Source organism: Mus caroli, unplaced genomic scaffold (genome assembly GCF_978045245.1).
Source record: "Mus caroli unplaced genomic scaffold, Mus_caroli_1 scaffold_8, whole genome shotgun sequence".
In the NCBI taxonomy this organism is placed as follows: Eukaryota; Metazoa; Chordata; class Mammalia; order Rodentia; family Muridae; genus Mus; species Mus caroli.
In genome coordinates this window covers 53,841,390-53,985,568 of record NW_028227263.1, presented here as the reverse complement: position 1 = coordinate 53,985,568, position 144,179 = coordinate 53,841,390, and the positions used below count along the sequence as shown (strand labels likewise).

Below are 144,179 nucleotides of genomic sequence, written 5' to 3'. Positions count from 1 at the left end.
GTTTCTTGTGGTGCTCTTGACCCCTATGGCTCCTACAGTTCTCCCCCTGCTGTTTCTGCAGGATTACATCTAATTTTTGGCTGTGGATCTCTGCATCTGTTTCCATCAATTGCTGGATGAATTATAATTGAACTAGATACCAATCTATGAGTAGACAATATCATTAGGGATCATTTTATTTACTTTTTTTTTTTTTTTGACAGTCATGTTGGTTCTATCTGAGGTCTCTGGGCTATCCAACATCTGGGTCCTGGCCCTCCAGGCAGTGACAGGAGTGAGTCATTGTGGCAGGATTTTCCCTGTCCAATTACATTAAAATATTAGTGCAGCAGGAGGCCTGTGATTGGACAGAGAAATGAGAGGTGGAGCAAAGAGTTGCAGGGACAAAGAGTGACTCAGAGGAGGGAGGAGGAGAAGCCAAGATGGAGGAGGATGGACAGGAAGAAGATCCTGATCCTGTGTGGTTTTAAATAGCCACAGGTAGTTATGACTATCATATAGGGATAGAATAATTGGGATAATTTGTCTGATCTAGGTGGGTACCTTTTATCATTATTTGAAATTATTGTATTGGTATCTTGTGAATTGAGAATTTATTGATATATAAATCTGACTAGTGGAGAGAAACCAGGAAATGGGATAACATTTGAAATGTAAATAAATAAAATAACCAATTGTCTTAGTAAGGTTTCTATTCCTGCACAAACATCATGACCAAGAAGCACTTGGGGAGGAAAGGGTTTATTCAGCTTACTCTTCCCATTGCTGTTCATCACCAAAGGAAGTCAGGACTGGAACTCAAGCAGGTCAGGAAGCAGGAGCTGATGCAGAGGCCATGGAGGGATGTTCTTTACTGGCTTGCTTCCCCTTGCTTGCTCAGCCTGCTCTCTTATAGAACCCAAGACTACCAGCCCAGAGATGGTCCCACCCACAAGGGGCCTTTCCCCCTTGATCACTAATTGAGAAAATGCCTTACAGCTGGATCTTGTGGAGGTATCTCCCCAACAGAAGCTCCTTTCTCTGTGATAGCTCCAGCCTGTGTCTCATTGACACCAAAAACCAGCCAGTACACCAATAAAAAGAGAAAGAAAAAGAAAAGGAGGGAGTGAACAGAACTCGAGAGCTCCAGCCCTGCCAGAGAGTTGGTGGGCAGAGAGTAGCTGGATGGAGCACTGGAACTTGGCAGTTCTTTCCTAATATTTCCCTCAACAGGCCCCCTTCATGGCATGGATCTCAAGCTGAAACAGTTATTGGTTGGCCACTCCCACAATTTCAGTGCCACCTTTAGCCCAGCACATCATATAAGCCGGGCAAATCGTAGGCTGGAGGGCTTGTGGCTGAGTTGGTGTCCCACTATGACCTTATTCTTAAGATTCAGAATTAGTAGGAGGAAAAAAAAAACTTTGCTTCAACATAGGTCTCTCTGACTCTAGAGCCTGGAACACAGTGGTATGAGCAAATGAGACAAAGAAACTTTAATGAAAAGAGATACTATTCTAAATTCATTTAGCAGATACAGACACATGTACATAGTCTCATGAGTAAATGAAAGTAGACTTTGCATCATCAAATATAAGTACAGACTGGAAAAATGCCAGCCTCTACTTAACAACTACAAAAGATTTGAAAAACTTTGAAAATATACTTTAACTCATATTTATTGAATGCCTACAGCATCTATGATTTTATGTATCTTAGGGATACATCAAAGAACAAAACAGGAAAAAAATTAAAATCTTGCTCTCCAAAAGTTCATGTTCTGAAGAGAGAGATGGAGAAAGCAAAGAAACAAATGTGTAAGTTGCTGAGTAAGGCACGCTATGGATCTATAGAGGAGTTGCACTAGGGATTCCCTAGTTTCACTTAGTATTAATATCATACACAATTAAAGCACCAAGAAGTGTCACCTCTGCATTGTTCTTTTGGGGGGTTAAGGCAGGGTTCCACTGTATAACAGAGCCCTGGCTGTCCTGCAACTCACTCTATGGATCAGGCTTGCCTTGACCTCACAGAGATCTGTTTACCTCTGCCTCCTGAGTGATGGGATTAAAGGCATGGGCCACCATGCTTGACTCTGTGGTATTCTTATTAATGAATGATCACAATATAAGCATTAGAAAACATCATAAAATTCCAAATTGGAGGATGTACTGTTAGAGTCCAAGAACTGTTGAAGGAAGATCCCAGACTCAAATAGTATGCAAAGGCAAAGAGCATTTGTCTATTCTGCAGAAATTACCAGCATACAGGGGTCACCCATTCATCAAATGGTGACCCGGGGGTGAGCTCCACAGGCTCAACTTAAAGTCCATTAGGGGAATTTCAGGGAGGGATAGGTAGGTTACCTTTATTCTGGTTGGTTGGCTCTATCTCTAAGGATATGGGAGGCTCTGGGATTGGTCTGGGCTCTAGGGGCTTTCCAAAACTGTTGCTGTGGTCCTCTGGACTTTCCAGAACCATGGCTGACTAATTATTCTTGGCTCAAACCAGATGGTGGGTCAGCTCCTGATTGGCTGCTCCACAGCTGTGGATTTTTCTGGAACTGGTTTGTTCAGTTCTGGGAAAACAAAAAATCTTGGGCCTAGTTTCCTGAACAGCATCATGCAGCCTGTCATGGAGTCAGCCTGGCTTGATCCTTTCAGTTCTACAAGATAAATGATCAGTTCTCTAAAGCCTCTTTTTGTTGATCATGTTGGTAGGTGCATCTTCCCAGTGTCATTACTGATGAGGTTATACTTGATATGACTAAGGTAGTATCTGCTATTTTGCTACACTGTAAAGTTACATAAGGAACTAGGAAATGATTCTAAGAAAAATAAATAAAGAATTCTTTCCTTTTCTGAACCGTCCCCATATTCATCACTAATAACACCTTATTACAGAGAAAACTTGTATGAACATTAGAAACTGCTTCTATAGTCTCATTCTGCTCTATGATCCTATAAGGAGTCTCCTCAGTACCTCTCTCAGTGACCCCGTGCTGTTTGTCTCTTCTCCCCCCATGAGATGAACTAATTTTTGCCACTTCTCCTTCATCTGATTTTATCTGTCTTCTCATCTTGTCCCTGATTCAACTTGACTATAAAGTTCAACTTCAACTCATCTCTGAGCTGAAGTGTTTACCATTCAAAGCATTTGCATAACTTTCTCTTCTGATGTTTGAGAGAGGAAGATCTTAAATGATTCGAACCATCACCCTTTGGATGTGTTCACTTTTAGATTGTTACTATAGATTTTAGCTAATGGTTACATTTATTGTTTGTGTGATTTGCAGTGTCTTTAAAAAAAAAAAGCATGATTTTTCTCTTCCAAGGGAGGGAAGGAACTAATACTTCTATCAGGCTGTGACGCCTATTAACCACAACAATGACCAGCAAGATACCCGAAATGGTACAATAATGTGCTCTTAATCTTGGTAGAAACCAACAGCAGCAACTTACTTAAGGCCTGCTCCAAAGCAGGGAAATCGTACCTGGTACTGGAAGGCTAGCCAACTACAGGGAGCTGCTGTGATCATGGATCTGAGAAGAACCTCCTGCCACCACTTTACTAAGTCAGCATAATTGCTAACTGCATTCTAAATACTTATCCTTCTATCCAAGAGAAGTGTAGGTCTCACCTTTCATCAAAGAAGCACCTCTTTCCAATAGACAGAGACCACTGCAGAAAACTCAACTGGTCCAAATGCAGAGAACAAGGGCTAATGAGGTACTGAGGCCCAGCTTTTGCACCTGAGATTCAGGTAACATTGTGAAAGAAGGCCTGAAAGAAGGAAAGAGCCAGAGGATGAGGAAATCCATTGTAATATCCTATCACCTAGAAATGACAGGGAATATTCATGCATGGCACCTCAACAATATTGGTCATTATTTTCTATAATGGTCTCAGTTGGCTTCAAAGAGAAGTTTCTTTGATGAGGAGTAAGATCTCTACTCATCTGTAGGTATAAGAAGAACACTTAGAATGCAGTTAGGTAATGCTGGTTTAGTAAAGCAGGGGTTGCTAGTTCTTGAGATCTTGGAGATCCATGACTTTGTAAGCTCTGAGTAGATGTAAATTGAACTTGGGAGTTGCCTCTAATGTACAGCCTATGGCAGGAGTGATGGATTTAGATTTCAGAGTTCAGGCTTTATTTGCGGACTTAGCTTCCTTCTTGTTTGTGCTCTCTTGTTCTCTGTCTCTCGCTCTACCTCATGCTGTTTCTCCCATCATTTCTCTTGCTCTCTCTTATGAAGTCAATTATCTGATTTCCTTCTGGAGTAGCCTCTATGGTAAAAAAAATTAACTAATTAATTAATTAATTAAAGGAGTAGCCTGCAGTTACTGGCCAGCAAGATAAGTTCTTGCTCCAGATAACTAAATACTGACAGCAACCACATGAATGAGTTTCCAGGGAATCCTCCCATAAGCCAGTCTTGAGATGACTAAGGATGGAACCAAAACCTTGAACAGGGGCTTGAAAGCATATAGTCACATCAGACTCACAGATTGTGAAGTAATAAACACACACAACACACACACACACACAATCAGAAGGGCATGTAGCTTCTGTTTGATTCCAGGCTTAAGAAAAGTCAATGAAATAAAATATAAAATATTGAAAGCAATATAGCAAAGAAAGAGTAAGAATATCAGAGTTCACAAAAGAGACCACAGGAGAGCTGGAAAGCCTGGAGAAGCAGGTTTTCTTTTCTTTAAATGTTTTCTTTAAATTGTTACTGGCATTAGAGGAAAAAGGGGAAGAAAATGCAAAGTAGCGCTGTCATATGAGGAAACCTAGAGAAAGACCTATTTAGTGTATGGACATTTGTTATCTCTATGAACAAGTCTTCAAAATTATTGTAACATTTTATAATTCCATCAATATATGAGTATCTGTTTTTACCAATCCTCTTCAATCACTAGATGTCATACAAATTTAAAATGTTTTTCCTGGTTTTTTTGCTTTTTTTGGAGGGGTTTTTGTTTTTGTTTTTGTTTTTAACAAAATCTCAATCGTTTGATTTTACCAATGAAGATTCGGGAGCCAGATGCTGGGGTGAACGCCTGCTAGCTCAGAGAGGCAGAGAAAGCATCCAGATGACCTTCCTCCTCGTCCAATGTCCCAGCAGCAATGTCCCTCCCTCATGTCATTTCAAAAAACATCCTTCAAACCAAATGCCCCTCCCCTCTGCTTCCTGTGCACCTACTGATTCCCTCTTATTCTCTGTGGTTTATTCTTAATACTCCTATGTCTGCTTCCTGTCAACAGGTTGCAAACTCTGCCTCTTGATCTATACTTGCCTTTATTTAATCCTGTTTACAATATTTAACCAGAAAGCTCCTGGATTAAAGGTGTAGGCTAAGGCTGAGCCATACTCCAAAACATGTATTTGCAATAAGTAACACTATCTTGGGGTTCACAGTGGGATCAATTTCCCACAACGTTTCCCATCTCAAAATTGAAATACCTTGAAGACTCTTTCTAAAAATGATTTCATAAGCCTTGCCTTGGTTGGATTTTCATCAAATAATCTGGAGCCCAAAGCCATAGCTTAGTTCCATGAGCTCCTATTCATTATTAAGTGCAGTGCCCCTCCACCCCCTTGAGAACTTTTATTTAAGTCAATGCACATCAATACATTTTTCTTTTAGATTTTTCTGGTGGTCTGTATCCTATTAATTTTCATCTCTGAGTCAACAAATGATCCCTCATACAGAGATATATCTTTCATGAAAATGTAAGGAGAGCACTGTGACAACTTGGACTGTAGATAAATTACTTATGAGTGGATTTATGGGGTCTCAAACATTCACTTGTCACTGAGTAATGCTCCCTACAGTGAGACTCAAAGTCAGAAAAATACATTTCCCTCAGAAACAGTCAGGAGCCACAGGGTGACCACACGGTTGGATGTTATATAATAAAGCAAAGGCTCTGATCTTGGAGTCATGTTCTTTAAAGATTTTGTCAGTTTAAAAATATTTCAAAGGCAAATGTGTTTTTCTTCATCTATTCCTTATCTTTCTTTAATGACCTTGATCCGAATAAAAGCATTTCTTAGGTTTACTTACCTCAAAATCTCCCTCATTTCTTAAACCTATAATATAGTAAAACTTTAAGAGATATAAAGTTAAACAAAATTGGAAGAAATTCAAAGCTAAACAAAAAAGGAAAAGGAAAGAAAAGTAAAATGTATATGGAAGTCAACTTATATAAGTCATTTCTTTCCTTACAACATGAGGAATCTGGACGTCAAAATGATATTATCAGAGTTAACAGTAAGCATCGGTACCAGCCTCCACCAAGCAATCCTTCCAAACCATATTATCTCTTTTTAAAGATTAATATAATAAATTTGAAATTTGTTTTTATTTTTATTTGATACTTTAAATATTACATTTTCATATTCACTATTACAGTATGTTTCCTATAACTTATCTGTTACAAGCTTTTAATCTCTAAAAGCCAGTTACCATAATAAAATATTCTGTGTTCTTAATATTATCTCTTCAACTTTCATAGCATCCTGAAATAAACTTTACTGTCATCACTAGGACAAGGTGTCAAAGATCAAGTGGCTTACTCTAAAGAAATTCATTGTCCCTCTGTCCTAGAGACTAGAAGCCCAAGGTCAAGGTATCAGCAGACTTTATTTCCTTCTCTTCATCTTCTCCCTGTGCCCTTACAGACTTCCAGGCTTTAACCAGATTTCCTCTTATAAAGGTATCAGTCACATGTGAGGTGCTAGAGACTGACACTGCAGCTATGTACTGGAGACTGGCTGGGAATCTGACACAAAGGGTTCACAGTATCTCCTCTTTTGTTGATGAGAAAGTAAGGGCTCAGAGGCATTAAATCACACCTCAAACATTGCTCAGCTAATGATAATCAGAGCTCAGACAACTGGAGATAACCCACTACCCTTCCATAAAATTAAGCTTTCCTACTGCCACAGAGCATAAAATGAATCCAGAATATGGAGTCTAAAATCAGTTACTAGAAAGCCAAATGATCCAAAAAACAAACAAACAAACAAAAAAACCACCATCAATTTCATAACTGTATTTGTCCAAATAGTTTGCTAGAAAACAATCCAAGTGAATAAACAGAAGACTAAAATTTTTAGTAGAAGAACACAGGCTGGCTCCACAGCCTGATGGGAAGATTAAGCAATAAGGATCACAGAGCAGAATCAAGGAAAGCCACGCATTCTGAATATCATCATAGGTGTGTCCCGTCAGATTATTGCCACGACACTTACAACAACCCCACACTTCTCTGCCTCAGATGATCTGTCTCTACCTCTCCACCTCCAGATCCAGAACCCCTCTTCTTTCTTCCATTGCTGAAGATTCACAGTCTCGGGATGAAGCCCAGGTTTAGTCCAGCTTGGGCTACATGGATGTTCTGGCCACCAGGAAGCTGGGAAGAGGAAGGGGCCACTGAAGTGGCATCTAGGCTACAAATTAAAGCTATGGGTGCTAGGATTTGAGACATCAAAATGGCACTTGACCTCAACAATTTTAGCAATGGTTGAAATGGACCACAAGCTATGTGTTTTCTACAGAACTTCCACAAAGGAGGAAGAGTAACAGTTTTGAACTTCATAAAGAACATCAATTATATTGCCAAAATCAGCATAGATATAAGGGATCTGACCCTGAAAGAATATGATATGGAAGCTTGAGTCTATATTTTTAGAATGTACAGTTTACAGTCTGAATTCATATCTCTGAGTCTTTTGCCTATCCGATAGTCCAGAAATGTGTGTCTTTATGAGTCATGTATAACACCATTAAAACGTAATCCCTCTTGAGCAATTCTTTCGTTGATATGCATGTGCCAGGTGCTAAAAACGAAACAGCGTGAGACAAGCATTCCCTGAGGAGAGGTTACAATCTCCTCCTCGAACTTGCGAGTTGTCTCTAATCTATAGCCTATGGCAGGGGTTATGGATTTCGATTTCAGAGTTCAGGCTTTACTGGGGGCTTAGCTTCCTGAGATGAGGACCATGACTAGGAAGTAAGGCACAGAGTTCAAGTGCTACAGACGAGATTCGGACAAAAGGCTTAGGAAGGGCCACTGGGGACCTGGGATGGATGGCAGGAACTATAGCGGTGTGAATCAAGGAGGCTGCCTTTGAATTTGAACTTTTTCTTTCCACAACCTTGAAGGCTATGGGGATAAGTTAAGGCTGGCTTCTGAAATAAAATGAACTACTACATCTCTCTCTCAGTGTACACTGTACACTGAAACCTGACCCATCACAGGACAGTGTTTGAAGGTGAGGCCTTCAGGAAGTGATACACTTAGACAGATCCCTCAATGAGACTGGTGTCACTATAAGAGGAGCCCACTGTGCTCCCTCCGCCCCTTCTCCTGTCATGTGTGTCACAGTACAGAAGATAGCCATCTATGATCCAGGGAGCCAGCCCTGATCAGAGTCTAACTGTACAAGCACCTTAATCTTGGACCTCATTGTATGAACAATTTGTGTTATTTATAATCCACCCAGGTTATGGCACCTTATTAATTTGAGACAGGCTCTCATCTTGTGACTCTGGCTGGCCCAAAACTCACTGTGTTAAGCAAGCTGGCTTCAAATTCACAGAAACCTGCCTGCTTCTGCTCCCTAGCTATGATAACTTTTATCCCAAATCAGGCATGGTGGCATATACCTTTAATCTCAGCACTCAGGAGGCAGAGGCAGAAGCAGGCAGGTCTCTATGAGTTGGAGGCCAGCCTGATCTACATAGTAAACTCTAGGTGAGTAGTTTTCAAACTTTCCTGGTGCTCTGACCCTTTAATTCAGTTCTGCATGTTGTAGTGACCCCAAACCACAAAATTATTTTCATTGCTATCTCAATTTTGCTACTGTTACAAATCCTAGTGTAAATAGATTTGGAGATAGATGTTTGCCAAAGGTGCCACAACCCAAAGGTTGAGAACCACTGCTCTGAGCCATCCAGGGTTGTATAAAGAGATGCTATCTAAAAGAAACAAACACAGCAAAAAATGTTCGGGATATTTTACCTAACGAGACTACCTTTTAGGTAACATTTTTTTTTAAACAAATGTATACACGGGCAAGTTAATGTTCTTCCCAGCTTTGGAGCTCAAGTTTCTTCACCATAACATAAATATATAGACTTAAAGCTCTGATCTCTGAGATCCCTTGCTGGTGATGACATTTTCCAAGTCTGCCTCTCAAATCGGTTTTTTTTTTTTTTTTTTTTTTAGATATTCAAATTCTCACTTGAATTCAAGCCATTCACATTTTTGCAAATTAGGTTATTATCAGTGTAAGGACTCCAGCTGTTGAGATTTTGGTAGATGGCTGATTTCCTGCTGTCTCAAGTGGCTGAGACCATGTCTATGAAATATCAAAACAGCCATTGAGCTCTGGCAAACAGCTCATCAGGCTGATTGAAGGGAGGGCAGTCAACTCCCCAGTCTGCAGGGGAACAGTCATTCCTGTTAAAAATGCATAGTCTACCATCTCAGAGTTGATACACATTTCACTGACTGTGGCTTCACAGTCTGAAAGCCAGTCTCAACTTCCTCTCTATTCACATCAAAAGCAAACCGGGTAAATGCATGTATCTTGTAAAGGAGTTTGCAGGCTTAATACGCTATCAGGATGCTATCGTTTATATTGTTGATAATAGTAGTGGTTCTATAAGCAAGTGACCTGAGAGAGTGTACCATAATTTATAGGACAGAATTCAAAGGCATGTCATTTGTACAATGCTTGCATGAACTTGTATTATTTGCATGCCTGAGAACTAAATAAAAGAAAATGATCAAGCATGCAAGCCCCCTTTTGAGTGTCATAATGTTGTAATAAATTTTAACATTTCCTTGCTGGGAAAGGAGCTAAATGAAGTCTTGTGCTAGCATCTACTAAATGGGTGATGATAACCCAGTCATCTAGCATGTTGATTTTATTCACTAATGTGTAATACAGGGATGAAGCTGTCTACTGTGAAGAGTCAATGAGAGAGACTATGAGCAGATCAGAAAACACAATAGCCTAAAGAGTATATATTATCATATTAGCGGCTGCCTCAGTAATCATGGCACTTTGGACCAGACTTTTGCTTTCCCAAATTATGAATGACATAACAAAGTCCTAGACAAGTTAAATAAATGGTTTCAGACACTATAAGTAGCCCATGAATGTATTTCCTACTTCTATATTGTATGGTTCTGTTTTATACATACATTTCTTTGCGAGGAGTGTAAGTGTCCTTTGCATTTCATTTTGTTGTATAGTCAACAAACACAAGTGCAAAAGAAGAAAATTCTGGCTAAAAAAATCTTTCTTCAGCAAAATGGTTGGTACCTCCTTGGGCAGCAGTAAAGAAAGAGTCATAATAAGGCTGGAGAAATGGCTCAACAGTTAAGAGCTCTGCCTACTCTTCCAGAGGAACCATGTTCAATTCCCAGCATCACACAGCAGCCTTCAACCATCTATAAGCTCTGCTGACAGGGGATCGAATGGCTTCCTTGAGCCCAGGCACACACATGGTGCACAGATGTACATTCTGGCAAGACACTAATACCCATAAAAGTAAAATTTAAGTAAGATCGGAAAAGCTGTAAATCCAATTCCCAGTTTCAGATTTTCAAATGTAATTTCCCTGTTTTATTTACCCCTATAAATCTGTTAAATGGGAGAGAGAAAGGATGGAGAAAAAGACTCACTTCAAATTTCACAAGCTATATTCTTTATGCTCTCCTTTTCCTCCCTCTGCACCCCACTTCAGCTGTGGCCTCCTGAAATGCCTGTGAATTCTTAACATATGGAACTTTTGTCTCATTTTTCACAGTTCTTGAAATGACAGTGCACGGGTTGTCACTGTGAATACCAGATGCAAAGACCAGGACTTCAGCCATTTCCACCATTTAGATGGCAATCATTGAGTTGAGTAGGATTTTGGCTGTTTGTTTTTTGGGGGTTTTGTTATTGTTTTGTTATTGTATTGTTTTGTTTTGTTTTGTTTTACCATTCCAGGCTGACTTGTTAGCTATTATTCATCCCATAGTATTGAACAATTTAAATTAGATGAAACACAAGATTGAGTCAAATACTTAAATATCAATATTGGCTCTAGCTGCATATGTATCAGAAGATGGCCGACTAGTCGGCCATCATTGGGAAGAGAGGCCCCTTGGTCTTGCAAACTTTATATGCCTCAGTACAGGGGAACACCAGGGCCAAGAAGTGGGAGTGGGTGGGTAGGGGAGTGGGGGTAGGGTATGGGGGACTTTTGGGATAGCATTTGAAATGTAAATGAAGAAAATAAATAAATACATACATACATACATACATACATACATACATACATACATACATAAAAATTGGCACATGGTAGATTCTAAGAAATCACTTGCTTTCTGTGGAAATCATTGTGGTATAAAAGTGAGGTGCCTGGACTCTGAACTGATAACCTGGATAAGTCCTGACCCTGCTATTTACTAGTGGACACACACCCAAGTCCACTATCCTTCCTGCTGAGCTTCAACGAAGTATGGATAACGGTTATGTCCAATCATAATGATTATAACATACATAGAATGGGACCTGAGATCATGTAAGCAATGAGTAAGAGTCTGTAAAATATATTGTAAAGAACTCTTCCAATATCTAAACCAGAAAAAGGAAGTAAAGATGCAGAGGGAACCATGTCAGCCAAGGTTGATCATGGTACTGCCATTTTCCTCATGACTCAATACCAACTTGAGGAGGAAAGAGTTTATTTGGCTTGTAGGTTACAGTCCATAACCCAGGGAAGCCAAGGCAGGAGCTTGAAGTGCAAACCATCACCACAGAGGAAACTGCTCACAGGATTACTTCTGGTGGCTGGCTCAGCTACCTTTCTTATATACCCCATTGTTCACAGTGGGCTGGGCGCTCCCATGTCAATCATTAATCAAGAAAATACCCTGCAAAGCTGGAGTCATAGCTCAATGGTTAAGAACATCTGGTACTTCTGCAGCACCCACATGATGGTTCACATCTAGAACTCCAGTTCTGACACCCAGTTCTGATCTCTTTGGGCACCAGGCATACATGTGGTACACATGCATACAGACTTTTGTATACACATATAATAAATGGAAGGAAGGAAGGAAGGAAGGAAGGAAGGAAGGAAGGAAGGAAGAAAAGAAGGAAGGAAGGAAGGAAGGAAGGAAGGAAAGAAGGAAGGAAGGAAGGAAGAAAAGAAGGAAGGAAGGAAGGAAGGAAGGAAGGAAGGAAGGAAGGAAGGAAGGAAGGAAGGAAGGAAGGAAGGAAGAAAAGAAGGAAGGAAGGAAGGAAGGAAGGAAGGAAGGAAGGAAGGAAGGAAGGAAGGAAGAGAAAGAAAGATAGAAAGAAAGACCTACAAACACGCCCCATAGGCCAATTTGATGGAGCCAATTACTCAGTTGAAATTCTTTCTTCTCTGAACAACCTGAAGCCAACTATGGCAACCATACACTACAGAAGAAAAGGTCTGTCACTGTTGTCCCATCTATCTGAGTCAGCTATTGGGTGGATCCTCTCAGAGGACAGCCATGCTAAGCTCCTGTCTGCAAGTATAACAGAGTATCATTAATAGTGTCAAGGATTGGTGCTTGCCCATGGGATGGGTCTCAATTTGGGTTGGTTATTGATTCACCATTCGTAGGGATTCATTTAATAGTAAAAATCAAGTCCTAGAATGTGAATATTATGTTGTGAACAAAATCTAGTGTTAGTCTTACTTATTTAATTATAAATAATGTAAGTGACATTACATATTAATGTAATTGCCCAAGCCACAATAAAGAATTTTTATACTTAAAAAAAAAAAAAGAATGAGTACAAGTTCATTGATGCCTCAGTGTAGTGTCACATTCTTAGGAACCAGTACATACACAGATGCTTGTTAATCATATAAATGAATGAGTGAATGGATGATGAATGAATAAATGAATGAATGAATGAATGAAAGCTATGCAATTTATAGAACACCTTGTAGTAAAAAAAAATGTTATTTGTCCTTCTCCTGACCTTTGTAAATTAGCAAGAGCACTAGTTACCCAACTATATAGATGAGAAGGTAATTACAGAAAGGCCAAAGTAAGTGCTAGAATCAATGAAAGTGTTTTCACTCAAACCCAAACTCTCTTCCCAGGAAGATATACAATGAACAGGCGTCCCTTATAGATGTGCAAGAGAGGGTCAGCCACCTAGAGCCTCCCTGGCTCCGTGGAGAAGAATATCATCCTGTAGAGCTAGTTAGGGGCAGAACCAGGCCTTAGCCCAGGCTCCCCACAGTCCAGCTCACTGTACTGCTTAGCACACACAGCCTCTTATACCTACCTGGGTATTAATCCAGTTGCCTGGATACAAATACTGAGTCAGACACATCTGGTTCCAATCATGTATTTGGCAGACATGTAAAGCCAATTCATTTAATAAACTGGGTACCTATCTACTGGGGAAAGTGTGAGCAATGGGCCCTTATACCTAACCAAAGTGGAGGAGGAGGAGGAGGAGGAGGAAGAGATAATGTATCTAAAAATCTTTTTATTTTATTTATGTTTAACTTATTCACTTTATATCCCACTAACTGCCCCACTTTCAGTCACGCCCTCCCACAATTCTTCCCCCTTCCCCATCCCTTTCTTCTCTGAGAAGGTGGAAGACCCCCTTGGGTATCCTTACATTCTGGAACATCGAGTCTCTGTGAAGCTAGGCTCATACTTTCTCACTGAGGCCAGACAAGGCAGCCTAGCTAGAAGAACATATTCCATGGACAGGCAACAGCTTTTGGGATAGCCACCCCGCGCCCCGACTGCAGTTGTTTGGGACCCACATGAAGACCAAGACGCACATCTGCTACATATGTGTGGGGAGGCCTAGATCCAGTCTATTGGTTGGTGGTTCGGTCTCTGAGATCACCAAGAGTCCAGATTAGTTGACTCTAATGGTCTTTATTTTTTTCATTTTAGTTTTGTATCGAAAATTCTCAATAGTTCTGATTATCTGTCCAATGGCCACTTGATCCAAGATAAGTGCGAACCATTAAGATTCTTAAAACTTCCTTACTCCAGTTTCACAAAGCTAACCCCGGCCAGGAATGAAGATGATTTCCCAAGGTTACAGAGTGCACCTTTATTCTGAGCTGATTATTGACTATAATCTTTATTCTGAGCTGGCCATTGGTATCATCTTTATGCTGAGCTTGGAGGGTTTCAGCATACCCATGGACCAGCTCTCTCACCTACAATGCACACAGTGCCATGTTCCAGCTGCCAACCCCAAGGATGCCTTCAAGATCGAATCCAGGTCATCAGGCTTTGCAGGGAGTTCCTTTACCCCCTGAGCCACCTCACCAGAGAGTTAGTCCATAACTTCCTCCTACTTTTTATTTTGCTTTTTACTGAGTGAGAGGACTGGGTCATACATTCAAGTTTCTCTAAAAATAGTGAGCGCTTGGATTCTGTAGAGTTCCTTGTGTTTCCTTAGGAGCGTGCCGATTGCATTTACCCAAGCCATGCACTCCTGTCCCAGTTGAGCAACACGTACTCTGAAAAGCTTCCGCGGTGGGAAAGCACAGATGGGGAAGTGGGTAAAGAGGAGCTCTCTAGGAAAAGTAAGCTTAAATGCCAACCACTGAAATCCCTTCTGTGCAAATCCCAGCACAGAAGCCTAGCACTGGGAAAGGCTGAGATCAAGCCAGGTAGGAACTAATCTCAATCGCTGCACGGACATCTTTTAACAGATGTTACTTGTGGCGTCAGAAGCAATGAGGGGCATCGGAAGTGGCTTCTCCTGAAGTGCTGGAACGAAGCCTAATGGGTATTTTAGGCAACACTGTAATTATAATGATGGTTGCTATCATATGCAGGTGTTCCACATTCTTTATTTCTAAGTCCCACAGCGACCATGTAATAAAGGTACTGTGATTATTCCACATGTAATATATGTGAAAACCAAGTCTTGGAGAAATTAAAAGTATTTAAAATTATGTTGCCTGAGGATCAACAGCTGGAAATTGCTATGTGCCAGACTGCAAACTCAAAACTCTGAGGACTGTGGGCTCTTTCTGCTGACCTCATGACAACTCTTTACTGTTGTTGGTGGTGGTGGTGGTGGTGGTGGTGTTGTTAATTTTATTCACTTTACATCCTGACCACAGCCCCCCTCTCAGCCCCACCCTCACAAACACCCCTCCTCTCCATTGCCTCAGAGAAGGAGAAGCCCCGCCATGTGTTCCACCCTGCCATGGCACATCAAATCACTGCAGGACTGGGCACATCCTCTCCCACTGAGGCCAGAAAAGGCAGTAGAATTAGGGAATGATGATCCAATGGCAGGTAACAGAGTCAAGAGACAGCCCTCACTACAATTGTTAGGGGACTCACATGAAGACCAAGCTGCACACCTGCTATAAATGTGTAGGGGGACTAGGTTCAGGCCATGCACAATCTTTGTTTGGTGGTTCAGTTTCTGTGAGACTTCATGGGCCCAGGTTCGTTTACTCTGTAGGGCTTCTTGTAATGTCCTTGACCCCTCTGGCTTCCTCTTTCCTTCCCCTCACTCTTCCACAAGACTTACTTATTTCAAGGTCTTCGCATGAAAGCTTGTGTTAGAACCGTTGCTTGCCCGAATTAAAACTTTTTCTACTGACACTCTTCCAATAGCTCATGCTTCTCTTTTTCCTCCAGGCTTGTCCCTTTTAGTTTTGAAATTCTATCAACACATTCTCTTAAATATTCCAAATATGAGAGACACTTTTTTCTCCAGTCCAAAGATTTCCCAAAGATGTACAACAGCTTGGTAGAGATCTCCAACACAACACACCTTACTCCTTGGATAGAAGGAACCTTATAGGCAAAGCCAGAAAAGCATATATAAGGGCTGATCACTCAGTGTCTTAAGTCTGATCACATTCCCATAAATGTGTGGGATAAACCTGAAACACAGTGGAAGGAACTCACTTTGGGATGACTCAAGGGAGATGCTCCGATAAGCACCACAGACATCATTTTTAATATATCCTATGATCTTTTATTTCTCAGAACACTGTACATCCTGTCAAAGAAGCATAAATTGACTCTAGAGAATTTGGAAACACTAGACCTGCTAGTCACTTGCATTTTCTTTTTGGTTTTTTTTTTCAATTAATTAATTTGTATATTTACTTTACATCCCAATTGCAGCTTCCCCTCCCTCAAAATATAAATCCCTCCAGCTAGCATAGAAGATTGAAAATTTAAGGAAAAAAAAAATAGAAGGGCACCACTAACATAGGAAACAGGAATTTAAGAAAAGTGGAAGTGGGCAGAGGAAAAAAAACACAATCTGGAACTTAGATTGATTGATTGATTGATTGATTGATTGATTGATTGATTGATTTTAGTTTTATTTCATAATCACAATGATTCTACTCAAAGTGCTTGGAAGAATCTTTCAATGCTCCCAAAGTGTTTTTGTTTAGGTTTGTGCATGCCATATATAAACTGGAACTACTAGGCTACAGAATAAAAAAATGGGCAGCTTACATAAACTGGAATTTAAAAGCATATAAGGGAGAAAATAAAATTGCTAAATTATAAAATTTAATAAGAGAGTTTTAAAAAACATAAGACTTTTTTTTAATAAAAGAAGTTAAAAATAGAAAAAAGGCTGGCAAGATAAGTCAGGGAATAAAGACACGTGCCTTCAGGCCTGATAACTGTTCTATCCCCAAGACCCACAAAGTAGAAGAGGACAGACCTTGCAAATTGTTCTCTGACCCCTGCATGCACATACTGTCACATGCCTACAAACACATGACAGAGAACAACTTGAAGCACTTGGCTCCACCATCTATAAACTTTTCCCACAACTTCTCCCTCTAATTTTTGAAAAGAATTATTTATTTACTATTATATATGCATGTGTGTGCTTGCATGAGTTTATATGCATATTTATCTACTGTAGAGTATTTCATTGTCTAGCCACAGCATATTTTCCTTCTTTTAGCCAATTTTATGTTGATAAATCCTTAAATTTTTCTAAGTCTCCTGCTTTTGTAATTATTCGAAAAGGAACTTATGCAAATTAAAACAGAATAGTGTGTCAGTTCTGTTTGTGAATATTTTAAACTAAATTTTCATTATAATATTCATTTCTAATTTAATTACACTGAAATTAAAATAGGGGGTTAGGGCATCCACAGGCCACTGACTATTCCCAAATTCAATCAGGTTTGTTATTTTCATTTAATCAGTAGGTTTTTATTCATTTTTAAAGACATATTTATTTGTATTTAATGTGCATGGACATTTGCCTAGACGCATGTCTTTTCACGACATCCGCACATCAGCTGCAGAGGCCAAAAGAGGATCCTGGGAAACTGGAGTCACAGACAGTTCTTAGCTGCCCATGTGCATTCCAGGAACTGACTCTGGATCCACTACTATAACAAGTACAGCAAATGCTTTTAACCACTGAGCCATCTCATAAGCCTCATGATTAATTTGGAAGTAATCCTCAGGTATTTTAATTAAATACGCCTTTTGTGTTTTATTATTTCTTATTTATTATTTTGTAATATTATATATTATTTCATATTATTGTGTATTATATATTATCTCTCTTAACCAATTAGAATTTCAGGAAGACAGAAAATTGCAGGCTTTGGGCCACCAAGGTGGCTCAGAGGGAAAAGGTCCTTGCTGCCTTCCTGGTGGTCTAACTTTGATCCCTGTAGTCCACATGATGGAAAGAGGGAACTAAGCCAGGCAAGGTGTCCTCTGATGCCCACATGTGTGTGTGCACCAAGCATAAGTGCATGTGCCTTAGGGATCAAACCTGTCTCACTTCCTGTTTTTACAGTTTCATTTTGACACAATCCTCTTCATTCAGTAATCTTACTTTTCATCATTAAAAAAATGATCATCCTTTTATGATTATAGTTCAAATTTTTCATCCTTTCCTAACTTTATATGTATTTAGTCCATGTTCCTAATGGTGATATGAAAATAAAACTCTAATTGTACTATAATTGTCAATCTACCTCTTACTTCTGCCCAATTTTGGTTCATGTTTTTGGCTATCAATGTCCAGGACCTACTGACATCCAGCCCCCACTTGCATTTGAGACTTCTTTTTTTTTTTAAAGATTTATTTATTTATTATATGTAAGTAAACTGTAGCTGTCCTCAGATACTGCAGAAGAGGGCATCAGATTTCATTACATATGGTTGTGAACCACCATGTGGTTGCTGGGATTTGAACTCGGGACCTTCGGAAGAGCAGTCGGTGCTCTTAACCACTGAGCCATCTCGCCAGCCCGAAACTTCTTTAGACATAAGCATCATTCTTGCAGACCCAAGTTTCCAGGAGACAAATTTCAACTATTTAGATGGCCTTTTGACATGAAGAACAAGTCATGACAGCTATCAGGGAAAGACAAATTGCCACACTGTGGAGACAAGCTGTCCCTTCCACTCTGCAAGTCCAACTTCTCTCTGGCCCCAGTAAAATTCTCCTGACTCTCCTCAAAAAAAGAGAAAAAAAACAGAGGGAAGAAGAAGAAGGAGGAGGAAGAGGAGGAGGAGGAGGAGGAGAGAGAGAGAGAGAGAGAGAGAGAGAGAGAGAGAGAGAAGCACTGCTAGTTGGAAGCATGGATGAGGTTATAGGGAAAGAACTAAAGCCAATATATGTCAGGATGTCAGGATGTTCCATGCAGCAAAGCAAGCATATTTGGATAGTAATCAGCAGGGTGACTTATTGGACACGAATTTGCCAGTTAGAGAGACTGACCACGGTCTGCATACCACTGAACTTTCTGAGGTGCAAGAGCCAAGCAGGCATTAGAAAGCATGGCCCGACCCTTCACAGATGTTGCTAACTGATGACATCAGTGATGACCCATATGAGATTGTGGGCATGACAGATACCCTAACTAGCACTACTACCCAAGCAGGAAGGCAATGCAGAGTTGAGCCCAACACAAACAGACTCAAATAGAAGCATTATTACAGAGTTCATCTAGCATAGGTCTTGCCGAAGTTCCCATTCCCAGTGAATAAACAGCAGCCAGCTAGCTGGCAACTGAGTTCTATGAGGATGTCCAGACTGTCAACTGGTCCTCCTCTGTATCTTTTTGTTTTTTAAATGGGTTTTGGTGTATGTTGTTTATTTTATTCACAAAGTTTTTTGGGTTTTGTTTGGTTTTTGGGTTTGGGTTCTCTTTTATTTTTTTTAAAGACTTATTTATTTTGTGTATATATGAGTGCACTGTAGCTGTCTGTACAGATGGTCGTGAGAGGTAAAAGAGAAAGGGAAGATAGAAGCATGTGGAATGAGTATGTGTGATGTACGATATATACTTGTATGAAATGTCCTTATTCAGCACAGTACCAGGTACAATAAACATATACAATGAAAATTAAAAAAAGAAACTCCCAAAATGAACATGCTTAATACTGCTGGTTGGGATATAAAATGGTACAGTCACATCAGAAAACAGTGTAGCTGTTTCTCAGAAAGTCAAGCATGGACTTACCATGTGACCTAGAAATTCTGTTCTCAGGTGTACATTCAAGAGAAAGGAAATCTCATATGCACACAATATTTTACATATGAAGGCATGTGTGATGGTGCTTGCCTAGAATGCCAGTATTCCAGGAGATAAGGCAAAGGGTTAAGGATCTGCAGCAAATCTGGAATACATAGTAAATTCAAGGCTGGCCTGAGCAACATATCAAGATCCCATTTCAAAAACTCTAAGCAGGACTGACAAGACCCTTCAGCAAGCAGGAGTGCCAAAATTAAGTTCTTAGATACCGCAAGGTAACAGAAGAGAATGACTTCCACACATGCACCAAGGCATCCATATGCCTGTTCAAACTCAACATGTATACTCACACACACATACACACAAAACACACACACACATTTACTTATTTATTTAAAACTTAACAGCATCCTTTATAATAGCAAAGGCAGAAAGAAGCAGCCCACATGGCAATCAACTGATGAATCGATAAGTCAAATGCAGAATGTCTACCCATTTGAATATTAATAATCCATAAAGTAATGATGTCTGTGGTCATACTCTACTTTCCAATTAATTTTGCTGTAAACTAAAGACTGATCTAAAAAATAAAGTTGATTACAGAGTGAGTTCCAAGACAGCCAGGGCTATAGAGAGCAACCCTGTCTCAAAAGCAAACAAACAAATAAGGTCAAGGTATTTTGGCATAGTCTGGGGAGTGCAGCAGTCTTCTCTCATTGGAGAAGCTGCTTCTTACAACAGATGGAGACTATGACCGAAATCTGTAACTAGTTAAAAGGCACAGACTAACTGTTAATGTGGTAGCTCCCAATCCCAATTGATACATCTGCAAAAGAACCACTACACCTAAGGTGCAAGGAATACCAAGGAAGAAGGAAGATGATAAGCCAGAGGACCAGAATGCCTGTTGCTAGATATTGACCCCTAGTCATGAGAAGGAAAAGACAACCACGAACTCTCAACAATTGTATGACAATACCATTTACCATACCAGTATGGACGAGGGAAATTCCTCAAGGTTCTACCCCTCGATAGAGAATCACAAGTTGTCAGTGGCTACTGAGACAGAATAAGAACCAGTTTCCTCAAGGACAAATTTGACATGGCATAGTTTGTTCACTCCCAAATAGTCAGCCCTGGGCATATGTACATACAGGCCAAGCTCAATGGATTCAGTAGGTTGGTATAGATGTATGTATACATACATATTTATGTACATAGGGAACAGCAATAATTAAAGAAGGGGTCATGAATTTGGGAGGGGGCCTATGGAAGAAACAGGAGTGGGAGTGGGGTGTGGCAGTAATGTAGCTTCTGTACGCATGTATGAGATTCTGAAAAATTAAAAATAATTTTAAAAATAAAATAGAAGTGTTTGTTATAATTGAGAGATGAGGAATGGCAGGTAGAAAGAGAAGAATAAAATGTTAACACTTCATTAGTCATTGTTCTAGTCAATACAGGCTACAATACCCAAAATACTATAGACTGGGTGGCTTAAGCAACAGAGATTATTTCCCTTTTTGAGGAGAAGTAGGAGATTAAGGATCCAACTGATGTGGCTCCTGGATAGCAGATGCCTCCCCTTCTCATTATATCTTCACTTAGTAAAGAGGTGAAGCTTAAGGCTGGAAAGATGGCTCAGTGGTTAAGAGCTCTGGCTACTCTTCCAGAAGACCTGGGTTCAATTCTCAGCACCCACGTGGCAGCTCAAAACCACAGAGAACTCCAACTCCAAGGAATCCAACACTCTTTTCTAGACTCCTTGAGTATCAGCCATGCACATGGTACACAAGCATATGCAGGCAAACACACATACACACACACAAAATGAAATAATTATTTTTTAAAGGAGGTGAGCCCTAGTGCCTGATTCTCTTATAAGGTCCCTAATTCTATAGTGGGATGTCTACTATCATAACCTCATCAATACATATTTTTCCTCATGAAGGTCCCAGTCCCTAACACAATCACATCGAGAAGTTGGGCTTCAACACTGGAGATTGTGAAGACAGGGGCAGTGGGATAGATTTATCTATAAATTACTACTGTCCCAATTGAAATACAATCGATTTTTTTATATTTTTATTAGGTATTTTCCTCATTTACATTTCCAATGCTATCCCAAAAGTCCCCCATACCCTCCCCCCATCCCCCTACCCACCCACTCCCACTTTTTGGCCCTGGCATTCCCCTGTACTGGGGCATATAAAGTTTGCATGTCCAATGGGCCTCTCTTTCCAGTGATGGCCAACTAGGCCATCTTTTGATACATATGCAGCTAGAGTCAAGAGCTCCGGGGTACTGGTTAGTTCATAATGTTGTTCCACCTATAGGGTTGCAGATCCCTTTAGCTCCTTGGGTACTTTCTCTAGCTCCTCCATTGGGGACCCTATGATCCATCCAATAGCTGACTGTGAGCATCCACTTCTGTGTTTGCAGGCCCCAGCATAGTCTCACAAGAGACAGCTATATCTGGGTCCTTTCAGCAAAATCTTGCTAGTATATGCAATGGTGTCAGCGTTTGGAAGCTGATTATGGGATGGATCCCTGGCTATGGCAGGGATCCATCCCTTAATCAGCTTCCAAACAATCGATTTTTTTAACAAAAACTTTTTTTTTTTTTTTGGCTAAACAGGTGGTTCAGTGGTTAAGAACATTGGCTGCTCTTACAGAAGACCAGGTTCAGTTTTCAGTACCCACATGACAGTTCACAATTGTCTGTAACGCTAATTCCAGGGTGTCCGACACTCTCACATAGAGATGCATGCAGGCAAAGAACCATTTATTGCTTATTTTAAAAGTTACTTGTTGAAAGTGTTTTTTCATTCCTTATATAATGGGGTGGGGCACACATGCCATACTGCATGTGCAGAGGTCAGAGGACAACTTTGTGGAGTTGATTCTCTCCTTCCACCTTACTTGGGTTCCAGGAGTGGGACTAAGGTTAGTCAGACCTGTGAAACCAATACCTTTACCCTAGTCTAGGCCAACTCACTGGCTGAAAAATTGTCCTCTTAACAATTTCAAAGCTCATAATATGGTAACATATAACACATTCCCAATATAATACGTATACACAATAGTAATAAATAAATAAAATCTTTTAAAAATTAGTTATCTTTCAGGTTAAAAAAATAAAACAATGTCTATGGCTTTTTACCACAATAAAATACCATAATTCTTAATTTTTTGTTAAAGGTGCTACTCTGAAAATGTGCCCAAGAAGGTGGATTTTAATTGCAAATTTAAGAGAATAAGGGGAAAGGAGAAACTGATAAGGCAGTTGATAAACTCTGACTCATTCATATCTTGGAATATTAAGCAATGAGTATTCACTGCAGCTTTATTCACAATAGCCTAATCAAGGCAATCAACTTACTGTAAAAAACAATATGGTGTATCTAAATACTGCCCCCGCTTACCCCCTGCCATGCCAATCCTCATTGTATCTCCACCCATGGGGAAGTTCTTTGAGGGACCTATGACAATAGATATGATGATCCTCATGCATGCCTAAGCTCCTTTATTTTCTCCTTCATGAAAAAAGCTATCTCTCAGCCTTGCTTCAACCCTGGAGGAGCACACAGTGACTGCTCTGTACTCCAGAGAACAGGCCCAAGAGCAGGCCCATGCAGGAGTGGGACCATTGGAGCACAGGTTTATGGAGTCCTGGGTTTCCAAGGGTCTAGAGGGTTATTTACCTGCGTGGAGGTCATTGACAGAGAAAAACTACAATGAGACTCTCAAAACTGTGGAACACAGCAGACCCAGGGAGCTCAAAGCTATAGGTGGTGCCAGATTTAATTAGCCATAGCCCATTACTTACAGGATCTTGCAATCTCAGCAGTATGACTTGGAGTCTCAGCATTTTGTCCCTGTGCAGACCAGTGAACTTAGTGTGGTCTCTCTGAGTGGCTGATTTTATAGGCTGGCTTAGGAGGCAGAACAGCAGAGATGGGCATTAACGGCTGCTTGATAACACTTCCAGTTGTGCTCCATTAAAGACCCCTGAGGAGGATTCTGAAAGCCAGACTCCTTGTGACTGTTGGTGGTTTCAGCAGTTTTATTTCTGGAAGAGGCTGTGTCATTTCTGCTGCTACTCACTCCCTCCCTGGTTAAGGTAGCCGAGGCTGACTTTCTATGGGAGACTGTTCCTCTTGGCTCCTTGCTTTCTGTAAGCTCTCATCTTATTCATGGAATGTCTTTGAATATGAAGCTTTCCTGTGCATTGAAAGTAGCTGTCGTCGGCTAATTTCTCCATCAATGCACTGCTCATCCCAAGTCCTGAACAATGTGGGCAAAGCTCACCACAGATCCCTCCCTCAGACATTTGCAAAGTCAATGATCAAAAAGCAGAGTGGTGTCGTTATGTGATAATAAAGATCATGATACATTATTGTGTCTCCCCAAATTTTCTTTACATCCCAAACTTACATGGATAGAACATCACTTCTTTGACATTATGTATTTTTGGTACCAATATCTACAGCAATCCTTCCTTCATTCGTTATACTACATTTTATAAAGCAATTTCATTTCATCTCTTCTTTTGTGCCTTTTCTGGTTCTAAAATCAGACATTAATGTATTAAGAGGTCTCCTTCTGTAGTAGTTACTTTTCTGTCACTGTGAAAAAACATCGTGACCTAGGCAACTTAGAGAAGAGAGAGTTTATTTCAGCTTACGGTTCCAGAGGGTGAATGTCCCTAATAGCAGCATAACAGCAAGCATCAGGCTTGGCCCCAGAAGCAGAAAGCTGAAAGTTCCCAAGCACAAAGCAGAGAGAGAGAGAGAGAGAGAGAGAGAGAGAGAGAGAGAGAGAGAGAGAGAGAGAGAGAGAACTGAACTTAAAACTCATAAAACACTCCCCTAGTGGCATACTTCTTCCAAGCCACCCCCTAAATCTGCCCAAACAGCACCACCAAGGGGGACATTTCTCACTCAAACCGCCATATCTACATGATAAAATGTAATGTTATAGAATCAAACAATGGGATTACATGCCTGCATGCTATCCCAGCAATCACAAAGCTAAGACAAGTGGATCATGAGTTCAGTATAACCTAGGATATATAACAAATGCTGTGCCAGGCCAGGCTACATAGACAGATTTTGTCAAAAGACAAAAAGGCAAATGAATGAATGAATGAATATGTAAATAAATAAATAAATTTTAATGCTATAAATTTCATGTTAATTTATTTTAAAAACAAAATATAATTTTGTAATCTTCTGTTTCTTGTACCCCACTCATTTTCTAAGTTCAATTTAAGCACCTACTTTTGGAGGTCTTTTACATGGAGATCTATGGGTGTTAAATTTTCTCAATCTTTGAGTATTTTCTCTCCATCTCCAATGGAAATTTGACTATAAGCATAATTCTTTGAGCCCTTAACAATATTTATCCCCATCTCCTGGTCTTCATTGTTTTACCATTAGAAATCTATGGAAAACTTGTTTTTCTTCTAGTTGTACCTTACTTTAAACCTAGATTTTCTTTCTTTCACGAGTTCTCTGTCCTCCTTTAAGCTCTTCTGTAGTCCAAGCAAGCTTCAGATTTGCTGTGTTGCCACAAATGACCTTGAAGTCTTGATCCTCTTGCCTCTATCTCCCAACTACTTAAATTATAGGCCTATGTCACCATGCCAGACCCTTGGGCCTAGTTGTAGGAAGCAGATGACTGTAAACATGCCTTTGAAGGCCCCTTTCTGGCCCCTTTCTCCCATGTTCTTTCTGCTTCCTGAGCCCTGTGATATGAGACTTCTTCTCCACAAAACGACCCTTATCATAATATTCTGTCTCACTGTGACCCAGGAACACTGGGACCAAATGAATGACCAGACTGAAGCCTCCAAGACAGCGAGCTAAAACAAAGTCTTCTTCCTTTAATTTGATCCTTCATTAAACTATGACAATTAGAATTGTCAGCACAAAGACAGTAAAGGAGTCATTGAGACTGAATCACTTCCCAAAATTCACAGCTGTACAATTTAAAGGTTCAGTATTTCAAATGCCCAACCATCTCGGCACACAGACACTGCAATGATTTCCTTAGGTGTTTCACAGGTAACAGTGCGTGTCTATACAGTAGGTGACCACATGATATACAGAATCATGTAGATCAAAACTTGCTATTGTTGACTTTATTCCTAGTTACATAAAGAAGTTCCGTCTTAAATGACCTTGTATAGATAAATGGATTAAGAAAGAGGGTTTACTTTAGCCATGAACATCAACTTTTGTTCCCCTGAGACTCAGTTTAGAGCACAGGAACATTACGACATCCAGACAGTCTATGACCCAAGAGCAGTGTATCAATAGCATCATTTTACTTTTCCTTGTCATGAGAATTACTTGGCGCCAGTGATGAGAGAAGCCCCGGGGGAAAGCACATTGCAAATGTCCTCCCTAATTACTGACAGTGAATTTTATTAGCACTTTTCTAATGATAATGCAGAGTCTTAAGCATTTTAATGAAAAGTCATTTTGAGTTCTTTGTGCCAGCTGTTTCTGGTACATTTCATTCCTGGGCCTTTGTGTCAAAAGGTTGGAGCTTTGCTGCAAAGTGTTATCATGAGAATGGAAGTCAAGAGTGAGAACTGAATACAGACACAGGTGAACTGGAAATGAAAAAGGGAACAGGAAACCTCTAATTAGATTTCTGAACTCAACATAGATGTCCTCTAAATAGCATATTAACATAGAACTTCACTGTATTGATTCAGCTGCTCTGATTCTAAGGATGAGTTGCTGAGTGTGTCCCTGGAGGCTCAGTTGTGCAGACTTTCTTACAGCAATGTTGTATTGAAATGTAACAATAGTCTATGTTCCATTTTTCCTGTTTATAGAAGTTGAAAGCTGGTCCTTCTAAATTACCATTTTAAACTTTATCTATACCTTGGGACTGTGTCAAAAATAACTAGGACTTATCTGGAGTTCAGACAAGCAAATCTGTATTAATTAAATACAACTCCTTGCATTAGTATGGCAACTCATTAATTAAGAGGCCCCAGCATCCAACAGTCCTCAGTGAGCTTGCAGTTGCCCAGCATTAACAACAGGCCACTGGAGGCAGTTTTGAAAATTGTGCGTTTCAGGAGAGCTGTGACAGTTATCAGTAGAGGAGTCAGGAAGGATCAGAGGACCCCATGAGGGCTGGTATTATGGAAGAGAGAAGAAAGTTATGAAAAGCAAGTCTCTGAGAGCTCCCAGGGGTCCAGGTTTAGTTGACTATGTTGGTTTTCCTGTGGGGTTCGCTTCTCCTTCGGGGCCTTCAATCCTTCCCCCAACTCTTCCATAATTGTCCCTGTCCTTGGTCCATGTTTGGCTGTGGGTATCTGCATCCGTTTCAGTCCACTGCTGGGTAGAGCCTCCTGTCATGCCTGTCATTTGTAGTCTAGGTTACCTCACTCAGAATATTTTCTAGTTCCATCCATTTGACTTCAAAATTCATGTTGTCCTTGTTTTAAATAGCTGAATAGTATTCCATTGTGTAGATGTACCACATTTTCTGTATCCATTCTTCTGTTGAGGGACATCTGTGTTGTTTCTCCTTTCATATTTGTGGTAAAATCCTTGTTGAAAAAATATGTGAGAAAGAAACAGAATCAACCACAGTTATTTTTAGGAATATTATGTTGTAGACATAAAGTGTTAAGTACCTAAGGAGTTGTGCTAACTGCTTAATATGGTGTTAGAGGAGCTCAGAAGAGTCAAAGGGACAACCTGGACCCCGTTGGTAATAATGTAAATTAGTCCATGCACTATGGAACTAAGTATGGAAGGTCTTCAAAATATTAAAACTAGAACCACCAAACAGTTCTGCAACACTACTCCTGGGAATATCCACCCAAGGAATGGAAGTTAGCATACAATAGAGAGACACCTGCTTGTTCACATTGTTGACAGAAGCATTTATAACAGTTAAGCTGTAGAATCAATGTAGATGTCCACCACCAGATGAATGAAGAGTGTAAATGTGGCCTGTACACACGATGGGATATAATTCCATTATAGAGGAATGAAAATGCGACCTTTGCAAGGCAATGGATGGAACTAGAAAATCTCCATGTCATACAAGATAAGCCAGCTGCAGGAAGACAAATACTACATGTTTTCTTGTATGCAAATCTAAAAAAAAATTTTTTAAAGCATGAAAGAAAAGAAACTATTTGGGAAGAAGAAAAGTACCAGTATAGAAGAGGATGAACAATAGAGGGTGATAGGGAAGTGAATGATCAAAGTACTATATATAATATATATATATATACATATATATATATACACACACATATATGTCGATATTTTTTTTAAATCAGTATGTGCTAATAAAACATATTAAAAATTCAAATAAATGTGACAGGAAAGAGACATAGTTTTAAAATCTTATTTCAGGGAGGTGACATGGAGTCTAGGGATTCAAGACTGGTTTCGCAAGTTACTCAGCTTAGTCAGGCTTATAGAGATGTGTCTAGAGTTGACAGGCAAGCATTGCTACAGGCCATAGAACAAAACTCTGTGAAACAGACCTCAGGGAGAAAAAGACACTTTATGTGGGAGAGATATTGGGCACCTGAGTGGAGATTACAATGCTCAAAGGGAGGCCAGCTAACACAAACACTCCTTCAGCCTCACACCGTGCTGTCAGACAGCCTCAGGATGGATGGGACTCTCAACACGTGCTCATTCCCTGCTTAGTACCTACACTTTGAAACCTCATGCAAACCTAGGTGTCCTTGAAATGATAGCACTCTAAACTTCTCTTAACCTAATTACAGTTAGTGCAGTGCAATTAGGCTAAGAGTATCGTCTTCCTATTGTAATCAGTCTCTAGCCTAGAGGTGTAGATGTTTTTTATTCACCCGTTCTTTGCTTCTCGGTATCTATTTTTAGCCTATGTCTCTGAAACTTCTTTCAGAAAATGGAGCAGAGCTCTCAAATGACTCCCGTATTTTAATGCTTACTTGTTCTCTTCCTTTAAAAAAAAAAAAAAAAAAAAAAGTCATTTTCATTATGCTATCAGAGTAAACCCTCCTGTGCACATACCAATGGATTTAAGACAATGAGCCAAGTGTACTAACTGGCAGCGCTTTTTAACAAATATTCAGAATGAGACAGTACCCTGGGGAGCTTCACAAAGCCAGCTCTTCTATGCCTTGGTGTTTCTGTATAGGGCGCCCTCTGCAGGAACTCCCTCTCGTTTGCACTCCCTCTCAGGTTAGTTTCGTCTGGCTTTGGAGCAAAGGCCACTTAACATTTGCCTCTTTCTTGTTGTTTGTTTGTTTGGTTGGTTGGTTGGTTGGTTGGTTGGCTGGGTTTTGTTAGTTTTGGTCATTTGTCTTGTTTCGTTTTGCACTGGGCTCTAAAGCAAAAATGAACCACTTTCCAGCTTGGGTCCCTGAAAGATTCAGCCTGCCTACAGGAATATACTCTTGGGTTTTGTTTGTTTGTTTGTTTGTTTCGTTTTGTTTTGTTTTTTTAACTTATGAGCGTTTTTCTCATTTGTTATGCCTTAGTTTTTTTTTAACTACTACTACCTGCACAGAGGATTCCCAAAGTACAACAAATAGAATGTTTTCCATACCGTAGAATCTTTTAAAAAAATTTTTTTTATTAGATATTTTCTTCATTTACATTTCAAATGCTATCCCAAAAGTTCCCTATACCCTCCCCCCGCCTTGCTCCCCAACCCACCCACTCCTGCTTTCTAGCCCTGGCATTCCCCTGTACTGGGGCATATAATCTTTGCAAGACCAAGGGTCTCTCCTCCCAATGATGGCCAACTAGGCCATTTTCTGCTACATATGCAGCTAGAGACACAAACTCTGGGGGGTTCTGGTTATTTCATATTGTTGTTCTTCCTGTAGGCTTACAGACCCCTTCGGCTCCTTGGGTACTTTCTCCAGCTCCTCCATTGGGGGCCCTGTGTTCCATTCAATAGATGACTGTGAGCATCCACTTCTGTATTTGCCAGGCACTGGCATAGCCTCACAAGAGACAGCTATATCAGGGTCATGTCAGCAAAATCTTGCTGGCATATGCAATAGTGTCTGCATTTGGTGGCTGATTATGGTATGGATCCCTGGGTGGGGCAGTCTCTGGCTGATCCTTCCTTCTGTCTCAGCTCCAAACTTTGTCTCTGTAACTCCTTCCATGGGTATTTTGCTCCCCATTAAAAGAAGGAGTGAAATATCCACACTTTGGTCTTCCTTCTTCTTGAGTTTCATGTTTTGCAAATTTTATCACACTGTAGAATCTTTACACGTGTTTCCTATCTCAGGACCTTAGATGTCATCCTCCTAGAAAACATACCCAAGCCGGGTGTGGTGGCACACGCCTTTAATCCCAGCACTCGGGAGGCAGAGGCAGGCGGATTTCTGAGTTCGAGGCCAGCCTGGTCTACAAAGTGAGTTCCAGGACAGCCAGGGCTATACAGAGAAACCCTGTCTCGAAAAACCAAAAAAAAAAAAAAAAAGAAAAGAAAAGAAAACATACCCAAAAAATTTCTATAAGTATCTCCAGATGATAAATCCTTCCTTCCTTGGTGCAACTCTGGAAATCAGAAGACAATTTATAAGACTGTCCCCAGTATGTGGGTCTCAGGAATCCAACTCAGGTCATCAGGATTGGCCCCAAGCACCTTTCCTCTCTGAGCCATCTTATCAGCCCCTAAGTACACTTTACAGTCAGTAGCCCCTCCTTACCCACAGGTCTGCAGTTTCAGTTGATCAAGTTCAACCACAACCTGAAAACACAAAATGGAAAACTTCAGGAAAAAAAAGTCAATTCACTAGTTTTAAACTGTGTACTCTTGTAAATAGTGTGACACCTCCCACTGCAGCATTTTGTCACACTCAGAAGTGAATCATCACTTTATCCAGCACATCCACACTGTATTTACTATTCAGCCTTTCATTACTTAGTAGCTATCTCCGTCACAATATGGCCTATCAGGGTAGCACAGTGCTTATGTTCAGATCTTACTCAGCCCCCAGTGCAAGAGTGACAATGACCTGAGTTCAGTTCTGCTGATCTGATCTCATAGCATTTACTATGAGTGAAAAGGTGAAAGTCTAGTAAAGTATTTTGAAAAGCAGAAGAATTCATATAATTTTTATTACAGTCTATTATCATTATTTTATTTTTGTTGCTCTTTATCTGTTACTATGCCTAACTGACATATTAAACATTATACAGATATGCACAATTCTCTATCTCATCCAGTTTCTGGTATCACTTTACTCTTAGAACATATCCCCTGTGGGGAAGGAAGGTGGATGCAAGATTGCCACTGAGGGCAGTTTCCCCATTGGAATCTAACGTTTGCATGTGGGCTCTGAGGGCACTGAGGGACTGAGAATGAGGCTTCCACAGAAATGAAACCATTAAAAGAAAGAAATGGCCCTCAACATATGATGGGTTGTATCCCAACTAATCAGTTACAAATTGAAAATACTTCCTCCCAAATATCATAACTTATCAATGTAGTTCACTGGACAATGTACTCAATACAGTGTACCAGTTGTTTTCCCCATATGATTGTATAAGTAACTGGCAGCCACACATACTTGGATAACAGTGAGAATATTGTGGTATATATCAGTAGCCTGGGGAAAAAGCAAAGTTCAATCCAGTTGTATTGAATATGTATCACTTTCAGATCATAGCTGAGAAATTGTAAATCAAGCTGTCATGTCAGATATACATGTGTCTGCTCATTCATTTGAGGCAACTGGTTCACACAACTGTGAAGGTTAGTGAATCCAAAACTCAAGGAAGTCCTGCAGGAAAGCACTGAAGTTCAACCCTAAGGCTATCTGCTGGTAGAGTTCCTTCCTGCCCACAGGAAGTCAGCCTTTACTCTCTTCAGGTCTTCAACTTGTACATGAGATCCACTCACAGGATAGAAGAGAACCCATTTTACTCTAGTTCACTTATTTAAGGATAAATTATGTGGAGAAACACTCTCAGAAAAACATCCAAAAGAGTGTTTAACCAAATACTTGGGCACTGTGGCCCACCCCACCTAAAATTGACACAAGATTATCTATAATTTGGGTTTTGTCTCTTTGCTTTTAATAACCTCAGCACCCAGCAGACTTAATTAAAATAGACGGAGTTGCTGAATGAATGAAGTCCAATATATACAGAAGCATCCCTGGAGGAGTTGAAGCATCTAGTTCAGTATAGTCTAAGCATTTTCTTTCTTGATTTGTCAGTATATTGTGAAGGCTGCTAAAAAAGCAGCAGTGTTCTAGGTAGAGTGTAATGAATAACCAATGTACAGGGGAAATGTTAAGGAAAAAAAAATCCCATGAAAAGAAAAACAAAGAACTGGGAGATGTAAATGCTTGCCACACATCTGATACCCTAAGTTTCATCTCTGGAAGCTAAGTAAAAATCCAGATGTGGTAGCACACATCTGTAATCCCAAAATTCATATGACAATTTTAGATAACAGATGCACACAATCAGCCAGAAGCTCACCTACACAGTACAATGGCAAAGCAAGAGTCAGCCTCAACACAGAGTAGGAGAAAAGAGACCCTACAAAAGTTATCTCCTGATAGCCACATGCTCAGATAGGAACTTTCAATAGAGAAGGGACCAAAACTCTAGGCTGCCCTGTAAAAACTACACAAGAGCTATGATGAGAGAGGGTGCTGTTGCTAAGCTCCCCTCCCCAGAAGTGCGAGGGCTCACTGATTCATCTCTAAATTTGCAATCTTGACTTTATGAGGCTATCAAACAATTTTCAGAAATGCTAATGAGGCAGCAAAGCAACTGGATATTCAGAACAATTCTCCTCATTAAAAGGTTCTCCCAGTTTCTACTCACTAGGCTCTATTTTATCTATTTCACACACCAAGTCGGCCTTGTTGGTTATGACTGTAATGAACACAGCCTGAAGATGGAGCTGCAGAATTCTGAGACATATTATGTTCTACACTTAGATGGTAATGACATCTTCAGTATTTAGGAGAGATATAGATAGTAAAAATAATACTTAATCCTATAATTCTGATTGTACTCACTACATATTTTATTTATCCATCCATCTACTCACTCTTTCCTTTGAAAATGTTAAACACTGTGGTAGGCACTGGAGAGAAAAGACACTATTTATAAAGTACCTTGTTCAGGATGGTAATGGAAACCTTATTTATGATATGTTAGATGTATTTGTTCTCTCCCACATTTCCAGTCTGTAGACTCCCCAGGATGGATGCTATGTGTGCTTCCTGACAGTTCCCTTCATTCTTAAAAAATTAGATATTAAGCAAACTCCATTTTAACTAGGCAATATTTTTATAAGTTTCAATAAATGGGACACCTGCACTCTATTCATCCTGGGAAACAGACTGGAAATGTGGGAGAGAATAAATGCATCTAATGCATCATCAATAATGTCTTAGTGAATCCTTGGAAAAACCTCTCTGATATTTCTATGTGCAAGAGAAACACATAGTCATAAAGTCTGCCCAAAGTGACAAAGACAGTAGTAGGTGGAAGACCTGTATGTCTGATCTGAAAGCTTTGCCTTGAGGAAATGAAACCAAGAGACGGTGAAACTTTGAGAAACCGTGCTAAGCTCTCTACTCTCTCTTCCATTGCTTCCCATGTGCTTCTGAAAGGACTCACTCCACTCCGAGAAGAAATGAAATCATAGTCAAGATTATGAGGCACTTACACACACACACACACACACACACACACACACACACACACTGTATAATCTCCAAATAAACCACTATGCAAGAACTTGAATGTTAATAAAATAATTAGCAGTGATATCATGTGATGAATTTTATTACTGGTAAGAATTACACAAGTATATCCCACTTTAATCTACAGTGCAAGCCTAGAAGGGACATAGTTCAACAATTCAAAGCATGAATAAACAACCTTGTTACTGAACCACAATAACTCCTGGCATAAAAAAACTAAAAGAAACTCAAAAAGCAACAAAACAAAAACAACCCTGGGGGCTGGGGATATGGCTCAGCAGTCAAAGGCTCCTTAATGAGTCTAGAGGACTCATGTCCAATTCCCAGCACCCACAAAACATCTTACAACTGTCTGTAACTCCAGTTCCAAAAGAACTGGCACCCTTCAGATGTACATGCAGGCAAGATTGTCAATGCACATAAAAAAATAATAATAATAAAAACTGAGCTATTGCTTCAGCCAAAAAGAACTCTAAAGTGCAAGCTTGGACAAGAAGACATCCTCCCAACTGAATATACATAAAGAAAGAGAGATTCCTTTTAAAGGATTTATGCATGCAATTATGAAGGATAGCACGTCTGAAGTCCATAGTGCAAGCCAGCAGTCTGGACACCAGGATAGAACCAATGTCACAGAGTGGAGTGTGAATGTAGCTGGCAAGCAGATTTTCTCCTTGTGGTGGGGAGGCTAACACTTCCCTCCGGGCTTCCAACTGAATAGATAAAGCAATAGAAAAAGCAACATGTACGCAAAGTCCATTAACTTAAATGTTACTCAGATCAAAAGGATATCTCCACATGGAGGGGCTCACAAAATCTCACTCTTCCCTAAGGGTCTATAAGGGTCTAAGGGTCTTAATGGTTGAATCATTTTTCCCCATGGTGTAGCCACTAATAAGTTGCCCATAGTCCTGTAACAAACCCTCATTTACTCCTATAAGCAACCCTAATGAAACCCATTGGGTCCAAAGCCAAAAAACAAGGACCACCTGAAAATAGAAGAGAGATTAGTTTGTAAGATAAAATGAGTTAGTGGGGAGAAAGGGACCTTGTGAATGGCTTCCTGAGAAGTTGTGGTGGCTTCCTGAGACATGTAAGTTATTTGCTTCTTGAGCCTTAACAAGCCTCCCTCTAACGGAACATTTTAACTTAGTACTTCCTGAGCCTTACTAAGATGGGGTGTTTCAACATGGTGAGAATTGCTAACCTACAGATACCTGCCATATGAATATCTGTCACATAAATTAGCATCTTAGCCATTAAACTTGATCATCACAACTCTAAACATCCTCTCCATTTTCTTGTATTATAGGTCCCCACCTAGGCAGATAGACTCTCCTTGGCACAATCTACTTTTTAATATTCTTTTTCCTCTGCAGTCCCCCCTATCCTAATGCTTCTGTTGTGTGTTTCATCAGAAGCATAGACAAACACGCTTGTGTCTTGCTAGTATGTCAGAATCTATGGAGTCACAATAAACCCAGTAGTTCATAACATATGACAAATTCCATAACATGTGACAGTTTCAATATCAGCAATTTGCCAGATAGTCTCACTTTCCTTGAGAATCTGGCCCAAGACAAACAGGTTCTTTTATTCCAATCTTAATTACTAATACTAACTCTGAGATTATACATGATATGTCACATAGTAAATGCATTTATAAGAGTGTGTCTTTGTGTATGTGTGAGAGAGCATGTGTGTGTGTGTGTGTGTGTGTGTGTGTGTGTGTGTAAGAGAGAGAGAGAGAGAGAGAGAGAGAGAGAGAGAGAGAGAGAGAGAGAGAATGTGTGTCTATGCACATGTGTGTTGCAGAATGGCTATAAGAGGTTAAGAGGCTATCACAGAATCCACAAGGTTTTAGAAGTCCTGAGTATCAGGGAAGATGATAGAAATACAAAGACAGTCTATATTGATAAGATTGGAAACTGGGGGTGTTGCTGAAGAAGCTGCCACAGTCTTGCTGTAAATGGAGGATGCAGGGTAAAGTAAAGAAGACAACTAGGTGTGGATGAACTAATTGGAAGGCCAACAAATAGCGGCTCCAAGACTGGCAAACAGGAAGACTGGCAGATACTAATTCAAATAGACAGTGACCACACCCAGGTGAAGTCCCTGGAACAGTCAGAGTTCTCTGCTTTAGATCCTTTGCTGCCTCCACCAGGTGACCAGACGACAGGTTGGTAGTGACCATCACTATATCAAAGCTAGGTGACCACTGTTGCATTTATTATTGTTGTTACTCAAATTGCCCTACCGGTGGCTGCATTTCGAGTTGCTCACCACCTACCAAAATGGTCTGGACTCTCAAATGAAGAACACACAGACATACACACACACACAAAACATGCAATATGCAGCCTTCTATTTTAATATGCCTTAAACAGCTCAATGGCTAGGCCACTCTCAAACTTTCATGTTGCTAACACTCCTCCTCCAATACTCCTAAATTATTACTCACTAAAATCTAAATTCCATCTGTGTTACCCTAGACCCAAACAGGACCCCCTCCGGGCGGCTCCTCCCCAGCTCTTGCTTCTCCAGCCCTCAAGCCTGTTCTTTCTCTTTCCCCAGCATTGTGGTCTCTTCTCTCTCCTTGTTCCTTGGCCAGGAACCTCAAGTCCTGTCTCTGTCTCCCTGCCCAGCCATTGGCTGCCTGCAAATTTACCAATTATGCTGCTCATCTTGGGTCAGATAGACAATCCCTCACTTATCTTCAACCATCTTTATCTTGTAAGAAGCCCAGCTCTGGTGGGACCTGGTTTGGTGACCATGCTCACAGACACAACCCAGATAAGACTGTACCTTAGCACAGAATCTGCTGTGAGACTTCCTGGGTTGTTTGGGAACCCAATTAACATAATATAAACAATAAACCAGATCCACAACAGACCACCTCTTTATAGGGTCTGTATAAGGGAACTATAGCCTTTTCTTGGTCTGGTGCATCTGATAAGTTCTTGTGCCTGATTTCCCTGGTACTGTTTTTACATGATGATATGCCCCTACAGTTGCAGTTTTCCCTAATGCATGTATAGGGTGACATACTTTCTACTCCAAGAAATAAGTCAGTTGTTGGTCAAAGTTATATGTGTGGTACCAGTGAGGTGGTGCCAATTATGTGTCCACCAGGTGCAGAGCCATCCCCTATCCTCAAAATACATTAACGCTGCTTACAAAGCCTAGATGGTGTTTCACTCTGAAACACCACCTTCTAGCACAATAGGACTCTGCCTGATCTCAACACGGTGCCAGGTACATGTTAGGGATGGGATTGTGCTCGTTCAGTAGATAAGAACTAGGTTCTATTACTTGTGAGGTTTTAAAAATCTGAAAAAGCTTTTACATGTCCAGACTTATTCCTAGCCCTCATGTAGTGAACTGTGAAAAATCATGCTGAGGGAATCTAGGTCGACTCTGCCCAGGAGAGTCCGAGTGCATGTCTCTTGTGATTAACCTGCACACATCTCAGGCAGGCACACATCTGTACTCTCCAGGGAGATTATACTTCAGCCTGATGATCAGATGATGGATGAGCACAGAAGGCTTAGATGGACCAAAGCAAATGCTAAAGTAGAAAGTTCATGATGTCCCATGAGACCAAAGTGAGCTCACGGGGATGATTTAAGTCAAGAGAAGCTGGGTTTCATCTACAACCCAGAAGCAACAGTCCACATTGACCTAAAAAGTCACTGGTACCGGTTAAATAACAAGTACCTTTACATCAAGAATCTTTGGATGGAGTCTGGGCTCCATTCACAGTTAAAGCCCTAAGTTCCCACAACTTGTTTTCACCTTGTGACTATATCTTACCTCTAAATCCAAGATTAACTGTCTAGGACTGGAGAATAAATATGATTCCCAATGTGACCTTCAGATTCTCTCAGGAATGGTTTTCCGGGACAAGTAGTGCAGCAAAATGCAAGAGCACAGGCTTTGGCATTCATTGTCAGGCCAGGACTTGAATCCCACTCACAAGCTAAGTTATCCTGGACAGGCAGCTCCAATTGCCAAGCCTCTGTTTCTTAATGGGTTTAGTATCTAACCCAAAGGGGTAGTTTGGTTTATTTGGTGAGATTTTTTTTAAGAAGAAGTAATATCAGTATCATTCATCCTCTTTCTGCATCTGTCCCAACTGGCTTCAGTACCAGAAAATCAACCATACCCTCCAAAGCATCATCACTTAGGCAGGAAATTTCTCTTTGGGTTCTTATTGACTCACAAAGTACACCACAGTGTTACTCACAAGAGAGTTTTCGAAGCCTGAGCACTCTATTCCTCGCTGAACACTCTATTTCACCTTAGGGCTCTTGGCTGCAAGATGAGATTTCCTACCTTGGTATGATAGGTGAGAAGGAACTTTCCCCTCACAGACAGAGCTGAATATCCAGGATTGATAGATATCTAGTGGCCATTCTCATGCTGCTCTTTAAATGGCAGCCTGGAGAATCTAATAGTTCTCAAGGTTTCCAATGATAAATTACAATCTTTTAAAGGATCAATATGCAGGGAAGGAGTCGTGACATTAACCACGACTTTTCTCAAAGAGAAAATAGTTCCTCTACTAGTCCAGGTCAATGGGTTCTTCTAGAAATGATCTAAGATCGATTCTTTGTCACAATCTTCTTGTGTCATGGAAACAGCAGTTCAGTCTGCATCCTGACATTTCTTTCATAATTTACTGTGGTATTCAAAGACTTTAAACATCATGTAATTTAACCCAAATCTCAGAGAGAAACTGAGATTCAGAGAGCACCAAAAGGTAAGAAGACATAGGGGTAGTGCTGTCAGAGTCAAATGCTTATACCACCAGACAAATGGCAAACTGAAAGAACTGAGTTAGCCTGAGCCAGGCTGACTCCATGACAGGCTGCAAACTTGCAGCTCAGGAGACCAGACCTGAGTTTCTAATTCCCAGAACTGGGCAAGTCTGTTACTGGAACAACCACAGGCTTATGTAAAAGGACAATTAGCCAAACTTTCAGCCTAAAAGTCAAGAGGTCAAGAGGTTCCCTCTTTGGCTTGAAGCAAGGATAGTTAATCTGAATCATAGTATTCCCCCAAACCCCCAGAGACAGAACCCACCAGTCAAGATATAGATCACCCACCCCTTCCTAGTGTTCCTCTTTTGGGCCTTAACATTTAATTTTCAAATTTAGTTAGTGGTCCTTCCATCCTGATAGAATTGGACCCCTGCATGCAGAAATAAATGTTCTTTGTTTTTGCATACTATTTGAGCCTGGGGTATCATTCTTCAGCAATTTGTAGACCCTAACAAAACAAGTATTTCTTTTTCTTTTAGGTTTTATGAGTGTGTTTGTTTGAATGAGATGCCCCTTGCCCCTCATAGTGCTGAGCATTTGAACCTTTACTCTGCAGTTGGTGGACTGTTGGAGTAGGTTTAGGAGGTGTGCCTTTGCTGGAGCAGGGGCTTTGGTGTTTATGTGATCCCTCAGCTGTCAGCTTCCAGCTCCCTCCATCAGGACTGCCATGTGCTGCCCTGCTATCCCCACAGAAATGAATCCTAATCCTATGGAAGTTTGAACCCAAATAAATCCTTCCTTCTATAAGTTACCTCAGTCGTGATATTTTATCACAGCGATCAAAGAGTAACTAATATGTTTTCGTCTTTTGCTGTCATTTTTCGTTGGTCAGTTGGTTCATTCATTTTTTCATTTTGGCATTAAAGATTGAGCCAGGGTCTTGCCCACATTAGTGAGTGCTTTACCACAGAGCTACATAACCAAATCCAAACATCTATTCCCAATATTACAATACTAAAGTGTACAAGCCACTAAATATTACTAAGGGACTGTGCTTTAAGGACATTCTTTTTTGTGCTGCAGAATATATAGTACACCACTTTCCCTAGCAAGCAGCCTCAATTTAATCTGACAATTTATTGGAATAGAAGAATCTTACATTATCATCACAGACCTACTGAATTAGAGGTCCTTAGCAACATGGGGGAAAAAAAAGATACCTCGACAGATGTGGTGGTGCATGGCTTTAGTCCCAGCATTCAAGAGACAGATGGATATCTATGAATTTGAGGCCAGCCTGGTCTACTTACCAAGTTCTAGTACAACCAGAGCTACATTAAAGAGAGAGAGAAAGAGAAAGAGAAAGAGAAAGAGAAAGAGAAAGAGAGAGAGAGAGAGAGAGAGAGAGAGAGAGAGAGAGAGAGATGCTGTCTCAGAAACAAAAAAGAAAAGGGGAGAGAGAGAATTTCCTGACCTTAAGAACTTGCTGAAATCTCATAGCTGTTTGTAACAAATGTAAATTATTCTATGGTCATATAGTTCAGGGTCTCCAAGTCTTTTAATCCAGGTTTGTTTTTCCTGATAAGTAACTGCTGCTGATATTGTTCATGAAAATTCACTCTTATCCTGCCACCTCCATAGAAAGCTTCCTTTTAAAATTCTTCCTCTCTTTTGCCCTTCACACAAAAATCTTCTAGAAAAAAATTAGTTCTCCCTCATTAACCCAAGTCTATCACCTTAGAATAGAAGGAAGTGACCAAGGTTTGATATGATCACTCCCTTGAGAGATGGAGCAAAAAGAAGATGCCTGTGAATTGTGAACACCCTGTGATAATAATCACCCAGGTCTCCGTCTCTAAGCAACGGAGCACAGGGAGTAATTACAGGCTCCTGCTTTCATATTGCATTCAACAATTTTCAAAGCATAACCACATCCTACCGAGTCTTTCAGCCATCTCAGGAGGGCAGAAGAACAAGAATTATGATTAATGAGGCCCAGAAAGCCTAAATGATTTTTCCATAGTCACAAAGCTACTGAGTAGTAAGGTTGGGATCAGAATCACAATCTCATATTTCCCCCCAGAAAGCTCAGGATAGAACATGTCTGTGCTGTTCTCAGAAATGCCCTGACCATCCATCAGCAGTTTAATGAGAGTCAGCTGAAAGCCAGCTGAGAACAAGAACAACATACAAACCCATCAACATCAAGACGAATGAAACAGACAAGATGGAGAAAGGGCTAGGAAAATGTTCCCAGGTCAAACATATCCAGCTCCATGATTTTTACTGAAGAGTAAATTTGAGAAACATTTTGTAAGCTCTTATTGCCTCTGATTGTAGATCAGCTGCTGCTAGTTGATGAAACATTGTGTCTCCAAAGGTTAAAACTTTCCTGGGCATAGGGGTAAGTTCTAATATAAGTTGAATGAATCCCTATGTGTCTGTTTGAGCTACTGATTTTGTCCTTCTCGAGATCCACTGGGAAAATGTTGGTATTCTTGCCTTTAGCCTCAGTAGCCTGGGTCAGCGTATAACTCCTAATCATGACCAGGAATCAATCTTATAAAGGTTTCTTCCTGGTTCAGCACAGAGCATAAGCCTCTTGTCCTAAGACAGCAGTTTTAAATTGACCCAATCCTCATTTCACCAGGATACAACAGATTTGACATTTTCCAAGCAGAAGGATTTATTGTTTTAAGACAAAATCAAAACAAAAATCAATACAGTTTTATTTGCCATTTGATGTGATAAAGTTGCTAAATAATAGCCTCTAGGCTTGGTTCTAACTAATCCAGAACACATCTCAAATACAAAAGATGTAGAGTGTGTCTATGCCCAGCTCTCATCCCTGGTGATCACTGTCACCTGATCCTATCCTTTACCACCTCTACACAGCTTCTGCAGGTCTCTTAACCAACACAATGGATAGGTGTGTACCCACCACTAACAGCTTATTAGGACGAAGAGTTAGGGAGTGGCTTCATTCTAACCTACCTATGTCTCTCTGCTTTTTTTTTTTTTTTAATTTGAAGCAAGCAATACACTTACAATTTTAAAATAGAAGCCCACCCCCCTCCTGTCTTAGTCAGGGTTTGTATTCCTGCACAAAACATCATGACCAAGAAGCAAATTGGGAAGGAAAGGGTTCATTCAGCTTACACTTCCATACTGCTGTTCATCACCAAAGGAGGTCAGGACCGGAACTCACACAGGGCAGGAACCTGGAGACAGGAGTTAATGCAAGGACCATGGAGGGGTACTGCTTACTGGATTGCTTCCCCTGGTTTGCTCAGCTTGCTTTCTTATAAAACCCAGGACTACCAGCCCAGGGATGGCACCACCCACAATGGGCCCTCCCACCCTTGATCACTACTTGAGAAAAATGCCTTACAGCTGGATCTCACAAAGGCATTTCCTCAAGGGGGGCTCCTTCCTCTGTGATAACTCCAGCTTGTGTCAAGTTGACACACAAAACCAGCCAGTACACCTCCCTACACCCAGCTGCACCCCTACCCTGCTGAATGCCATTGAAGACAAAAAGTTTATGGACTTTTAAAGTGCTAGAGTCTGCTTTTCTGCAGGTGTTCTAAAAGGGAGGCATGGCTCTGAGTGCTGCTCTCTTCAAGCTGTCAATCACACCCCCTCCTCAAGACGGTAGAATATAGACTAGGACAGGTGGGTGGGAGATCGCTGACACAAAAGGCTGCCTCTGCTTCTCTCTTTATCTACAAGGCTGCCTTGTCAAGCCCAAAAATAAAAGAGAAACGAACTGTGTGTGCACCAGTTAACTGCAGAAATAACGTCTACCACATTAGTTTTCAATAGTATAATAAGTCCCGGGCACGGTGCCCAACAACAGAGTTCTGTGGACACATTAGGCTGGCCTGACCAGGAACTGCCTATAGAAGATACCTGGTTATGCAAGGCTTTGAGAATAGAAACAAATGAATGAATTTTGTGAATCGGTGTATTTTTTTTCTCGTTGCTATGACAAAATACTATACCAAAGGAAATTAACTTAGCAAAGTTTTGGCTAACATTTCAAGGGCACAGAACGGTACAGTCAGTCTTCCCTTGAAATGTAGACTTTACGTTTCTGCTCTCCTCAGTGAGGAGCTTGAGGCAGCTGGCCAGGCCGCCTCAATAAGCAGGAAGCAGGAAGCAATGAATGCTTCTGCTCAAATCATTTTCTGCTTTTTCTTCAGTCCAGGAGCCCAGCCCCTTGCATGGTACATCCCATATTAGGGTAGGTCCTTCTCCTTCAGGTAACATAATCTAGAGAAACCCCTCACAAATTTAGAAGAAAAAAACCTTTGAGTAAAGAAACATCCTTAAAGAGTAGGACTAAATCTACCTAAAAAAAAAAAAAAACAACTAATATTTACAAATCAAGCAGAAATAACTTCAGAGTTATGTGAACGACTATCTGAAGTGAAAACTTCTGGTTTCTTTGGAAAGTCAGTTATGACAAATGATGTTTTGCCGGGGAACACAGGGGAAAGGATGTCTTGGAAAGCAGACACGTGAAAGAATGTTGTTCTGATGCAGACACAGGTGAAAGGATGTTTTACTATAGCAAACACATGAAAAGACAAATGATGGTCAGAAGGAATATAAACATGACCCCATAGACAGTGGGGGCTAGAGTATTAATTTGCTTTGCTCCACCTCTTTGTTCTTCACTAAGGACATACACGTATTGGTTTTCCTTATAGTGAGTGCATTGCTGAGCTTAGCCTGTGGTGACGACTTAGAGAGAATCTCACCAAAGAATTTCTTGTGAGGTTCCCGAGGCTTCTTGCTGCTTTCTGGCCTCAGGCTTGTTAGCAAGCCTGTGGTTTCTTCAGGATGGAACTGCCCAGGCTGGTTCATGTATGGTGACTGCCAGGTGGACTGGACAGCAGCTACTGATTCTTATTTGGAGTTTACTACTGATATCTTGACAACAACAATTGGACTTGCACCCAAAGAACTATTTCTAAACTATTTTCTACTTCCCCCATGTCCTAATAACTTTTCTTTCCTCCTATCTCTGGTGGGTGGTGAGGTAGAGGAGAGGTTGAACCTTACTAAAGTAGATTGGAAGAAATGTAAGCCTACAACTACCCTTATTTTGGGATCGCACTGTCAAGAAAAAGAAACAATAAAAGACCCTGAACTATAATTCAACATTGATAACAATGAGATTTTAAAATATACTTTTACTGGGGCATGGTGGAGTATGCCTTTAATTCCAGCACTCAGAAGAGAAAGGCAGGTGAGTCTCTGTGAGTTCCAGGCCTGGTCTACAAAGCAAGTTACAGGACAGCCAAGCACTGTTACACAGAGAAACCCTGTTTCAAAACACAAAACAAAAAGCAAGCAAACAAGTAAGCAAAAAAAATAACAGCAAAAAACAAAAGCAAATTATAAAAGAAGAATAAAGTGTGTTGTAGTAAGTTTTTAGAAATCTATAATGAAGGAACTCTTCTACTATGGGGGACTTTTGGGATAGCACTGGAAATGTAAATGAAGAAAATACATAATTTAAAAAAGGAATGTTTTATAAAAACAGACAAGAGAATGTATCTAGTACCACAACATACAGATATAAAGTGAAAAATCTAGTCATCCAATAATTTCTTTGCAGAATGCCAAATATCTGGAGGATTAAAAAGACTTGGCAATTACAAAAATATTTTATTCTTTAAAAAAAAGTTAAAACTGCCAAAACTTATTTAAGGAAAGTAAGAATTCTTGAACTGACCTTCCATAACCAGAAAATATTGAGAATCTTCTCAGAATATCCTCTTTAGAAGACAGCAGGTGTGTACTCAGGATGGAATGAGAAAGGTCCTCCCTGTTCCATCTCATGCAGATCATGCAAAATCCGACTCCAGTGTTAAGTGGTCCACAAGCACCTGTAACTCCAGCTCAGGAGATCCTAAGTCCTCCTCGAGCCTCTGCAGGCACCTACACACACATGTGCATACACATCAAGACACATACATCAGAACAAAACAATAAAATCTAAAAAGAAATGATAACCAACTTCACCATACAGGTCTACCAAACCTTGGGTTTGAAGTGGGAAGGGAAGAATGTAATAAAAAAAACAAAGAGCAATAAAATACCTAGAAGTGAATTCATGAATAATAAAATAACAGTATAAAACTAATCATGAAAAATAATTAACTTAAGGGGTGTCATGGCTTACTTAGATTTTATCTTTAATTTAAGTGTTCAAAATTACCAAAACATTTGCCCTGGGTCTGTAAATATAACCGAAACCCTGAAATCCATCCCATTTTCCAACTGAAGTCACTTTTGGTTTTCCTCTTTATGTCCATAAACCTTAGTAGTGACTTGCTTTCTTTCCAGTGGAATATTTTTGGGGGAAAAGGGGGGAAGGAAGAATGAATGAATGAATGAATGAATTACATGTCTCATTCTGTATGCATTGCAGTTGATGTAGTCCTATATAAGATAGCTTCAGTTATAAAACAGTCGATTCTTTTATGTAACATTAAGAATGAAGAATATTTATTATTTAATCAATATACCTCTATTTCAGAGCTGATAAGACTAGAGAGAGTCCCTTGCCATCAGTGATGGTTGTTATTGTCCCCAGTGTAGAGAGAAGAACTGCAGGTCATTCAGAAAGTTGAGCAATCTCCCCAATTGCTTCCTTCTATACTCCAGCTTAAAACTGGGTGGATTTTGTATTCCTTCCCATCCTAACTCCATATTTAACAAACAGGTTTTTTCATTTGTTTCTATCATTTTGAGTATTTTTTTGAGACAGGATCTTATTATGTATATATTGAACTGGCCTTGAACTACTAATTAGAAGTATCTGTAGTGATAGTTTTGGTTTCCTTTAAAAACAGAAATATTTTTTTAAAAAAAAGATTTATTTATTTATTTATTTATTTATTTATTTATGTGTAAGTACACTGTAGTTATCTTCCAGACACGCCAGAAGAGGATATTAAATCTTGTTATGGATGGTTAAAAACAGAAATATTATAAGAGTATGTTTTCATATTCTTCTCCGATATGGGATATGGGGCTGCTTTAGATTGTCCACAGCAGCTGACTACAATTTGTCTCATGTTCTAGCAGGGGTGTGATTTTGTTAGGTGCAGATAGTTTCTACAAGTGTGTGACATTTACAATTCTGGGAACTCTTCAGAGGCTATATAAACGCTAGGGCCCCAAGAGGTTAGGTGGGTTGTTGGTTAGTTAAGTAGTCATGTGCAAAGGATAAAACAAGAAAAAATTAGATATCCTGACAGCAAAGATCCTAGATATTTAGGCATGGCACTTGCCTCGTAAGGCAATCTTTGATGGAGGAGACTGTTCTTGCTTGTCCAAACTGCTTTATTAGATGGCAGGTGTGAATGCATATATCTTACTCAGGGTAAACCAGGGATTAAATACCTTTTGGGGAAGAAATGTCCAAGAAGGGAAACTCATTGGCTAAACACTCGGGGCCTATCTAGACACCTCATTAGCATAGAGAACTCCAGGTTTTTATGCTATATGACTGATTGTTATGGACCTCTTGATGGGGTGTCATGGTTACGTGTTCCAGATCAAGTAGAGCTTGACAAGAAACTGGCCCCACACTTACCACCGTTCTCAATTCTGAGATTCCTGGGGTTGAGCTGGCTCAGCCTTACCAGTTCTTCTGTCTGGTGGCATGGTCCTCTTGCCATACATGAAAGAATCACATTCCCAGTACACTAAAGGACAATATGATGAAGACAAGCAAAGGAAAGGATGGATACTGGAGTACAGGAGGATAAACATTTGCTAACCGATCCCAACCTCTTTGGTTGTAGAGCCTGGGGTCTAAAAGGAGGGATATTCCTAAGGTACTAAGGATGTATGGACTCCCCACCCTGGGACAGATGCTAAGTCATTCCTTGCAGCCACAACCTGGTCTTTACAGGCAACAATATCATCAAGAGTACTCAATAGCCTTACTGTCAAACACAGTGATGCTGAGTCTAGGGGAGACTACACTGTTTTGGGACCATCATGAAGGGAAAGTGTGGAAAGTGCTAAACTCTCATACTGCTGAGAGTTCTTCAAACTTGGCCTAACATTTGGACAATCTAAGTGTACTTCAGCCAGTACTGATTTAAAAATACCCTTCCAAGAATCTGTACTGGGAGAAGAGGTCAGACTCTGAAACTCCAGATCTATCTTTCCCACTTCTTGCCAGCACTGTTTGGAAGTATGAAAACAACTACTCAAGAGTAAGTAATCCAGATCCTGGTAAAGAAAAACTATACACAGAAAGGAACAGTAGTAATTACCTAAGCCAACCTTGTTTTCTCTCTGGAACTTGATTAGAGAACAATACGAGAATCTAATATTTAAGAGAGAAAACTCAAGAGTGTCATGCTAGTTATTCTTCACTTGCTCTCACTCTAATTAGCAACCCATTCTCCATTCTTCTCTGTCCTGACATCACTCGTGGTTAGTCTCTGTGAGGCACCACTATGGACCATTACTCTCTGGCTTCTGCCTAGGTTCACAGTAATCAACAGAACAACTAGCAAAAGGCTGAAGATGAAAGAAAGAAATGCCATGGGACTTATTTCTTCCTCATGTCCCACCTCTCCTTCGTACACTCATTTTGGCAACATTGCCCTTCCTCTATAGCTGCCATTATTCTCAGGCAGAGTTTACACAGCTCTGACTTCTATCCAGGCTCCAAGGGCACCATTTCCACGGGCCCAGCAATAATAACGCCTGCAGGCATTGCCAGTGTCTTTGCCCAAACTTTTGCAAATTGTCTTCTCATCAAAACGTTGCTTTAAAAAATCCCAGATGAGGGGTTGAGGAGGTGGCTCAGTAGTTAAGAGCACGTATTGCTCTTGCACAGAACCCAGGACCAGTTCCCAGTACCCAACATCCATAATGCCAGCTCTATGAGATCCAACCTCCATCTCCTGACCTTCACAGGCACCAGGCATACATGTGGCACATACATATATACATATATACACACAGTAAAACACTTACACACAAAATAAAATAATCTATAAAAATTCCAGCTAAGGAATGCAACTGTGGCCTAAACTGATCCAAAAATAAAGATACAAGGAAAACTCAGCTTATGGTATAGCAAAGTCTTACCACTGAGGTGCTAGATTCACCAGGTCTCCTTATTTAAACTCTACACTACTGATAGCCCCTCTACCACAAAGTCGTACCTTATCTTTTCATTTTCCCTAGACTCCAGGACTGAGCTTACTACATATCTGTTTTCCTTATGTTCACATGTCTATTCAATAAGTGCTACATTGTACATTGGGCATGATAGCACATACTTGTAATCATACATTCTTGAGATTAAGCAGGAGGAGAGTGAGTTTGAGGCCAACCTGTCTTAGTTAGGGTTGTACTGATGTGAACAGACACCATGACCAAGGCAAGTCTTATATAGGACAACATTTAATTGGGGCTGGCTTATAGGTTGAGAGGTTCAGTCCATTATCATCAAGGTGGGAGCATGGCAGCTTCTAGACAGGCATGGTGCAGGCAGAAGTGAGCGTTCTACTTCTTCATCTGAAGGCTGCTAGTGGAAGACTGATTTCCAGTCAGCTGGAACTAGGGTATTAAAGCTCACTCGCACAGTGACACACCTATTCCAACAAGGCCACACCTACTCCAACAGGGCCACACCTTCTAATAGTGCCACTCCTATACTCTAAGCTATATCACAAGACTCTTTCTTTCTTCCATTTTATCTCATTCTCTTGTTTCCACACCACCTCCTATGGCTGGAAGGTTGACGGGTAGGTGCTTACTATTGGTGCTTACTATTGGCCTTCAGAGCTGACACAAATTGTGGGAAGGCCACTTCATTGCAGCCTCTATGAGTACTTGCATCCATCAGAAGCAAGAGAAGAACTGTCTCTCTGGACATGGACTCGGCTGTCAACCCAGAGACTCTCCAGAATTACCAAGCAGGAAAAATAAATGGAGTAGGAAAATGATTTATCCCTTTATAAAGGACCTCTCACACCCATTCCTTTGTGACTGACGCAGTACCCTCAACTGACTTTCCTCCTGAGAAGAGAACTTTCCCGTCTTATGCCTTCCAGAGAGGATTCCCAGCTCAGAGTCACATTTTTCCAACAGGCTTAAATACCTGACAAGTTGACTAAGCTTTTGAGAGAACCAAACTCCTATGATTCTTTTGTGTCCTGATTTCATTAACATTTTTAAACTCTGCTGTTACTAAATTTTTCTATTCTTGCACCTGTTCGCATATTTTATCTGGAAGGCAACCTGCCACTGAGCATTGACCTGGAAAATGAGAACCCAAAACTAAAAAATAAACTAAGAATCTGGATAAAGCTAAAAATAACTTCAATCACTATTAAGAGATATTCCATCATCTCAGGAGGACTAGCTAACTTCCCAGTTCTTTCTAACTTTAAGAATCTTTCAAAGGCCCTGAGTAGTGGTGCATACCTTTAATCCTAGCACTTGGAAGGCTAAGGAAGGTGGGTCTCTGTGAATTCAAGGCCATCCTGGTCTACCTTTCAAATTCCAGGACAAATAGGGCTCATGTATCCCTATTGATCTCTGGAGGGAGAGAGAGAGAGAGAGAGAGAGAGAGAGAGAGAGAGAGAGAGAGAGAGAGAGAGAGAGTTTGCTTAAATGATAAAATTTCACTCTTGGTCCACCTTCAGTTCACCACTGAATGGTGTTGTTCTGTCTCCCAGTGATGGAGGTTGAAGGTACCACTTGTCTCCTTGAAATGTCATCCTCTCCTAGTCTCTGAAGCAAGTTGCCCTGAGACAAAAATATCATTTTCCTTCTAACCATCCCTGTGTTGTTTTGAGGGGCTACTAGTTACCCCATGGGCAGGGACTCCTGGTTCAGGCTCTAGGCAGCAGTTTCTCCAGGAACTATTGCTGTGTAAGAAAGAGTGAGTTTCCCAATATCTCCCCTAGAGACTTCCTGCAGCTTAACTGTGGCACTCACTGGAAAACAGCTTATCCAGGCTACTCCACTGCGTCGGGTATGACAACAACAGTAGAAGCACAACTTCCCAAACCTCCTGGAACATAAACTGAGTGTGATCTAGTTCCTCTAGTCAAATGTGGTCGTTTGAGACTTACATTCAGAGCTGAGTTGGATGGAGAAAGAGACACAGTGTGAGCCATCACATATTTCACATAAATTGGAGTTGAGCTGACTTGGTTCCAGAGCAGAGCAGAGCAGCCGCTTCCTGACTGGGTGAGAGCTTAAATGCTGCAGTGTGATTCTGGGTAATGATTCCTGGAAGCTCAGATTAAGTTCTGTGTCTTTGTTGTTTCCAGCAATTCTGAGGTCCATAAATGCTTTTTCTCAAACTTCCCACTGAGGCAAGTGGAACAGATTCTGTCCTTTCTGAGTGCACTCTCTAAATGATGCCGCAGTCTCTCCTATGCTCCTGCCTTGCACATTCCAAAGTTAGTCCTACAACTGGTAACTCCTTTATGCTTTCTTGTGGCTCGGTTTACCCAAGCTCTACTGTGAACTTGTTCTGCTTCAGATCCTGGGCTGGAACCTGTACTATTGTCTTTTTCCTTTTAGAGAAACAATAAATTGTGTAGTCACTATTAATCAGAGATAGCTAATCTAATTTTATATGGGAGATGCTTGTGTCTCTAGGGGGCTTAGAGGGAAAATACACATGTTGAGGATGAGTACTTGAAAGGCATTTTTCATATTTGTTCTATGCTGTCCACTGAGCACTACTCTGTGCATCTTCTAATTCATGAATCAAGAGTGACAAATGGCCTTAGAGGTGATGAACTGTAATCTACCATGAACCAGAAACATTGCACATCGTAATCAGCCTGCCTTCCATAAAGATAACAAAACACACAAGTTCTCCATTGACTCTACCTGTGTCTTCAAATAGATGCTGTCATTCCTGGCTTACAAAATGCTACCTACAGGCAACTGTTGGGGATGAGAATGCTGTTTATCATGGGAATTGTGGGGTTAGCAGCATTCCAGCTTTATCTCTCATTCAGCTCTCCATCCAGAGCTTCATGCATATCTGACCTTCCTCATGTCTCTGACATGGCCTCCCTTACTCTGATACTCCGTACTGCTCTCCTGCCTTATTAATATCCTGCCTATCCACCATGGCCCAGCTAAAATGCTACCTGTACTACAAATCCTCAATCACTATAAGTGAAAGCACTTTATTCCACATCTCTACAATATACTATTGGCATTTACAGATGTCTATGTTATTCACTTTGACCATTTGCAAACCACCCTGAACATCCAGACCATGAACTAACTTGAGTTTTTATTGGCGCAGACTGTGATTCACAGCTACTGTAAGGAGAATGTCTTTGATCTAACCAAATGGTGAAGTGTGGTAAAATGAAGCCCCCAGGAAAGAAGATGGTGGATCATGCTCCTGTTCCCACCTCCATCTTCACTCTATCTTATGAAAAAGAAAAGAATAAGCTGGACGTCGTGGCGCACACCTTTAATCCCAGCACTTGGGAGGCAGAGGCAGGAAGATTTCTGGTTTCGAGGCCAGCCTGGTCTACAGAGTGAGTTCCAGGATAGCCAGGACCACACAGAGAAACCCTGTCTCAATAAAACCAAAAAGAAAAAAAGAAAAAGAAAAGAAAAGAATAGTCATGCATTCGTTCTAGTTCCTCAACTTCATCTGAAGGGTCTAGGGGCATCAGAAGGTGGGGGTCATAAAAATAATATAAGCAGAAAAGAAGGATGTAGAAACAATAACCAAGAACTAAGAAAGCAAGACTGGAGCAGGCTTAGTTATACTCAGGCTCCACTTGTTAATTAAAAGTTGATGGTCAATGACCAGAGAACTGATTAGGTCCCCAAGGGGCCATCCTTATTTCCACACTTCTTTGTACATGCACTTATCCAGCCTGTTAGTCACAATATTTCCCTTATGTTTATTTGTTTCTTACTTTAGTGTGTGTGATATGAAGCTATATAGGACACCCAAATGCAGAGGTCCCAAAGGTCTCAGCAGTTGCTTTAAAAAATGTAGCTACCCACGAGGATCCACTAGGATGCCCCTCCTTGCAACATCACCCTGGAAATCTAAAGTTCTACCTTCTCTCTTCTAGATGGCCAGGGACTCATCCTGGTGGTCCTTGTAATTGTATCACAGCCATAGGTGAAAGCAAGCTTTATAGAGATAGCGGAGTGTTTCACCTGAAATGTTTTCACAGGGATGGACCACTGGACCATGTTGGTTAGGGGCATGAACGAAATCAAACTCAAGTGATCTGCAAGGCTTTCCCCTTAGGGCTTTTAGACACAGAATTAGAGAAAATTCAACCTCATTTTGATGACTGGAGTAAAACATAATGACACTTCAGAGCTTACAGCTTGTTTTCCTACCATCTGGAAAGTCAGTGAAATAGAATAATAAAATTAATGGCAATAATTCTAACACTTAGCAAGAGCTTTTTCTGTGTCAGACACTGTGCTGAGCCTCCAGAACTCACGTGGTCCTTACAACCCCAGGAGGTTAGTGAGCTGCTCAAGGTGAAGAAATGGACACAGTAAGCTCAAGATGAAGAAATGGACACAGTAAGCTTAAGTAATTTGTTCAACATCACACAATTTATAAGGAAGTTAATTTTCCTTCAACTTTTGAAAGGTTTGGTTCCAGACCTTATCACCTCAATTATTAATATATCTGTGTCAGAGCTAGAAAGCAGAATATATCAAAAATTGGAAATAAAAAGCCTGGTCACATTTTAATACCATTTCCAGTCACTCCAAAAGACAAGTTGTAACAACGCTGTACAATGCAGCTTTGTTTCATAAAAATTCGTTTCCATCTCGCAGCTCAACAGTGGTTAACATGAAAGTGTCTTCCAAAGCATGTAGTGTGCTGTTCACCCATACCTTCCTTTCAACCTACTCTGCCATCTCCACTAGGTGGCCATAATGATATTACAATCCCCCCCACCCAAAAAAATGCATCTTTAAAACCCTCTAAATCCTCCTCCTACCCGCAAAGGAAGTCCAGAGGAGCAGAAGATCCTGCAGGCTCTAGAGTCTTACTCTTTCTTTCTATTACTGTTCCCCGGGTCCATTCCCACAGTGCGCTACAAGAAGGAAGGAAATATATCCCTAGACCACCCCATCCCAGAGTTTCTGCTACCACCTTTGTCAAAGTTTTCCCCAACTATTCACAAGTGGCCATCATTGTTGGAGTTTGCTTTGGTCTGGCTACTTTGGCTGGTCTTTACTATTCCCCGTCCCAGAGGCAGCACACCACAATATGGATTTCAGGACTTCAGCACAGTCTCAATGGAGTGCTTACATAGCTGATTCCCAAACACTTCCATGTCATTTTTGTCCACTGGGCTTCAACTACCCTGAATATCATATGGGAAATATCTACATAGTATCTAGAACAGCCATTGCTCTGCATGTGGTTCATTTCCTTCCTAGAGTCCTCTCTTACTCCCCTGGTAACTCTACTGTAGAAGGGCTAATGTCCTCACCCTGCTTTTGTAAACAGACTGCTTGGCAGATGCTCTACATCATCAACCCTGTGACACATCTGACAAATATTGAGCCTCTGACAAAAATAGTTTCAAATCCCAATGCTCAGCATTATATAGGGGTACTACTATGCTGGGATCTGGGTCTGTGCTGTGGGTGGGTAACAAAGAGTGCAGCAGTAAAGAAGGGAGACCTCCAGAGGTTGGCAACCTAACCCTAAGCACACTATAAAAAGGACCAGCTCACAGCAAGCTGTTCTAGAAGCGCTATTCCACCTTCATAGCAATTCTATTTGTGTCAGCAAAAGAAGGAGGATGGAGCTTTCCACTCTGCTGCAATTGGAACCATCATCCCTCAGTTACAACAAGTGCAGTTTGATCTTTTTGTAAGCAAAAGGGATATTGTTTGAAAGGGATATTGCTCCTCTTGTTAGAACTTTCTCTGAAGAAACCGCTGTGCTCCTGGGCCATAGGCTTCATATTACAGAGGCATCTAAGGATATCCTCCGGTATCTACACTCCAAAAGGGCAAGAATTCTAGTTCTCCTCTGTAATGTTCTAAGAAATTTAAGGAGTCTGGATACTTATTTGGATAAACTGAAACCAAGAAGACTAATGTATTAGAGTCTCATTACCATGATGCATATCTGAGAGAATTTGGAAGGAGGAGAGATTTATGTGGACTCTTGGTTTCAGTGCATGGTCAGCCAGCCCTGCCATTTCCAGGCTGTGTTGAAGGAGAACATCATCCTGGAAGAATATGATCGACCAAAGCTGCTCACTGCAGGCAGCCAGAAAGCAGAGAGAGACAGACAGGAAGAGCGGAGGGAAATATAAAGCCTCAAGCACATGCCTCCAGTGAGTCCCTTCCTCCAACTTGGACTCACCTACTAAAAATTTACAGCACCTTCTAAAACAAAACCATGAAGGGGAACAAAGCCTTCAACACACAAGCCTGTGAGGGTCGTCCCCTATTTAAACAACCAACCCTTTTTCATATGCCCATCATCTGAAGAGCTGGCTCTTGTCAGAAGCCATGCTGACATTTTGGCACCCATTTGACAGATAGAGCAACATAAGACCTTGACTATGGGAGAAATGCTTTACTCAAGCCCATTTTCTATGGCAAGCTGAATAACTGGTGTGCTGTGCTGGACCCCCTCAATCTTACCCATAAGATTCAATGTTTTGGATCTTAAAATGGCTTTTAAAATTGAGGATAAACAAACCCAAGTTATGGAATATATTTGCTAAGAGCAACTGTGACTTTTTAAAAGCATGTTTATTCATAAACTCAATGCAACCATCACAGTGTGATAGAAAGGCATATTTAAGTAAAACCCTTTTGCCTTGCTATGTCTGTAGCAATCCTGCAGCAGAAGGTCCTCAGCTGTCATCCTAACTGGACATAAAGGTCTTTCTCAAGCTTTTTACAGAGCCCCTATTCTGCACATCTGCCTTTGAAGACTAACTCATGGTTTTGAAGTTTAGAGAACTTTTAGTTTAGAACTTTGTGTCTCTAAGTCCATCCCTTAAGGGTTTATTGTGTCACAGTATTGACATTCTGTGATTCTGGTGGTTGTCACTTCTAATATACCAACACAAAGATCCACATAATGCTTGAAGAGGTTCACAGTCCTGCTGATGTTCTGTACCACAGAGCTGACTTCTGGAGGAAACAGCAGCACCACCTCAGAATGAAGGATCATCTTCAGGACCGTCTTCCACAGCATAAAGAAGTCTTCCATTTCAGGCTACTTTTAGTGTCTCATATCATCCCTTCTCCCCTCCTCCACCCACAGCAGTTTTGAGTGCCGCAGTTTCCTGTGTTTCTAATTCTCTTATACATTCTCATAAACACTGATATTGGAATTCCCTCATCATATCTGTGTCTTCGATAAGAAAATATCAGCTCTTTCAATATGGATTTCTCAATGCACTTCCTTCTGTGTCATCTTAGGCTGTATAATGTGGCTCTGCCACATAACCACAATTGTCAGTTAAGTATTAGGTAAAAAATCCAAATGGAGCCAGCATCCCGATTCTACTGATCTAGGACTGGAATTATATGATTCTCAATTGAGCTAAATGTTCCCCAGTATATAGTTTGCTTCCTATCTGTATAATAAAACTCCAGCCAAAATCAGCCTGGAGAGGAAAGCATTTATTTAGCTTACAGCTTACAGTCTATCAAGGGAAGCCAGGGCCAAAACTCAAGACAGGAGCTTAAAGCAGAGACCATGGAGGGAAGCTGTTTACTGGCTTTGCTCCCCTGACTTGCTCAGCTTGCTTTCTTAGCTTGCAAGCTCAGGATTGCTTGCCCTAGGGGTGGCATCACCCTTAGTAGGCTAGGCCCTCTCTCAGGACAATCTGACAGAGGGATTTTCTTAGTTGAGATCCCCTTATCCTATATGACTCTAGCTCATTGTAAAAATCCTAAAACCCAGCAACACGATGGATGACAACAGTGTAGGAAATTCTTGAGCAAGGTCATACAGAATAGGAAAAAGATCTTTTCTGGAGTCAGACATTCAAAGCTTTAAATCCCACCCACAAAAGTTGTGTGGCACTAAACAAGTGCTTTATCCTCTTGGGTCTCAGTTTATTTGTCTATATACTGGAAGAAATCATTGCTGCTTGGCATTGTTGTCTTAGAGATAGGAGTCCATGTCCCAAGAATTCCTAGGTTCTATTCCTTTAAATCCTCATGTCAGTATCTGCCTCACTGAGCTCATTATAATTGGTAGAGTTACTATAATTAGTGATGTAACTATAAAGGGTGAGTCAGGTTTAAACGTTTCCAAAATAAATCTAAAACTATACAAACTATGGCTAAGAAACAACAAACATTAATGAAAAATGAATGGAAAAGTACATAATAGTAGATTCATACAAACTATGGCTCAGCGGGTAAAGCACTTATTTGTGCAAGCCTATGATTTGAGTCTCACCTGTGGATCCCATAGAGGAAAGAGAGAATCAGAGAACCAATTCACAAAGTTGTCCTCACCCACATGTGTCACGGTACATGAAACACACACACACACATTGCTCTCTCAGACACACTTGTCAGTTTTCACATGTGCTGTGGCCTTCTGCACACAACAGTCCCCACACTAGGATCTGCCACATCCACTCCTACCTTTTACCTATTCTCCCAAAGGAAAGCCACACAGAGCTTCCCACCCAGTAGGACAAGACGGGGTTATGTGTTTTCTTGGCAGCCATGCTTCCCTTCATGGTAGCTATTAGTCTCACAACCAACCTGAGACCAGGACCGTGTTTTATGTTTGTCTTTTCATAGTCTAGCATCATAAACCATGACTTTTTTGAAAGAACAAACGAATAGTTAGTGAGAAACACCAGGATATGTATACCACTATAAAATATACAATTCTTTGACAGTTTGTTGTTGTTGTTTTCTTTATCATTCTTTCCTCTGGTTGACTGTAATTGGCAGATGTGTAACTGTGAGTCTTTTACTTCCTGGTACACCCAGGAAAAAAGTTGTCCCAAAGGAGAGGCCCTTGGTCTTGCGAAGATCATATGCCCCAGGAAATGGGAATGCCAGGGCCAGGAAGCAGGAGTGGGTGGGTTGGGGAGCAGGGCAGGGGGAAGGAATAAGGGTCTTTCGGGATAGTATTTGAAATGTAAATGAAGAAAATATCTAATTTTTTAAAAAAAATCAAAGAAAAAAAAAGTTGTCCCAAGATTTGCAAAGGGTAAGGAGTAGCTGTCACTTTTAAGCCATGAAAACAATGTGATGTTAGCATAGCTCCCCCAATAATTTAGTGACAATGGACTCCTCTGTCTCAGGAATTACACAAAAACCTGTAAAATAAGTTTAGAAAGAACAAAGAACTGACCTCTATTCTTTCACACATACGCCCCCTAGTGCCAAGAACTAGCAAATATGCTAAAGTAGAAAATTAAATCTAGATAAAGCTATTTCACCGGCCTCTTTAATGTAAATGAAGAAAATACCTAATTAAAAAAAAAAGTCACATAAAAAAATGAACTGTAATCATCTGCAATATAGAAGAAGACTGACTGTGTGAGTGTACCAAGTGCATTCTCTTTCATTTATGACATCGAAACTGAACTAGAAGTGCCTGGAACTTCCAGTCATCCCAAGCAACTGTGCCAACCTTAGCCTTTGGTCCTTATGGTAGCTAGGTCTTTGAGAGAGTTTAGGCAATTTCATACGTGTGTGTATGTGTGTGTGTGTGTGTGTGTGTGTGTGGTGTGTGTGTAAATGTCTGATGTTCCTAGTTTCATGTCTTTTTAGGTTTGAGGATTGAAGAGAGGCATCTCTGTGGGTAGTTTTATAAGGTGGATTCATGAATTATTTTGCAAAGCTCATTACATTTATAAGACCTCTCTTGGATATTCACATGCTTGTGGGACAAGGTGCTGTATGTCTTTTTTTTTTCAATTTTTTATTTTATATATTTTCTGTTTATATTTTTACATATATTTTTATTTTTATTTTATTTTTAAATATATTTTTCTTTTCTTTATATATATTTCATATATTTTCTTTTTCTATTTTTCTATTTATATTTTTATTATATATTTTAATATTTTCTTCATTTACATTTCAAATCTGGAAAATACCCGCCCCCCGCCCTGCTCTCCTACCCACCCACTCCTACTTCTTGGCCCTGGCGTTCTACTGTACTGGGGCATATAAAGTTTGCAAGACCAAGGGGCCTCTCTTCCCAATGATGGCCAACTAGGCCATCTTCTGCTACATATACAGCTAGAGACACGAGCTCTGGGGGTACTGGTTAGTTCATATCATTGTTCCACCTATAGGGTTGCAGACCTCTTCAGCTCCTTGGGTACTTTCTCTAGCTCCTCCCTTGGGGGCTCTGTCTTCCATCAAATAGGTGACTGCGAGCATCCACTTCTGTATTTGCCAGGCACTAGCATAGTCTCACTCAAGACAGCTATATCAGGGTCCTTCCAGCAAAATCTTGCTGGCATATGCAATACTGTCTGCATTTGGTGGCTGATTATGGATGGATACCTGGGTGGGGCAGTCTCTGGATGGTCCAAACTTTGTCTCTATAACTCCTTCCATGGGTATTTTGTTCCCTATTCTAAGGAGGAATGAAGTATCCACACTTTGGTCTTCTTCCTTCTTCTTGATTTTCTTGTGTTTTGCAAATTGTATCTTGAGTATTCTAAGTTTCTGGACTAATATCCACTTATCAGTGAGTGCATATCGTGTGTTCTTTTGTGATTGGGTTATCTCACTAAGGATGATATCCTCCAGATGCATACATTTACCCAAGAATTTCATAAATTCGTTGTTTTTAATAGCTCCACTGTGTAAATGCACCACATTTTCTGTATCCATTCCTCAGTTGAGGGACATCTGGGTTCTTTCTAGCTTCTGGCTATTATAAATAAGGCTGCTATGAACATACTGAAGCATGTGTCCTTATTACCAGTTGGAACATCTTCTGGGTATATGGCCAGGAGAGGTATTGCTGGATCTTCCAGTAGTACTATGTCCAATTTTCTGAGGAACTGCCAGACTGATTTCCAGAGTGGTTGTACAAGCTTGCAATCCCACCAGCAATGGAGGAGTGTTCCTCTTTCTCCACATCCTCGCCAGCATCTGCTGTCACCTGAATTTTTGATCCTAGCCATTATGACTGGTGTGAGGTGGAATCTCGGGGTTGTTTTGATTTGCATTTCCCTGATGATTAATGATGCTAAACATTTTTTCAAGTGCTTCTCAGCCCTTCAGTATTCCACGGTTGAGAATTCTTTGTTTAGCTCTGTACCCCATTTTTAATGGGGTTATTTGAATTTCTGGAGTTTGCTTCTTGAGCTCTTTGTATATATTGGATATTGGTCCCCTATCAGATTTAGGTTTGGTAAAAATTCTTTCCCAATTTGTTGGTGGCCTTTTTGTTTTATTGACAGTATATTTTGCCCTACAGAAGCTTTGCAATTTTGTGAGGTCCCATTTGTCGATTCTTGATCTTACAGCACAGGCCATTGCTGTTCTGTTTATGAATTTTTCCCCTGTGCCCATATCTTCGAGGGTTTTCCCCACTTTCTACTCTATAAATTTCAGTGTCTCTGATTTTATGTGGAGATCTTTGATCCACTTAGACTTGAGCTTTGTACACACACGGAGATAAGAATGGATCAATTCGCATTCTTCTACATGATAACCACAAGTTGTGACAGCACCATTTGTTGAAAATGCTGTCTTTTTTCCACTGGATGATTTTAGCTCCCTTGTCAAAGATCAGGTAATCATAGGTGTGTGGGTTCATTTCTGGGTCTTCAATTCTATTCCATTGATCTACCTGTCTGTCACTGTACCAGTACCATGCAGTTTTTATCACTATTGCTCTGTAGTACAGCTTGAGGTCAGGCATGGTGATTCCTCCAGAGGTTCTTTTATCCTTGAGAAGAGTTTTTGCTCTCCTAGGTTTTTTGTTATTCCAGATGAATTTGCAAATTGCCCTTTCTAATTCATTGAAGAATTGAGTTGGAATTTTGATGGGGATTGCATTGAATCTGTAGATTGCTTTCAGCAGGATAGCCGTTTTTACTATATTAACCCTGCCAATCCATGAGCATGGGAGATTTTTCCATCTTCTAGGATCTTCTTCAATTTCTTTCTTCAGAGACTGGAAGTTCTTGTCATACATATCTTTCACTTGCTTGGTTAGAGTCACACCAAGATAGTTTATATTATTTGTGACTATTGTGAAGGGTGTTGTTTCCCTAATATCTTTCTCATCCTGTTTATCCTTTGTGTAGAGAAAGGCCACTGATATAATTTTATATCCAGCTACTGCACTGAAGCTGTTTATCAGGCTTAGGAGTTCTCCGGTGGAATTTTTACGGTCATTAATATAGACTATCTTATCATCTGCAAATAGTGATATTTTGACTTCTTCCTTTCCAATTTGTATCCCCTTGATCTCCTTTTGTTGTAGAATTGCTCTGGCTAGGACTTCAAGTACCATATTGAATAGGTAGGGAGAAAGTGGGCAGCCTTGTCTAGTCCCTGATTTTAGTGGGATTGCTTCCAGCTTCTCTCCATTTACTTTGATATTGGCTACTGGTTTGCTGTATATTGCTTTTATTATGTTTAGGTATGGGCCTTGAATTCCTGATCTTTCCATGACTTTTATCATGAATGGGTGTTGGATTTTGTCAAATGCTTTCTCGGCATCTAGTGAGATGATCATGTGGGTTTTTGTGTTTGAGTTTGTTTATATAGCGGATTACATTGATGGATTTCCCTATATTAACCCATCCCTGCATCCCTGGGATGAAGCCTACTTGGTCATGATGGATGATCGTTTTAATGTGTTCTTGGATTCGGTTTGCAAGGATTTTATTGAGGATTTTTGCATCGATATTCCTAAGGGACATTGGTCTGAAGTTCTCTTTCTTTGTCGGTTTAGGTATCAGAGTAATTGTGGCTTCATAGAATGAATTGGGTAGAGTACCTTCTGTTTCTATTTTGTGGAATAGTCTGAAGAGAGTTGGAATTAGGTCTTCTTTGAAAGTCCGATAGAACTCTGCACTAAACCCATCTGGTCCTGGGCTTTTTTTTTTTTTTTTTTTTTTTTTGGTTGGGAGACTTTTAATGACTGCTTCTATTTCTTTAGGGGAAATGGGACTGTTAAGGTTGTTAATATGATCCTGGTTTAACTTTTGGTACCTAGTATCTGTCTAGGAAGTTGTTCATTTCATCCAGGTTTTCCAGTTTTGAGTATAGCCTTTTGTAGAAGGATCTGATGATGTTTTGGATTTCCTCAGGATCTGTTGGTATGTGTCCTTTTTCATTTCTGATTTTGTTAATTAGGATATTGTCCCTGTGCCCTCTAGTTGGTCTGGCTAAGGGTTTGTCTATCTTGTTGATTTTTCTCAAAGAACCAGCTCTTCATTTGCTTGATTCTTTGAATAGTTCCTTTTGTTTCCTCTTGGTTGATTTCAGCCCTAAGTTTGATTATTTCCTGCCAACTACTCCTGGGTGAATTTGCTTCCTTTAGTTCTAGAGCTTCTAGGTGTGCTGTCAGGCTGCTAGTGTATGCTCTCTCTAGCTTCTTTTTGGAGGCAATCAGGGCTATGAGTTTTCCTCTTAGAAATGCTTTCATTGTGTCCCATAAGTTTGAGTATGTTGTGGCTTCATTTTCGTTAAACTCTAAAAACTCTTCAATTTCATTATTTATTTCTTCCTTGACCAAGGTATCATTGAGTAGAGTGTTGTTCAGTTTCCAGATGAATGTTGGCTTTCTATTATTTATGCTGTTATTGAAGATCAGCCTTAGTCCATGGTGATCTGATAGGATGCATGGGATAATTTCAACATTTTTGTATCTGTCGAGGCCTGTTTTGTGACCAATTATATGGTTAATTTTGGAGGAGGTACCATGTGGCGCTGAGAAGAAGGTATGTCCTTTTGTTTTAGGATAAAATGTTCTGTAGATATCTGTTAAATCCATTTGTTTCATAACTTCGGTTAGTGTCCATGTGCCTCTGTTTAGTTTCTGTTTCCAGGATCTGTCCATGGATGACAGTGTGGTGTTGAAGTCTCCCATTATTATTGTGTGAGGTGCAATGTGTGCTTTGAACTTTAGTAAAGTTTCTTTAATGAATGTGACTGCCCTTGCATTTGGCGCATAGATATTCAGAATTGAGAGTTCATCTTGGTAGATTTTAACTTTGATGAGTATGAAGTGATCCTCCTTGTCTGTTTTGATAACTTTGGTTTGGGTGTCAATTTTATTCGATATTAGAATGGCTACTCCAGCTTGTTTCTTTGAACCATTTACTTGGAAAATTGTTTTCCAGCCTTTTACTCTGAGGTAGTGTCTGTCTTTGTCCCTGAGGTGGGTTTCCTGTAAACAGCAAGATGTGGGGTCCTGTTTGTATAGTCAGTCTATTAGTCTATGTCTTTTTATTGGGGAATTGAGTCCATTGATGTTAAGAGAAATTAAAGAAAAGTAATTGCTTCCTGATATTTTCGTTGTTAAATTTGAGATTCTGTTCTTGCGACTGTCTTCTTTTAGGTTTTTTGAAGGATTGCTTTCTTGCTTTTTCTAGGGTGTAGTTTCCATCCTTATGTTGGTGTTTTCCCTTTATTATCTTTTGAAGGTTTGGATTCGTGGAAAGATATTGTGTGAATTTGGTTTTGTCATGGAATACTTTGGTTTCTCCATCTTTGGTAATGGAGAGTTTTGTTGGGTATAGTAGCCTGGGGTGGAATTTGTGTTCTCTTAGTGTCTTTATAACATCTGTCCAGGATCGTCTGGCTTTCATAGTCTCTGGTGAGAAGTCTGGTGTAATTCTAATAGGCCTGCCTTTACATGTTACTTTTTCCTTACTGCTTTTAATATTCTATCTGTATTAGTGCATTTGTTGTTCTGATTATTATGTGTTGGGAGGAATTTCTTTTCTGGTCCAGTCTATTTGGAGTTCTGTAGGCTTCTTGTATGTTCATGGGCATCTCTTTCTTTAGGTTTGGGACGTTTTCTTCTATAATTTTGTTGAAGATATTTGCTGGCCCTTTAAGTTGAAAATCTTCATTCTCATCTACTCCTATTATCCATAGGTTTGGTCTTCTCATTGTTTCCTGGATTTCCTGTATGTTTTAAGTTAGAATCTTTTTGCATTTTGCATTTTCTTTGATTGTTGTGTCCATGATCTCTATGGATTCTTCCACATCTGAGATTCTATCTTCTATCTCTTGTATTCTGTTGCTACTGCTCACATCTATGGTTCCAGATTTCTTCCCTAGGGTTTCTATCTCCAGAGTTGTCTCCCTTTGGTTTTTTGTTGTTGTTGTTGTTGTTGTTTTGTTTTTTTAATTGTTTCTACTTCCCTTTTTAGATCTTGGATTTTTTGTTCAATTCTATCACCTGTTTGGTTGTGTTTTCCTGTTATTCTTTAAGGGATTTTTGTGTTTCCTCTTTAAGGACTTCTACCTGTTTAGCAATGTTCTCCTGTATTTCTTTAAGTGAGTTATTAATGCCTTTCTTAAAATCTTCTACCACCATCATGAGATATGATGTTAAATCCGAGTCTTGCTTTTTGAGTTTGTTGGGGTATCCAGGACTCGCTGTAGTGGGCGTAGTGAGTTCTGATGATGCCCAGTGGTCTTGGGTTTTGTTAGTAAGATTCTTACATTTGTCCTTGGCCATCTGGTAATCTCTGGTGTTAATGTTCTAGCTGTCTCTGGCTGGAGTTTGATCCTCCTGTGATTCTGTTAGCCTTTGTCAGCACTCCTGGGAGTCCAACTTTCACCTGAGTCCTAGTGGTCAGAGCACTCTCTGCAGGCAAGCTCTCCTCTTGCAGGGCAGGTGTCCAGAATTCTGGAGCTCTGCTCCACCTCTTGAGTCCTGGGGTCAGAGTCCTCCCTGTAGGCCAACTCTCCTCTGGCAAGGAAGGTGCCCAGGGATCTGAGTCTCAACTCTGCCTCCTGGCTGAGGATGAAGGCCTGAAGAGACCCTGTCCAAGAAGCTCTGTTGCTTCTGTAGCCCACATGCTCTCCAGTGATACCGAGGTCCTGGGTGTGCTAGGGGACCTGTGGCATGTGCAGTGTGTCTTGATCAGAAACCTTCCCATGTTTTCCACATATGTGATGAAATGGTTAAACATGTTATGTCATTGTAGAGATGAGCCTGGACGTCCACCAAAGAACCCAGCAGGTATCTTTGCCTTCTGCTGGGTATTTATCACCTTGGCCCTGAATCGGCACTATTCCTCTCCCACTCACTAATGAGGTAATTTAGCACAAATTACTTGAAAACTGGAAAAGAAGTAATGGCTTTATTATATATGTGGTTGGCAAAAAATAGTACTTCTCTAAACTTGGTGAGCACAAAAGTAAAAAATAATAAAAGTGGTCTTTCGTGATGATAAACTGGCACTCATTGCCTCTGCTAAGCTGCCAGCCTTTCAGTTATGGACAAACTAGCCTACTTCAGAGAAGCTGCATTTCCAATGCCCAGGCCACTTCACACCAGTGGCACCAGAAATGATGCTTTTGCCCACATTGGTGAATGTTCCTGTGAAGAGACTTAAATGGACTCTTAACTTATTGTGGCTCAAAATTTTTCAAAATTTCTTGAGTCTGCTGTATGAAACTCAAAATCTTTACTTATTCATTTTTTTCACCTCTATTTTCTCTAATTCTACCCAGTGTCCATGTATTCCTTTGCCCCATCTAAAGGTTTCTTTACCAAATTCTGATCACTCACAGATTCGTTTAATGTATATTTATCAAAGGCTTGTTATGGGCCAGGCACCATGCTAAGCACTAGAGACTACAGCAATAGATGTGGTTACCACCCTCCTGAAGGACATAGATAAGCTTGTGACAGGAAAACGTTGTGTTCTTAACTAAAGCACCAGATGTGCACATGGCATAAAGGCTTAATAAGGAGGTATTTCAACTGGGATCTGACTTTTATGAAGAAGTTGATCTAATACATTAGAAAATTTTCTCCAAGCTTTAAAAGCATTGTATGCAAAAGCTACGAATAAGAACAAAATTAATAACTCGTGCTTGCTCACTCTAACCCTCTCTTCGGGACCCTGTTTCCTATTACCTCTGCTTACTAGAAATCCTTGAAAACAGGTTTGAATCCTACCTCTCCCATCTTTTCTAAATTCTTTTATTATTGTACATTCACTGTACACGTGATGGGTTTAATAATGGCATTCCTTTTCAAGAGTATAATGACTTTATGCTTGTTTACTCCCCATTACCTGCTCCTGCTACTCTCCCCTTTCTCTTTCCTAATAGTCCCTCCCCTTCTATTTTATGCCTTACATATACACACCACTAGATTGCACATATGAGGAAACACACAGGATGTTTGTATTTGTGTATCTGCCTTACTTTGCTTAATATGATACTCTCCCGTTCCCCCATGCCCACCCCAATGTCATGAATTTGATTTCCTTTAAAAAAAAAAAAAAGAAAGAAAGATTTATTTTATGTATATGAGTACACTGTAGCTGTCTTCAGACATACCAGAAGAGAGCATCGGATCCCGTTACAAAAGGTTGTGAGTCACCATGTGGTTGCTGGGAACTGAACTCAGGACCTCTGGAAGAGCAGTCAGTGCTCTTAATGGCTGAGCCACCTCTCCTGCCCTTGATTTTCTTTATAACTAAATAAAACTCCATTGTGCACATAATAATTCTTATTCATTTGTTGATGGGCTCCTAGGCTTTCTCCATAGGTTGGCTATTGCAAATACGGCCAACATGCCACTCTTAGCTGGGCTAGAAGATTAATTGTTTAAAAAACTTACATGATACTAAGATATTACTGTTTCCTTATTCTCTACCTTCTCCTGTTTTCTCTATTACAAGTTCTTGGGGAGCAGAAATCCTTGTAATCCCCACATAGGCTGGGAAAAAATTCCTGTACAGTAAGAACTTAAATTGTTGTTGGAATTCTTTGTTCTTCAAATCATTAATCTTTAAACCTAGTTGGCATTCAGATATTTCTTAGAATGAGATTGGAAAATATTTTAAAGTCTAGAGTGCTTCGCTTGAATACCAGGGACCCACCTGCAGCCGAGGGGAACTGTCTCTCCTGCCGCTCTGTCCCTAGTACCCACGACAGAATCATTTTAATTTCCATGTGTAATCTACTAAAGCACTTGCTGGTGAGAACCAAGTTTTGTTTTTAATGAGCTTCAGTGCTTGAAGTGGTGGCTGGTGGGTAGCTGATTCCCACAAAGTTGCAATCTAGGTAAGCGACTGACTAGTTAGTACATTGCTTTCAAGATTTTACCAGTTGGGGCAATGACTTTGGTAACTGAAGTTGGAGAAAGTTAAATCATGAACAATGCCGACCCAGGAAATGGAGAATTTTCGTTTCCCTGAAGAGAAGGCCTAAAACAGTTGGTCCTCCAGTGCACCAGAGGGCCAAGCAGAGAGACGCGAAACTGCAAGTGTGTGGTGCGCTTTGGACTTCCACGGGCACTGGTCGATGCTACAACGCGGTCTCATCCCCACAATCCTCAGCAGCAAGGACTGCGGGTCCCATGATGCTATGCGGCTACGCTGGATTCGGTCTGGGAAGCTTGCTGCGGGACTAACTCGCCGCCCGCAAATGGGCGCCAGAAGGTTCTCCAAGACCCCGCTTTCTTAGGGCGGTAAAGGCGGGAAGAGATGGGAAAAGGGCGATGGGCTAGGGGGATAAGCTTTGAGTCGTGTGAAGTGTGGCTCTGTGAAGAGGCGTAGCTTTGTAGAAGAAAAACCCCTCAAGTAGGTGCTTTAGTCCGGAAACTACATTTCCCAGCATCCTGATGGTGAGAGGACTTCATTGTCCGAAAGCCTCAGCGAGAATCAACGCGTATTCCGCTTCCCCTTGCTGACCTGCGGAGCTCCGAGACTATGAGGAGCCGCTGGATTTGGCGGTTCCTGCGCCCTGACGGCGGCGGAATCCGCTGGACTCCAACTCCCCATGGGCGTCTGTCACCCGCCCTGCGGAGAGGTGAGACGAAGAGTCGCTCAGGGAGAAGGTTCGGGCGGGTGTGCCCGCTCAGGCGTCCGCGAGAGTGACACACCCCCTGCAGGGCCCCGCCCACCCGCGCAGAGCCACCCTCGAGCTCCCGGGATGGCGGGTCTTGGGCGGAACCGACGGGGTCTGGCTGGAGAGCTTCCTCCTAGACCCAGCCCCTGCGGACCTGCGCCTCCTCTCCGCTTGAGTTGGTGGGGGCGCGGGGCGGGGTTCCGTCTCACTCCGTTTATGAACTCTTAGGTAGTTTGCGGGTGTCCTGATTTACAAATCACATACTAGGGTTTTGTTTTGTTTTTTAAGTGTCCTGGAACCTATGCGTTTCCAAACACTTTGTTAGTCTGTATATCCTGGAGAATATCTTACTTTACTCTGAGAACTACTTCCAAGGCCTTTTTTATACTTTTGCTTTTCAGTTTTTCCTCCGTAAAAGGCATCCCAAACTCCACATTTCGTTCTTCCTGGATCTGTGTATGATGATAAACTGAGTTATTCATACCCAAAAACACTTCTCCACCCTCCACACTTGTGTGGTTTTGTTGCTTGTCACTGTTTTGTTTTCACCCTGTTATTTAATTCTATTTGTTCCACTGACTTTCAATCAAGGCTGCTGTTTAACTGCTAGAATTAGTCACATCTCTGATTCCATATTTAGGTAGTTATTATAAATACATATTCTGGTGGACTTTTCAGAAAAGGGTAGGGAGGAGGGTCCACTGGTAGAAACATGTGCTGCACACAAGCATAACAACACAAAGTTGAACCCCCAGCCAATTCCAGGTTCAATAAAAGCTGCCCTTTCAAAGACTTAGGAAGGGCATGAGAGAGCAGGATACAAAGACCTCCTCTGGCCTCTCCTTAGGTATGTGTGCCCTCACACACAAACAAAGGGGTAGCATTGTTTTGAATCTGATGAAATAATTCAAATCTCAACTTATCTGTGTACTTTTACCAAAAATAGAACACCCCAGGAAAATGTTAATATTTTAGTACAATTTTCAAGTTATTCCACTAGAAGTCTGGTTACTCTTGAGGAAATCTTGTCTCCCCTTAAAATTAGTGCATGGTTTGTGTCCCTGTTCAGTGTAACAAGTATTTACTGCTTACTATAGACAAATGTCAATAGTCTAGCAAATTTGAAAGTTGGTCCTTATCCCATGGAAATACCACAGTATAGTTATTTTCAAGTAAATGGTGAGATGCAGAGGAAGCCCTGATTTGTCTACATGGTTTTGCCGATGGTGCTGCAGTCTTCATTTGTTACTATCCGCACTTAGCAGTACATCAGAAACACTACAGATGTTTCTTCTAAGTACAGATTGCCAAGCCTTATGACCAGAAGTACTGAATCAGTCCTCAGGTGGAGAGGAAGCATTTTTGTTAGTTCATTTAATTTGCCATAGATTCTCTGAACCAACATATACATTATGCCACTAGACTATAATGTAAGAATATGTTCTTTGGAGTTGTTTGTTTGAAATGAGTTTCACTATGTAACCTTAGCTGGCCTTGAGCTGTAGAGCAGGCTGGCCTTGAACTCACAGAGATCCACCTGTCTCCACCTCCCGAGTGTTGGGATTAAAGGCATGTACCACCACCTACTCCCTGAGAATATATGCTTTAATTCTTTGAATTTTTATAGAAAAATAACAAGCTGGTACCAGGCAAGATAAGTCTGCAGGCAGAGGTATTATTGCCAAGCCTGATGATTAGGTTTGGTCCTGGGAATCATGTGATGGGAGAGCCAAGTCCTGAAAGTTGACCTCTGACCTCCACACATACTTTTACATGCACACACCCACATACATACATCCACACACAAATATACAAATAAGAAAACTAACCAGTTATGTCTTTGAAGTGGTTCAGTTCTAAAAACAGGCAATAAATTAATAAAACTTGCAACTTAGATTTAGTGAACTCTATTTTATATGCCTTTTTAAAAAGTAAATTTTGGTCTTTTCCAAAAGAGTCATTTTCTACAAGATAGTCCAGAGATCTATAGTAGTCATTTTGTAAATTGATAAGTCTTTTAATTTTGAATTTGCTATCTCACTGTAAAAATACAAGATTAGTTTGAAAAAATTAAAATGAAGTATGTAGGGTTTTATATAGATGTCAAATGTACTCTTGTTTTGTTTTTCAAAACAGGGTTTCTCTGTATAACCCTGGCTGTCCTGGAACTTGCTCTGTTCACCTAAGCTGGCCTCATACACTCAGAGATCTGACTGCCTCTCTGCTGGGATAAAAGGCATGTATACCACCACTGCCTGGTATCAAATAGACTCTTAAGGAGTGCTTATGAATCAGATTGCTCATGTCACAATCAGACCAGTGATAATACCTTATTGAGAATATTTAAAAGCCTTTCAAAGAAATGAAACAGATACTTTACCCACTCAAAGTCCTGGTGCCAGAGACTATCAACACCCACATCAGAGAAATAAAGTCACATAAAGAAATGGGATGGAGAGATGGCTCAGCAGTTAAGAACACTTTTAGAAGACCTGACTTTGGTTCCCAGCATCCATCTCAGGCAGCACTTGTAAATGCCTGTAACTCCAGCTCCAGGGGATCCAGCACCCCTGTAGCTTCCACAGTCATGCTCACAAGTGACATACATTCACGTAGACACACACATACTTTTAAGTAAAAATTTTTAAAATCTTACAGAAATATCCCATATATATTTCATTATTCTCACCCTATCATAAATAGAATGCAAGGTAGAAATGACAGTGTTGCATGCCTTGGTGAATTTTGCCCATTCTGTTTATCTATCTGGCTTACTTCTCTAAGATTTCATATAACTCTAGTTATTTCCACATAATCTTTACTCCCACAGAGGACCAAATGGATATATTTTGAAATCACATCATAAGAACCACAACTTTGAAGGTCCAGAGCAGAAGTGAACACCTTATAATCTTCTGCTACCCAGAAGGCTGGAATAGGATCATCTGAACCCAGCAATCTGAGAAACTTGAACAAGTCTTTGACCCCAAAACATCATTGTACATACAGTGCCAAACACAGTTCCTTCCATTCAGCACTTATCTTTAGACCAGCTAAAGCTGTTGGGCAATGGGACCTGAGCAGACCAAGAACAGACATGGCCCCCATTCTCAAGGTTTACTTTGTAGGTTAACAAACTTTCTGTGAAAGGGCAAATAGGAAATATTTTAGTTTGTGTGGGCCATATGGTTGATTACAACTTCTCTGTCATTGTGTCAAAGCACTCCTAGATAATAATTTCAGTTAAGTTTTATTGATGGAAACAACTTTGTAAACCAGGTGTTGGTAGCCTGATGGCAGGAGTTGACTAATGCCTGATCTAATGAGGAACTTAAAGGGTAAGTTACATAAATATGAAGACTGTGAAAAAGAATAGTACAGAGTAGAGATCTGACCTCAGGAATCCTTTCACACTTTGCACCAGAAGAGACCTTTGTGCAGAGCTCTCAAGAATGAATATGAACAGGCAAAAAGCTTTCTGAACACAGGATAGGCAAGGCCCCAAGAAGGAAAAGCAAGCAGATGACATGTTTGTAGATAAAGTCTAAGAGCCAGAAAGCGTAATAGGACATGAAATTAGCTATGCCCTGTAGAGAGTTGTTGGTGCTCTATACCATGGAGTTGATTTTTTTTAAGGCATTCATTATTTGTTGACTGATATCAGGAACTGTACTAATTTGACTGCCATGAAACCTAAGATCTGAGACAGCATACTTGCCTACAAACATCACTTTTTCCCATCAATAAAATAAGAATTTAATAATAAGCATAAAATCATTAAAATAAACATTTCTGATTCTTTTCTAAGCGAACTTGTGGGGCAGAAGAGGTAACTAAGAGTACCAAATCATTTCTCCCAGTACAGCTGAATAGGACAGCTACTAAATCTATACTTCAGAGTTTTATTTTCTTTCCTACTTTACATCTCACACACAAAAACATCTGTTTTGTTTCTTTTTTTTAAACCTTTTCTAGACGACACTCAGCCAAAAAGGCTACTTTGCTAGTATGTTTTCAAAGCACTGTTCTGCCTTTCCAACTGCTTTATCTCTTTGATTAAATGGAAATCATAAGTGAGGCTTTGAAATTTTTTTATGACACGTTTACTGCGTTTTGATAAAACCAGTGAAGACACCTGGTATGTCTGGCTTCACTATATTTTTCCCTGTGCCCAGCACATGATCCAGTGTATAATCTATATTTGTTATTATAAAGATTTTGACTATAGAGATACTTATTAAGGAATTACATATGCCTTAAAAATTATTAGCATAAAGTAATACCTGAAATTAAACCTGTCCTTTAAGTAACTAGATATATAAGTAGCTTGGATAAAATAAGACAGCACAGGCTATAGATAAGATGTGAGCTTTATAGTCAAAAGAACCTAAATCTGAATCCTATTACCTATTACTGTTTCTGTGACCTAAGCAAATTCCTTTGCCTTTCCTAAGCATGGTATGGCTTAACCTAGTCTGGACTGGTTTGGGTATGAAACTCAGGCTAGCATTGAATTCATGATCCTCCTGCATCAGTCTCCTGAGTGCTAGAATCACCATATTCAGCATTAGGTACCAAACCTAACTCTAATAAGCATGATTTTTTAAATTTAAAAATGAGGATTCTGCTACCTTGCTTTGGAAGCATATAAGTTATCTGGTATGACACCTTATACTTGACTATCACACTGACAGTATCTTAATGTATCACAATAGTTAAGAAGTTTTATATGTGTAGAATTCCTCAGAGGAAATACCTCATAATAAAATTCATCAGACTATACTGTGCCCAAGTTGAGTTTTGGGAATTTAACACATCAGGACAAGATATCAGAAACAACTGATAGCTCTTAGATCTCCTATACTGACCAGTAAATGCTCCAGAACTTAAACTCAAATTCATTCCTGTGTATCAAAGTCCTGTTGCATGACAAAACACATATATCAGCTTGCCCAGTTAGCCCATTACAGACAAAGTACAGATTATAACATAGTCCAACTTAGTGAACCATGCGTTTTATTGGGGTTGCTCACAGGAGCAGAAATGACTGAGAAATGGCATCATCAAAGCCCAGCCCAGCATGGGTGAGAGCTCATAACGCTGGGGACCTAGAGCACACCACACAGCCTGCAGGCAGCTCAACAGGCTGTCCTTTCCAGGTGCCTCAGTTGGTCTGAGCCTCTTTTAGGCAGTTTGTCTGGCTTCTGCTTCCTTGGGACAGCTGTTCTGGTCTGAGTCATCTTTCAGTTCAGTTTGTCTGGGTCTCCTTAGCAATGTGGCTCCTCCCAGAATCTGTGCAGCTTCCTTCCATCTGAGAGGGTGCTTATTCTAGCAGAAAGTTGCATATATTCTAGCTTAAGGAGCTTTCCTGAAGGGTGAAATGTTCCCATATTGAAGGGAACTAACACAACAAGTGCCCTTGTGAGTCCTAAAGATACAGTATGAAAAATACAGCCAAGGTAGCATAGGGCTTATAGTCAGGGTCTGAAAGAAAACAATTACTCGTTAACTGTATTATAGCTGAAAACTAGGAAATAAATGGTACCACGACAGATGGGACCAGAAGGTTTTATGAGAGACTTCTGAGCACTGGAGAAAGGGAGGCAGATTCTGTTTCCCCGTAGGTAGGATAGAGGCCATGGCATCTAAAGCAGTAAATGCACGTTAGGATTTACACCAACTCTTGAATTATTTTTGAATGCTAAAGAAGAAAATGAAATATCTACTAATGGCTGCCATATATAGGATAGCATCAGACATTCTGATGAAAGGGGTTGAGAAGAGTCAGTGAATTTGGGTGAAATTACAGGACACCTAATTGGGAAGCTAGAATTGTATTTAAATACATGTGGAGAGCTCTTTAGAAGCCAAAGTGTGATACCATTGTAAATTATTATAACATTGTTTTCTCTTTTCAGGGTTCTTGACCACCACAACTAAGTCAGATTATGATAGAAGACCAGTGGATATAACTCCTCTAGAACAAAGAAAATTAACTTTTGATACCCATGCGTTGGTGCAGGACTTGGAAACTCACGGTGAGAAAGATGAATACGAAGAAAATTAGCAGCACTCATATAATGAATTCCCAAGTCAGTTACCAACAACTAAGAGGGATTATTGAAAGAGAATGCTTGCCATACACTGGAATGCTTTATAATCACTTAAAATCATTGTTAAGAGAGCGGGAAAAAAGCATAGGATAAATTTATATGCACAAAATGATTCCAGTAAAGTAAAAATAAAAAAAAAATTTAGGCTAATACTAAAATCTGGATGGAAATTTAAAGAAGAAAAAAGTAATAACATATTTCCAGATATGACAGTATATTACAGGGGAGCACCTAATAGCACGGGGTGGTATTCAGAAATACTGAATCAGCTTACTGAAGTTCTAGGTAAACCTAATGTTTTAGGAGGCAATAAAAGAAAGCTTAGTAATTTTATTGAAAAGTAGACAAAAGCTATAAAAAAGTAGTGCAGAGAAAAATAATAAAATGTATTCACCTGCTTACCTTCACTATCAGCCAAGTACTAATTGAAGAACAAATGAAAATAATGAAATATGGTTTTATTGCCAATTATATACTTCCAAAAAAACTAGAAATATTCAATTTTGTTGTAGATCTAATTAGGAATTGCAGAGTGATTTTAAAATAAGATAGCACTGTCCATCTTTTCCTTGTAACTGTTTTAACAGTGGAGCTATTGGAAGTTTGTTAGCTGTCTCTTTTGCTAGTGATGTACATGTTTTAAAATGCAGATTTACTTGTATGCAGGATTTGACAAAACACAAGCACAGACAATTGTATCAGTGCTCAGTACGCTGTCAAATGTCAGCCTGGACACTGTCTACAAGGAGATGGTGACTAAAGCTCAACAGGTAGGTAATACACTCATCTTCTCTCTCCTGATAAGTTTCATGACATCGTCTTTTTCAAGGGAGGCGGAAAGGACAAATTAGAAAGGCCTTTCTCAGAGTCTGTCTAGAAGAGTTGGAGTGTCCTTGATACCTAGAGTGGAATTCATTCATCTTCCCTTGTGTGAGATGGTCATGGTGGTAGACTGAGAGAGGAAGCTCTCAAAGTGAAAGAGCTAGCCTTTCAATATGATGTGTCTACTGTTTTCATGGGTTGCACCATGGTTAATTTTTACAGACTTTGTAAGCTAGAAGGGACTAACATAGCTATAGAAGACTTTATAAATGACCTGGCTGAAAGTTTAAATCTGATGGGATGTAAAATTAAAAAAAAAAAAAAAAATCAAGCATGTCATGACACAAGTGTGGATGTCAGAGGACAGCTTACAAGAGTTGGTTCTCTGCTGCCACCACGTGAGTCCCAGGGACTGAACTCAGGTTGTGAAGTTGAGGCAGCACACATGCTTACCCACTAAGCCATTTTGCTGATCTGTGCAAAGACTGAGTCATTTTCAAGACTTCATATTTCGATGATAATGGACAAAAATAAACAAGATATTGAACTATTTAAAAATCTGTTTTATTCTTATACTTTTATTTTGATTTTTCAAGTTTAGTCTTTTTCCTTCAGATGGTTATTTCATAACCATAAAACCTAAGATTTCTTACATAAAATTAGAATCTAAAAAGGGTTAGAGAAAATCAATAGCTCTTAAAGATTTTTACTATAATTCTTAATTTGTTAGACATTAAAACACCTATCTCTTACATCTAACTTTCTTTTCAATTTTGCATTATTTTTAGCTTAGCTTATTTCAGGATCATCACAAACTAGTCAATTAAAAACTGGGAAAAAATGGCCAAGTATTTAATTAATTCTCCCAAAGCTCTGCTATGTCTATGGGCTATCCAAAGGAGCGATTGACACTTTCAGTAAAATAACTTACTATTAAATTTTAAGCCTGCTTTTTGTGCAAGCACAAATTTAAAACTATGATTTGAGGACTATTCCTGCTGCCAGAACCATGTAGTCCTACATACTAAAAATAGCACTCAGTGTAGAAATGTTACTATTAAACTTTTGGCTTTTAAAAATACTGGTTTGGGGCTGGTGAGATGGCTCAGTGGTTAAGAGCGCCGACTGCTCTTCCGAAGGTCCCGAGTTCAGATCCCAGCAACCACATGGTGGCTCACAACCATCCATAACGAAATCTGATGCCCTCTCCTGGAGTGTCTGAAGACAGCTACAGTGTACTTACATATAATAAATAAATGAATCTTAAAAAAAATAAATAAATAAAAATAAAAATACTGGTTTGTGATGTAAGCACCCTGTTCATCTAGGAACCTAATCCCACCTCTAAACTTTAGTTCCAAATAAGAAAGGGAAAGTTAGTTTTTAGAAGGAAGCAGCCATGTTTGAAAATGATGTCTAATGAGTGGCAGACAAAGTGACAAATCAGAGAAAAATCTGACAGTAAATAGGATATGCCCAACTCTGACCAGAAGAGAGAAAGAAAAGCTATTTAAGAGAGAACAGCACAAAGAGAAAGGGAGAGGGGCAGTTTTACTGGGACAGTGGTAAAGACAGGTTGCAGAGAGAAAACAAGCCAGAGAATGAGAAGGAGCCAGAAGATAGGAACAGATTGCCAGAGTTAGTATGAGGCCAAATTCAGTCAGAAATTGAGAGAAGCTAGATTGAATCAACCAGCTTGGAGAGGAGTTTGAGCCATAACAGCCAGCCAGAAATCAGTAAGAACAAGGAAGGGGTGAGCTTATTTAGTAGTAAATCTCAGAGGCTGAAAACATTCTAGGCCTAGATAAGATTGTACAAAGGCTAGAAGCTTCCAGGATCAGGCTTTGGTTAGCAGATAAAGGCATTAATCCTCAGACATGACAATTATATCAGGTGAACAGAAGTTACTTTTACATAAAGATGTATGAATTGTAGACCCTTTGAAAACTAAATTAGCATAGCTTTCAGAGATGTCTTAAATTGTGCCCTCTGTTATAAAAAAAAAACTTAATTCAGTTTTCAGTCTTTCTTACCTATATCAGTCAGTAAGGAACTGTGACTTTAAAAATGGACTAGTAGCTCTTTTTGCTTAGAACTTTTTCTTTATTAAAAAGCCCTGCTATGTAAGCCTGTTCTTAAGATTACACTCTCTTCCTTTACCTTTAAAGAGAGAGAAATTATGAATCTTTCTAACTTTTAAGAATCTGACTGTGGAAACAGATTTCTTTGCAGGGTTGCTATGAGTCACTTCTGCAGAAATGTTCTGCTAAGTATACTTAGTATATGCCAAGGCTACAGCAAGAGGGTCAAGAATTAGATTTAAAACATTAAACCTAATTGTTCCCACTTGTATAGGGGTTTATTACAGAAAAAAAGTATTCTCTAAGTATTTTTTAAGTTATATAGAGCAAGACCTTTTCTGCAGAAACAAGCTTATAGTCCTTTATAAAGCAAATGCTTATGATGTCAGGTAGGAGTTTCCTTTTCTTTCACATTTTTTCTGCAGTGTCAAATACAGGAAAGAGACCAGGACATTTAAACAAAACTAACTATGCTATGCTGATAAAGGACAATTATTTCAATTGTTTATCTTACTTTTAAAAAAATCCTCTGACTCCTATTCGATTTCTTTGTTTTTTCTTATGGTAGAAAAGTCTCTGAAAATCAAAACACTGAAATGTTAGTATCAAACAAAACTGAGGGGCTAGAGAGATGGCTTAGAAGAGCACTGACTGCTCTTCCAGAGGTCCCAAATTCAATTCTCAGCAATCACATGATGGCTCTCAACTATCTGGCATGCATGAAGACTGTGCATAAATAAATACATAAATAAATAGATCGATCTAAAAGAGAAAAACCTAAAACACTGTTTGTTGAGGAACTCATAGAGGCTAAGGAAGCATTTTTGTTGGGACACTCTTCATTAAAAGACCTAGATATTTCTTTTCACTGGAATTTCTTCCTTGAATTTCCTCATTTTTATTTTGTTATTTCAGATATGTGAGTTTCATATGTATTTTTTCTTAATCAGTAATCATACCTGTTAGCAAGTTGACATTCTTTTAAAAATTTATAAAACAATTCAAAAATAAAAGGATGCCACTATTCCATATATTACATGGTTATTTTTATTTTGTTTCCTAGGAAATAACAGTCCAACAGCTAATGGCTCATTTGGATTCCATCAGAAAAGACATGGTCATCCTAGAGAAAAGTGAATTTGCAAATCTGAGAGCAGAGAATGAGGTAATAGAAGTTTTAACTTACCAGTAGTGATTTAAAAAATAACTGATCTCACGGTTTTACTAGTAAATAACTTAGTAAAACCGAATAATATTATGTGTCTTAGTCAGGGTTTCTATTCCTGCACAAACATCATGACCAAGAAGCAAGTTGGGGAGGAAAGGGTTTATTCGGCTTACACTTCCATACTGCTCTTCATCACCAAAAGAAGTCAGGACTGGAACTCAAGCAGGTCAGAAAGCAGGAGCTGATGCAGAGGCCATGGAGGGATGTTCTTTACTGGCTTGCTTCCCCTGGCCTGGCTTGCTCAGCCTGCTCTCTTATAGAACCCTAGACTACCAGCCCAGAGATGGTCCCACCCACAAGGGGCTTTTCCCCCTTGATCACTAATTGAGAAAATGCCTTACAGTTGCATCTCATGGAGGCATTTCCTCAACTGAAGCTCCTTTCTCTGTGATAACTCCAGCTGTGTCAAGTTGACATAAAACTAACCAGTACATTATGTATTACAAAGTTTTTAAATTAAAAATTCACTATTTAGGGCTGGGCATGGTAATGTACACCTTTAGTTCCAGCACATAGGAGACAGAGACAGGTGAGTGTCTGTGTGGCTGAGGGCAGCATGATCTACACAGCACATTCCAGACCAACTAAGGCTAAAGTGAGATCCTGTCTCAAAAAACAAAAACAAGCCACTGTTTAAAAGGTTAAATTAGATTACCTAGTCTTCATCTCTAAATCAGTTTCTTGCATACTGAGTACATATTATAAGTTGTTTATATAAAAGTCATAGAAAGGGGGAAGGATCTGAGCTCCAATATTATATAAATTTTCTAGTATAGCTTGTCATATATTGTTTTTAAAACTGAAAGTACTATGATGTTTTCCATTGAATTTAATGTTGTGTTGTCCTTATCACTGAGAAAAAAAATTAAATATATTTTAAAATTTTATGTGTGTGGCTCTTTGTATATGGGTGCAGGTGCCACAAGAGGGCATCAGATCCTGTGGTGTTGGAATGACAGGCAGTAGTAGGCAACCTAACTTGGCTGCTAGGAACCTGAACCCACTCCCCTAAAAGAGCAGTAAGCACTCTTAACCACTGAGCCATCTCTGTAGACCCTCAAGATGTACTTTTGTAGTTAGAAACAGCTTAAAGTTTAAGATTTATTTTGGGGCTAGGGGCTTAGGAGGGGAAAGGAGGGGGGCTGTAGAGAGAGACATGCCTATAGAGGTCAGAAGAGGGTGTCAAGTCCCCTGAAACTGGGGTCACAGGCAGCTGGTCCAACTCAGGGCCTCTAGAATAGCAGCGAGCAGTCTTAACCACTGAGCCATGTCTCCAGTCCTAGCTTAAAAGTTTTTAAATTTAAAAAAGTAAATCATTTTAAAAGTAAAATCTAACACCAAAACTAAATGTTTTGTACCTAGAATATATTTAATGAATACAGTGGTCTGTTCTTTTTTAAAATCATAATTCTGTATTTTTTAAAAAAAATCCATAGATACCCAATTCTTGCTAATCTATGTTTTCAAATTTATGAAGCTATCACAGGCACTTTTGGATTGATCCTAACTGTCACCTCTTTTATACCTAGAAAATGAAAATTGAACTAGATCAAGTTAAGCAGCAGCTGACTGTAAGTGACATTTATTCCACTAGTTTCAAAACAAGTACCCATTACAAGTTCATTTTTAAAAATACTAATTTTCTTTAAAGAATGAAACCAGTCGAATCAGAGCGGACAATAAACTGGACATTAACCTGGAAAGGAGCAGAGTGACAGACATGGTAACACACTTCTTAAAGTTTACTTTATTCATTTCTTGTGTGCATGCCCAGCAGTGTGCTTTTTTAAAAGATTATTTCTACTTATGTAAGTATGTTGTGTATCCATATGTTATATATCCACCTAGGAGGCAAATATATGCTCAGAGGTATAAGATCCCCTGGAGCTGGAGTTCCATACAGTTGTGAGCTGTCCAGGGGGAGTGCAGGAATCAGAAAAGCAGCAACAAGTCCTCTTAACTGCTGAGCCATTTTTCCAGCCCCTCCAATAATATGTTTTTAAATGAATGTTCTTGTTATATTTATTCCTTTTTAAGTTATTTATAGCCCTTTTTGCATTGCTGCTGTTGTTATAACACATGTAGAAGTGAGAGACAACTTTACAGAGTCAGTTCTCTTCGCCTGCTTGTGGGCTCCAGAGAGCCAGCTCAGGTTGCAGGCTTGTGTGGCAACTGCCTTTCCACTGAGTCTTCTTGCTGTCCAATTTTTCTTTTAATCTGACTTCATATCCTTTAGTTCACAGATCAAGAAAAGCAACTTATAGAAGCAACCAATGAATTTGCCAAAAAGGTATGTAGAAGTTTCTCTTTCATATATCATGTGCTTTTGTATGTTTCACTTTGTAAGTTTGGATTTTAAATACCTAGCCCTATAGAATCTGACTTCTTCACCACTGTCACAGTTTGCCAGCTCTTTAGGGAAAGATGCCCTGAGGAAATGAAGTACTTGAGCTGCTACCTTGGAATAGGAATTAAAGCTTTCTAGACTAGAGAGATGACTCAACATACCACACTTAACAAGGGACTGGAGTTTGGTTCCTGGCACTCATATTAGGCAGCTCACAAACCATCTGTACCTCTGTTCTATGGGATCTCATGCCTGATGCCTCCAACACATATCCACACACAGACACAAAATGTAAAATAAAACAAATCTTAAAAGAAAAAAAAAGGATTAAGGATTGGGCCACAGACCCAGCATTTGAGAAGCAGAGATAGAACTCTTGGGTTTGAGGCTACCCTGGTCTCTACATAGTGAAGTCTCCTGGCCAACCAAAGCTACATAGTGAGACTCCATTTTGAAAAAAAATACCCCCCCTCAATAAAAGTATTAACTTTTGCATGACATACTTTTAAAAATTAAGCTATTTTTACATAGACATAACGTTTATAAAAACAAAAATGCACTATTGTTAAATAAATAAATGTCTAGATTTAAATTTAAAATCTTTACTTTTTAAAACTGATAGTAAATACTTAGTGTTTAATATGTACAAGATTCCATTATACATTTACTTGTGTCTGCTAATATCTTTAGTTTTCAGGTCAGCCTGTATGCTTATCATTATTTCTACTTTAGCAGTTTGAAAAATAATATACAAAAAGGTTAGAATCACACAACCAGTAGGTGGTAGAGTTGACATAGATTGTAGGGGCTGGAGGTGGCTCAGTGGTTAAGAACACTGGCTTCTCTTCCAGAGGTCCCACATTCAATTTCCAGCACCTATATGCCAGCTCACAACTGTCTGTAACTCCAGTTCCAGGTGATCTTTTGCCCTTACACAGACAGACATACATGCAGACAAAACACCAATGTACATGGCATAAAAAAAAAAAAATGTAAAAGACTATGCAGGGGGCTAGCAAACACATGAGTGGATGCTCACAGTCAGATATTGGATGGATCACAGGGCCCCCAATAAAGGAGCTAGAGAAAGTATCCAAGGAGCTAAAGGGATCTGCAACCCTATAGGTGCAACAACATTATGAACTAACCAGTACCCCCCGGAGCTCGTGTCTCTAGCTGCATATGTATCAGAAGATGGCCTAGCCATCACTGGAAAGAGAGGCCCATTAGACATGCAAACTTTATATGCCCCAGTACAGGGGAACGCCATGGCCAAAAAGTGGGCGTGAGTGGGTAGGGGAGTGGGGGGGGAGGGTATGGGGGACTTTTGGGATAGCATTGGAAATGTAATTGAGGAAAATACCTAATAAAAAATATTTAAAAAAAAATTCTAATCCAATACAGAAGTGGATGCTCACAGTCATCTATTGGATAGAACACAGGGCCCCCAATGGAGGAGCTAGAGAAAGTACCCAAGGAGCTGAAGGGGTCTGCAACCCTATAGGTGGAACAACAATATGAACTAACCAGTACCCTCAGAGCACGTGTCTCTAGCTGCATATGTAGCAGAAGATGGCCTAGTCGGCCATCATTGGGAGGAGAGGCCCTCAGTCTTGCAAATATTATATGCCCCAGTACAGGGGAACACCAGGGCCAGGAAGCGGGAGTGGGTGGGTTGGGGAGCAGGGCAGGGGAGGGCATAGGGGACTTTCGGGATAGCGTTTGAAATGTAAATGAAGAAAATATCTAATAAAAAGTTTCTAAAAAAAAAAAAAAAAAAAAAAAAAGCCTAGCTTTCTGATTTCGCCTCATCCTTTCTTAAAAGTTCTCTTGCTCAAAATTGAGTAAGGGAAGATCACCTGTCAAGAATCAATTTTCTTAAATTTCTTGGTCAGAGAAATTAGAGAAACAAGGAAATGAGCAAATTCACTTCAGCTCATTTCTCAGCTTTGTTCCCTATGCATGCAAAGTTATCCGCAATAGATGGCTGTGAGCATCCACTTCTGTATTGGATTAGAATCTTTTTTTTAAAAAATATTTTTATTAGGTATTTTCCTCAATTACATTTCCAATGCTATCCCAAAAGATATATGCAAGCTCCTTTATAGTGATCTTCATTCACATTATAAATTTGGTTGGTATTTTGGCAGAATATATTTTAAAATTGTCTTTTTTAATGTTTAAAATTTTAATAATATTCCAGAGACTTTACATACAAAAGTGTTAGTTCTGGGACTAAAACATTTGCTTCTTAGGTTAGCATATATCTTAGGTTTCAAATATCTTAGATTTTTAGTAGACTATGCCCAATATTGAATGGTTCAAGAAAATTATTTCCAGATATGAAAATGTTTTTGTCTATAATATATAAGGACAAAACCTTAATTCTCTGCTTATTCTGATTTGCTACAGGATACACAAACCAAAAGTATTATTTCAGAGACCAGTAATAAAATTGACACTGAAATCGCTTCCTTAAAAACACTGATGGAGTCGAGCAAACTTGAAACAATTCGTTATCTTGCAGGTAAGTCTTTCGAGAAAGGAAGTGCTGACAGTGTTTGGATCTGTTGGTTCCTACCTCTCAGGATAACCAGGCCAGCGCAGAGAAAAAATTGGAGCTAAAATACTCCTTTATTTCTTGGTACCCTGTTTTCCTTGAAGAAGGTTCCAGTTTCAAGATTGAAGTAGCAAGCACCTGTGCAATTTCACTGATAGAAAAAGGTGTTTGACTTGGGAGGCAGAGGCAGGCGGATTTCTGAGTTCGAGGCCAGCCTGGCCTACAAAGTGAGTTCCAGGACAGCCAGGGCTGTACAGAGAAACCCTGTCTCGAAAAACCAAAAAGAAAAAAGAAAAAGGTGTCTGGCTATCAAGAAAATAAAGAAACTGAAGAATAAAAGGGCAAAATTATTTAGGAAAAGTTTACAAGTTCATTTTATTGTAAAGGTTTGAATAGTGTTAGAAAGATCACGAAAGTAGTTTTAGGCTGTTAAAACACATCAAGAAGAGAGGAGTGGCTGGGCGTGGTGGCTCCCGCCTTTAATCCCAGCACTCGGGAAGCAAAGGCAGGTGGATTTCTGAGTTCGAGGCCAGCCTGGTCTACAAAGTGAGTTCCTGGACAGCCAGGGCTACACAGAGAAACCCTGTCTCGAAAAACCAAAAAAAAAAAAAAAAAAAAAAAAAGAAAGAAGAAGAAGAGAGAAGAGAGGAGTGGAGGGTGAGGAAGCTGCTTCCCTTGGACTAATTGAGCACACAGATACTGTCACAAACTTAGATTGCCTCATACTGAGCTTCACAATTTCAATCTGAGCTAAGATTTTTATGGCCCATGTTAAATACTACTTGTCTTTTTACTTGCTTTTCATAAAAGTGGTATGTTTTCATTTAAATTATCTATGTAATTCAAGAGCAATGAAATCCCCTCACCTTCTTGGTTTAGTATTAATAGTTTATATCTTGTCTTCTGTATATAAGTAAGATACACTTAATAAAAATTATTTACCCAGTGGAGAGATGGCTCAGCGGTTAAGAGCACTGACTGCTCTTCCAGAGGTCCTGAGTTCAATTCCCAGCAACCACATGGTGGCTCACAACCATCTGTAATGGGATCCAGTGCCCTCTTCTGGTGTGTCTGAAGACAGCTACAGTGTATTCACATAAATAAATTCTCTAATAAAAAAAATTTAAAAAAATTATTTACCCATTTTAGTTAATTCCATGTGTTAAAATGTGACTGTCTTAAGTATATTTTAACATTACCATGTATAAACATCTTTTATTACTAAAGATTCCCCAACAATGTTGTTTCAGCTCTTCATCCTTAAGAGCGATGCTACTCTGAACATATATGTGCATGCCTTAATAAATACACACATTTCTATACGCCTGTTGCTGTGCACATTTAAAATTTGGGGTCACACCAAGCGTGGTGGTGCATGCCTTTAGTCCAAGTACTTGGGAGGCAGAAACAACAAAACAAAAACAAAAAAAACTGGGGGTCAAAAAATACACCTATTTTAAATGTGTGTATTAACAAATTACCATATAAATAAAATTCCTGATCATAGTGGTTTTCTGGCCACCCACTGTTTATAATGCAGCAAGTTAGAAGATGAGAATGAGTCTCAGTCCTCAACTGATATATATCCCCTTATTTTTTAATTTAAGTGCTCTATTTTTATTTCAAACATTAGGTTCCTGCTTAAAATTCAGATTTAAAAAAAAAAAATCTGAAGTTAGGCTTTGAAATCCCCTACATTAACAAAGTGTGTAGAACCAAAGGCCTTGAGCTCAACTGTAATGCTATGGGAAATTCCAAAACAGCTCATTCGGAATGTTCATTCTCTTCCAGGATCAGTCTCAACAAAGGAATTCAGATCCTACCTGGGATTTCCCAGTGTTCTCCTGAGTATTTACCTAAAGAATACCATAGTTAAAAACAGAATACTGCTGGGTGCTTTTAATCCCAGCACTTGGGAGGCAGACACAGGCAGATCTCTGAGTTCGAAGACAGCCTGGTCTACAGAGTGAATTCCATGACAGCCAGGGCTACAAAGAGAAATCCTGTGGTGGGGAAGGGGGGTAACACCACAAAATCCTTTTTACCCTCCAAGTTGAAGATGGTGACATTCTCCAGAAAGCTTCCTTTTAGCAGTTCATAGATATGCAAGGCTTTGTGGTAGTAGCAAGTTAGCAGTTGTTTTTTAAAAGATTTTACTGGGTCTGGAGAGAAGACTTAGGGGCTAAGAGCACTAGTTGTTCTAAGGGCCCCTTGGTGACTCACAACCATCTGTAACTCCAGGATCCAGTCCCCTCTTCTGGCCTCCACAGGCACCTGGCACACACATGGTGCACTGACATAAATGTAGGTGTAACACCCATACACATAAAAATAGGCTTTCTTACATCATCCTCCTTTTGTTGTGCTGAGCATTTGGAACCAGTCATTTTGAAGCACATTCTCCTTCCTCCTTTAAGTGTATATTTGTACTGTTGTTACTGGTGAGCCGGTTAGGAAGCCACAATTACACAGCTTTAAATCAGATAAAGCATAAATGGGTCTATTTGTTCTAGAATCCCTGAGATATTGTTAATAAGACAGTAAGGCTCCCTTTCTTGAAGATTCACAACTACCAGGCATGGTAGGATTTGGCTGTCAATTTGCCCAAAACTTCTAGGCTTAGTCTCCCAAGTATCTGGAAGTATGGGCACATGCCATCTGTGCCCCAAAACCTCAATTGAGGAAATGCCTCCATAAGGTCAGCCTATAGACAAGGCTTGGGGAATTGTCTCTTTTTCTTTTTGTTTATTAAGGTTTATTTATCTTATATATGTGAGTACACTGTTGCTGTCTTCAGACACCAGAAGAGGTCATCGGATCCCAGTACAGATGGTTGTGAGCCACCATGGGAATTGAACTCAGGACCTTTGGAAGAGCAGTCAGTGCTCTTAACCACGGAGCACCTCTCCAGCTCTGGAGAATTGTCTTAATGAGTGATGAGAGAACTCAGCCCCGTGTGGGTGGTGCCACCTCTGGATAGGCTGAAAGCAGGCTAAGTAAGGCAGGCAGCAGCACTGGTTTTGCTTCAGCTCCCTTTCTGGGTCCCTGCCTCGAGTCCCTGCCCTGACTTCCTGCAGTGATTGAGTGTGACTCAGAGTTGTTGAACCCTTTCCTCCCCAAGCTGTTTTGGTCATGGTGTTTATCACAGCAATGGAAACCCTAAGACCTGATATTAGTGACTTTGAAGCACTGCTTACATTTTCTGACATGACACCTATATTTTTTAGTTATTCTCATTTTTACTTTCCAAAGTATAGGAAGCTATTGATGTAAATATTGCCTTTACAAATTTTCTAGGAAATAAAGAACATGGGATATAAATTTGATTTTGTTTCTGTTCATTTCTTTTATTGTCTGAAATAATTAAGCTATAGCTTGTAACATAGTTCCTTTCTTTTCACAGCCTCAGTGTTCACTTGCTTGGCGATAGCATTGGGGTTTTATAGGTTCTGGAAGGAGAACTGACACTCCTGCTGCTGCTGCTGCTGCTGCTCACTCCATAGAATGTACTCACTACAAAGTCTTCAAAGTACTTGTGGACTAAATGAAGTATTTGGTTTTTTATTTTTATGTTGTATGTCTTTATGTTGAAAAGCTGTCACTCAAACCTGGCTTGATATAGAAGTCCTTATCCTCTGATAACTATAGCAATAAAAAAAGTTTTGCATTTGAGCTTTGTAAATGAAATTGGATTTTATATCAGATTACATTTTTGAAAACAATTCTGTACTCCATACACTTACTGGATTTTACTTTCTTGGTTATTATTGCAATTAGATTTTTATATAAAATAAAATACTATAACAAAGTTGGTTGATTTTTCAAAGTGACTTCCTATGTAAGTGTCGATTTTTTTGTAGTGAATAATAAATTTTAAAATAATGTATATCCCATTGTAAATGTGTTATACTTAATATGAAATCTATAGTTATTCTGATTACATGTATCTTTTTAATTTTTCATATGTGCAGCATTTGAGGAGTGAATTTTGTGGTTTGTTCATTTGCTGCTACCAAGGATTGAACCTAAAACTTCATGCACGTTGGCTGATTAGGTGTCCCACCAACCACCCTATGTCCCAGTACTTATCCTCACCTCCTGAATTAACCCAACTATATGAAACAAGACTTTCCCAATAATTCATTTAAATTCAAACATCTCTTGTTGTGTGTGTTTGTGTGTGTGTGTGTGTATACATACATTCATATATATTACCATCTCAGAGAGTTGGGGATTGAAACATCCCAGACCAGAACCAAAAGAAGGAAGTTCAAATTTGTATTGTTTTCCTTTTGTTTTCTAGTCTTCACATTTTTCTCTTCCTTTTGTTAGTGTGTTTGTGTGTGTGTGGTAGAGAGAGACAGAGACATGTGTATTCATCTGGAGGCCAAACATCACCTTTGGGTGTCTTTCTTATTCTGTATCTTACTTTTTTGAGACAGGATCTCTCCTCTCTTTCCTCTCCCTCCACCCCACCCGACTCCTGTTCCTGTCCCTTTTTCTTCCCCTCCCCCTTCCCTTTCAGCTAAACTGACAACTTCAGGAATCTATCTGTTCCTGGCCCCCAGCACTGGGATGTATGCCCAGGATTTACAAAAGTGCTAGGGATGCAAACATGGGTGCTCCAAGCTCTATATACACCGAGTCATCTCTCCAGCCTCTCTATTTTTCTTACATCTTTGTTCTCCATCCCAATTGATAGAACCAAGAATGACCTTGACCCTCCCAAGTGCTAGGCATATAAAATAAGCATGCACTACCATGCCCAATTTTATGTGGTGCTGGATTTTAAACCTAGAGTTCCATGCATGCTAGGCAAACATTTCTCCAACTGATCTACATCCACATCCCATCTGTGCCATTTTTAACAATTGCTTAGACTTAGACTTCCGACTGGCCTGATCTGATCTTAGCAATCATATTCTTGGGACCAGCAAATCCTGCTCACACTGGTTAGGTTTAGCCATCACATAGCTTGCTGGCTCACCATAGGCAGAAAAGAAACAGAATGAAAATGTTTGGGAACTAAATCAGAACCACCACGGCTGCTTTTGATCAACAAAGGACAAAGTCTCAATTCAAGGGATGATGGAGGAAGGAGAAAACCAAGTCTGCCTCTTAAGTATTTCCAAAAAGCTTGCAGCACAGAGCAAAGCTGGAGTTGAGAGTCAGATTACTTAGAGGGTTTCTTAGCAGGGTGTAGCATGGCCTTTTTCTAGGAGATTTTCCCTCCTGTACACCTGGTAATTGTAAAGCTGCTCTGTTTGAAAACTTACCACCCCACCCGCTAAGTCGAGATGCTTTGTTAAAGTTGGAAGTCATTTGAATAAATGTTTTGCCAGAGTGGGTAGGTGTGTGTATGTGCATGTGCACACGTGTGCATGTATATATACACACACACCAGTGTCTTGAGATGGTTTCTGTGGAGCCCAGCTGCCCAAAAATTCATCATACTCCTTCTCCAGTCTCTTAAGTGCTAGATTTAGAGGTATGAGCCAGGCATGGTGGCGCACACCTTTGATCCCAGGACTCAGGAGGCAGAGACAGGTGAATTTCTGAGTTCGAGGCCAGCCTGGTCTACAAAGTGAGTTCCAGAACAGCCAGGGCTGCACAGAGAAACCCTGTCTCAAAAAAAAAAAAAAAAAAACCATAAATAAATAAATAAATAAATAATGAAAGAATAATAAAAAAATAAAAGATTTAGAGGTATGTACTGTAATACTTAGCAAAGGTCAAAACTCTTAAGATCACATGCATATTAGTAGTACATCTAGACAGTAAAATACAGATGTATTGTGAAGCCATAGTATCATTTTAATAATTATTATTACCTAGAATTAGATTTCCTTTGACCTATAGATTATACTATGTTATAGTTCACAGTTTATGTGAATACTTGTAAAATGTTGGCTTGCATATATATGTATATAAAAAGTTTTGGCGCGGGACCTGAGACTGCATTAGTTAGGGAAGCAGAAACCGGCCTGAGTAGGACCACAGGCCTCATCCGGCCGGATCAGCGCCGGGGTAGCGGGAGCGCAGGGTTGCCTGACACCCGCCAGCTACCCACGACCCCCGCCACAGGATTTTGGGACTGCTGGTGAGTGGAACACAGCTTCTGCTCCAATCCAATTGCGCGGGACCTGAGACTGCATTAGTTAGGGAAGCAGACCGGCCTGAGTAGGGCCACAGGCCTCATCCGGCCGGATCAGCGCCGGGGTAGCGGGAGCGCAGGGTTGCCTGACACCCGCCAGCTACCCACGACCCCCGCCACAGGATTTTGGGACTGCTGGTGAGTGGAACACAGCTTCTGCTCCAGTCCAATCACGCGGGACCTGAGACTGCTCTGGTTGGGGAGAGAGAAATCCGGCCTACATAGGGCCACAACCCTCTTCCGGTCAGAAAAGCACCGGGGCAGCTGGGGCGCAGGGTCGGCTGACACTCACCAGCTACCCACAACACCCACCACAGGATCTTAAGACTTCTGGAGAGTGGAACACAGCTTCTGCTCCAATCCAATTGCACGCGGGACCAGAGACTGCATTAGTTAGGGAAGCAGAAAAACGGCCTGAGTAGGACCACAGGCCTCTTCCGGCTGGACCAGCACCGGGGTACCGTCAGCTACCCATGACCCCCGCCGCAGGATTTAGAGACTGCTGGTGAGTGGAACACAGCTTCTGCTCCAATCTTTAAACAGTGACAACGATAACAACTAACCCCAGAGATTACCAGATGGCGAAAGGTAAACGTAATAATCTTACTAACAGAAATCAAGACCACTCACCATCATCAGAACCCAGCACCCCCACTTCGCCCAGTCCAGGGCACCCCAACACACCGGAAAAGCTAGACACGGATTTAAAAGCATATCTCCTGATGATGATAGAGGACTTCAAGAAGGACTTTAATAACACACTTAAAGAAATGCAGGAGAACACTGCTAAACAGGCAGAAGACAATAAAGAGGAAGCACAAAAATCCCTTAAAGAATTGCAGGAGAACACTGCTAAAGAGTTACAAATCCTTAAAGAAAAACAGGATAACATAATCAAACAGGTAGAAGTCCTTACAGAAAAACAGGAAAACACATCCAAACAGATGATGGAAATGAACAAAACCATACTAGACCTAAACAGGGAAGTAGACACAATAAAGAAAACCCAAAATGAGGCAACACTGGAGATAGAAACCCTAGGAAAGAAATCTGGAACCATAGATACGAGCATCAGCAACAGAATACAAGAGATGGAAGAGAGAATCTCAGGTGCAGAAGATTCCATAGAGAACATCAGCACAACAATCAAGGAAAATGTAAAATGCAAAAACATCCTAACTCAAAACATCCAAGAAATACAGGACACAATGAGAAGACCAAACCTACGGATAATAGGAGTGGATGAGAATGAAGATTTTCAACTCAAAGGACCAGCAAACATCTTCAACAAAATTATAGAAGAAAACTTCCCAAATCTAAAGAAAGAGATGCCCATGAACATACAAGAAGCCTACAGAACTCCAAATAGACTGGACCAGAAAAGAAATACCTCCCAACACATAATAATCAGAGCAACAAATGCTCTAAATAAAGATAGAATACTAAAAGCAGTAAGAGAAAAAGGCCAAGTAACATATAAAGGCAAGCCTATCAGAATTACACCAGATTTTTCACCAGAGACTATGAAAGCCAGAAGATCCTGGACGGATGTTATACAGACACTAAAAGAACACAAATTCCAGCCCAGGCTACTATACCCAGCCAAACTCTCAATTAACATAGATGGAGAAACCAAAGTATTCCACGACAAAACCAAATTCACACATTATCTCTCCACGAATCCAGCCCTTCAAAGGATAATAACAGGAAAAAAACCAATACAAGGACAGGAACCACGCCCTAGAAACAACAAGAAGGTAATCCCTCAACAAACCTAAAAGAAGACAGCCACAAGAACAAAATGCCAACTTTAACAACAAAAATAACAGGAAACAACAATTACTTTTCCTTAATATCTCTTAATATCAATGGACTCAACTCCCCGATAAAAAGACATAGACTAACAAACTGGCTACACAAACAAGACCCAACATTTTGCTGCTTACAGGAAACTCATCTCAGAGAAAAGGATAGACACTACCTCAGAATGAAAGGCTGGAAAACAATTTTCCAAGCAAATGGCATGAAGAAACAAGCTGGAGTAGCCATTCTAATATCTGATAAGATTGACTTCCAACCCAAAGTCATTAAAAAAGACAGGGAGGGACACTTCATACTCATCAAAGGTAAAATCCTCCAAGAGGAACTATCAATCCTGAATATCTATGCTCCAAATACAAAGGCAGCCACATTCATTAAAGAAACTTTAGTAAATCTCAAAGCACACATTGCACCTCATACAATAATAGTGGGAGACTTCAACACACCACTTTCACCAATGGACAGATCATGGAAACAGAAACTAAACAGGGACACAGTGAAACTAAGAGAAATTATGAATCAAATGGATCTGGCAGATATCTACAGAACATTCTATCCTAAAATAAAAGGATATACCTTCTTCTCAGCACCTCATGGTACCTTCTCCAAAATTGACCACATAATTGGTCACAAAGCAGGCCTCAACAGATATAAAAATATTGAAATTGTCCCATGCATCCTATCAGATCACCATGGACTAAGGCTGATCTTCAATAACAAAATAAATAATAGAAAGCCAACCTTCACGTGGAAACTGAACAACATTCTTCTCAATGATACCTTGGTCAAGGAAGGAATAAAGAAAGAAATTAAGGACTTTTTAGAGTTCAATGAAAATGAAGCCACAACATACCCAAACTTATGGGACGCAATGAAAGCATTTCTAAGAGGAAAACCCATAGCTCTGAGTGCCTCCAAAAGGAAACTAGAGAGAGCACACATTAGCAGCTTGACAACATACCTAAAAACACTAGAACAAAAGGAAGCAAATTCACCCAAGAGGAGTAGACGGCAGGAAATAATCAAACTCAGGGGTGAAATCAACCAAGTGGAAACAAGAAAAACTATTCAAAGAATCAACCAATCAAGGAGCTGGTTCTTTGAGAAAATCAACAAGATAGATAAACCCTTAGCCAGACTCACTAGAGGGCACAGGGAAAGCATCCTAATTAACAAAATCAGAAATGAAAAAGGAGACATAACAACAGATCCTGAAGACATCCAAAACACCATCAGATCCTTCTACCAAAGGCTATACTCAACAAAACTGGAGAACCTGGATGAAATGGAGAAGTTCCTAGACAGATACCAGGTACCAAAGTTGAATCAAGATCAGGTTAATGATCTAAACAGCCCTATATCCCCCAAAGAAATAGAAGCAGTCATTAATAGTCTCCCAACTAAAAAAAGCCCAGGACCAGATGGGTTTAGTGCAGAGTTCTATCAGACCTTCAAAGAAGATCTAATCCCAGTTCTTCACAAACTATTCCACAAAATAGAAACAGAAGGTACTCTACCCAACTCATTCTATGAAGCCACAATTACTCTGATACCTAAACCACAAAAAGACCCAACAAAGATAGAAAACTTCAGACCAATATCCCTTATGAATATTGATGCAAAAATCCTCAATAAAGTTCTTGCTAACCGAATCCAAGAACACATCAAAACAATCATCCATCCTGACCAAGTAGGTTTCATCCCAGGGATGCAGGGATGGTTCAATATACGGAAATCCATCAACGTAATCCAGTATATAAACAAACTCAAAGACAAAAACCACATGGTCATCTCGTTAGATGCGGAAAAAGCATTTGACAAGATCCAACACCCATTCATGATAAAAGTCTTGGAAAGATCAGGAATTCAAGGCCCATACCTAAACATGATAAAAGCAATCTACAGCAAACCAGTAGCCAACATCAAAGTAAATGGTCAGAAGCTTGAAGCAATCCCTCTAAAATCAGGGACTAGACAAGGCTGTCCACTTTCTCCATACCTATTCAACATTGTACTTGAAGTCCTAGCCAGAGCAATTCGACAACAAAAGGAGATCAAAGGGATACAAATTGGAAAAGATGAAGTCAAAATATCACTTTTTGCAGATGATATGATAGTATATATAAGTGACCCTAAAAATTCCACCAGAGAACTCCTAAGCCTGATGAACAGCTTCGGTGAAGTAGCTGGATATAAAATTAACTCAAACAAATCAATGGCCTTTCTCTACACAAAGAATAAAAAGGCTGAGAAAGAAATTAGGGAAACAACACCCTTCTCAATAGTCACAAATAATATAAAATATCTTGGCGTGACTCTAACTAAGGAAGTGAAAGATCTGTATAATAAAAACTTCAAGTCTCTGAAGAAAGAAATTATAGAAGATCTCAGAAGATGGAAAGATCTCCCATGCTCATGGATTGGCAGGATCAACATTGTAAAAATGGCTATCTTGCCAAAAGCAATCTACAGATTCAATGCAATCCCCATCAAAATTCCAAATCAATTCTTCAACGAATTAGAAAGTGCAATCTGCAAATTCATCTGGAATAACAAAAAACCTAGGATAGCAAAAACTCTTCTCAAGGATAAAAGAACCTCTGGTGGAATCACCATACCGGACCTAAAGCTTTACTACAGAGCAATTGTGATAAAAACTGCATGGTACTGGTATAGTGACAGACAAATAGACCAATGGAATAGAATTGAAGACCCAGAAATGAACCCACACACCTACGGTCACTTTATCTTCGACAAGGGAGCTAAAAACATCCAGTGGAAGAAAGACAGCATTTTCAACAAATGGTGCTGGCACAACTGGTTGTTATCATGTAGAAGAATGCGAATCGATCCATTCCTATCTCCTTGTACTAAGGTCAAGTCTAAGTGGATCAAGGAACTTCACATAAAACCAGAGACACTGAAACTTATAGAGGAGAAAGTGGGGAAAAGCCTTGAAGATATGGGCACAGGGGAAAAATTCCTGAATAGAACAGTAATGGCTTGTGCTGTAAGATCGAGAATTGACAAGTGGGACCTCATGAAACTACAAAGCTTCTGCAAGGCTAAAGACACCATCAATAAGACAAAAAAACCACCAACAGATTGGGAAAGGATCTTCACCTATCCTAAATCAGATAAGGGACTAATATCCAATATATATAAAGAACTCAAGAAGGTGGACTCCAGAAAGTCAAATAACCCCATTAAAAAATGGGGCTCAGAACTGAACAAAAAATTCTCACCTGAGGAATACCGAATGGCAGAGAAGCACCTGAAAAAATGTTCAACATCCTTAATCATCAGGGAAATGCAAATCAAAACAACCCTGAGATTCCACCTCACACCAGTCAGAATGGCTAAGATCAAAAATTCAGGTGACAGCAGATGCTGGCGAGGATGTGGAGAAAGAGGAACACTCCTCCATTGTTGGTGGGATTGCAAGCTTGTACAACCACTCTGGAAATCAGTCTGGCGGTTCCTCAGAAAATTGGACATAGTACTACCGGAGGATCCAGCAATACCTCTCCTGGGCATATATCCAGAAGATGTCCCAACCGGTAAAAAGGACACATGCTCCACTATGTTCATAGCAGCCCTATTTATAATAGCCAGAAGCTGGAAAGAACCCAGATGTCCCTCAACAGAGGAATGGATACAGAAATTATGGTACATTTACACAATGGAGTACTACTCAGCTATTAAAAAGAATGAATTTATGAAATTCCTAGCCAAATGGATGGACCTGGAGGGCATCATCTTGAGTGAAGTAACACAATCACAAAAGAACTCACACAATATGTATTCATTGATAAGTGGATATTAGCCCAAAACTTAGGATACCCAAGATATAAGATACAATTTGATAAACGCATGAAACTCAAGAAGAATGAAGACCAAAGTGTGGACACTGTGCACCTTCTTAGAATTGGGAACAAAACACCCAGGGAAGGAGTTACAGAGACAAAGTTCGTAGCTGTGATGAAAGGATGGACCATTTAGAGACTGCTGTATCCTGGGATCAGTCCCATAATCAGCTTCTAAACGCTGACACCATTGCATACACTAGCAAGATTTTGCTGAAAGGACCCAAATATAGCTGTCTCTTGTGAGACGATGCCGGGGCCTAGCAAACACAGGAGTGGATGTTCACAGTCAGCTATTGGATGTATCACAGGGCTCCCAATGGAGAAGCTAGAGAAAGTACCCAAGGAGCTAAAGGGATCTGCAACCCTATTGTTGGAACAACATGATGTACTAACCAGAACCCTGGAGCTCTTGTCTCTAGCTGCATATGTATCGAAAGATGGCCTAGTCGGCCATCAATGGAAAGAGAGGCCCATTGGACTTGCAAACTTTATATGCCCCAATATAGGGGAATGCCAGGGCCAAAAGAATGGGAATGGGTGGGTAGGGAAGTGGGGGGCGCTATGGGGGACTTTTGGGATAGTATTGGAAATGTAATTGAGGAAAATATGTAATAAAAATATAAAAAAAAAAAGTTTTAAGTCCCTTTGGTATACAGCATTTTCCCCTTGTGAACTGCAGGCTTTCTATGGATTCACATCTCTCCAGTGAAGGAAAATCAGGATGTATTTAACCTTACTGCACTGATTAGTACCTTCTCACAAACACACCCCCAGGTGACACTTTTTTCTTCACTCGCCGCTTCTCTTTGCTAGACTCACACGAGTCATCTTCCTATAAAAAAAAAAAAACGAGAGAGAAAATCAAATAAAAGCACATGCTAACATTCTATGTGTCCAAAAAAGAAAAAGGAGCCATGCTAAGTATTTTCTGCTGTGATTAAATTTCTTTAGGATTTTGTGTAACTATTCCTGGATCTAAAGTACTCGTGCTTCATGTTGGGCTGAATCAGTAAGGCTGGGAGAGCCCTGAAAGGCAGTCAGTGCTCGCTACTTAATAGAGACCCCAAAGGGAATGACTTGTCATTTCTGCTTGTCTTGACTAACATTCCATGGCATAACTACAACGTAGGATGTGCTAAAACAACTTCATTTGGAACCTTTAAGAGCCTTACAGGGCTAGGATTTATGTTTCTTGACTTCTCCATTCCCAAGTTTTTATTTGTACAGTATTCACGAACAATTTATGTTTCCTTTACCTCATTACCCCTTCTCCACCTGTACTGGCTAGTTTTGTGTCAACTTGACACAGCTGGAGTTATCACAGAGAAAGGAGCCTCCCTTGAGGAAATGCCTCCATGAGATCCAGCTGTAAGAAAGAAACATGCTCCACTATGTTCATAGCAGCCTTATTTATAATAGCCAGAAGCTGGAAAGAACCCAGATGCCCCTCAACAGAGGAATGGATACAAAAAATGTGGTACATTTACACAATGGAGTACTACTCAGCTATTAAAAGGAATGAATTTATGAAATTCCTAGGCAAATGGTTGGACCTGGAGGGCATCATCTTGAGTGAGGTAACACAATCACAAAGGAACTCACACAATATGTATTCACTGATAAGTGGATATTAGCCCAGAAACTTAGAATACCGAAAATATAAGTTACAATTTGCAAAACACATGAAACTCAAGAAGAATGAAGACCAAAGTGTGGACACTTTGCCCCTTCTTAGAATTGGGAACAAAACACCCATGGAAGGAGTTACAGAGACAAAGTTTGGAGCTGAGACAAAAGGATGGACCATCTAGAGGCTGCCATATCCAGGGATCCATCCCATAATCAGCCTCCAAACACTGACACCATTGCATACACTAGCAAGATTTTGCTGATAGGACCCTGATATAGCTGTCTCTAGTGAGACTATGCCGGGGCCTAGCAAACACGTAAGTGGATGCTCACAGTCAGCTATTGGATGAATCACAGGGCCCCCAATGGAGGAGCTAGAGAAAATACCCAAGGAGCTAAAGGGATCTGCAACCCTATAGGTGGAACAACATTATGAACTAACCAGTACCCCAGAGCTCTTGATTCTAGCTGCATATGTATCAAAAGATGGCCTAATCGGCCATCACTGGAAAGAGAGGCCCATTGGTCTTGCAAACTTTATATGCCCCAGTACAGGGGAACACCAGGGCCAAAAAGTGGGAGGGGGGAGGGGATGGGGGAGGGGATGGGGGACTTTTGGGATAGCATTGGAAATGTACAAAAATACCTAATTAAAAAAAAAAGAAATCCAGCTGTAAGGCATTTTCTCAATTAGTGATCAAGGGGGAAAGGCCCCTTGTGGGTGGGACCATCTCTGGGCTGATAGTCTTGGGTTCTATAAGAGAGCAGGCTGAGCAAGCCAGTAAAGAACATCCCTCCATGGCCTCTGCATCAGCTCCTGCTTCCTGACCTGCTTGAGTTCCAGTCCTGACTTCCTTTGATGATGAACAGCAGTATGGACGTGTAAGCCGAATAAACCTTTTCCTCCCCAACTTGCTTCTTGGTCATGATGTTTGTGCAGGAATAGAAACCCTAACTAAGACACCACCATTGCTGAATCTTTCTCATCATCTTGGTATTCACATAAGTGAACACAGAATAATCAAAAAATGCTATGGGAAGGAACAAGGGAGGGGATGAGCACAACAGATGTCCACTAGATGTTAGGCATTGTTGAATAACTGGAGTCAAAAACGCTGTGCATGCCATTCACCGCAAGGCATACTACATGCTCTAGAATAGTTGGCCAACTCTAAACAGATTTTGTGGTTTTGCTTTGTCTTGTTTATGTGTGGATGAGAGAGAGAGAAAGAACGTGCATGCAAGTGCATCCTTGCACGCTGGAAGTCGGTTTGGTTTGGTTTTGGGTTAGGTTTTTGTTTTTCCTTAAGAAGGAAAAATATGAAGTGGGGTGGGGTCTGGGAAGAGTTGAGTGGGGAGGAAAATGACAAAAATATACTGTACAAACTTTTAAACAGTTTTACCAGAAGAAAAAAAAAAAGAAAATGTAGGAGAGAAGGGTGTACACAGAGATCTTCCCAAAGCAGCTTTCCCAGCACATCCCTGGGGAGAGCCTGTGGCTAGGGTTACTTCTGAAAGTCTGCCTCCGGTGCCATTGCTAACATGCCAGAGTTAAGTCCCATACACTAGCACGTGAGCCTGCAAAAACAGACCACGGCTCCATGCCCTTCCTTCTGCTCGCCTCCTGAAGCCCAAGTTCTTAAAGACAACTTCAGAATTTTTCACAAGTGCAGTAAGAAGAGAGTAAATGGCTTGTGGTAGCAGTAATGAGTGACTGTGGATGGGCTGGAGGGACCTAGCAAGCTGTGTCACTTTACAAACTTTATCTGTCACTAGGTTTCAAGATTTGTAATATAAAATAGTGCATGCAAAACAAAAAGCCTTGACCTTAAGTTGAATATGTAATTAAATAATAACTATTATTGATAATGACCAAGATCTCAATGTGTGTTAAATATTCTCATGAAACTTAGAATTTCAGTACTTTGGGTATTCAACCAAACTAAAAACGGGGAACACCGTCAAAGCAGTACAACTTGCTTAGTACAAAGACAAGAGTAGTGTGGTTAGAAGTCTTAGGACAGCGTAAGGGCTTTTAAGGGGCAGATTTGATAGGAGACCTTGAGATAGAAGAACAAAATGAACTAAAGTTTGGTGCTGGGAAAGTGTTAAGTTCAAAAAAGAAAAAATTGGCAAATATAAAACTAATGCGGTAAATTAAAGCTGAACCCAAATCAAGGAATCCACTTCATTAAGGTAAGATTTCCAGAACAAGAAATGACAGGAAAAACCAAGCTGTTTAGTCAAATAAATTTGGATAAGGAAGGACTAGATGTCTGCTTTCTGTGTTAAGAGTCTACAGTTTATGGATTAAAGAGAAATATATGGAAAGATTCAAAAATCCAAAACTGGACCCGCCTAGTAGTTCAGACCTTTACTCCTTCATCCTAGCATCTGGGAGGCTGGGGACAGCTTGATCTACATAATGAGTTCTGGGCCAGCAAGGGTTGCATAGGCCCTGTCTCAAAACAAACAAAAACTAGTTTTAAAAAAAAACAGATCTGGGGGCTAGACAGTGGTGGTGCATGCCTTTAATCTCAACTCTCAGGCAGTAAAGGTGTGCAGATCTCTATAGTTCAAGACGAGCTTGGTCTACAGAGTGAGTTCCAGGACAGTCAGGGCTACACAGAAAAACCCTGTCTTGAAGGAAGGAAGGGAGGGAAGGGAGGAAGGAAGGGAAGAAGGAAGGAAGGGAAGAAGGAAGGAAGGGAGGGAGGGAGGGAGGGAGGGAGGGAAAGAAAATGGAAAGGAAGAGAGAAAAGAAGGAGAAGAAAAGAGATCTGGGGTGAAAATCTGGTCTGGTTAAGTTTGGTTTTAGCCATTTTAAATGTCGACACTGCTGGGAATATCAGATGAAAGTTCAGCTATCAGTCAGAACAAAGGGAGCCCGAGTAAGAGATTAACACTGAAGTATGAGTGTTAAAATCTTTACAGAAACATCGGAAGACAGAGGGTCTGAATTTGTTCCTGTGTCACGTTATGTCTGTGATCAAACAAGACACCCACCTTAGTCTGACATGGTGGCATATACCTGCAATCACAACACATGGGAGACTGAGGCAGGGGATTGTAAATGAGACCAGCCTGGGCTACCTAGTGCATTTTAGGTCTGTGATTCCTAATAAGACCCTATTTCAATAAAAGAATAAATGGGAGGAAATGAAGGAAGGCAGTGTACATGTATTTGTGGGTAAATAACTCCAAATATTCAAATAAGTCCATTAAAAATGGAGTACAGAGATAAACAGAATTCTAAAGTGAGGAATACCAAAGGACTGAGAAGCACCTGAAAAAATGTTCAACATCCTTAATCATCAGGGAAATGCAAATCAAAACAACCTTGAGATTTCACCTCACTCCATTCAGAATGGCTAAAATAAAAAATTCAGGCGACAGCAGATGCTGGCAAGGATGTGGGGAAAGAGGAACACTCCTCCATTGCTGGTGGGATTGCAAGCTTGTACAACCACTCTGGAAATCAGTCTGGCGGTTCCTCAGAAAATTGGACATAGTACTACCAGAAGATCCAGCAATACCTCTCCTGAGCATATACCTAGAAGATGTTCCAACTGGTAATAAGGACACACGCTCCACTATGTTCATAGCAGCCTTATATATAATAGCCAGAAACTGGAAAGAACCCAGATGTCCCTCAACAGAGGAATGGATACAGAAAATGTGGTACATTTACACAATGGAGTACTACTCAGCTATTAAAAACAATGAATTTATTAAATTATTGGGCAAATGGATGTATCTGGAGGATATCATCCTTAGTGAGGTAACCCAATTAGAAAAGAAGTCACTTGATATGTACTCACTGATAAGTGGATATTAGCCCAGAAACTTAGAATACCTAAGATACAATTTGCAAAACACAAGAAAATCAAGAAGAATGAAGACCAAAGTGTGGATACTTCATTCTTTCTTAGAATAGGGAACAAAACACCCATGGAAGGAGTTACAGAGACAAAGTTTGGAGCTAAGATGAAAGGATGGACCATCCAGAGACTACTCCACTTGGGGATCCAACCCATAATCAGCCACCAAACCCAGACACTATTGCATATGCCAGCAAGATTTTGCTGAAAGGACCCTGATATAGCTGTCTCTTGTGAGGCTATGCCAGTGCCTGACAAACACAGAAGTGGATGCTCACAGTCAGCTAGTGAATGGATCACAGGGTCCCCAATGGAGGAGCTAGAGAAAGTACCCAAGGAGCTGAAGGGGTCTGCAACCCTATATGTGGAGCAACAATATGAACTAACCAATACCCCCAGAGTTCGTGTCTCTAGATGCATATGAAGCAGAAAATGGCCTAGTTGGCCATCATTGGGAAGAGAGGTCCTTTGGTCTTGCAAACTTTATATGCCCCAGTACAGGGGAATGCCAGGACCAAGAAGTGGGAGTAGGTGGGTAGGGGAGCAGGGTGGGGTGGGGGAGGGTATAGGGAACTTTCGGGATAGCATTTGAAATGTGAATAAAGAAAATATCTAATAAAAAAAAAAGAAAATTTGCTACATCGCGTGATGTACGAAACTGTTAGCAGTGGCTGCATCCAGAGAGTGAAATTGGGTGTTAGGAAGTCCACTTATCTGCTTTTAACATCTTGCAAGCAACTCTTGTGTTACGTATGCTCTCTGCAGTGATTAAGAGGCTAACAATTAGTTTGCATAAAATAAAAGACCAGGATGTTGTGTTACTGATCAGACAAGGTGGCAGAGGTATGAGATAATTTATCCATGATGACTGGAGAAAAAACTTCCCTAAAGGATGAAATGTCCCTCAGTCCCCATTATGTCAAGATAAGCTGTCCCCAAAGCCATATCACAGTGTGGTTTTTGAAACAAGGTTTCTCTACGTAACCCTGGCTGTCCTGGAACGTATTCTGTATATCAGGTTGACATAAAACCCAGTGAACTGTCTGCCTCTGCCTCCTGAGGGCTAGGATTAAAGGCATGCCCCTCCACACATAGCCTTTTTTTTTGCAGAAGTGGGAGTCAACGGCTAGTCTGCTGAGATTGGATGACCCTAAGTTCCCTAGTAAAGAGAAACTGGTCTCCTGTTCTCATTCTATGATTCCTTGTGTTCTGTCAGGGGTTGATCTGGGTTGTTGAGAGGTTGTTTCTTTGTCTAAAACTGGCACCTAGTGGGATCACTATTGAAATTCTTACCCTTTTCATCTTACCCTTCTTTTTTTCATAACAAAAGTCATACATTTGAAACTCAAAATGCAGTTCCAGAAAGTAGAATGCTTATTCACAGTGGTAAAGAGTGTCAAATTCACAATCCTGATGTCTACTCTAGAAAATATAGTAGGCTGTAGAACACAAGTTCAAATGGGCCAAAAGCTTACCCACATCAAAAAATACTATTGACAGGATTCAAATTCACCCCTAACTCAAAGCTTACAATTTTAGCCACTTCTATATACTATTTATCAAGAAAAATAAATGTGTAAAGACACCAACCATAGCTGCGACACTGGCAACCTGGATTTTCTCCAGCGTTTCCTTGAGTTGATCCACTTCCACTCGATACTCATCCAGCTGGCACTCTAACTTTTCCCTGCGGAGTCGCTCATAGGCCAGCTGGCCCTGCAGCTCATTGATGGTCCTATCAAAAATGCTTTTTCAGTTAGTTCTGATTTACCCAACAACTATTTTTGTTAACAATGGAAATCATCTATACTTTAAAGCAAACAAAATGAGTCACTTATTTGTCAAGTGTACTTAGGATCTTATATAAACCAGAAGTGATTTAGGGACTGGGGACAAGCAGTGACCATAAAATAAATAAGTAAAATATGTGGTGTGCTAGAAGGTACCGAGAACTAACAGAGGGGAAAATAAAGCAGGAATCAGTGATATAAAAAGTGGAGCAGGTGATTAGTGTGCTTCTGTGCAAGTTACTTTTTTGTCAACTTGAAACAAGCTAGAGTCAAGTGAAGAGAGAACTGCAACTGAGAGCTTCCTTCCGTCACACTGACCTGGGAGATTGTCTGTCTTAATGAAAATGAGTGATGTGGGAAGGCCTGGCCAGGCCCACCTGGGCACGTGGCCCTTAGGGTATGAAACAAACCAGCTGAACACGCTATGAGGCACAAGCCAGTAAGCAGCTTCCGTTCTTCCTTCCAGGTTCTTGCCTTGGCTTCCTGCCCTGGCTTCCCTTCAAAGACAAGAGTGTAACTTGGGTGCATAAGCTACATAACCACTTTTCCTGCCCTCTGGTGGTTTTGGTCAGTGTTTCACCACAGCAACAAAAAGCAAACTAGGACAGAAATTGGTACCAGAGAGTGGGCTGCTGCTGTGACAGATCTGGCTAGGTTGTTTTGGGGAGGATTGTGGAAGCTTTTAGAACTTCGGGCTCCAAGTGCTAAAAGCTTAATGAACTGTTGTGGGAGCTTGGAAGTAAGAGCTTTGAGAGATGTAGGCTGATGTGTAAAGTGAGTAGACACTACCAGGGCCATTCCTGTGATGTATTTGTTAAGATATCTTTGGAAGCCAAGCCTGTGCTTCACTGCAACCAGAGATGCTGGTAGCTGGGGCTGAAGAACCAACTAATTAACCAGAGACCAGCACCACTTATATGAATTTTCTTTGGGGGGCTAATTAACTGGGCCTTAGAAATCAGCTGTGATTGACAAGAGATTAGAATTATTGTATTCCCTCAGAGTCAGCATAGGCTGTGGTTCAGTAGGGCATCAAGAATGGATCTTAAACTAAAAGATGAACTTGGAAATGTGTAAGAATCTTCCAGATTTCAAACATGTGGCATAACCCTTTAATTCCAGCATGCAGGAGAAAGACACAGGCAAACTCCTTGAACATGAAGCACTCCTGGACTATAGTGAATTCTGGGATGACAACACTACATTGTAAGATACTGTCTTTATTTAACAATAAAACAGTGGGGTTGTTTGTTTGTTTGTTTGTTTAATCAGGATTTTTCTATATAGTCCTGTCTGACCTAGAACTCAGAGATCTGCCTGCCTCTGCCTCCCAAGCACTGGGATTAAAGTTGTGTATCACCATGCCCAGGAAGAAAGAAGGGGGGAGGGAAGAAGAGAGGGAGGGAGGAAAGTAGGGAGGGAAAGAAGAAAGGAAAGAAGGACCCCTTGGATTTACAGGTACTAAATACAAAGCATTGGTTTTAAGGACATTACTTCTTAGACTCCAGCTGTTCTTTCTTCTGCTTTAAATCCTCTTCGGTTATCCCACCCAAGTGTTTAAAGTTGCTCTCAGCGATTTCAAGAAGTTGTTTCAATTCTACAATTTTCTTATGAGCTCTCACTGAAAGGCAGTTAAATAGGAACATAATTTAGATGACAGCACATATGCTTGCAGGATGATAATTCTCTCTCAACGTTTGCTTTCTTTTCTTTTGCAACATCTTTTTTAAAATATTTATTAATTTTTATTTTATGTGTATGACTGTTTTGCCAGCATGTGTGTCTGTGGACCACATTTGTGTCTGGTGCTTGTGGAGGTCAGAAGAAGGCATTTGAACCCCTGGAACTAGAGTATAGATGGTTGTTAGCTACCATGTGGGTGCTGGGAACCAAACCCAGGTCCTCCCCAAAGAGCAAAGAGTGCTCTTAATCACTGAGCTGCCTCTCCACCCCCACGTGCTTCCTCCTTAACAGAACCATTGTCTGCTGCTTGTGGAAGGAATTGATCCAAGTGTGATATATATGTAGAGGGGGAAATATCAGCAATGCAAGCAATAAAAAACATATCTGGAAGATTTTTTATCTGTTATTGGAACGTGCATCAGATAATTATAATGCTGACATCATAGGCAAGACATCTTAAAGAAGATTGGAAGTATTTTAAGATGAAATGTAAGTACCAGGCCATGTATCATCTACTGCATGTTAGAAAATTAAAGAAAACTGATGCTAGCATCTTCAGGTTATCCCTTGATAGAATTTACAGTGGAAGGATCTGCCATATCCCTGAAAAAACAAGCCTGAGATTGTACTGGAAGCTTTTAAGTCTTTTTAAAGGAAAAATAAATGTATCTAGACACGAATTTCAATTTTTTCTTTGAAAATAAGGTTTAAGCACGACTATATATTCCAACCAGAATAACTAAAAACATCTTCCAAAGATCAAAAGGACAGCAACTGACATCTCTGAGCCTCTGCCACGAGCTAGATAGTTCCCATTCCTTCGTGTATGAAATTAAGCCTTGTAACAATTCTGTCAGGTAGCAATAGCAACACTGCTGCATTTCATAGATGAAAAAACCAATGTTCTGAAAACAACCAAACTAAATAGTGGTGAAGCTCTGATGTCTGAATCTGCTGCCTAAGACCTACTATCCACTCACTATATGACTTACATGGTTGTGCTTAGATTAGCATCAATTCAAACACATTCTTCTAGCTTTCCTCACCAGAGAGCCACTGAAACCATCTTTCTTATTCATTAGAACAAACAATGGCCCCCTGACCAATCACAGTGAGAAGAAACATTAAAGTTATGTGGCATGAGCATACATCCCTTGGTAACAAGGGTCCTACATAAACAAGAATGCAAGCCTTATGTCCAGTTATAGGGTGACCTTGGACAAATAACATCTATAAACCTAGGGCTGTCATAGTCAACGTTCTTCAGCTGTGAAAAGAAATCATTACCATGGCAACTCTTATAAAAGACAACATTTAATTGGGGCTGGCTTACAGTTTCAGAGGTTTAGTCCATTGTCATCATGGTAAGAAACATGATAGTATGCAGGTAGATTTGATGCTGGAAAGATAGCTAGAGTTCTACACCTGGATCAGCAGACAACATGGAGATACACTAGGCCTGGCTTGAGCATTTGAACCCTCAAGCCTATCCCCAGTGTCATATTTCTTCCAAAAAGGACACACCTACTCCACCAAGGTCGCACCTAATAACTCCACGTCCTATGAGCCTGTGGGGGCCACTTTTATTCACTATAGGCTCTTTATAAATCAAATAATACAATACCCTACTAGTGTTTCTTAAGAGACATTATTATTTCCACAGACTTACTGTGATATATTAAAGTGTTTTGTAAAGTTCTACAAAAATGTAAACCTTTCAATATTATAGAGTAAAAATCCTGGCAGGAAAATTATATACCCGTAGCTGAAACAACCAGCAGAACTGGCACAGGAACAAAATTTGCTCTAATTACCAGACTTGTTTAATTCCATTTTTTATATGACCTGCAGTCATGTCTATGTGAGGGTGTTAGATCACCTGAAACTGGAGTTGCATGCAGTTGTGAGCTGCCATGTGGGTACTGGGAACTGTACCAGGTTCTCTTGAAAAGTAGCCAGTGCTCTTCACCACTCAACAAACTCACCAGTTTGTTTGTTTGTTTGTTTGTTTGTTTGTTTGTTTAAAACATAACACCAATAAAAACCAAAGCCCCATTGGCTTCTGGGTAACTATTTGTGTCATGTAGCATGTATTCTGGAGGAGGAGGCAGTCTAAACTAATTTAGACTGTTTTGGTGGTTATCCATTCTTTATTGACTGAACAGATCTCTCCCAAAATTCACATTAAAGCTCTATATTCCAATGTGATGTTACTTGAAGACAGGGTTTTTAGGTGATCAGAATGAAATGACATGGCAGCAGGGGTCCTATTCTCATGGAATTAATATCATTAGAGGAGTCCACTTTAGATGGACCACATTTGCATCTCTGTTCTGCCCCCAAGCCCTCGTCACTCTTTCATTAGAGGACATGGACTTTGAGCTAGGACTTCCAGCCCCTAATTGCAAGAAATAAATTTCTGTTGTTTAACTTTCCCAGTCTCTAATTACAACAGCCTGAGCATACTAAGACACCATTAAACGGAAACAGATTCTCCCCCAAGTGGTAACCATATGTTGAAGATTGGTTCTAAGGCTTTGATTCAATCGGGAATCTGCATGTCCAGACACTGAAGGTCCTTGTCCCCAATTGAGTTTTGATTGATCAGTAAAGATGCCAATGGCTAATGGCTGGGCATGGGCTAGGATACTTACAGTTGTGCAGGTAGGATGCAGAGAAGAATGGAGGAGATCTCAATGACTCTGGGTAGAAGGATGGGACGAAGGAGTGGCAGAAGATAAAGCCAACCGACCATGTGAGATTTCTGGTAAGTGGCCACTGGCCACTTCCCCAATTGGGCCTGGGGTAGCAGGAGAAGGTTTAGGAGGGCCCAGCCTTTGAGGTAGCCAAGGCATTTTAAAAATAAGCTAGTGTGTGTGTGTGTGTGTGTGTGTGTGTGTGTGTGTCTGTCTGTCTTTCATTCAAGGATCCAAAGATCCTTGAAGTGGGGATGGGGTTGGGGGGAGGGGGGAGGAGCATATGCAATCTATCAGTTGCCAAATCAGTGAAGCAAAACTCACTACAATCAAGAAAATAATCGAGAGACTATAAATGTTATATTCTTTCTCACCCTCCAGTCTATTATATCCTCAATCGTCAGACTGGTAGTCTTTAAAACATAAACCAATTAACATGGCTGTTACTGTTTGAATGACAAAGGCTCCGGTATTTGAACACATGGTCCCTAGTTGATTGAGAAATGTAAGCAGTGCAGTCTTGCCGGAAGAAGTCAATGAGATTAGGCTCTAAGAGCTTAAAAGCCTCCCATCACTTTGAGTTTTGTTCTCTCTCCTTCAAAGCTCTCTGCTTCCTGCTCCTGCTGCCATGCCTACTACAGCTAGCTACAGCTAGCTAGCAGATTGCTACTATAATTACAGCTCCCTGCCAGGATTGACACCTTTCTGGAACTATAAACCTAAATAAATCATTCCTTCTCTAAGATGCTTGGTTATGGTATTTAGCAACAGAAACATAATTAATACATTCTCGCAGCTGTTAGGGGCACTTGCTACTCTTCCAGAGAATTCAAGTTAGGACCTGAGCACCCAAATTTAGTGGCCATCTAAATTAGTGTTTTACTGCTGTGAAGAGACAATATCTAAGCAACTCTTATAAAGGCAAACATTTAACTGGAGCTGGTTTACAGTTTCAGAGGTTTAGTCCATTATCATCATGGCAGGAGCATGACAGCATCCAGGCAGACATGATCTGAAAGCCACTAGGAGAAGACTGACTTCCAAACAGCTAGGAAGAGGGGCTCAAAGTCCAGCCCCACAGTAACACACTTCCTCCAACAAGGCCACACCTCCTAATAGTGGTATTTATTCCCTGGGCCAAGCATATATAGTGGATCACAACCTGAAACTACAGCTCCAAGAGAATCCAAAGCCTCTGGCCTCCAAGGACATCTGTATTCATGTGTACACACACACACACACACACACACACACACACACATGTGCGAACAATAGAAAATAGCAAAAAGTAAATATTTTTGAAAGAAAATTATAGATGCTACCATGGTTTTAAAAAAAAATCGGTCCAAAAGCATGGAAAAATAATTTATGTGTATTCCAATGTAACCCTAGCACTTCACACTGCCTGACACATAAACAATATTCATAAGTACATGCTAGATGATAAAAGAGAAATAACTGAGAAAGCACAGTTACCAAGGCATCTTGTAGTTGAGTTACAGAGACATCTATGTTGAGTCCAGAATATTTTCTAAATTCCAAAATGCAGAACTGTATGTGGTATTCTCCCACAGTCCTTAGCCAAGGCTATGAAGAGTGTACAGACCCACTCAAGTTGGGTAAATGGCATGTCTTCCTCATCCATTTCACCTATCTAAATCCTACCCATTCAAGGGAAAGCCTAAACCACACTTTTACAAAAGTTCCCTTGCTACTTTTTCCTGAGTGAATAGTCCTTTTAAAGTGCCTGTGAGTCATCTTTCCCTACCTTTATCTTCAAACTCTTCCCACCCAGAATCAATCAGCAAATCCCATGGCCCCCTTTTTAACTGCGTATCCAAATTTCACCATCTCCATTCCAATCCAAGCTATCACCAACTCTTTCCAATTAAGGCCACTTCCTCTGACCTTTCCACTTTCATTCAGGCCCTGTGAAAGGACATGGCCTTTCAACCCTCTGGAAGCCAAGATACGAAAACAAGTAGAACTAATCCGATCCTGGCTTGCTTTCTTCACAACCACCTCTAGATAATGCATGGCCTTATTACTGCTGCCTGGTTAAAAGATCATGAAGGGTGTGTGTGTATGTAAAATACACAGTGTTAATGCAAGCTCTTCTGGAATGAAAATCTCTAGTATCAAAAACACTGAAGTAAAACAAGAGTGTGTCTCTGGTAGTCATGGGCCTCCATTATAGACTATAGAGCCCAGGAAACAATACAGATAACACTGTACTGTACTGTACTGTATTGTACTTCTCTTGCACAATTCCTTGACAAATTTCTAAATTAGTCACTTCATCCATATTGTCAGATGAATAAGTTCTTTCCTAGTTAACCCACCTGAAATATTATATTCTTTGTGCCCTCCAGTCTGTTACGTCCCCAGTAGTTAGAATGACAGTCTGTTTTCAAGAATGACAGTCTTTACACACAAATCAAATAACATCATTCTTGCTCTAAATTCCAACAAAGGCTTAAAAGAAAACCGAAATCTAAATTCTTATTAGGTCTTTATGATCCTACTGGACCCCCACTCACCTCTCCAAGCTTCTCTGTTAACCTCTTAGTGAGTCCACTCAGGCACAGTGATACTCACCTTTGCACATATTTAGAATTCTCTCCCAAGATCTTCATACAGGTTATTCCCATCATTCAGGTCTCTTCTGAAATGTCACCTCAGAGTCCTAACAGTTACCTACATCATCACCCTGATTCATGTTCTTTACACTCCAATTTTCTTTTCAATTCTTTACTACTCTCCCCTATGGATACCAATACCAAACACAAGTTCCTTTGTATTGGCCCATTTTGCTAATAATAACAATTGTCTGGCACAGTAGATAAATAGAAATTTTGTTGCAATCATGGTCTTTAAAAATTGATGGACTGAGAATACATGCAATAACAATTAATGAAAAAAGAGGCCATTAAAAAAAAGAGAGAGGGGGGTGGGTATATAAGTAGTTCTGGAGGGAGGAAAGGGAAGGGAGAAATGATATAATTATAATCTAAAAAATAAAATAATCATTAGTGCTAGAGAGATGGGTCAACAGTTAAGAACACTTGCCCTTGCAGAGGACCCGGGTTTGATTCCTAGTATGATGCAGTCCGTAACAGCCATCTGCAAGTACAGCTCCAGAGAATCTGATGCCTACTTCTGGACTTTGTGAGCACCAGTAATACACATGGTACACAGACATATGTACAAGCAAAACACACACACACACACATGCATATATAATGAAAATAATGAATCTTTACAAAAATATTATTTACCAGGAGGCCTTAGAAATGTTTTTGTGTGTGCTAGGGTGGGAAGGAGTTCAAATCTTCCAGTATAGTCTGCGCTTGCTCTAAGCTCACTTTACAGCCCAAACTGGCCTCAGACTTGTATCCTCATTCAGCCTCGCAGGTGCTAGCATCAGCAGGCTTGACTTGGCTCTTCCCATGGTTACATCTACTTAAATACATTTGTCTTCTTTAACTTCTTTAGTTTCCATGTTACATTCTTTCATTCCAAGAATGAAAGGCACTATCTTACACTTATTTATACACTTTTAATAACTTTTAGGACAAAAATACTAGAACTGGTTCTGATTCTGAAAATACCAAATTACTTTTCTTTGTAGACAGTGTTATTTGAAAAACTTCCAAACTTGCAGTAAAAAAGTAGGCCTGATTGTTAATTTTTATTTATGTGTATTATTAATTTTTATTTATGTATATGGTAGGGAGGTGTCCCTCAGAGCCTAAGTTCTAGAAGTGGGGAGAAATCTAAATCTAATAGACCAGCAAGCGCTCTTAACCACCCACAGAGTCAGCTCACCAGCCCTACTGTACACATGTTCTTTTTATGTGCACTCAGGCAAGCATGTGTTACAACACATGTTTGGGGTTCAAAGGACAACCTCGGGTGTAGGTTCTTGCTTTCTGCCATGATGGAGACAGGCTCTCTTGGTTGTTCGTGGAAGCATACTCCACGTTACTTCACATTACCTGGCCTTTGAGCTTTGAGTCATTCCCCTGTCTTTGCCTCCCATCACATGTCAGGAGCACTGGGATTACAGAAGCAAGCCACCTTGCCAGTGTTACAGAGTTCTAGGGATTACAGCCAGTGATTTTACTGACTGAGCCATCTCCCCAGCCCCGTGGCTGATTCATGACAGACGCAGTATACTTACTTCTGGCATTTGCTTTGTCTGATTCACTCAGACATAAGTCATCCTTGGCATCGGTGCTTCCTTCAACACCATGCCTTGTAAAAAAATTTATAGGATCTTTATCACTCTCAGTGTCATCTATTTCATATTTCTGTAGCCCCTCTAAGAGTTTCACTGCAGCCAAATGGGCAAATCTGTAAAAAAGAACCAGTAATTAATCAGATCCAAAGCATCTATACATTTAAACTGCAGGCCACACTAACTTAGACAATTTCACCACACATGCACTTCTATCAACCCACCACCAAGCAAGGAACAAGTCTGTACCTGAAGGTCACTGAGATCTGACCTGCACCCAGCTACGTGGGAACCCTGGTTATTGAATACGATAAAGTACTCCTACTGAGAAGTGATCCCATAAGTGTTGGTGCTAAAAGTGCACTGGGGGAGGAGACCCCATATGGAAAGACTATTTAGCGCGCCTCCAAACAGAATTACTCTATGGACTACAGAGCCCAGAAGAGCCACGTGATTCCCTGTTTTCTTTTCTTTTGCTAGCCCAAGCCAGGTGACAGAATGAATTCTGGTTCCAGTCTTAGAGTTGTAGTTTTTCCCATAATCATTCTCTAACTTACTCTTCCTCCTTCAACCCAAAGCACTTAGCACATTTGCAATTTAAAGGAATAATGACATTTCCTTCATTTTCTATTCTCTTTGCTCTTTTTCACATTTCACTAAACCTCTAATCTTAATCATAGAAAATTTTCTGTTGTAAATAAGTGAAACAAGAATTATTTTCCCATAATGTTCTTAACTGAAACATGTAATCCTTTCTTCTAGGGCACAGAGACTTGACAAATATTAAATTCTATTTTCACACTGTTATGGTTTGAATGTGCAATGTTCCATAACGCATGTTTTGAATACCCAGTAAGGTCTCTGGCTGCTGGCACTACAAGGGAGGCCTTTAGGAGATGAAGCCTGCCATTGGACTTGCAAACTTTATATGCCCCAGTACAGGGGAACCCCAGGGCCATAAAGGGGGAGTGGGTGGGTAGGGGATTGGGGGAGTGGGTATGGGGGACTTTTGGGATAGCATTGAAAATGTAAATGAGGAAAATACCTAATAAAAAAATAAATTAAAAAAAAAAGAAGACATGTATCAGTTGAGTTACTAGCAGGGAATTGTTCATGGGAATTTAATAATGTGACTATATAAATGAATTTAGTGTCTTTAAAAGCAATAGATAGTTCATAAATGATAATTTCATAGTATATTACCAGAGTGTTAATAGTAGTCAGGTTGGTACCATCTGAAAGAACTATAAAATAGACCAGTTTTGGTCAGCCCCCCCCCCAGGGCTCCGAGGGACTGGACCACCAACCATAGAGTATATATGGAGACACCCCTGGCTCCCTCTGCATATGTGGGAGAGGATGGCATTGTTGGATATCAATGGGAGGAAAGGTCCTTGTGTCTGAGCATGTTCGATGCCCCAGTGTAGGGGAATGCCAGGGCAGGAAGATGGGAGTGAGTGTGTGGGTGGAGTAGCACCCTCATAGAGGCAGGGGGAGAGGGGATAGGATAGGGGGTTTCCAAGGGGAGACCTGGAAAAGGGATAACATTTGAAATGTAAATAAAGAAAATATCCAATAAAAAAGGTTTTCTTTAAAAAAAAAAAAAAAAGGAGATGAAGCCTAGCTGACAAGAAATAGGCTGCTAGGGATAAGGCTTTGAAGTGTATGCCCACCCCTAGAGAGCCAGAGCTGTCTGCTTCTAGGTTTCCTGTATGTGAACAACCACCACCACATACTCTCACCACCAAGCCTTGGCTGCCAGGCCTCCCTCACTGTGCTGAGCTGAAATGCTCTGAAACCATGAGCCCAAATAAGCTTTTCTCCTCTCAAGTCGTTGATTAGGTGATTTGGTTACAAAAATGAAAAAAAAAAAAAAACCCAAACAAATTAATACATTCATATTTTCTTAGAATACACATTTATACATACATACATTCTTATTTTTTATCAGGTACAGCAAGTAAATTATTAAAGAGCTATCAATAGAGCTGGGTTTGCAGCTTGGTTGTACAGTACTTGCCTAGTATGTACAAGTACCCAGGTTTGATTCCCAGCACCACAAGAACAAACACAAGATTTAGTAGTAAAGTTATATAAAGTTGTCAGACTGACAAGGAAAGACAGCAGGGGCTGTGGTAGACTGGAGACAGCCAAAATATTCCTATATTTTCACAAGATTATAAAAAAGAACTTTGGGTTTGTAACTACAGGCATGTGCAACAGATAGTGACCAGGTCAAATCCAGACATACTGTACCTTAAATTACAAAAGAAGCAAAGAACTGCAGTACTACCAGTACTGCACTACTAGTACCTCTGTAGTGACCTCTAGGCAGCACAGCATGAGACAAGAAAGAAAATTCCGCTTTTAGAAAAGGAGAGGAGAGAACTTGGAAAAGAGCCACAGGTGCACAATCTAGCACTGTGCACACTTAGTTTAAGACAGCAGATCTGGATCTATAAGTAGACAGGCACAGGAAAGGGCCCCAGCACTTGCTAGTTTGCTCAGTGTGCTATGCTGAGCAACCATCTTAAGAGAGATGCCATCCTGTTCCCTGGGAGGTTCTGCCAGCACCTGACCAATGCAGATGCTGATGCTTGGAGCTACCATCAGACTGAGCTCAGGGCCCCAGTGCGGGGAGCTGGCAGAAGGACTGGAGGAGATAAGGGGAATTGCAACCCCATAGGAAGAACAATGTTGGCTGGCCAGACCACCCCATGCTCTCAGGACCTAGACCACCAACAAAGGGGTGTACATGGAGGGATCCATGGCTCCACATACATATGTAGCAAAGGATGGCCTTGTCTGACATCAATGGGAAGGGAGGCCCTTGGTGCTGTGGAGGTTTGGTACCTCAGCATAGGAGGATGCTGGAGCACTGGGGTGGGAGTTAGTGTGTGGGTAAAGAGGTAAAGGGGAGAGGGGAGGAGGGTAGATGTGGGACAGGGGAGTTATGGAGGGATAACCAGGAAAGAGGGTATTATTTGAAATATAAATGAATGGAATGATTTTACATATATATATATATATATATATATATATATATTTCCTTTTTTAAAAAAAAGAGAGAGAACGAGAGATGTCACCATAGAACCTCAGGCTTGAAGAACTAGGGGCCCTATACCTTCATACCTTCAAGTGCTAGTGGCCTCTCTTTTTCACTAGCTCTACAAGTGCTTGCTGCAAGAGTCAATGTGGGCCTAAGAAACTGGCTGTGATTTGAACACAGATTTACTGATACAGATCTCCAAGGCTGGGAGATGCACACAGAGGGAAGCAGAGAAACTTCTGTCTGGCAATGGTAGCCTGACCTCTGAGAAGGTAAGTGAAAACTAGCCATGGGTGGCTATAAGCAGGGGATGGAACAGAGGCCAGCATTACTAGAGCACATAGGATTCCCAGTGCTCGTGCACCTTGGTACAGACTGTGGGTTTGACCACCTTCTCCACCCTGAATCCCCAGAGACAAAGATGGAGATATGCCAAAGCTTTGGTGTTCCCATGTAGGAGGGGACCTGCGCAGGTACATGGGAGCATCACACTTGTGCTTGCTGCAGCGTCAGGTTTACACACAGAGATGACAGGCATGAACTGAGCCAGTGGTGGTCACTGTCCCAGCTCTTGCCTGGCTCAGTAAGGCTGACAAGGGCCCAGTCTCCACAGTTCTTTCAGGTACAACCTGTTTGAAATAGAGAGAAAAACAACTTGCTGCCTACTTCCCCAACTCCAGGACATGTCAAAAGAAGCAGGGTGGAGGGAAAAACATCAAATCTCCCATCTGCTTGGGGGTGGGGGAGAACTAATGATGGCTGTTTGGGTTTGTTTCGGTTTTGTCTTTCTGTTTTGAGACAGGATCTTGCTGTGTAGCCCTAGCTGGCCTAGAACTCTACAGAGATCTGCCCTCCCCTGCCTTTAGAATGCTGGCACACACTATTATGCCCATCTTGTTTTGAATTGCTTTTTCCTCCTAACTTTCTTTTTCCTATTATTTCTCATACCTTAGTTCTACAGCCCTTTCCTCTCTTGCCAATCTTCCTGCTGTTTCCCCTATTCCCATTCCTCATTTTATTAATATTTTACCTGAATTAATTTTTTTGAAATTTATTTCTTGAATTTTATTAATACTTTTTTTGGAAACTATCATATTCTTTTTATTTTTATTAGATATTTTCTTCATTTACATTTCAAATGCTATCCCCAAAACCCCCTATACTTGTGAAGATCATATGCCCTACAGGGGAATGCCAGGGCCTGAATTAATTTTTAATATCCTAATTTAGCCTATAAGTTACCTTAGCTATCCTTTTTTATTCTACTTGGAGATGTAGTTCTTATTTCCATTTTTTGTATTTTACTATATTTATGTATTAGCTATATGGTGGCATATGCCTCGATCTCAGCACTTGGGAAGCTGAGGCAGCGGGAGGATTACAGCTTTGAGGTCAGTTTGGACTATTTGGTAATTTAAAGCTAGCCTGGACTTTGGAGAGAGACCCTGTTTCAAACCAGCAAGTAAAGTTGAGTTTTGACAAATCACAAAGGCAGTGAAAAACAAATAGTTCTAAATTGATATCCATATGCAAAAGAATGAACTTACATGCATACCTAGTACAATATATTTTAAAAAGAATGCACAATGAACCATAGCCCTTGCAGCCTACAATTATACAACTTCTTGAAGAAAACATAGAATACAAAGTCACAAAGATTTTCAAGATTTACCATCAAATGCATACTTCAGAAAATGAAAACTTTACAAAACTGACTCATCTCCAAAGATATTTTAAGAGTATGAAAAAAAATCCCACAACTGAGAAAAAACTAATCTTTGTAAAGGATGTTTTCTGAGAAAGAACTAGTATCTAGAATATATAAAGAACCCTTTAAAACCAACAACAAGAAAACAATCCAATGAGGTAGAGTGGCACAAACCTCTAATGCTAGCACCAGGGAGGCTGAGACAGGACTGCAAGTTGAAGGGCAGCCTGAGCTACATATAAGTTAAGTAGTTGTTGGGCCCAACCAAACAGCAGGTCAAGCCTCACCTGCCACTGTAGCCCATACTCCTGGTATAAATTCAAGCAGTTCTGAATGATCAGAATACACAATGTTATGCTGCAAATCCTCCAGCAAGTGTCAATATAAATGCTTCAACAAACATAAATGGTTTTCTTGAGAGCAGTCTAAGTCTTATCCCTCTGTAGCCTCTTTTTCATCGTTTACTCTCATCTGTGCTGTTTCCAAAGCCACACCATTGAGAGGCAGGAAGAGCTGGCAGTTTTCCTCACTCATGCACACCATGTGATGTGGGTGAGACAATGGTTATAATGATGAAGCTTGGTTTGTCCATCTGTTTTCCTTTGAAGTAAAGCTTCTAGGGTCTTGCGCGCGTCCGACTCGACCAGCAAGAATGACGCTGCAACAGGATCCTTCTGCACACGTTTATTGGGAGAGCTTGATTGTAGAGGCGAATAGACCCTGAGCCCAGCACTGGTGCTGCTTTATATAGGCCTAGGAGAGGCGTGTCTCATACCCAGATTGGTTGTGCTTGGTTGATGCTTACCACCTCATTTGCATGCCTACATCTGATTGGTTACTTTCTCTCTCATCTGATTGGTTAACTTCTCTCTCTTCTGATTGGTTAACTTCTCTCTCATCTGATTGGTCAATTTTGGTTAATTCTCAAAACCTCATCTTGGCAAAAAACTTTCCTGCCTATGTATGCGTGGTGGCCAGCAGAAGCCTGTGCCACTCTGCAACGGCACATGTGGCTTCCCACACTAGGGCTTCCATGACTGCAGGCATTGTGCTGCCCACCTTTACCGTCTGACTATGGCCACAGTGCCTGAACTACGGGAACTAGACAAGACACTAAAGAAACAACAACCAAAGGAGCACAGAGGTGGGCCTGACCTGTATGAGCTCACAGAGTTCTGTAATAGAGGCTGCATTTAGCTCCCCTGTGAATTCCTAACTATGATTCAATCCCTTAGCACTATTCCTCTAGTATCACTGTTGTTATTCCTTTTGACCACTTTCTCGGCAAGGCATCAAGGCTATCGGGTGAAACAAGCATTGGCCGCACTAGTTAGATCACTGCAGAGCGCTGAGGACTCCTGTACCTGGCATTATGGGGTCGATGCTCACTGATATGGACTGTGTTCTCATTTTGAAATGTGTCTTCCCCAAAGGAAAGAGAACTAATACTATCATCTAATATCATCTCCCAGCTGAGAATGATTGCTTTAAAGAGGAGACCTAATAAAAAATCAACACCAATTAACTTAAAGACGGCGATTCTATCAGCACCTTCCTGAGTCCCCCAAGCCTGTATTAAATAATCAGAAATGTCTAAGTGTGGTAAACTAAATGCACATCTCTAAAAGCAGAAACAAGAAGTCAGTAGGAGAAAGTAGAGGGGCTTTTATACCTCTTAGCCACATCACTGGGGGTCTCTCCTGCTTTGTTGGTAATATTGCTTTCGGCTCCCATTTCAATAAACCACTGCAAACAATCAATGTGGCCCTGTCCAGCAGCTTTTAAAAAGAAACAACAAGGAAACACATAACTCATACAGAGAAAGACTTGTTATTGCAAACAGTTCTGACATTTTGACCTTGTAGTAACTAACAAAAGTCAGCTGTGCAAAGATTTTCTCTTTTTCACTTGTACATTTATTAGACATTTAACCAAATATCTACTGTGCTCAGGTCCTATCCAAATAATTTGGGATGCAGATATAAAAATTGGAGTTTATTTTGTGTTGGTGGAAACAGTACAGGCATCCATCATCTGTACTGTTTCTACCAACACAAAATCTGCAGAGCAAAACAAAACCAAGTTATAGCCAACTTTGCAGCCCACTTCTTAATTACCCCCTTTAGTCTCACGCAGGCCTGGGGAGAATGTGCTCTCTGCCTGGCAGCCAGCTGCTAAGAGGAGAAAACCTGTGGGGATTTAGAAATGAGTCTCACTTTGGATTAGTGAATTTGGATTCTTTCCACCAAGTGGTTTTTAAGTTTTCCTTTTGTTACTAGGCATGCTAGACTTGGGAAGACACAGTCAGCTTTAAATTATAGATTTGTAATGTAGGAAGTCTTTACAGTATACGCTGAATATAATTTACAAATGTCTTTATTTGTAGCAGGCCATGCAAAATATTAAAATCTACCTCAAAACTCTAAAAAAAAAAAAAAATTGGAGTTTAAAGTTCAAACAAGCAAGTCAGAGGAACTAGAAAGTAGTCTTCCTAGCCCTTTCTCAAGTGCGATGGCATACTGCACAACTCCTATGCAGCCTTGTGTCTCAAATGTGAGCACTCCAGTCACGAGTCCTCAGACATCAATAATCTTGCTCTGTGCCTACCAACTGCATATAAAAGTCACACACAAAGGAAATCTTTTCTCAAACATTTCACCTCTGCTTATTTACTCTGTGCCTGTACCTGCACAGTGTAAATCTGGAGGTCAAAGGGCAACTTTCAGGCACTTCTACCATGGAGACTCCAAGGACCAAACTCATGTCATCAGGTCTGGCAGCAGGCACTTCACACACTGAACCGTATCACTGACTGGCCCACCCCAACCTTGCTCTGGCATAGATAGATAGGGTTCCACTAATCATTCAATTTAATGAGAGATATGCACTGTCAACTGTCATAAATACATTGTTTTTTTTTTTTTTTTTTTGGTTTTTCGAGACAGGGTTTCTCTGTGTAGCCTTGGCTGTCCTGGAACTCACTCTGTAGACCAGGCTGGCCTCGAACTCAGAAATCCGCCTGCCTCTGCCTCCCGAGTGCTGGGATTAAAGGCGTGCGCCACCACGCCCGGCTTTCATAAATAAATTGTTAAGTCTCTATAAACACATCTTCACTTTGAATCTTAGCGACTTGTTCTCTTCCTCTTTCCCACTTACTCTCTTTATTCATCTCTCCCCTACCCAGAACCAGCTGCCAAAAATATACTACAGAATTCCCCAAAGTAAATATCCATTAGAAAAAAAAAACAGGAATATACTCTGTCTTTCCTATCCTTAATTGTGATCAAAAAATCATATTTGTGATCATGAATAATGGTGTTTGGTTTAATTAGTTTAGCCTGACATTCCCATTCTGTCTCAGGCAATACAAAGGAAGAATGGAGGATAAATAATTTCTCTAAAATAGAATATAAGAAAAAGATTCTGGGGGAAAAAAAAGAAAAAGAAAGAAAAAGATTCTGGCCTGGAGAGATGGCTCAGCCATTAAGAGCACTTGTTTTTCAAATACCAGCACCCACGTGGCAGCTCACAACTGTCTACAGCTCCACTCTCAGGGATCCCATGCCCTTTTCTAGCTGGTATGGGTAACCGGCATGCACATGGTGCATACCCACACATCCAAACACTCATATACATAAAGTGAAATAAAAACATTCCTTAAAGAAAAGGGCAGGACATGGTGGCACACACCTTTAATCCCAGCACCTAGGACAGAGGCAGAGGCATGCAGATCTCTGTGAGTTTGAGGCCAGCCTATTTTACCTGCATAGACAGGAATATACAGCAAGACCCTGTTTTCAAAATAAAATTTTTCATAAAAGGAAAGAAGAAAATAAAATTTTTAATTTATTAAAATTAAATTTTAAACATACTGTTCTAAGAGGTTCCTTACACATTTGCCATCATAAAAGGCACTTGAACTAGAATGAGACATTGTGGATTCCATATAACACTCACTGCTGTCCAGAAGGCTAGGTTTCTGATAGCTACTTTCAAGGCTGGATAACACATAAGAAATCCCACCTGAAGCTGAAGCAGGAGGCGCTCACCTTTATGCATGGGAGTCGATCCATTATCATCGCGTTCATTCAGATTGATGACCCCGTCTCCTATCAGTTTCTTAAGCATTTCTAAGTCACCCTTAAAGGCAGCCACATGACCTGGAAAGGCTAAAGCTGAATAAAAAGTCAGCATTTTAGCAAACACAAGGCTTTGTTCTTTTCCCTACCTCAAGCTGTCACATAATCCAGGTTTCACTATTATCTTAAGTAGGAAGTCACTAACGTGAGTTCATCTGATACACTGACAAATAAAAAGAATTATAAGATATCACCAAATGTGCTACACGGTCTAAAACAACAAAATACAAATTATAACTTACGAAAATTTAACATTTTTACCCTTTGAAAACAAAAAGAGTATGAATGGGAGAAAATGTTTGCAATGTACTTCTGACAGAGTTTATAAATGTTTGCAATATACATCTGACAGAGATTATTTCAAGAATATGTGCTTTTTAAAAAAAAAACTCTCAATAACTAGAAAATCCATATCTTTAAGATGTCAGATAATAAAAAGATATTTCATTAAAGAAGGAGCATGAGTGGCCAGTCTAGGAAAAGATGCTCCAGCAAACAGCACACACCCACTAAAATGACTACAATAGAACAGGGTGATGACTACAATAGAACAGGGTGATGACTACAATAGAACAGGGTGATGACTACAATAGAACAGGGTGATGACTACAATAGAACAGGGTGATGACTACAATAGAACAGGGTGATGACTACAATAGAACAGGGTGATGACTACAATAGAACAGGGTGATGACTACCTTTGTTGACAAGGATATAGAGTACTTTGGAAAGGAATTTGAAAAGCAGCTACTTGTTGGACGTGGTGGCACATGCTTTTAATCCCAGCAATTCAGAGACAGAGCCAGGTAGATCTCTGAGTTCAAGGCCAGTCTGGTCTACAGAGGCTACAGCCAGGGCTACACAGAAAAACCCTGTTTCAAAATACCAAAATAAATAAATAAATAAATATTAAATATAAAAGAAAAAAGAAAGAGAGAGAGAGAGATCCTTAAACAGTATCTAGCCCATCACATGTTCCACTCCTAGTACTTACCAAGAGGAATAGAAACCTATGACCATGTAAACATAACAGCCACCCTAGTGGTAATTCCCAAACTGAAAGCAATGCAAATGCTCACCTCAGTTCAACTGATCATAGAAGACAATATAGCAATAAAAAGGAGTAAACAAAAAATACACAGAAGACATATCAATTCTCAAGATGAACAAATACAAAACTCTAGAAAATGCAAGCTAATCTGCCTTAACACAAAGTAGATCAGTGATTGACTAGGAACAGAACATCAGCCCAGGGATGACCCTACCAACAATGGGCTGGGCCCTCTGTCATCAATCACTAACTAAGAAAATGCCCTACAGGCTTGCCTACAGCCAGATTTTAAAAGGGGCGGTTTTTCAATTTAGGCTCCTTCCTCTCAAATGACTCTAGAGTGTGTCAAGTTGACATGAAACTAGCCAACACAGTCTCATACAGTCCGTGTCTACTACATGCTTATACTACTGTCTACATGCTTTGCCTAAAATGCTTTATAATAATCTAGATGAATATGGATAGTAACATATGATAAGTTTCAATGTAGCATTTGCCTTACAAGTACTTTGTCTTTGGATTCCATTTTATTATTACCATTCTCAATTAAAAAATGTGGGATTAATCACTCACCGTCATGATCATCTGGATGGCTTCCTTCATATTGAGCCCCCTGAATAAACTGTACAACGTTCTGTTTCAAAAACCGCTGGGCCAGGTCCAATACATTTTCTCCATTATCATTGAAGGCTTTTAAGGCTTGTGTTGCACTGTTCATTCTACTCAGTAGGAATTTCAAACAATGGAGGTGGCCTTCCATGGCTGCTAAATGAACTGTAGATAAGACAAAAGGATAGATTTAGTCCTAAAAATGACAATAAAATACCTTGAAAAGCTGGGTGTGGCAGCTCATGACTATAACACAAGAACTCCTAATGGGAGGGGCAAAAGGAATGTGAAGTTCTGGGCCATACTGAGCTACTAGGCCAGCCTGTGACTACATGGAAACATACTCTCTAAAAATTGTTTTTAAAAATAGCTTTAGGCAAGTGTCGTGGTGCACACCTTTAATCCCAGCAATCCAGAGGCAGAGGTAGGCAGATCTCTGTGAGTTCAAAGCTAGCCTGATCTATATAGTAAGTTCTAGAGCTGTATACTAGAGAGACCCTGTCTCAAAAACACTAAGAAAGAAAAGAAAAAGAAAGAGGAAAGATGAATGATATTTTCATCATTCTGCATTTGTCATCTTCTTATAATTCCTTATTTTTTATAATAAATAGGAAATTTTAAGTTAAAACTCTACATAGCCAGTCATGGAGGCACAGGACTGCAGTCCCACCATCTGAGAGGCGTAGGCAAGAGTACAATTGCAAAGTCATCACTGGCTACATAGCAAGACTCTGCCTCAAAAGGAAAAAGACTGCATACTAAGCACACATTAGCAAATTCACTATTTGCACACTAAATCCTTGAAAGTAAAATAGCAAAATGCATTTTTTTTCTTTTTTTTTTTTTTTTTTTTGGTTTTTCAAGACAGGGTTTCTCTGTGTAGCTCTGGCTGTCCTGAAACTCACTCTGTAGACCAGGCTGGCCTTGAACTCAGAAATCCACCTGCCTCTGCCTCCCAAGTGTTGGGATTAAAGGTGTGCGCCACCATGCCCAGGAAACAAACAAACAAGAATGGGATGAACAGACAAAAAAAAACTTCAAAGAACCCTTAAAAGTATGAGACCAGACTGAAAGGCAGCCAGAAGCCAGAACTTTGGGGTGGAGTGGGAATATTAAGAAAAAGTCCAAATGGGCAATCTGTGTGTGATTAAAGGAAAGCAAAGTGGTCCTTAAGTCCAGAGGCTAGTTTGCTAGCACATACTATTCCATGCTGGGCCATTCTGTAGTCCTACCAAAAGGTTCCCCCTGAAAATAACCCTGCTAATGGCTTGTTCATCACATATGCTTGCAGACCTCACAGATTTCTAGCTTAATATAACAAAACAAAGCTCTTCCCTCAAATTGTCCTGACATCATCCTCCGCATCTTAACTACTAGGAAACTGTCTCCTTCCTATGCTGTCCAAGTTTGATTACCTCTGTCCTTCCCCACATGACTACATCAGAAACTCCTAGGTCTCCCTCAGAATATACATGAATGAATTCCGTCCCGTCTCCTCACTTCTTCCATTCTACACCACCATAAATAGCAGAAACCAACAGTAGTTAAACCCTGCGCTTCTGTTTTCCTTTCCCCGGGCATTGGAGATTAAACGCAGGGCCCTGAGCATGCCAGGCAGCCAAAATGATCCTATAAAGGCAGCGGTTCTCAGCCTTCCTAATGCTGCAACCCTTTAATACAGCTCCTCATGTTCTAGTGACCCCCAACCATAAACATTATTTTTGTTTATACTTCATAACTGGAATGTTGCTACTATTATGAATTGTAATGTAATGGAGATAGAGGTGCTAAGAGGGTCTTGACCCACAGGTTGAAAATCACAGGCTAAGGCATAAGTCTGCTCAGGTCACGTGTGTTCAAACCCTCTTACTTGCTCTTGGTCCATCTGCAACTTCATCATCTGTTATGCTGTCCCAGTCACACTTATTTGTTGCTATGCCAACCACAGCAGCACATGCCTTGTCACCTCTTTCTCAACTAGCCACAAGGCAGTTCCTTTGGTCTCTACCAACTATCACTTTCTCAATAAAGGATTTCCTGACCATGACACTCTGTTAAATTGTATTCCTCTACTATCCTATTCTGTCCTTTGCTATATTTATCGGAACATGTATCCCTGTATAACTTTGTATGTTTGGATCATTCACTTTGATGAGTATCTCTTTCCACTTACTACTACATGAAAACAAAGACATTGTACTTTCTGCTTAGTTACCTCTAACACATAGACACACGGGTGATATTCAATAACTATATACCAAATTAGTGTCCTGAGAGGGCTCTCAGAGCACATACTCATGATATGTGATGTGTCTCTCTAGACATCTCTCTTTTTCCTTTCATGCTTAAATCACTATTAAAAGACTTTTATTAAACCCCAAATCTGCTTCACAAAAAGTTTTTAGGAGTGTCTCTAGTCACTCAGGGATTTTCATTCCCTATATTATATGATTGTAACAGGTATACATATTTAAAAACCAAGTTTGATCTTTTTAATGAGAAAACAGCAAAAAAAAAATCCCAACAAAATATGATCAGACATACTTGAAAGAAAACTCACTGTGACCTTGTATAGCACATAAAAAAGTTAATTCTGAGTAGGTTAAAGATATAAACATAAATGTAAAATAGTGAATTTCTCAAAGATAAAGAAATGTATCTATGATCACAGAAAATGGAAGCATTTTTGAATCAAATATAAAAAGTACCAACCACAATGAGAAGATATTATTAAACTGAACTACATTAAAAGTAAACTTGTATTAAATAAAAGATGTCTCCAGAGTAAAACAGCAGTCTATAGAATGGAAGAGGTATGTGCAATGTATGTAGTTCAAGGCTTGCATCTAAACTCTATGAAGAACCAGAATATAGGAAGGATGTCTGAACTGGTATATCACAACAGAAACTAACAAGTAGCCATTCAACATAAAGATATAAAACGAAGTGCCCTAGCAGTAGCCATGAGCAAGAATACAAATTAAAACCAGCAAGAGACCCAATAACTCAACAAAATTACTAAACATAAAACACTAGTTACTGGGTTAATAAAATGGGAGCTACTCCAGCGGTTTCCTCCAGAGTCTCAAATTACCTTCTGCATGAGTTTTAGTTAGCACTAAAACAACGGATTTCACTATGATATCTTCATAGTATTATTGTAAACTGCTGATAACCATTCTTCCATTTCCCTTTCTTGTTGTCCCAATCCCCACAATCCCCAAACAGTCGTCCTTGTGCCTTCTGATTTCATATCTTAATATATATTGCCTTAATCATACGTTTAAAATTATATTTCTATCTGCATTTTTATGATTTAAAACCTCCTTTGTATGTGTGCATGTCTCTGTGTACATTTGTCCATCTGGAGTTCAGGCAGTTGTGAGCTGTACAACACGGGTGCTGAGATATAAACTAATGTCTGCTGTAAGAGCAGAAGTGCTCTCAACTGCTGAGTCATGTCTCCAGCCCCTCTGTGTTTATACTGCATTTACATATTTAGTACCATAGACACATAAATCTAAATTCTGCATAAGAGAGAAATTCCTGTAGATCCCAGACTGGCCTTGATCTCACTATTCAGCCCATGGAGTTTTCCAACACTTACGCCTCCCTTACCTTTCAAGTGCTGTAACTGGAAGCACACACCACCACACCCGGCTGCATGGGAAACCCTTAAATACACTATGAAGTAAAATTGGTACACCTACTTTGGAAAAGACAAGCCCGTCACTTGGAGTAATAATATATTATTTTATTCCATGCAGTTCAAAACTAGGGGGGACTGATTTATAAGCCAAAAGTCAGAGATTAATTATGGAAGGCAGAAGGTAACAGGAAAGGGAATGTGAAACAAGTTTCTGGGTGCAAGCAATAGATATTAGTTAAGCTTGATGGTTCCAGAGATGCATTCGTGTATGAAAGTGCAGAGCATATGCATATAACTGAGTACTTTTCCATACGTACATTATACTTTAAATATGTGGTGGGGGTAGAATGTAACTCAGTGATAGATATCACATCTAGGCTCTAAACTCAATCTCAAGCAACACACATACTCACACATGAACACACATACACACACACACACACACACACAGAGAGAGAGAGAATCCAACAAAAGAATAAGTTTAAAAAGGATTAGAGCAAAGTATAATTACTCTCATATATTTAAAAAATACATTCATACCAACCAACAAATCTGCACAAAAAGAATGCTAAACATATACTTCAGAAAGAAGGCCAGCTGTCCCATATAGTAGTTAGTGCAAAGGTACAGAAGACAGACAAGAGTCAGAGGGAGACTACAGTATCCAGAATACCAAGAATCTACAGGGATCCAGAGAGATTCTAAACAGCAAAGGAACTGGATCAGACTCATCCACATTATTTGCCTAAATTTTCCCCTCATAGAAGTGCGTAATTCAAGGTTATTTTTTCAAGTCATATGATGTGGTGTGCATGTGTGTGTGTATACAATTAAGTACAAGTGACTTCACAGAGTCCAGAAGAGAGTATCAGATCCCCTGGAGTTAGAGTTACAGGCAGTTGTAAACCAACTAATATAAGTCCTGGGAATTAAACTAAGATCCTCTGGAAGAGCCAAAAAAAAAAAAAAAAAGAAGCCATCTCTCCAGCCTTCAAGAATCCAATCTTACTATGATTGATCTGTCTTTTGCATTTCAATACTTTATATACAAGGTACATTACTTACAAATTACGTGGCAACTAGCCAGTTTATTTCAAATTAAACTGAAACTGCAATAACAAACAAGCTCATACACACGTGTGCTCTAGATACCTAAACAGTAATATAGTTGCCTGTGTCTCAGAGAAGTAGGAATCAAAAACTGGGGATGCTGGCCCGTACCCAGGCACCTAATTTACCTGTATATATAAGCCCTCAGCTGACTCTCACAAGAATACTGAGGAAGGAGGAAGAGGCAGACGCAAAAGAAAAGGAGAAACCAGTTTTTTCTCACGAAAAAATTCATTAAGGGTATATAACATGTGCGTGATAGTAAACAGCTCACATCAGCTTATCTGCTATTTTAGCTCTGTGAAGAAATTACAGAATGGTGGGAGAGTTATATTTCTTAAATATGCTCAAGCATTTAAATATTTTATCAATGAAAACTACAATATTTGCTTTAGTTCAATACCCGGGAGGTTTCCATTGTAGTCCACGTCTTCGATGCCACATCCCCATTTGACAAGAAGTTGCAAGCAACCAAGCCGCCCATGAAAAGATGCATAATGTACAGGTTTCCACTCTCTCTTGTCAGTCACGCTGGGATCCTACAGGTAAAATTCACTCAGTTTCAAAATGGACTCAGTTTCCTGCCATTTGTAAGGAAAATGGTAAATCTAGACAATTCTGCAATTGGAAATTAAAGCTTTAGAAGCTTAAATGTATGGCAATCTTAAAATTATACAGCAGAGATTTAATATACTAAAAAATTTGCCACACCCATTGATCTGAACACATGAACAATGAAGTTTTCAGTGAATTGTTATAAAACAGTCTTTTAAAAAGAAAATTACTTCAGGACCTGTTGGTGCATGCTTTTAATCCCAGCATTCAGGAGGCAGAGGCAGGCAGGTGGACCAAGTCAGTCTGAGTTCAAAGTCAGTCTGGTCTACAAAGAGTTCCAGGACAGCCAGGGCTATACAGAGAAATACCGTCTCAAAAATCCAAACCAAAACTTAAAGAAAAAAATGACATGATCATTTCATTAGATGCTGAAAAATCCTTTGACAAAATCCAACACCCCTTCATGTTAAAAGTCTTGAAAAGATCAGGAATTCAAGGCACATAGTTAAACTTAATAAAGGCAATTTACAGCAAACCAACAACCAACATCAAATTAAATGGAGAGAAACTTGACTCAATCCCACAAAAATCAGGGACTAGACAAGGCTGCCCACATTCTATTTATTCAATATAGTACTAGAAGTTCTAGCCAGAGCTATTAGACAACAAAAGAAGATCAAAGGGATACAAATTGGAAAGGAAGAAGTGAGGATATCACTATTTGAAGATGATAAAATAGTATATTAACTAAAAAAAAAATGTAGCCTTCCTCTGCTGAAAGGATAAATGGGCTGAGAAAGAAATTAGGGAAACAAAATCCTTCACAATAGTTACAAATAATATAAACTATCTTGGTGTGACTCTAACCAAGCAAGTGAAAGATATGTATGACAAGAACTTCAAGTCTATAAAGAAAGAAATCAAAGAAGATCTCAGAAGATGCAAAGATCTCCCGTGCTCATGCATTGGCAGGATTAATATAGTAAAAATGGCTATCCTACCGAAAGCAATCTACAGATTCAATGCACCCCTTCAAAATTCCAACTCAATTCTTCATAGAGATAAACAGAGCAATTCTCAACATCATCTGGAATAACAAAAAACCCAGGAGGGCAAAAACAATGTTTCAACAATAAAAGAACTTCTGGGGGAATCACCATGCCTGACCTCAAGCTGTACTGCAGAGCAATTGTGATTTAAAAAAAAACAACAACAACAACAACTGCATGTTACTGGTACAGCAACAGACAGGTAGATCAATGGAATAGAATTGAAGACCCAGAAATGAACCCACACACCTATGGTCACTTGATCTTTGACAAAGCCAAAACCATACAGTGGAAAAAAGATAGTATTTTCAACAAATGGTGTTGGTCTAACTAGAGAGCTGCATGTAGAAGAATGTGAATTGATCCATTTTTATCTCCTTGTACAAAGATCAAGTCTAAGTAGATCAAGGACCTCCACATAAAACCACATACACTGTATCTAATAGAAGAGAAAGTGGGAAAGAGCCTTGTACACATTGGCACGGGGGAAAACGTCCTGAACAGAACACCAATGGCTCAGACTCTAAGATCAACAATTGACCATTCAGACCTCATAAAACTGAAAAGCTTCTGTAAGGCAAAGGACACTGTCAATAGGACAAAACAGCAACCAACAGATTGGGAAAAGATCTTTCCCAACCCTACATCCGATAGAGGGCTAATATCCAAAATATACAAAGAACTCAGGAATACTCCAGAAAACCAAATAACCCAATTTTAAAATGGGGTATGGAGCTAAACAAAGAATTCTCAACTGAAGAATCTCAAATGGATGACAAGCACCTAAAGAAATGTTCATCCTTAGTCATCAGGGAAACGCAAATCAAAACAACCCTAAGATTCCACCTTACACCAATCAGAGTTGCTAAGATCAAAAACTCAGATGCTGGCAAGGATGTGGACAAAGAGGAACACTCCTACATTGCTGGTGGGATTGCAAGCTGGTACAACCACTTTGGAAATATTTCTGGTGGTTCCTCAGAAAATTGGAAATAGTTCTACCTGAAGATTCAGCAATACCACTACTGGGCTTATACCCAAAAGATGCTCCAACATATAACACGGACACATGCTCCACTGTGTTCATAGATTCCAGAAGCTGGAAACAACCCAGATGTCCCTCAATGGAAGAATGGATAAAGAAAATGTGGTATATTTACACAGTCAAATACTACTCAGCTATTAAAAACTACTTCACGGGCTGGCATCAGCAACATCAGAGCATAACTGGGAAGACTCTAAAGCTTTTAAACAAATATTCACCAGGTAATTATGTCTTTATGAATTTGTGAGTGTCTGCAGGATGCTTTAAAAAACTTTATTTCAGACACCAGTTTAGGAAGCTATTTATAACTCCAGAATTTAACTTGTTTATTTTAATGTTTGCTTATTTTTAAATTTATTAATCTTCATGAAGCCAAACACAGAACCTCTGAAATTATTATTTTCTGTCATTGTGGGGAGAAGCAAGGGGAGATTTTTCTCCATTGCTGCATCCATGTTTAAAGGTGGGAAAGTCATAGGGAAAAATGACTTCCCCAAAGTCACAGGAAGGACTCTGAAGGTCGGAAGAGATAAGCAAAGTACCAAAGGCCAGTCCATCGGCATGATCACACATTACGACTAATTAAGAGGGGGCCCTCACCACTCCACTTCGCAGCATTATTTGTAAAGAAAAAGAGTGTCCGTGAGTGGCAGCAAGGTGTAGTGGGGTGCATCCACGATCATCTTGAGTTGCTAGGTTGGCTCCATTGATTATAAGAGCCTAGAAACAGAGAAATGGAAAAAGTGTGTATGAATATAGATGGTAAACTATGAATGTAGACACAGGCAAAATATGATATATTCCTTAGGTAATTTCTATAAAGAATTTTCAAGTCTTCTATAACACTGCCTGTGGGACCTTAATTGGCTAGCTGAGTTCCAAGTCAATGGTCTAAGATGTTTTCATCCAAATGAGTAACTAAGCCAATTTCCATACAGGTCATAAACTATAGGATGTATTACCATAATCCAGCAACCATACACTTCTTAGTATTTAGGAAAATACCTAATAAAATTGAAACCATGTTCAATGAGAATATAAGATGACTATTTATCAGCTTTATCCATTTGTCAGGATTGGAAACAAACAGAGCATAAGTAGGTAATGATAACAAACATTCAGACAATAAAATAGTGAGCACTGAAAGAAATTAGTGATCATTAGGTATATTGGTGCCTATAATCCCAGAACTTTGAATCCTAAAGCAGGAGGATCACAAGTTCAAGCCCAGCCTGGGCTATACAGCAAGAGATCATCACTAAAATAAATAAGCCAAGCATGGTATCATTTTAATTTGTTCAAATGCACAGTACATACAATACCAAGAGTGAACCCCAGGGTGAACTCTGATGTCAGGTGAATGTGCAGCCCCCTCCAGAGATTCACTGGCTGGAAAATTAATCTGGCAATTCAAATCTATGTATCTTCTGCCCAGTTTTGCTGAACCTACAACAGCTCTAAAAATTAAAATCTATTTTAACAAATGATCTTTTAGGGATTTTTTTTTCATTTGGTATCAAGGATGGGAACAAGAACCTTTCCATGCTAGCCCTGCGCTGTACCGTGCAGCTTCCCCGGCTCCTTCCTAGTCAGTTCTTTTTCCTCACTCAGAATTTCCTTTTTTAACTAGCCTTTATTAACCAGTACCTTAGCAAAGGATTACTCCTACACCAAGGGTTTTTAAAAAAATAATCTCCATGACTGTGTTTGATCTAACCAGCCAATAACAGTCATAAATAATATACTGAGTACTTACTGTGTCTTAAGCGTCATAAGGTGGTAATAATAACTAATGAAAAATGAGAATAATAACAACCACCATCATCATGTTACCAACCTAGGGAATCAGGGCATTTGTAGGGATAGATCAACAAGACATTGATAAAAAGCAAGCACATAGCACAGTACCAAAATAAGCAATAAAAGAATTCTAAGAGGGAAGATATGACTGTGGAGCAGAAAATGAAAATCAAGGCGCTGGGAGTGACGTGAGCTAATGCTTATTTGGGGAGAACGATGGCAACAGGACAATGGCAATGCGTATCGGAGCGGCTTCACTTGATTCAGTTCCCCCTACAGTCACTACTGTATTTTCTCTTTGTGCTCATTGCCTACCTTCTCGAGTTAATGCTCATCACCTTGAGAGCTAAGATGTGAACACTTACATTGCACAACACAAACATTTGCACCACAGTAACAAACTACAAAGAAGATTATCCAGACATGACTATGACGTCACTCAAAACAACCCAATTACTTCAGTGATTAATTATCCACATCATTTATGTGGATAGCTGCTATCTGTCAATCCTTCTTTACAGCATAGAAATGGATCAAGAGTTGGATGACATAGAATAATGGCAATATCCCAACAGAGGTATGGTGAAGTAACTGAACAGGCACCGAAATCCTTACCTGTAAGCAGGCATCCTGACCCCGGATTGCAGCTATGTGAGCTGCTGTCCATCCCCTTGTAGTTGTCTGTGTGGCATCAGCACCACTCCAGAGTAGCCAGTGAAGGCACTAAAAGAATAATAAACCAGATGCTTTTAGTATTTTTATAGCTTTTAGATTTAGCCTGTTATGAGATTTCCACTGTGGCATGAGAAACAACAGACCACTGTAAGCCCAGTGGGAGAAAATCAAGGGCACAAACACAGTGGCATAGCAAGCAACATTTGGCTTCACTGTTGGGTAAGTAAGAAAAAATAATGAGAACGATAGCAAACTGGAAGCCACATTCCTTGTCTGCCAGGTACACTTGATACTAAATTACTGGCATCCCTTGCTATGAGTGAAATAAATGCTAGTCCAATAAATATACCACTTAGCTAATAGTGTTCATGCCAAACAGAACCAATCTGTAAGCCAAGTTCCCTCAAGAGCTGCCAGCTCACAATTCCTATTACCTGGTTTTAGTCTTCTCTTTAAGCGCTAGAAAGGAAGCTCAGCAGTTAAGAGTACTTGCTGCTCCTCCTGGAGACAGCAGTCCAGTTCCCAGCACCAAGGTCAAGTAGCTCTCAACCACCTCTAACTCTAGCTCCAGGGGAATCCAACACCCTCTCTGGCCTGGGTCACAACCTGCATGCACAGGCACACACACATGGACACATACATACACACACACACACACACACACACACACACACACACAGTAACAAACCCAATTAAAAATATAACAAATCATTTTCTTTTCTTTTTTTTCTTTTTTTAGAGTTTCAGTCTTGCAATGCTGTCCCAGATGGCCTTGAATCATGGATTGAAATAATTCCCTGCCTCGTCCTTCTTGAGTAGCTGGGAATGCATAGCTACTACTTAAATGCCAAACTTCTACTACAAATCTTCAAATGAATCCAGAAACATCTGTATCAAAGCATATGCTGTTACTGAGATGGTATCTTTAAAATGTATATAACAGAGCTTTTTAAAAAGAAGAAACAGCCAATGAATAAAACATAAGCATTTAAACCAACCCAAACCTCACGGTAATGCCGCACCTGGAGGTCTGTGCTGCAGAAGGTGTTACTATAGTTCAGTGCTGAACTTTGCAGGTTCTACCTCTAAGAAGCATCTTTCTTTTTAAAAGAACTGACTATCTTTGACTCAGTTTCACATCACAACCTATAATTTGTTTAAAGGCTTACCTTTAGGCATCACTTGTCTGCCACCAAAATTAATGACCAACAAACATTTTTTTCTTATGTTTTAAATGTTTAAGTAAGCATGGATGCTGTAGACACTACTCTCTTTTTTTTTATAAGTCTTTTTATTGTATATATTCATTATTTTGTCTTCACAGTTCACACACATCACATGGAAGTAAAAGGACAAATTATGATAGCTAGCCATTTCTTTCCATTATGTAGGTTCCAGGGACTGAACTCAAATCGTCAGATTTGGCAACAGGCACCTTTACCTGCTGAGCCCTCTTACTGGTCCCATTTCTTTTTTTAAAGAGCTCTACCTCCCTCACTATCACAAGTCATTCATTTATTCAATAAACATTTCTAGAGACACTACTATGTGTTAGACTTGTTTAGCTCAGGGAGATTAAAGCCATAATAAACACCCATGTGCTGCTTTAGCCTTTCTTTTGAATAAGTATGTAACAAAGCTGCTATTACATAGAACTAATGTCTGGTTTACATTATAACAAAGTACTCAAATGTCTGCTAGAGTATCTATTTTATTTTACCTTTTACCAGCAATGCATGAGTCTCTACATTCTTGGCCATGGTACTGCCATGTTAGGAACTGTTTTATTCTTGTTTGGACTATTCTTCCGCATATGTAGTTTCTCGGTGTAATCTTAATTTGCATTTCTCTAGTAGCTAATGATGTTGAACTCACAAGACTCAATTGCCATCAATCAACACATTCTGAGAAAACACTGACATTTGCCCATGTGTGCATTTTTTTTTTTTTACTGTTCAGTTTTAAGTGTTCCTTATTTAAATTGGTTGTGATTTTCAGTCAAGTATATGATTTACAAAGATCTTATCCTGGGTTTTTTTTTGGGGGGGGGTTGTTTTGTTTTGTTTTTTCAAGACAGGGTTTCTCTGTGTAGCTCTGGCTGTCCTGGAACTCACTCTGTAGACCAGGCTGGCCTCGAACTCAGAAATCCACCTGCCTCTGCCTCCCAAGTGCTGGGGTTAAAGGCGTGCGCCACCACTGCCCGGCTTATCCTGTTTCTAATATAAGTCTTACAAGTTTTAAATATAGTTATGATATATTTTGGATAAATTTTATGTGGAACCTGGTATGGGTTGAGATTGACACTCATTTCACATGAATGTCCAACTGGGACAACTAATAAAAGTGTTATTTGCTCTCCATTAAATCATATTTGCCTTTGTTAAAAAAAAATCATTCAATCAATCAATCAATAAATAATGTCTCAGCAGGTAAGGGCATTGGCTGCTCTGGGGATCTGGTGTTAGATTCCCCAGTACCCACATGATCGCTTACAACTGTCTATAACTCCAGTCCCAGAGGATTTGACACCTTCTTGATCTACAAAGGGAGTTCCAGAAAAGCCAGGGCTATACAGTGAGACCCTGTCTAAAATGTAAATAAATAAAATAATTTTTTTAAAACTTTAAAGATTAACTGAAGGTAACCAATGACGCTGAATGGGTACCAGGAAAGAGAATAAATCTGCAAGGTATCTTGTTTGAATATGGCAGAATAGAGTCAGATTTGGGGGGGATGCATTTTTGTTGTTTGTTTCATTGTTTTTGTTTTGTTTTGTTGCTTCTTCCTAAAATCAGCCAGAAAGTAGAAGGAGGAAAGAAGGAATAAAGGAAAAAAGAGAGATAAAATTCTACTGTTGATGACCTAGTGACAACTCAAACACAAAGCATGAGAAATCTGCCAGAATGCAGATTTTTGATACAGAAGGAAACAGAGACCACCACCCACCTACAGTTACACGCTCACAGAGCACAACAAGATATATTTCTCCGTCACAAGATGGATCCACTGACACATCAAAGTCAAAATTCCTGGCCACTTCAACTGAGGCCCACATTGGCACAGGGAGATTATCTGATCCAGATCTGCTTGCATGAAGCAGAGTAGACAAAAATAAAGAACAAATCGTCCAGTCATGTTCACAGTCAAAAGTATGTGTATATTTGTTAGGAATAGAGAAGACAGTCTTGTGACTAAACCCACTATAATCTATAGGCAAATGAAAGATAACAGCTAATGTAAGCATACAACTTTAAACATACGAAATTCCAGCACCCTTCTTCCCCCCAAATAAGACCTGTATAGCACATTCACTAAGCACTGTTTGTGTAAACTAAAAATCGGAACCAACCAAGTAGTATGGAAAAATGAGTAAGTTCTATTATTCTAAGAATAAACTAAGAATAAGCCTGAAACAATGGACTAAAGTACATATATAAAACCACATGACTTAAACTCAAAAGCATATTGTTGAACAAATGAAACATGGAGATGTTACACATAGAATGTGCTATCTGTGCAATATCAGTCAAAAGAATTATGTAACAATGTGCAATAACTGCTTAAAACATAAGTGAGTCTAATTAATATTAGCTTCTTTGCTTGTCTTTAGAACCTAGTCACCATATTGTAAAGAAGCACAAACTAACCCACAGCAGAGAGAACTTACCAAAACATCTATGTGGAAATAAAGAACTCCGTCTATATCCAGCATCAACCACCAGATATCTGAGTAAACGAGGCTTCAGGAAAGCCTGGCCTTGCCACACTATTTTTGTCCAGTACTGGAGAGTGAATTTGGGTTCTCATAGTACACCAGGTAGGTGCGCTACCACTGAGCTATATCTCCAGCTGTCGCCTTTGAATCTTCTGACCAGAACCTCAGACACTAAGGAGCAAAGGCAAGCTGTCCCTGCAGTTCAGTTTCTTAGCTCACTCATAAGCACTGAAAGCAGTCAGTCACTTTACAACACTAAGCTTTGGGATAATTTGCTAGACAGCCCTACTAAAGAGCACTCACATAACAGATTAAAACAGAAAAGATTATTTTGAGTGCCAAGCGTGAAGTCTTATCCCTGTACATTAAATTTATAAAAGTATAATCAACAACTTAGTTTAATAGTAGTTATGGATTTTTACCTCTAAACTTCCAGAATGTGCTGCCCAGTGTAAAGGAGTAAACTGATGGAGAGCATCCACTTCATTAAGGTTGGCGCCACGCTCCACTATGTCTGAAAGCTGCTTGACATCTCCAGCCCGTACTGCGTCATGTATGCTACTGAAATGTACCTTCTTCCTGGAACCTATTGAAAAGTCAAATTTCTTCAACTATATTACAGAACTGTAAAAAATGGACTACAGCAGGGAACCAGAGAAAGCAAATCACTTTAGTTTTCTGAATAATTGACTGCAAAATTTAGAGTAGTTTAAGACAAAGAACAAATCACACAAATAACAGAAAAGTTTATGTGTATATATGCTGAAGATAGACAGTTTTGTGATTAGGAAAAGACAGTAACTAATATAAGCATACAACATTAAAACATGAGAAATTCCAGCTGCCTGGTATATATTCCCAAGAATAAAATTTGTATAAAATATTCACTAAATACTGTTCATATAAACTACTGAAACCAACTAAGTATATCTTAATCATACTTTAAGTTCTAGTTCTGAGATGCACAGGATGAACATTGTTCCACTATTCCTACTACAAGAGATCTGAATATATCAAATATTAACACTCACCAGCCATGGTGATATATGCCTTTAATCCCAATACTTGGAAGACAGAGACAGGCAGATGACTATAAGCTTGAGGCCTCTTTGGTCTATATACTGAGTTCTATACTATATAGTTCTAAACCAGCCAAGGCTACATAGTAAGACCCTGTCTCAAAAAAGGAAGGAAGGAAGGAAGGAAGGAAGGAAGGAAGGAAGGAAGGAAGGAAGGAAGGAAGGAAGGAAGGAAGGAAAAGAAGGAAAGAGAGGAAAGAAAGAAGAAGAAGAGAAAAGGAAAAAGAAAAGGAAAGGGGGGCTGGAGAGATGGCTCAGTGGTTAAGAGCACTGGCTGCTCTTGTAGAGAGCAAAGGTTCAATTCCCAGCACCCACATGGTGGCTCACAGCCATCAGTAATTCCAGTTCCATGGGATCCTCTGGCTTTCATGGGCACCAGGTGTGCATGTGGTTCATTTACACACATGTGAGGCAAACACTCATACATATAAAATGAAATAAAGTAGAAGGAGGAGGAGGAAGAGAGGGAGAGGGAGAAAATGAGGGAGAAGAGGAAGAAAAGAAAGAAATACATTAAATTTTCTTGGTTCTACCAGACAACTAAAGTCTCAGGTCAAACTGACATCCTAAATCTAGAGAGACAAGCATATACAGAGAAATACAGTTGAGTTCAGTTTACAAATACTGCTGAAAGTCAGAAACTACTAGAAGTGATAGTTTGAATGACTTGCCCAGGCTGTGTCATAGTTAGGGTCCCTATTACTGTGATGAAACACCATAAGCAAAAGCAGCTTGGAGAAGAAACGTGGAAGCTGCAAGAAGCTTGGAGGTTTATTTCTGCTTACCTGTCCCAATCACAATCCAACATGAAGAGAGAGTCCCTCTTAGACAAAAAGGAAGCCAAGATACAAAGAATTGGTATCCAAACAGGTACACAACAGAACCAAGGATGAGTTAGGGAAGAGCAAGTACATTGTCCTGCCTATGGGTACTATGGCATGCAACTAAGGTTAAAAAGTCTAAAGGGTAAAGCTAAAAAGTCTAAAGCTTTTGGAGAGGGAATTTCAATAGAGTTATCCTTTCCTGTATGGTGTATGTTAGTATGCCTTTGTGCTACCACAGCAGTTACATGGTTCTTGCTATGGTACTGAGACATGCAACTAAGGCTGAACCATCAGGATTAGCAGTGTCTGTGGGAGGAATCTCAGGACTTTGGCCTTTGTCTACACAGTATGGGTTGCCAAGCCTGCTTGATGAGGAACATAGAAATGCTCTAAAAACAGTTAAAAGTTTACAGGAAAATTTGCAAGTCCTTGAATTTAAAACACAAGGGTCAAGATTGTCAGGAAGCACAGCAGAGGTTGCCTGGGCTCTGTTGCGTGTAGTTAGAAATGCATCTTGAGGGCTGGAGAGATGGCTCAGCAGTTAAAAGCACTGACTAGATTCTGCTAACGATCCTGAGTTCAATTCCCAGCAACCACATGGTGGCTCACAACCATCTGTAACGGGATCCGATGCACTCTTCTAGTGTGTGTCTGAAGACAGCTGCAGTATACTTATATCAATAAAAAACAAATAAATCTTTGAAAAAGGAAGAAAGAAAAGAGAGAAAAAAGGAAGGAAGGAAGGAAGGAAGGAAGGAAAAGAAAGAAGAAAGAAAGAAAGAAAGAAAGAAAGAAAGAAAGAAAGGAAGGAAGGAAGGAAGGAAGGAAGGAAGGAAGGAAGGAAGGAAGGAAGAAAGAAAGAAAGAAAGAAAGAAAGAAAGAAAGAAAGAAAGAAAGAAAGAAAGAAAGAAAGAAAGAAAGAAAGAGAGAGAAAGATAGATGGATGCATCTTGGGTGTCAGCAAGTAGGAACTTGTATCTGTAAAGGAGCAATATAACAAGAAAGGAATATGTGGCTAGCATCCTCCATGTTAGTCTCTGATTTGCAAGTAAAATAAATAAACAAGAGAATGAAGTGGAAGTGTTGGCTTGATGCTTCTTAAGATTTAGGGAATCAAAATCTTACAGATAGCCGGGCGTGGTGGCACATGCCTTTAATCCCAGCACTTGGGAGGCAGAGGCAGGCAGATTTCTGAGTTCGAGGCCAGCCTGGTCTACAGAGTGAGTTCCAGGACAGCCAGGGCTACACAGAGATACCCTGCATAAAAAACAAAAAAACAAAAAACAAACAAACAAACAAAAACAAACAAACAAAAAAATCTTACAGAAAAAGAAGGAAAGAGTACAAGTTGGATCCACACTCAAAAGCCCTTCTTGGGATTCATGAACTTGGAATGATGGGAAGATTCAAAGAGTGAGGAAAAGATGGTAAAAGCAATAGAAGATACCCATAGGTCAGCAGCTCAGCATGACTTAATATTCTTTACAGCTCAGCTTCCTTTTATCTGTGACTGACTCTCAACTTCTACTGTTTACTCTGGTGAGGAGGGGCCTAGCGAATCTGATCAGTTTCAAGGACTTCTTAAAGCTATTTTAAGTGGTTTACCTCCCTGCTTACCGAGTTTCCTGCAAGATAGACTCCTTTAATCTGGGACAGAACTGTTTCACAACACTTTGCCCTTTCTTCAGCTCTTACATTCTTTCCTTTTTCTCTTTTCCAATGCTGAGCCAAAAAAAAAAGGTCTCTGAGACCAGTTGCATGGAAGCAGCCTAAACCAACTGAGTCACCTAGAAAAGAGTTTCCGCCGGGCGTTGGTGGTGTACGCCTTTAATCCCAGCACTTGGGAGGCAGAGGCAGGCAGATTTCTGAGTTCGAGGCCAGCCTGGTCTACAAAATGAGTTCCAGGACAGCCAGGGCTATACAGAGAAATCCTGTCTCAAAAAACAAAAAACAAAAAAGAAAAAGACAAGACAGTTTCCAACCAGCTGGCTCCAGGTTTCCCGGCTTTTCTGAGCTGTCACCCATGCTGGGGGGGGGGGGGGAGTTTTGGTGATGCAGCTGTCTTTGACTCATTTGTGCTCCTGTAAGTTTCACCCATATCCCACCAAGTATTCCCAATACAACTCATTGGTTTATGAAGTTGGACTGGTGTTACCCAGTACTTAGGTCTGTTGGGATGCTTATCTGAGGTGAGTGGGATCTCTAGATGGGTCTCCTCAGGAAAAGTTTTGTCACACAACAGCCTCAGAAAAAGGAGGAAAAAGAAAGAGAAAGATGAAGAAACAGAGTGAGCCAGTAAAGGGAGTTCTGCAAGAATGAAAACCAAAACTTTAAATGGCTCTACTTTGTCCTCTCCACAGTGTGAAATGCTGAAGAAAAGAATTTACAAAGGTCCATAATAGTTAACAAATGATGTCTGATCTGAGTAAAATGTCTGACAGACAAATGATGTGTAAGACAGAAAGCTCAAATAAAGGAACATGGCACAGATGAGCTTTTGGAATGAGTGGGAATAAAGGAGAAAGAGGCAAGACAATAAAACGAAAAGGCCAGCAGGGCCTCCAGCGGATGCCCTTTAAGTAGGAAAGGTGTTGTGGGCTAAACAAGGGATGACAGCAAAAGACTGTGACTCACTTGAGTCTGCAGTCTCCCTACGAGACTTGGAGGGGCCTGGATTAGCCACACCAGGCATGGTGTTGTCCTTCGACCTCGGACTTGGACTCTGGGGAGGAGTGGAGCCCAGGTCCCTGCTACTGAGGTCTTCACTTGATCCCACGCATGGACCACTGCTGCAAGAACTGGACTCTTCGTCGCTGATGCGGGGACCACAAACCTCCCTTCTCTCCCAAGATCCCCTAAAGTGGGAATGTTCTTCGCTTTCTCTCTCCCAGCAGCTATGGAAGAGGCGGCTGGAGTCTTCGCTGATGCTCACCCTAGAGGAGTCTCTGGCCTCGTAGGCCCTGTCATCACTTACTCCTTCCCAAAAACTACTGAGGCAGCGGCTTTCATCCACACTTGCTCCTTCCCAAGAACCGCTGCGGTCGTCGCTACCTTGGGCCCCGGAATCACTGGTTCGGGGCCCTCGGGTTTCAGGGACGTCCACCCAGGCGTCTTCGCTGACAGCGGCCCTCGAGTCGCAGGAATGCGAGCCAGAGACTTCACCAAGGCTCGCGTCGCTCTTGCATTGGCCGCTGTCGCCCCTCACAGCCACCCGTGGACTGCTCTGCTGGTGGCCATCCTGTTCCCTAATTCTCTCCTGAGAGACGCAGCGGTGCTGCCCTAGGTCTTCACTGGGTCTTCTCGAGTCCCTTTGGGAAAAGACGCCGTCCTCACCAACTCCTGCCAAAGAGATCCTGATGAGGCGGTCCCCTCCTTCTAGGTTTCTTTCTCTAGGATTGTGGCAACAAGATGCCTGCTCTTCCACGACCTTCCCCCTAGACCCGGAGCCGAGGTAGCCGTGCGGGCCGCGGATAGCACATGCGCGGCGGCTGGCGCGGAGGCCACAGTCTCCGGTTTCCTGGGCCCGCGGGTGGTTGTGACGGCAACCGCCGTCGGCGGGAACGCTCTCCTCCGAGTGGTTTTCCAGCGTCTCAGTTCCCGCAGCCTGGAGGGCGTGGCAGCGTGGCTGTCACCTTGGAAACGAGTACACTTCCGGCGTGCGGTCACTTCCGTATCCTTTATGCACGCGTCACTTCCCGCTTCCTTCCTTTCACCTTTTTCGGGGCTTAGCCTGTGGGAAGCCGCGCTGCTCTGGTACCGAGTGGTTTTCGGTGGGTTTTTAATTTTTATTTTGTTTTGTTTTGTTTGCTCAGTCTCACAGGAGCCTGCCGAGGCTTGTTTCTGGAACCCCCTGTCGTGGGTATCGCCCCCAAATGGAGGTCCCAGGACTGCGGTTCGCGGAGCTGACCTGTGTGCCTGCCCTCAAGGGGCCTTTTCGTCCTTGGCAAGCCTGGTCTACTATTTCAATGCTGGTTTGAAAGAAAATCCGTTTTGATCCCATGGCTTCGCAAACGGAGAACAATCCCTATAGGGGGCGGTAGCAGGTGCAGTCCCTGTCGTCGTTGTTGAGTGTGCTTAATGTCGGGCTCTTGGATGTTCGCTTGATAGGGAGCATCCTCACCTTACAGATTGACACTCAAAATAACACTAGTTTGCTAAGACAAAACAGCGGGTAAGTTCTAGAGGCAGCAGTTGTTAGCCAAGAGACACTCCAGTGCTCCTATTTTAAATGCAACATTTCTTTCTCTGTAACATTATTACTAACTGAACTAAACCTTTCTCTCCAACATTGCTCAAAATGTATTCTTCCACTTTATTTTTGCGAATATAAGCATCGAGTTTTGTGCTGCCCGCTGAGCATACAAGAACTGGTAAGCATCGTCCTTATTGCTTGTACTTCTCAGGTGGGGTTTTTTTTTGTTTTTTTTTTTTTTTGTTTTTTTTGGTTGTTTTGCATGCTTGCATTTGCCACCACACTTTCTCCGGCCAGGAGTAATTGAGTTGGGGGAAAGCAATCTTTTTCATTTCTATGCCTTTAAATATGTAGTTTGCCCTCAAGAAACTACTCTGTCTTCATTTATGTTCTCTGAACAAATTTGGAAAATCCCTAACAATATACCTTCTCTCGAGGTAAATTGATCTTTTTTGAACATAGCCTTTTAAGTAGCAACTGACGCTTGCATTCAGTGCTTTGTATGCGTTTTCTTATCACTAAAACTTTGTTGACAGTATGTTTTCATTCTGTGTATTTTGAAAAACATGGAAGTTGATTGTTTGGGGAAATACAGTAAGTAGGAAGTGCTTCCATGACAATTCCTACTACATGGTTTTTTATTTTTTTGGTTTTTGTTTTTTTGTTTTTTGGGTTTTTTTTTTTTTGCACATTCCTCTCAAAACCTGATTTCCCACAGCTTTTACTGGATCACATCACACATTATAGTCATCTTGGTTCTCACCCTCTCATAAGGAAGTGAAACTTCTGGACAGTAAGCATTCTGTCTTCGGCATTGGTTCCCAAACTCTAGAGTATTTACTTCTCAGGAAGGGCTGCTCAGTAGCTAATTTGTTGTGGAGTTCGTAGATTGATCTGATCATTAGATTAGTGAACTGACACACTGAAGACAACGGGTTATTTTTGTTTTGGGGGTTTTTTGGGGGGGAGGGGTTACTGGTTGAAGGAGTTATGAGATATTGGATTAGTCATTTCAGTCTGAATTTTCTTTTTTTCCCCGAATTGGGGCAACTGAGACCTTTTGTGGGACGGGTATTTACTAAATGACATATGTGAACCAGTGCCTATCATAACTGATTTGCAAGTAATTTCAAAGCTAATCTATATTATGTTTATTTCTTTCAGATGAAGAGCGGTTCACATTTGATCAGGATGACATTAGTAGGAGTTTGGGATCTGGAACCTACTTATGTCTAACTCCAGATTAACACAGTGCTTATAGCTACTTCAAATAGTAAAGGCTCTACTTCTGGGTTATGCTGTATCAAATAGATAAGCCTACACAATGGACACCTCAAACCTAAGGAAGGAAAGCAGTATTAGACAGAAGGGGAACATGTTCTATACAGGTCTTTAAAAACATCAAAAATTAATTCTTTTACATAGCCTACACTAACTTGGGAATTTGACTTGAATAATGTAGGAAAATACAGATACCCAAAAACTGGCTCAAGAAATATAAAATTATAAAAGAATATCCCAAAGAAATCTATCCTTGACAAATACTACCAGAGAAAAAGCAGAACAGAATACTTGCCAAATATTAAGCTAACATAACCATAATTCAAAATTGTAATGAATTTAAAATTTATTACCTATGAACCAATAACTATAAAGTCTTCTAAATACCTTGCTCAGATACTACAGCCATTGTAATACTTTACAGTTAGAGTAAATGCATCCATAAAAAAAATCGCTAGGTTTTACTACATTTATACGATGGTGCACAGAGACAAGATGGCTCAGCCTGTAAAAAGTGATTGAAGACCTGAATTGAATGCCTGAAAACCCACATAATGGTGGGAGCAAGCTGACTACTGCAAGTTGTCCACTGACCCTTGCACACATGTGCCACATATGCACCCATTCTCAAATGAGCTATACACACTAAAAGGTGAAAAATATAAAAAATTGTGATAGATATGCAGTCTACAGGCATTCATGTGGTTATAATGCATAGGCAATTGAAGAAACCAGAGAAAATGCATGTACTCATTTTTAAAAATTGCTCAAGAGAATTTCAAGTTTGGAAATAACCTATACCAAATTAGTTGATTATATTGTAGAGCACAAAAAGAGACATAGAAGGAGATTTATAATTAAAGTTTTTTAGTATAAAGATTATAGAAGCAAATAAAAACATGAGCTATCATGTAAAACAGAAGATAGTTTTGAAAGTAATGGTCCGTGATTAAGAAGCTAAGGAAAAGCACAGTGGTTTTGGCAATGTGACTGATACAGCAATTCTAGTAAACCAAGATAAAAAAAAAAAAATGGATCGCATAGGATTTCAAGGTAAGTTGACAGTAAAAGCAGATTCTCAATTGAAGAATGGAGAGTTCCTACTGGAGTGCTCATATCAACATTCCAGAGAATAGGAATTGTTTTCAGATAGGAAACTGTAACTAATTAGGAATGGTGAGTTGTCCACACCTGGTTTGTTTTATTTTTAATTGGTCTTTAAATTTTTTTTTTTTTTAATATGGAATTCTTTGGTCTATGCATTTGTACCTGGTGCCCTCAAGAGGCTAGAGGAAACAGTTGAAACTCTAGGGTCTAGACTACAGTTGTGAGCTGCCATTCTGGTGCTGGGATTCAAACCAGAGTTCCCAAGAACCACTGCTGAGCCATCTCTAACTCCCACCTGTTTTTCCAAAGTGAGAGAAGATAAGCTAATCTCCCACAAGTCAGCTCTAGGCATGATTCTAGAGGGAGAAGGGCCAGCTCAGGGCAAATTAAGTTTTGACACCCATTTCTATTCCTCTATCCTCATGTGCTTCATAAACTTGTTTACTTTCAAAATAAGAGGCTCACTATTTTGCCCAACTACTGGGCTCAAGTGATTTCCTATCTCAATAGCTAGGACCATGCCTTTACACCCTTTTCTGCGCATGCACTCCTCAAAGACAATGCCTCTTCCTATTATGCCATTTATTAAGATGTCCTTTGCCTTGACATGGGTAATTTTTGCTTCTTGGTTTTCTCCTTTGCTAAAGAACATATTACCTCAAGAAATTTACACTGTGAATGGAAGAGAGAATCATACATGTAGTGCTCATGTCAAAGTCAGAAAATGACTTAGGGAAGTTGTTACACCACGTGGTTCTTTGATATTAAACCCAGCTCATAAAGACTTCGGCAGTCAGTAGCTTTACCTGCTGGATCTCTCTTGCCCACAAGAGAGATTGGCCCTCTGCCTGCCCATTTTCTCAGTTTGTAGCTCAAACCCAGGGCCTATACACAGGAAGTGTTCTACCACTGTACAGTCTCAAGACACTGAGATCAGGTCTCCGTAGCCTAGGCCAGCCTTTAAGTTGTGAACTTCCCTGCCTTTGTCTTAGAAGGACTGGGATTACACCACACCTGGTCAGTTTATCTCCTTTTTGAAGGCATAGGTAAATGCCTCAAGTTTTATTAACCTTTTAATGTACTTTGACGTAGTATGCCAGCCACCCAGTGAAAAATTAAGTAGAATATAATTCTCTTTAAGGCATTCACATAATACATGTTCCTTCCCAACAGAATTTAGTGTAGTTTAGTGTTTTCCAGAACAGCTAAGTTCAGAAGCTTTACATTAAAAAAATTACATTATAGAATCAACCTACCATCCACTTTTAGAAGTATTTTCATGTGGCCTCAAATTTTTCAACTTTTTTAAAATAGGTTTTGTGTGTGAGTATATATACACCACATGTCTGCCTGGTAGCTGCAGAGGCCAAAAGAACTTGTGATCCACACATTGAGGGTGCTGGGCTATGAAACCAGGTTCTTTGCAAGAACATCAAGCGCTCTTAACTGCTAACCATTTCTTTAGCTCTCAAAATTTAGCTTTTGGTTCAGAATATGTTCTATCTTGTAAGACTTTAGTTTTGATCGTGGTACTTTGCAGTATAGTTCTAAAACTTTTCCATCTTTGGGAGCTGAAGTATAATTCTGGTAATTTCTAGGATAGTTAGCAGTATGTAAAAAGAACTTGAAGGTTTTTACTAGTTGACTTTGTACAAAACCTACTATGTACAGTGATTCTAAGGCTAAGCTAAATTTGGAGATCTGGGCTACAATCTCACATTTGGCCTCTTACAAGGAGAAAATGAGAATTAGAAACTTGTCAATTTGAAACATGAATAGCATTAGTCATCCTAGAAACAATACTATCCTCTGTAGATTTCAGCAGTAAAGCCTCTAATATCCTTCCCATCTTTGACTTAAACCCATGTCAACTAAGCTTAATTTCAGTAGTAGCTCTTATGTGTCTTCCTACTTCCTGTCAACCCAATCAGTTGTACCTAGCCTAGGTACCCATATTATATCCGCGTACAGTTTTGTATTTTGAGACAGGATTCCACTGGCCTTTACTGGCCTTGAAGTCATAAGATATCATGCAGGCTCTGCCTCCCAAGTACTGAGATTAATGCATGATGTCTGGCACATGTAATGTCTTAAATCTTACCATATTTTATGACTTAACCTACCAACACTTTCTTCTATTGGTAATTCTCTTTCTTCCTATCCCCTGTATTTTCTTATCTCGGGACTCTTCATCCCCGTCTAAGTACTTGGTAGTAGCTCTCAGTGGTTTCTCAAGATAAAGGGTGTGCAGCAGGGAATGTGGTCTACGACATTGGACGGTACAATTCTTCCATGGCAGTGTTAATGTATACCATCAGTTGTACTGTCCTGTGATGCATTTATAATTTGGTGCTGAATGGAGAATTAATGTTAAGGTTTTGGTTTTTAATGTATATGGGAGTTTGGTTTTCTTACGAAAATTTACTGTGTGTGTGCCTGATACCCTTGGAGACAAAGATTCCCTGGAACTGTAAATAGAAATTGAGGTGTGTATATGTTGTGAATCAAACTGGGATCCTGTGGAAGAACAGCCTGTACTCTTTAACTGTTGAGCCA

General features: G+C 40.2%; 2 protein-coding genes across 4 annotated transcripts; one reads left to right on the top strand and one right to left on the bottom strand.

Annotated features, from left to right (window-relative positions):
• Positions 1 to 65,576: 65,576 nt before the first annotated feature.
• On the top strand, positions 65,577 to 85,440 carry Ccdc90b (coiled-coil domain containing 90B). The gene is made up of 9 exons (XM_021167747.3): positions 65,577 to 66,033; positions 71,991 to 72,110; positions 72,852 to 72,955; positions 76,152 to 76,253; positions 77,846 to 77,887; positions 77,968 to 78,039; positions 78,553 to 78,606; positions 81,076 to 81,190; positions 84,627 to 85,440. The coding sequence occupies exons 1-9, from the start codon at positions 65,934 to 65,936 to the stop codon at positions 84,686 to 84,688; spliced, it is 771 nt and encodes a 256-aa protein (XP_021023406.1). The 5' UTR covers positions 65,577 to 65,933; the 3' UTR covers positions 84,689 to 85,440.
• Positions 85,441 to 86,937: 1,497 nt separating this feature from the next.
• Positions 86,938 to 138,667, bottom strand: Ankrd42 (ankyrin repeat domain 42). Of its 3 annotated transcripts, XR_015047850.1 has the most exons (13): positions 137,678 to 138,667; positions 133,563 to 133,726; positions 129,366 to 129,473; positions 127,551 to 127,670; positions 124,705 to 124,840; positions 119,507 to 119,707; positions 117,793 to 117,918; positions 115,416 to 115,521; positions 108,930 to 109,102; positions 101,862 to 101,988; positions 100,168 to 100,312; positions 93,705 to 93,899; positions 86,938 to 87,162 (listed from the first exon to the last, which is right to left on the bottom strand). XR_015047850.1 is itself a non-coding variant. In XM_085841520.1 (12 exons), the coding sequence occupies exons 1-12, from the start codon at positions 137,733 to 137,735 to the stop codon at positions 93,813 to 93,815; spliced, it is 1,551 nt and encodes a 516-aa protein (XP_085697646.1). In that variant the 5' UTR covers positions 137,736 to 138,667; the 3' UTR covers positions 93,640 to 93,812. The 3 variants fall into 3 exon arrangements, 1 of the variants encoding a protein (XP_085697646.1); XM_085841520.1 differs by lacking the exon at positions 86,938 to 87,162 and having other exon boundaries at positions 93,640 to 93,899; XR_015047851.1 differs by lacking the exons at positions 124,705 to 124,840; positions 137,678 to 138,667.
• Between the last annotated feature and the right edge of the window lie 5,512 nt (positions 138,668 to 144,179).

What these genes read in the sequence shown, in the direction of transcription:
- Ccdc90b (XM_021167747.3), top strand. Translation starts at nt 65,934, where the DNA reads ATGAGGAGCCGCTGGATTTGGCGGTTCCTGCGCCCTGACGGCGGCGGA. An exon ending in TGGTGACTAAAGCTCAACAG is followed by an intron (nt 72,956 to 76,151) that starts GTAGGTAATACA and finishes TTTGTTTCCTAG; the next exon opens with GAAATAACAGTCCAACAGCT. An exon ending in ATCTGAGAGCAGAGAATGAG is followed by an intron (nt 76,254 to 77,845) that starts GTAATAGAAGTT and finishes TTTTATACCTAG; the next exon opens with AAAATGAAAATTGAACTAGA.
- Ankrd42 (XM_085841520.1), bottom strand. Translation starts at nt 137,735, where the DNA reads ATGCCTGGTGTGGCTAATCCAGGCCCCTCCAAGTCTCGTAGGGAGACT. An exon ending in CACATTCTGGAAGTTTAGAG is followed by an intron (nt 129,474 to 133,562) that starts GTAAAAATCCAT and finishes TTATTCTTTTAG; the next exon opens with TGCCTTCACTGGCTACTCTG. An exon ending in TTGCCAGTGTCGCAGCTATG is followed by an intron (nt 93,900 to 100,167) that starts GTTGGTGTCTTT and finishes TTTTTTTTATAG; the next exon opens with GAAGATGACTCGTGTGAGTC.